Below are 144179 nucleotides of genomic sequence, written 5' to 3' on the forward strand. Positions count from 1 at the left end.
AGAAAAGGTGATTTGGAGTGAAAGGGGAGATTGAAAAGTTAACTGATTTGATCAATCAGTTATGATATTCAGCATGTGTTGTAGGACTTTGAATTTAAAATTCAATTTCATTCTTATTTGGATTTTTGAATGTTGAAATGCACATGAGATTAACTGAAATTTATTGAAATTTAGATTTGGTGAAATGTTAATTTGATGAAATGAAATTAGATGAAATTAGTTGAAATTCGAATTTGGGGATTTGGAGGAATGATTTAATTAATTAAATAATTTAAATAAAAATATTTAATCATTATAAATATAATTAATTAAATAATATTAATCATAATTAATTAAATAATTAATATTTGACAAAGGGGTTTGATGATGAACTGATTAATAGATAGAAATTGGATAATTAGTAAGAAAAATGAATAATGATGATTAGGTCGGTTGAGAAGAATTAATTAGCTTAATTAAATAATTATTTAATTAATAAGACGAATAATTAGCAATGATTAGTGAGACATTTTTAGGTGTCTACACTTATTAACATATTTATTTAATTAGGCTAGGATAAATTTTAGGTGTCTACATTTTGCCCCTCTTTGAGACAATGTAGTTTATCATGTTGTTTCAAAGAAAAATAAAGTATTGGTACAATAAGTTGTCCCTAGTAAGGAAGATGACATGCCCCCTTAAGAGTTTGGGTGAATTTTTTTCAAAAAATATGAACAAACTCTTCAAAAGAAAACAAATAGAAAAGTATAAGTATGATGAAAAGACAGATGAAAAAGGTTAAAGACGAGCAAGAATGGGGCCTTGGGAGATCACAATGACCACAGAGTGTCATGATGAGCACCTAGGGTTAGCACCCCTGTACACAGGAGCTTGGAGGAGGGACCACTGCATTTGCATCCATCACTTCCATTATTCAAGGTGTAGAGCGAAGGAGAGATTAAGAGCATAGAAACAAAGATATGGCAAAGAGATTCCACCGATTTGAGTGTGTTCAATGACATGAGCAACCCGAGGAGTACAAAGAGCTAGTACCCTATTGTCCTTGTGATTTTGCAAATTTCATGCATCATAAATAGGACTAGTTTGAATTTTGCCAAAAACACGATAGTTAAGAAAATGCCAAAATCGTGTCTACGATCCTTCTTAGCACATATAGGTTGTATATTGGCACGTCTATGTTTTGAGCACGTATAGGGTTAGTAAAAATGCATATATGATCTGCAAAACTGTGTCTATGGTCAAAACATGTTAGGGTGAATGCTAGTGTGGCTGCGTCAAATATTGACACATTTACAGTCAAAGTGTGTTTGTGGCATTGATAAGTGCATCTATGGTTTCTTGGTACATCTGTGATAAACATAAGTGCATACAAGGTAGAAGTGCCTTTTTGCATGATAAAACTGCATATAGAGATTATTAGCACATCTATGACAAACATAAGTGTGTTTATGGTACCAATAATGGAAAAATAGGTTGTCACTGTGATAAACAGTTTAACAACCAGTGGAATAAGCTTTCAGATTGATGAAATATGGTGAATGCCCTAGCAAAATAGGTTGCAAAAGCAACGGATGAAGCTAATGAAGTCACAATATAGATCCAATAAAGCTTAAGTAAAGTTGTCAAAATTTTGATGCTAATGTGATTGCACTTGTGATTATAGGTTGATTTAGCCCCGTTGGATTTGCATGAGAGATTCTCATGGACTCGGAGATTAAGACCACAACTCATAGAGAGTGACCACATGAGTCTATCGGTTTTGGTATTATGGAACGCTACCTTTGTGCTTGAGATTCAAATGAATCTCAGGTTGCTATTTACATTGGCTAAGTGGTGGTACAACAAGCACTGCACCTTCCACCTGCCTATTGGGGAGATGACCATCACACTGGAGGATGTCTACCGCATACTGCACATTCCTATCCAGAGAGAGATGATGGTCTAGGATCAAGAGGGTGGGGACATTGATGCTCTACGTCACATTTTTATCGTCGAGATTTAGAGGTCTGCAATAGCCATATTAGTTGGGATGAGATGTGTGAGGTTGGACTAGTTAGATCTACTTGGGCAACAATCATCGAAGGAGTGATTAGTGACTATATATGTCTTGACTACATGACACATGGGATGTCCATTGGTTGGGGTTGAGCCATGGATATGATGCTTTTGCATGGTATACAATTTGTGTGGGGCCCTTGTATGTTAGCACATTTATAACACGATCTTCGTTAGTTTGTATAACTTGGTGGATGTGGAATTTTAGTAGGTGTCACCTTTCTCTAGGTATGGGCCTTCAAGTACATTACAATCATGGGGGGGATATGCTATAAAGGTCATAGAGCTGGTGTTTCACCTTTTTCATTCACCATTTTTTTAAACATCACATTTCATCTTAAACTCATCTCATAAGAACTTATGTCGCATTCTCGACCTCTGACAACCCTCGAGAACCAAGACTTGCCTCATTCTAACCTTCCTTAGAGAGATGTTTTTCCAATCTCATGCATTCGTGCATCATCTCAAGCAATGATCAACTAATCTTAGTGAGATGGAATTGTCTTCAAGGTTCCAAAAGCCTAGAGGTTCGATTACGCGGTCTTCATGTCGCTAATCAGTATCTATTGGCTGATTGGTCAATTTGGGAATTTTGATATTAATTCCACTAAAAATCGAATACCCGATCCTTCCAAGTGGCCGATATACCTTCAAGAGCGACAAAACACACTAAACAATGGAGTTGCATGGCATCAAAATAGCAGAGGATTTGAAGACATGAAGTCTTGCTTCAAAAATTTCCACTCTTTGCTTATCTTAATTTGCGCTCTTTCCAAAGCACAATCCTATGTAGATTTGCAAGTACATCTCCTTAATGGTCGATTAAATAGTGAAAGACATGCAAAGGTGGTAGCATGAGTAGGGCGGCAATAAATGAAGTTAATTCTCAAAACTCGCATGTAATGCATTAAAATAATTCAATATATGAAGGAAAGGTGGCAACGCTTCAGAGCCTATCATGATTAGTTGGATTAATGTGTTAGAGCTAATAAGAATGGATTATTCCTCTACCTCATCCCATAATGGTTCTCCTGCATGAAGATTGATTCCCTGTCAACCATCCTAATTTGAATTGGCCAGAAAGCGAGCAAGTAGATATTATCTCCGGATTGAGCACTCTCGCATAGAAACATGAAAAAAAATTCTTGAACTATAGAAAGACGATTACTATATTGAGAGACACAAAAAGGTAAGTTGAAGAGCATCACCTCCATTTACAAGAAAGAATGATTGTAGCTAGGCCCCCTAAAAATTAACTTGTTGAAGAAGATGGTCCTCTCGGGTAACGGTTTAGCTCCAGTTATGCAACTAGGGGAAAACATGATGGAGAATCCACATGAAGATATTCTTCATTGATTGACCATTCTGGCCTGGGAATGTCACAACAGTGATAGGGAGTTTGCAATGGTGACTCTAGTGCTAGTTGAAGAAGAGGAAAGGCTGAGATGATTGATGTCCAAATTCAATAAAGGATTGAGGATGTAAGGAATCCTATGCCATGTGGAATTTAAAGTAGCTTTCAATTTTCTTTGCCAAAACAATTCTTTTCAAAGAAATCGTTATCTTTAGGAAGTTATTTTCTTTTGTTATATATACTGTTGTAAAAGGGTGAAAGAGGGAGGACTAATCCTCCTTGCACTTTCATGCATGAGTGAGTATCAATCAGTTTGCTTTTTGATGTATTTTCTAAGTTAAATTTAGGATTTGACTGCGTGTTTTCTTTTCCAGAAACATAGTTTATAGGTTGCAATAGAGACTTTGTGCTTTTGGAATATGAATACGAGGATAGAAATTTGTTTGAAGCTTTGCATTCATGCATGCTATTTTGGTTGTCATTTAATTTGAGATTTGCAATCAGTTCTTTGAATTCATTTGTGTATTAAGTTATGGATGTTCATGTTTACAAAACTTTGAGTTGTAATGCATTTACATTATTTGAGAAAAATGACTATCAGTTCCTCGTCATAGTTGATCATATATAATGAATGGTTAGATTTTGAGCCATTTATTTATGTTCTTCCCAAGTAAAGTCCTTTCTTCTTTTTTCATTTATGTTTGCCTTTCCCGCTTTCTGGTTAAAAAGCATACCCATAAAAATCCCAACTATATCATAAGAGGGGGTTGTACCTCTAAAATTCAAAGGAAAGTTATTAATCCAATGAGCAACTTCTCCAACTTTTTTTCACATGTTTGTCTCTATGTTAGGGCATAAAGGATTTTGTTTTATATTTCAAAGGGGACAAATCTATAAGCAAACATATTTTTGGTGACTCTGTTGGGGAAACAAAAAGACTGGTGTTTTGTTTCCTCAGATATCAAATGGTACCTCTCTTGGAATGGAGGTTGGAGGTTATGTAAATTTGAAGCTCTTATAAAAATGGTTCAATGCCATTTAAAACAAAGAAATCAATCCAAATGCAAAAGATGGCCAACACCAACAATTGAAGAAAAATTGGTTGAAGATGATAAGATACTTCATTCTTTTTGGAACACTCTCAAAGAAAGTATCTTTGAAGCTAAAAAGAAAAAGTTGCATCCATCTAAAGATTCCAAATCTACATTGTTGATAATAAGTTTACATCACAAATATTATTTACTCAAAGATATTGAACAAGAAATTCATTGGTTGCAAGTTGCAGTAGATTGAGATTACTTAAGGAAGAGCAAGAAATTGAAGATCGGGTTTCTTATAGATTTTTTATTATTGGTAAGAAAGATCTTGTGGAAAAATTGGTTGAGCCTAGTGATTTATCAATGTCATGGAATGATAATCAACAACAAAGAAGAACATTGAACCAAGTTGAAGATGAAGAACCAAAACCTTTCATGACATGCATGCAAATGGGGCAAATCGAACAACTGAATATTTCTCCTGAGAAAGAGGTATTACTAGAGGAACATAGTGTTTTTTCATTCCTAATTGGTTCTTGAAAGGTTCAAAGGATGACTTTTTGTGTGGAATCATGGGTGAAATGGTCATATCACCGAATTCAAAATGGGAGATACAAATGAGCGTGAAGAAAAGAAAACACAAGAAGAGGTAAACCACCTTTCCACTTTAAGAAATTATTTTTCAAGAAGAGATATTATGTAAGATTGCATTGCTTTCGATTTTGGTTCAACGAATGAAACGTATGCACATAAAAATAAAATAAAATTTGATAGTTGAATGATTGAGCCTGATAAAGGTATGGGTGAAGTGTATTCTCAATTTGCTTGTATTTTCAGTGATGATTTTGTTTGTGCAAAAGGAGAAGAAGTTATTTCTATCAAATTTGACCCCATGATTATAGAATGTAAAACTCATAAATCACAACCAATAGTAGCATGTCTAAATTTTGATTTAGCCTACAATCCATAGGAAGAATATTTGATTTCTGATGCTTTCCTTTGCATGTTCAAACAAAGTTATGATTAATGTTGAACTGGTAAAGAAGGTTACAATGCTAATAAAAATGGAGAAATAGTAGGCAAAGCCCAAGAGTAAAAATAGTTGGAGCAAATTTAATTCATTATACCTACCAGTAGATTTTTATGAAGACTCGAAGGTTGGAGATAATCAGGTCTCTTTGAAATCTCTCATCCTTTTGAAACTGATATTGAACAAAATGACTCTAGTTTTTGTGAGTTTGAAAGTGTGGAAATTAACAAACAAAGAAATGGGGATGAAATAATGTTTTATGTGAAAAAGAGTTTCGCTTTCAACAAAAGAGAATTTACCAGCTTGCAAGGATGTAAGTGTTGATGGTAAGATGGATGAGTCGATTATTCTATATTGTCAAGTGGTTGTTTTAATTGGTAGTAATTTTGGATCTAGCAACATAGATTTAACCAATGCTGAGCCAAACTTCCATATTGATGTTACACATGAAGTCATGAATAAAGTGTATTATGATTCATAAGTTTTTGATGAAAAATGGCTATTTGGGCATGAGTATTTGCTTGAGAAGTTTTTGGAGTTCATCAATTGGAGGTCTAAATTTGCAGCGGTTTCAAGATGGCAGCTATTTGTAACCACGATCCATTGTTTTGAAAGGGTGCCCATTTCTCTCAACCTGTTGATGGTTTTATCTAAACAATTTGAGTATCCTTTGAGGTAGGGTCTTTTGGCCATGTATATACTTAGGAATTTGTTGTGCTATAACCTAGTTTCATTTTCGGCTTGCCCATTTTTTTTGTGTGTGTGTGCCCAGTCTTCCCCCACTCGCCTACCAAGTGGTGCCTTATCTTTTCTAGGCTTTTCGACTCTATAGCCCAATGGATAAAGCACTAGTCTAAACTAGAATTTTGGAGTTCTTTGTGTTCGTGCGGTCCTTGTCTCCATTCAGAGACTATGTGTTTCTCCTTTTTCCTTCACCATTTTTTTAAACATCACCTTTCACCTTAAAATCATCTCATAAGCACTTATGTCGCAATATCGGCCTCCAACCACCCTTGAGAACCAAGACTTGCCTCATTCCAACCTTCCTTGGAGAGATGTTTTTTTGATCTCCCGCGTTCATGCACCAACTCAAGCAATGATTGACGAATCTTGGTGGGATGGAATTGCCTTCAAGGTTCCAAAAGCCTAGATGTTCGATTATGCGGTCTTCATGTTGCTAATCGGTATCTATTGGCCGATTGGTCAATTCGGGAATTTTGATATCAATTCCACTAATAATCAAATACTTGATCCTTCCAAGTGTAGATATACCTTTGAGAGCGACAGAGAACACTAAACAATGGAGGAGTCGCATGGCATCAGAATATCGAAGGATTTGAAGACATGAAATATTGCTTCAAAATTTTCCACTTGTCGCTTATCTTTGTGCTCTTTCCAAAGCATAATCCTATGTAGATTTGCAAGTATGTCTCCTTAATGGCCAATTAAATGGTGAAAGAAATGCAAAGGTGCTAGCATAAGTAGGAGGGCAGTAAATGAAGATAATCCTCACGACTCGCATTTAATGCATTAAAAGAATTTAGTATATGAAGGAAAGGTGGCAACACTTCAGAGCCTATCATGATTAGTTGGATTAATGTATTAGAGTTGCTAAGAATGGATTATTCCTCTACCTCATCCTGGAGTGGTTCTCCCATGTGAAGATTGATTCCCTATCAACCATCCTAATTTGAATTGGCTAGAAAGTGAGCAAGTGGTTGTTATCTCTGGATTGAGCGCTCTCACGTGGAAACAATGAATAGATTTCTCATACTGTAGAAATACAATTACTATATTGAGAGAAATAGAAAGGCAAGCTGAAGAGCATCACCTTCGTTTGCAAGAAAGAATCATGGTAGCTAGGGCTTGAATAAATTAACTAGTTGAAGAAGATGCTCCTCTTAGGTAATGGTTTAGCTCCAGTTATGCAACCAGGGGGAAATGTGATAGAGAATCCACAAGAAAATATTCTTCATGGATTGACCATTCTAGCCTGGGAATGTCACAATAGTGATAAGGAGTTTGCAATGGCGACTCTAGTGCTAGTTGAAGAAGAGGAAAAGGTTTAGATGATTGATGCTTAGATTTAGCAAAGGATTGAGGATGCAAGAAATCCTATACCATGTGGACTTCAAAGTAGCTTTTAGTTTTCTTTGCAAAAATGATTATTTTCAAAGAAACCGTTGTCTTTAGGAAGTTATCTTATTTTGTTATTTATACTACTATAAAAGGGTGAAAGAGGGAGGACATACCTTCTTTGCACTTTGATGCATGAGTGAGTATCGATTGGTTTTATTTTTGATGTGTTTTCTAAGTTAAATTTAGGATTTGACAACATGTTTTTTTTTCTAGAAACATAATTTATATGCAGAAACAAAGACTTTGTGCTTTTGGAATATGAATCTAATGATAGAAATTTGTTTGAAGCTTTGCATTCATGCATGTTCTTTTGGTTGACATTTACTTTGAGATTTGCAATCAGTTTATTGAATTCATCTATGTATTAAGTTATGGATGTACATGTTTACAAAACTTTGAGTCGTAATGCATTTGCATTATTTGAGAAAAATGATTGTCAATTCCTCATCATAGTGGACCATATATAACGAATTGGTGGATTTTGAGCCATTTATTTGTGTTCTTCCCAAGTCATGTCCTTTCTTTTGTTTTGCTTATATGTTTGCCTTTCTTGCTTTCTGGATAAAAGCATACCCATAAAAACCCCAACTATATCATAAGAGGGAGTTGTGCTTCTTAAATTATGAGGAAAGTTGTTAATCCAATGAGCAATTTCTCGAACTATTTGTCACATGTTTGTCTCTACATTAGGGTGCAAAGGATTTTGTTTTATATTTCAAAGGGGACAAATCTTTAAGCAAACAATTGGGCCACCATATGTCCACATGTACAACATGATCGTCTCCTAGCCTTGGCTTGGGAAGATGGAGTATTGGAGGCGGGTCATTGATGACGTTGATATAGTCATCTGGAGATCATATATTGATTGCGAGCCTTGGGAGGAGGATGATGATGAGCTACCTTACTACTTCTAGAATAGGTACCTGATTGGGACGACAATATATATCATAGAGAGACACCTACCTGATAGGGTTACTAGACAATTCAACATGATTAAGGGACAACCAATATGATCAATAGAATTCGCCCACACCAGACAAGAGATACCTCAATGGGGACCTTATTTATCTTACAAGGTGGCAGAGGCAGAGTTCTAGGCTTTGACACTAGTACCCTAAGATCTAAGACTAGATGTTGCAGATGTAGGTGTGACAATTAACTATGAGACATAGTTCAGAGCACATCCATTTCCTCACTTGACAGGTGTTGGAGAGCCTATGCCTTGGCTAGAGGATGAAACTGATGGAGAGACATCAGCCAAATAATGCAGGAGGAGAGGGAGGGGGAGTGGCTCAAAGGGGGATGATGAGGGGGATGGAGGGAGGGGTGGTCGACCACCTAGGCCACCACAAGGGAGAGGAGGATGGGGACACCAACAGGGACAAGTGCCTCTAGTACAGGTACAAGTGTAGGACATATAGGGACAAGATGCACCTCCTTAGGTTAAGGGGGAGGTAGGATAGGTTGGAGTCGCATGAGGATAGGGTTGGGACTGGGAGGGCCATTTTGAGTAGCTGAGGGGAGGGGATGGATGGGGTTGGGACGAGTCAATCGATTTTGGGGCCATGAGAGCCTATACACGAATATTGGAGGATTGGATACAGGTGTAGGTAGGACAAATTTCCTCATTGAGGGAGTAGGTACAAACATTGACATCCAAGCATGATGCAACCATAAAGAGATATGGTAGAGTGGAAGTGGCTTTAGAGAGTGCCAGAGAGACATAACAAGGAGATGTAGCTTCAAGGATGGACTATGTCTACCGAGTGACATAGGAAATAGCTTACTGGCAGAACCTATATGAGTCTGCAGTACCAGTTAGCCAAAGAGCTAGCAGTTTTGCTATGATGTCTGAGGCAAGGAGTCAAGTATGACGATATAGGTATGACAACGTAGGATTTATGAGGCCTCTTAGAGCAGGGACAATGACAGGTTCAACAGGGGTTGGTCCTTTAGGAACTTAGCATCTGCATAGACCATCAGGGTCAGAGGGCGGGAGCTCATCATAGCTTCATTTAGATCTAGTTTTTTGTACCAGTGCTTCATTTTTGTATGATGATGTAGACATCTATGAGTGATTTTGTAGCCATTTTTGAGATATTGACATCATTGTATCATGACATGAGCCTATTGGTAATGGACCCTGTTATCTTCTTAATTTTTACGTTTTGTTTCAATTATATTAAGATCCCTATAAGTGGATGCATAGTTGACTTGAAGCTATCACTTCTCCATTTAGACATTTGTAGCACAAACAACATCATTTGCTAAATTACCAATCGACCTCATGTACTGCATCAATCTACACGAAAAATAGACCAAAGTTTTCCCTAGTTGACCTTCTACACCCTTTCGACTTACCTACTGCATACTAAGGTGCGATTGTGAATTATTAACCCAAAATTGATTAATAAAGAATTATAAGCATTTCATTTGGTTATTTTCCCTTATAAAATCATAAAATTCATTTAAAAAAGCGGAAAGTGTTAAAGAGCTACGTAAGACGGCTTTTCAGAATTGCCGAACCACAACTTTTTTGTAAGGATATCCCACGAGAGTTCAGATCGCAATTATAACAAACACAAAAAATCTATATACTGTCTATAACGTAAGAGATTCCAGTAATAAATAAATAAACCTTTGTTCGCTTAAAAAATCACTCCAGCCCTTGAAAGGCAAAGGAAAAATAAGAAGAGCAAATTGACACAGAAACATTGCTTCTTCTGCTCGATCTCGGACTCCACAGCAAAATTCCATGTCTGAGACCCTTTAAAAAAAAAAAAACATCGGCCATTATCCCGATTCTTATGTGGTGACATTTTTCTAGATCTGGCGGCGATCAGACGGAGGTGATCTAAATTAGGGATTAGGAAGAGGGCCACGACAATGAAGTCGGTAAAAAGTGCTACGCGATCTGCCCTGGTCGCATTTGCGCCAGAGGCGCCATTTTTGGCATCCGGTACTTTGGCCGGAGCACTGGATCTGCTGGAAAACTCTTCCCTCAAGCTGGAGATATTCAGGTTGGATTTCCAGAACAACGAACGGGACCTCCCAGTAGTTGGCGAGTGCATCAGTAGCGAAGGGTTTAACCGCCTGACGTGGGGCAACACCGGAGCTGGCACGGAGGAATATGCTTTCGGAGTAATTGCCGGTGGCATGAGCGATGGCACCATCAACGTCTGGAATCCAGCTAAAATTATGAAGTATGTATACTTTTACAGGGTTTAAAGGGTTTTTCTTAGGTCTCTGTTGTTGCCTCTCATTACGATCTGCCTTTGTGGACACTAAATTCTCAAAGCTTTGCACCCAAAAATTTCCGGTTCGGCTTGATTATCATAATCTTGTGTTTTAGTTCTTCTCAATCTGTGTGATATGTTACTTTTACTGTGTTGTAATTAAATACGTCCGCATGCGATTCGAGTAAATCATCTAATTTATTAAATTTGCCCATTTTTGATTCCAGAAAATCATCTAACTAGACATGTCGGCTTGTTGAAATTTGGAAAACATGACTGGTTTCTTTCTTTTTGTCCTATTGCTCTTCTTTTTAGCTTCAATTCTATTTACCTATGGCCAAAGTACGTCTATTTGGAAATCTGATCGGTTCTTTCTTTCTTTTTGGTCTATTGCTCTTCGTTTTAGCGTTAATTCCATTTACCTATGGCCAAAGTAAATCTATTTGGAAAATCGATTAGTGCTTTCTCCTCTTTGACCGATTGTTTTCAATTCTATTTACCCATACCTCAAATAAGTCTCTAGAGCTTGCCTTTCTGCCAATCTCAATTCAAACCACATGATCAGATATATTGACAGGCGGAAATATTTTAAATTCTGATATTTACTTTTCTCTTTGGATGTTCCATCAAGCTATCTCTAGAATGGTTTGTCTTTGGAGCAATCCGGCAAAACTGATTAGAATCATGTATGAAAATATGACCCACACGTGAGAGTTTGGAAAATCTTATTAGATTTTTTTCTGTTCTATTTTGTTTTTGGCTGATTGCTCTTGGTTTTGGCTTCAATTTAATTGACCTATGCCTGAAGTATGTGTCTATTATGGTTTTCCTTTTGACTAATCTAGCAGAATCGATTAAAATCACACATCTAAATATGTCCATTTGTGGACATATGCAAAACCTGATTAGCTATTTTCTTTTTTGGCTGTTTACTCTCTCTGTTTTAACCTCAAACCTTTTTATCTATGCGTGAAGTAAGTTTTAATTATGGTCTACCTTTCAACAAGATTGCAAAAGCATTTACATCATTTTTTTTGGTTGATCGCTCTTCATTACAATGGATAACCTCAATTTCATTACTTGGTAAGTTCAAGAAGTGTTTACTGTTTGCTGTTCGAATTACCATTATTCTATTTGGTAAGCAACAGATCATATTACTGGAATCTTGTAAAATTTACTTACTTTAGGAGATAGTTTACATACCCCTGCAATTATGTGTAAACCCTGGGTCACCACGATTGCCTGATCTTTTGCTATGGGTTCATATGAACAATGGGAGAATTGTGTGGCAGCTGTGAATTGAATTCTAGTCTCTTGATAATCATGATTAGAGTATGAGCCTTCATTTTCATTAGCTCAAATGTATTTATGTAGTCAGGCTTATTCTGCTACAAAAATTGTTGTAAGCAGCAGTTCAATTTGCAAAACGATCAAAATTACTTATTGGCAATAATTATCTCCTACTGTATTTCCTTGGCAGATTGGATTACTTTAAACTTGTATTATGATATTCTGGTTAGTCGTAAGAAGGTGTACATGCCCCCGAGATTAGGTATTGTCCGTGTGTTACAATCATTGTCTGGCCTTCAACAATGGGTGCAGAGGGTTTTTTTCTGCAACTGAGTTTTGAATAAGTATCTTCTAATTTTTTAGTAAGCACCAGTTACTGTATGAGCCATGAGATTTACTAGCCAAAAACCTTTTAATGGATAGGCCGTTTACATCTAACTGATGTCCAAGGCAATAAGTTCTAAATGGTTCTTGCTTGTAGGGTTTTATGGGGTTAACAAAAGGGTTAATTACACAGTGCAAGTGCTACAATGTGGAAAAAGATAGTCTGGTTTGCAGGAATCAACAAAGAAACAAGACTTTATTTCACTCAGTTTGTGCTATTTGCTTATTCATAGGCTACAAGCAATTTTGTAATTCCTTGGCAATTGGTTGATATGATGAACTTTGCCTAAAATAATTATAGTCTACAGTCTATGGTCATTGGCTTGCTCATACGAGAATATATGGAGAAGCTTGAAAGTTAAGTCACCTGGCATGTTTTGGCTACAGATATCATGATTGCAAACTTTGAAAAAAATATGTTTGCTAAAACAAAAAATTACTAAAACCAAAAAGTAACTTTGGGAAATAGAAATAAAAGATATTGTGATCATATGTTATGGTTTACTGTTATGGTCTGCATAAAAATCAGAAAGAAAATGGCCATACAGTTTAGGCTGAATAATGTAGGTATTTTTCTAGTATCACCCAAAGGCTGGAAGTATGACGAGGACCAATTTCTTTAGTTGCAGATAGATTAAGATTGACACGGTGTTAATATTTTTGATAGTAGTATGCTCACTTCACAATCAGCTAAATATGCAAAATGCATGTTTTAGCTTAGAATAGTCAAAATTTGTCTGTGAGTTGTACCTTGCCTTATCCATGTGTAGCCTGCATTATTGTGGCCATTTCAAGAAAGGAAATTCATCCATCAGGGTTTGAAGCAAGGTAATAAAATAGACTAAATTTTTTTGCTAAAAGTAAGCATCTTATGAAAAGAGCTATATTCTTTAAATCTTTTGGTGTCTTATTTGAGTTATTGTGGGAATAATAGAATTTATTTGATAACTTTTAAATGCTTGTTTTAAAGAGTTTAACATATGTAAGTTAGGTTTCAAATGGCCAATAAAGTTCAACGATTTTTGATGATATTAATTTGTTGATTATTGAGTATTTCTGAAACAAATTGGTGAATAAGGTGACTTACAGGATTGCACAGGACCAAAAGGATTAATTATCTGAATGCATAATTATAGCAAACAACAATTCAATTTGCAAAAGATAAAAAAACACGAGCAGGACTATATTTTGCCTAATCTGTGTGATAAAAATTGTCAAGAGGCTGCAGTCAATGCCATCTGGCTCCCATGTAAATCACGGCAGATGACTTTAATGACTTTGCTCCATTTAACAAGGCTTTAAAAAGTGTTCTAAACTGCAATATATGTCTTGTGGCCCTTACTATATGAAATGAATAATTCACCATGTGCACTACTGTTGAAGTTTTTTGAAACAAAAGGTTAAATTTGTGCCCCAATATGCAAGATTCAGACAAAAAGGAATAAGAGGGTTAGTTTGACACATGGCATGCCTTTTGAAGAGTTCTGATTCATCACACACTACTGCTAAGATTGCTGTGCATTTTACACTACATAGCCCTCATTAACAGGAGCAGATATAGAATACAACAATTAGAAGACTTTGTTTGGCTTCCATACATGGATTGCGATCTTGAATCTGGATATGGATAAAGGGATGGGGATGGGGTACTTTATTTCAAATCCAGGTGAAAAAGTAAATGAATAAGGGTACAGATATATCACAAATACACTCACCAAAAGATGTAGGTACAGGAACAGGGATGGATATGTTTTCCAAATCCCAATATGGAAGTCTCCAGGGACAATGGTTTTTATTCAATAGTATTGACATACTGCACTTCTTCTAAACATGAGCTTAGCAGTACGATTACAGGAAAATGTTCAATGGTTTGTCAAGTGTCAGGAATAACAGGAATAACTGCTTGTTGTAAATATTCAGTCGTGTGTATAAATTATTAGAAGAAATATAAGGAATTTACAAACAAATTAATTGCTATATTAATAAAGAGTTAGGATAATAGCAAAACTAAATTATTGTTGAAACATTATGTTTCTAGTTTTAGATGAGTTTTAGGGTGCCTTCATGTATATGTATATCTAGGTCATTTTTTTGTAGAGTAAATAGCCCACTTTTAGATATAAAAGTCCTAGATTAGTGAATGAATCAAAGATGTAAATATCTTAATCGACAATAAATCTTTTGGCCGAAAATTCTTAAAAAATCGGGAATCGGAAAAAAATAAGGAAAAAATCGGCAAAATTATCGAACATTTGAAAATCTATAATTTTTTAAAATATTCTAAAAAAACACCTGTATACATTAAATTTATAGAACACAATATCATATTACTGGTTTCCATCATATATAAATCATAGTTTGAGACTTTGAGTCAAATACATACCATATATCAAAGTGATATACGAAAAAACAAGTTCAAGTTCTAAATAGTAAATACGATTGAGTCAAATCCATATTGTAGAGCCTAGGCCACAAAACAAATCACTGAAGTCTGAATACATATTAAGTTCATGGTTTCATATCATTGAAAACTGGAAATCATAGATTGCGTCTACGACTAAAGCTCAAAAAACTTTGTTGCCGTTGAGTGGGTGCTGAAGTAGATGGTGGTGCTGCTGCAATATCCTCAACCGGTGAGGAATCTGCCTCTTCTGGATCAGCAAACATATCTCCCGCTCCTCCTCATGTTCTACCATCTCTGCCGCCCATTCAGTTGCCTCCGTCTCCATCTCATCTAACTGATCGTCAGTGATAAATGCATTCACATCAATATCACCAGTAGCACCATCAGTTCAGCAATCCAATCCGCTGTGTATGGATCAATCTCATCAATGTCAAGTGCGTCATATGAATTGTTCCCTTGTACCCTCTTTTCATGCAGTCGAAGGTTGTACCGCACATATACAAGGTTATTCAAGCGCTTTTGAGTCAACCTATTGCGCTTTTTTGTTTGAATGGCCTCAAAGACACTCCAGTTGCACTCACAACCAGAAGCACTACAAGGCTGAGATAATATGCGGATTGCAAGCTTTTGAAGATTAGGCGTTGTGGCATCATAATCTTCCCACCACAGATTTGCAAGCATACAAATTGGCATTTATAACTTGGTAAAGATTTTTATAAACTTAAAGATTGAAATAAATGGTAAAATAGATTTAAGAGCACATATTTTTTTACCTGGCAACAGGGTGTCTCTCTTACAAATACCAATAGGTGAAGAAAACAATGATCCATCTTCCTTCTTGTACCTCTGCAACTCATCAACAATGAGGTCTTGAATATTTTTATCAGGAACTAACCTCTGAATACATGTGTCAAGGCCAAGTTGAAACTCCTCATCTATTTTGAAACTGCGGGAGTAAAAGAACTTGGTGTTCAAATAGTAGGCAGCAGCATGGATATGTTGGTGGAGTTGTCGGTTCCACCTTCGATCAATTAGGCGCCATATGGGTTCATATTTAGTCCTCTCTGACCCATACAAGTGCTGAATTGCCTCTTTGGCCTTATCCATGGCCTCATATAGATACCCTATGGGGTTTTTATCCCCATCCACCATCCGTAGAACCCTCACCAACGGCTCTGACAACTAGACATGACAAATTTAACAAAAATCAGCAATGTGTAATATTAGAAAATTAAAAAATAAATCATCAATTGAAATTTGAACTTTGAAAACTTACATTGATGATCTCCTCCATGAGTTTGGCAAATCTATCATAAAAAACGACCTTCACGACCTTCTCTGCTTCAGGCTTCCTACAATAAGGGCTCTGCAACCATCTTTCACTCACAAACATCCTCTTCAGGTTGGGCAATGCACATAATATGCTTTGTAAGTTGAGGAAATTCGTGGCAAAATGTGTGACTCCTGAACGCACAAGATCCTTACCATCAGTGTGTTGTCTCGTAAGCTCCAAGACCCATGTGTGGTTGTAGATGTACGTTGTGATTTCCCTTCCATCTTCAACCACACTCTTCACCCAACTAAGTTTCCCCATGCCCTCGAGGAGTAAATCAAGGCAATGAGCAGCACAAGGGCTCCAAAATAATGACGGATGCCTAGCCTGTAGAAGTTTACCGGCTGCCACATATGCAACTGCATTATTGGTCACAACCTGAACAACATTCTGCACTCCCACTTCGGTCACCACCTCATCTAACATGTTGCACAAGGTTTCTGCATTCTTCACTTGATCTAAGGCATCAATCGATTTTAAAAATATCACCTGTCCCCCTGAAGCAACTAGAAAGTTTATGAGTGTCCTATTCCTACTATCCGTCCACCCATCAGATTAAATGGTGCAGCCATTCCTTTCCCAATTCCTCCTTTGTTGTTCCACCAGTTGATGTGTTTTTTGGATCTCATCCTGCAATAATGGCCCACTCAACTCATAACGACTTGGGGAGTTGAACCCCTTACTAGAAATGGTCAATCCATTGACCATTTGCTCCCAATATGGACTCTCAATAATACTAAACGGAATATTGTTGTAAAACCAAAATCTAGCCACTGTCGCTCTTGTCTGCTGATGCACTTCCTTATTCCATGAAGGACCTAACAATCCAGGTTGTGCACCAGGAGTGTTACGAAGAATGAAAAAACCAGATGTATTGCTGCCCACCCCAATATTTTCTGACTCTGTAGAACTGACATTTGCCTCTGCTGTCCTCTTTTTCTCTACCTTCTTTTGGTCAAATTCTGAACGTCTTGCTTTTGCCTCCCTTTGAACCTCTTCAGGACAATTGTCACATACCGTAATATTTTGTCCACTGATTTGTGCAAGGTGAATTTTAAGTTGGTATATGCCCCCTGTCATAGTTTTCGTGCAATGGTTACAAATAACCTCTCCTGCCACTGCACCTGGTGTGCCATGTTTCCACATAGGATCCCTCTTTCTACCACCACCTCTACTTGTACCACCTCTAGTTGCACAAGCCATTGCCTTTTATAAAAATTCGAAAGAAACCTAGCAAAAGAGACCAAACATGGATCAATAAATATAAATTGAAGATGAACACAAACTAAAATTGGACAATTTAGCATGGTCACGACTCACAACCAAAGTACCAAACTACAAAATCCAGATAAATGTCTCATCAAGCTAATTGTAGGTGCCTCCATTATCAATTAGATACCTCTCAAGTCTGTTATTTTTAAACCACTATTGCAGTGTGTAGATCGTGAATACAGTTTATTAATATTATGATTACACAGTGACACACCACTATTAGTAATTTATTACTATTATTATACAATACAGTGTATTGTTTAATAATAGTAATAAATTAAATTTTAATAATAGTGTCTGTGTAAACTGTAAATTAATAATAGAGTAAGTGAGAATGTAAGATAATAATAGTAAATTACAGTCTTAGGAAACTATTGTTGATTTTTGTGATCAGATTAACAATAATGAGCAGTAAATAATAATGTAGTCACAAGAATCAAAGAACACAAATAGAAAGGGCACACAACACAAGTTTGCTGACTGTAGATATGATTCGCTGCCACTGAGACAATTCGCTGTTCCTAGGAATGAATCGCTGACACAAGGAGATAGTTCGCTGCTCTTTGAAGGCTGATTCACATAAGGCTAGCAAATGAATTAACTGAGTGTCTATTGTGTAGAATGAATCTTGTTTATATACAAGATTCATGTTCAAGTCTTCTAAGTCGGCCTTAACCAATTCTCTTTATTTTAGTCCACACATTACATTTGGGCCCAGCCCTATAGACATCAATTGCTTAATCTCCACGTTACATGGGAATAGGACCCAGTTGAGTCCCCACGTTACATCAAGAAGAAGGGCCCAACTGAGTCTCCACGTTACATCAAGAAGAGGGGCCCAGCCCTATAAGGATTCAAATCCTTATTTATTTTCCTCACTAAGTTACAATAAACTAACAACTATAGTAAACTACAGTCTTAGGAAAACTACATTAAAATAATAATAACAAATATACAACACAGTATGAATTTTAACTAAAAACTACTGCAAATTAATAGTTAATAAAAAAATTGCTCATTTGTGACTATGAATTTTACAGTGTAAATTAATTTTGTGACATTATTTTTTATTCATACCGTGTTGCAGGAAAACTACTGTAAATTAATAATATACAGTTACACTATTAATAAATATTGATCCAATTTGGGTGTGACTGTAAATTAATAATGTACAGTATACGCTATTATTAATAGAATACACTATTATTAAATATTGATCCAATATTGATTCTTATTTGGGTGTGATTGTAGGTCGACATAGAAGGCAACAAATACATACTGATACTATTATTAAGCTCAACAAAATTATTAATATGTATTATGAATGCCGTTGAAATTTCGAATCATGAATGAGCAAAGAAAATAAATAAGAACTTGCAACACAATATGAATGCCGCGTCGGTGGGGAAGCTGCAGCCAAACCTCCAAAGTCGAAACCGGTGAATTCGCGTGCAATACAAATTTGCCTCTTTTTTTGTTTTTAACTTTAAACTTTTTACTTTTTAGGGTTGCGGCTCTGTCTTTTTTCAATGCGTGATTTTTATTGTTTTTTTTGTGATTAAATCGCAATTTTTAGTGCACACGATTCATGATTTTTAATGAAAAAATCGTTCGACGATTAAATAGACGGGCCGAAAGCCTCGGGATATATCACGATTTTTGCGATTTTCTGCCGATTTTTTCATCTTTGGAATGAATAATGTTATTGGAATGTTGGCCCATTAATGGGCTTGGTAGGGTAAATCCTATTGGTGTCCCACAACGAGGGATAGAATGGAGTAAACCAAAGGCAGGATGGGTAAAGATTAACTTTGATGGGGCTTCAAGAAGAAACCTAGGGATATCAGGAGTAGGATGAATAGCAAGAAACTAAGGCAAAGGCGCACAATGCTTATCGGATGGAACAAACAATGAAGCTAAGGCAAAAGCGGCACTTTTGGCAATTACATTGGTAGAGAAACTTTTGGCTACAAAATTACATTTGGAAGGGGATTCAAAAATTGTAATGGATGCAATTGTGAAAGGGGCCTCACACTGCTAGAGATTGAATAAAATAGTTCAAATTATTGGCGCAAAAATAAAAAATTTGCAAGATTTTAAAATCTCGCATGTTCGAAGAGAGGGCAATTCAGAGGGTCCAATGTGGGATGTGAGTTGGACACTTGAGCAATGAAGTGGTGGGAGGAAGGCAAGGAACACGTGGAGTAACTTTTGAATTTGAAGAATGTGTTCTAAATTTTTTTTTTTTTGATTAATGTGATGGCATGTATTCGTTCCATTTTGGGACGATGTTGGGTTGGCTTCTTGCACGCGTTTAATGCGCTAGGTGTTAGTACGCTGCCAAACTCTGCTTGCCCATCTATGTGGTGCGTGTTCATGAGGCGATATGAAGGTGACACGAATGAGGCACTCATGGTTTTTACAAGGGCCAAAGGAGGACGTCCTTGAAATGAGGGCGCATTAATAACAATTTTGATGGGACTTTTAGATGTGGCCTCTTAAAGCAAGAGGGAAGGCGAGTTGGCATTTAGTCATAGAATTTGAGAGGAATAATCTAGAGAGTGACAGAGGGCAAGAGATATACATCACATGTGGCACCCATGGAAGCAAATTTTTGCTCCACTCAATAAAGAAGCAGCTGATTTTTTTTGGGAAGGTTTCGAAGAAGAGGTTGGGAGGGATTTTCAAGTTTGACGATGATTTGTTCTTGTAGATAATTGAAACCTTGTTAGGGGAGGAGTATTTGCTCTTTGAGTTCCGGTATCGCACCAACTTGGACATCATCTCCATGATGGTGGCGTGGGGTCTGCAATTTGAGACGAAGGAGGAGGTGGTATGGGTTGCCAAGGCATGTGTGCCAGGTCATTCGTTGCGTGGTCTCACATCTTTGATGGCTCGAGCTTTGATGGGTCGAGGATTACAGCGTTCCTTTGGTGAAGGGATAATGCTAGACAATAATGATGTAGAATTCAGGCCCTTTATGCTGTGGTAGGACGGAGTGAACGAAGAGGCGAGGAGTGAGGAAGCCCAGCTGGGTTAGGAAAACTTGAAAGACTACATCCGGGAGAAAGAGGTGGAGCTGTGAGAAGCCAAGAAGGACGCGGCCAAGAGGACGAAATTTGTTCTAGAAGATTACTGGATTAATGGCCCAGGCAAGAAAAAAATGAAACTTTAAAAGTTTATTTTCTCTTCTTTTTCATTATAGTTTTGCGTTGAATTTTTTAGATTCGAATTCTGTATGGGATGGTTACATGCCGTTAATTTGGGTAATAGTTGTAGTTTCCAGATTGGGTATTCAGGGTAGCTATTAGTTTCTAAATGTCTGAACAGATTATGGGTTTAATTCCCATTTTGATAGTATAGTTTTAGAAATGTCTGAACAGTTAATGGGGTTAATTTCTATTTTTGTAGTATAGATTTAATATGTCTGAACAGTTAATGGGGTTAATTCCCATTTTGGTAACAGATACATGTATCTTTTTATGAAATATTAATACAAATATACAACTTTACTGATAAAAGAAAATGTTATTGGAATGTTAATCTTGCCAGTTTATAGGTGGACAACTATATCTGCCTTGTCTGTGGTGATGTTCCAAAAAATGATTCATAATTAGGATACATATTCCATGATTAACTCACCAAACACGAGTCTCAACCTATTCAATCAAATACTTGCTGTCTCCTTTATTTTTACTGAAGAAAATAGGCTTAATGTGCCAAGAAAATTGTTTTAAAATGCTGCAATCTTCTGTTCCTGATTTCGTTAAATAAATAATATTAAGTGAAGGAACATTAGAAAAACATAGCACATGCACTAAGAGATTCACTGGAGAAACCTAATGTGGCAAAAACTACAGAATATTAATGCTTAGCTTTTTGGAATCACTATCTTTAAAGAATCTACAAGATTACCATGTTCTTGAGGCTAGGATAACACTTATAAACAGCAACTGCATTCTGACACTTGTAAACAATGCTGAAACTTGATCTGCACAAACTTCTACACTCAACTCAATTGAGCACTTAGTCAAGCAAATCAGGATGCTTAGACTGGCTTTTACATGATCCCTAAGGGATACATTTATGTAATCAAGGAAGCCTAACCTTGATTGGAACCCAAATGGATGGAATTTTAACATTTAATCTTCTTGAAGTCCCATGTTGTTTGCTATTTTGCCTTGTATTGAATAAGTTTTGACCTTGATTGAACAGACTAACCTATCGCCTATCCACTGTTTTATAACCTTTTCTGATCCTTTTTTTTTTCCCTTTTTTTTCCATTTCATTGAAATTTCTTACCTCATAGTGAGCCACAAGTTGCCTTTAAGGATCGTTTGCATCACAACTTTTCCCTAATTGGTGTTTGCATCATACCATCTATCCCACTTTGTGTTTTCTATCATCAACTATAGAGTCCTTGCACCTCGAGCATTCTCTATAACAAAATGATATAATTGGCAAATCTACTCGCTACAAGTTTGAAGAATTCCTTCCTTGAAAAAACTCTAAAGTGAGCAATTCAGATGTAGTGGTTGAAAATGATCATCTTAATATTTTTTATCTTTTCCCACTGCTCTCTTCACCCAATCTATCTTCCCTATGTCTCTCAATGCATGAACACAACACGAGCTCCAAAAGATGTGGTTGTAAGCTCCTTACCATCACGCCAACTAATTGCAAACACATGCCAAGTTGGTGACCACTTGTACAAGTTTTGAGGCCCCAACATTCTCTATGGCCTCTTGCAAAATCAAATAATGGAAGTTTGAATCTTTGCACTTCTCTAAACAATCATTAGCTCTAAAAAAATGAGAGCTAGTTGCACATATGACTATGAAGTTGATAGCTAATGTTTAATATTGGTCCACCCATCCTTGATAATAGAGCAGCCCATCCTCAAGAGGGCTGGCTCATCTCCACTATCACCAAATTCACCTTGTATATCACAGAGGCTAGTGTGTGGTATGTTATCCATGTGGGTAATGAGGGACTGATGGAAATCGCGTCTTTGAACATTTGTTTGAAATAGAGGGAGCATGCCACTCAAAATGGGATGGTATGGGCAAAGAAAAAATTGGCAATATAGGACTTTGCCACTTTTTGTGATTGTATATTGAACATACTTGAAACTGTTCTTGTCCTCTCATTACAACTAGTCTTCCTCTTTCCTCTTGTACAAACATCAGCACTAGCAACCATGCATATCATAGTAGACCTTATAGACTCTATTGGCATTGGCATGCTTATAGACCTTGTTTAGCCTTCCAAATACAAGCTATTAACCTCTACCTAAGTTATTGATCTTGGTACTAGTTTGGGTTTGGGTTTGCTGGTTAGTTCGTAAATTCAACCAAAAATTTGGGGTTGGGTTTGCTTTGGGTTTTTCAATACATAAAAAATAAAAATCATACATATATATCAAGAATATCAGGTGTAATATGCTAGTGTGACCAAGATTTCTCTTTAATGCTACCATCAATGAGTCACATAAGCAAGCAAATGCATACTCAATCTATGAAGCTGGAAACAACAATGCAATACAAAAATGATTGAATAGAATTGTGAAAAATGTAAAAAAAAACCTTGCATATATATGCAAGGTGCTAGAGGTAGGATGGTAGGAAAAACAACTGACTACCCCTCCAATGAAGGAACACTTGTTATCTCACTTGACAAATGTTATAGTGAGTGGTAATTGTGCGTGTAAGAGGCATCTCACAAAGTGAGGACACATATCTCAACTGAATGAGTTGAGACAAATTTCAAAGTAACCTCTAAGTAAACTTAATCAAGTATAAATAGGTCATCCTAGAAAGTGATAAGAACTAACTAGTTAGACAATGACTCTATTTGCACTAACATAATATACATATTTGTATCATTTTTATGTATAGTAATATTTATAAGCCTTATACAATATCAATAAAGTTTTTATATAATAATAAGACTATAAAGAAAGTTAATGTTAATGAAGTTAATATGTAATAATGAAATTATAAAGATTTATTTTTTTTGATCGGTAAAAGGTTATATTTGTATTACTTTTCAAAAAGGTTTATAGTATAATGTTTCAATTCTGTACATCCTCTCACAGTCCATCTATACAAAAATATGACTATCCACAATATCATCGTATTTCCACTATAAACAAAATTCTCCTGCTACCATGTACCAAATTACTACTACTCACCTGAGAGTTACATCATTTATATCTGCCCCAATTCGCTTTTGTTTAAACAAAATTTACAGATTCGATTTCTATTTAAAAACAAAAACATACTACTTTCCTTATTACAATGTCCCAATAGTCCTCCTTTTCAAACTTCAACCGCTTCCCCCTGATCGACTTCCTCTCGTTGCCTCTAGTCTTCTCTGCTTCCCTGTATCGCATATATTCCTTCACAAATCTCCAATTAATTTGTGCCTCTGCTTGACGGTCCTCTTTGTCACACGACACACTCCAAATCAAGAAGGGTCGCAGCAGAGGAGTGTATTCCGCTACATGAAGCCAATCTCCTCCAGGCACAATGAAACCCTTACCAGGCCTAGCAATTGCGATAAATGCCCCAATTCTCCAACACCGCTTGTCTTTAACACACCCCTTCATGAGCCAGTGTGCTTCCTCCTTACTGCCTAGTTCAAGACGCTATGCCAGAAACAACGAAGCCACATCAATGTTTGTCCAGTATTTGTGTTCTTCCTTCAAGAACTCCTCATCCAACATCATTTTTACCACTTGAAGAAACATTGAGTCCTCAATCTTAAAAATGTTCTTCATATTGTCATCAGTACTTTTGCCCCAGAATGTGAGCATTTGCTTCCTTGTTTGCAGAGAGAAATTGGTCTCCATTCTGCACAAATTTCTCTCAGTCCTTTACAAACGTCGTTTCCAAAATGTGGTAAATGCCAACTATCCACCTTCATAAAAACTCTTTCACACAGATCAAATGTCTTGGAAGTGTCATCGCATTCAATAGTTTGTCTTCTCTTCATAATGTGTTTTCTGCATCCCGTAGTCATCCGTACTCGAAAACCACCTCTTGAAGATCTTCCCATATCTCCTCATCCTTGCTAGTCATTAATGTGGCCGCTGGCTTGGACAAAATTTGCCACTTCGTATCCCTTGCGCATTGTATGCATAATTCTGAAATTTTGAAATGCATTGAGTTTTCCTGTAATTAATTTAATGAAGTTATTTAATTTCCACACTTGCATTTCCCCTTTGATAATTGCATTGATAATTATTTGCAAATCGCCCTCCAAATGGATTTTGGAAACCAATAGTTTTCTCGCTGTGTTTACAACAAAGAAATGGGACTCGGACTTGGACTCGGGACTCGGACTCGGACTCGGTTGGACTCGGGAAAGTGAAAAACTCAAGAAATTTAGAGATTTTTAAAGATTTAAAACTTGTTTCAGGCACCCTTTATTGAATACACCTTAAAGACACAATAACATCATCAAACTCAGCTCATTTGATTACATACACAAGTATACATCAATCACATAAGCATAAACATAAATTGTAGCTGAAGGAAATAACAAACATAGATATATAAATATTGTCAAATGTATACAATATTACAAAACTCATGGAATAAAAAATCCATGTCATCATATGATCGTCATCAAATGTTTCATAGGCTCAGAGGAGCCAACACAGCTGCACCCTCTGGCCCCGGCCCCCTGCGAAGGCGTCTAAGGTAGGTTCTGGATGATTCGACAGCCATAGCCGCTCCTCATGACACCATGCCATGCTCACCAACATCAGGAGCATCCGTGTCACTATCTGCCTCTGAATCTCCTATCTGTGCTTGTTCTCTTCACTCCTTTGCCATGGCTACAGTCTTAGGCTCTATATATACTTGGTCGATCCAATCAGTGTCAGACTCGGAGGTTAAATTTTCCCTACTTCTATCGACGCAGTTTCCCCCCATATTTTTCGACGGGGGTTTGGGGGCAGCGCCCCCAAGGTGGGGTCAAGGGGCAGCGGGGTTTTTTAAAATGTTTTTTTGTCATTTTACTTAACCCAGGCAGTAGCCGAGTTTGGCGAGTTTGAGCCAAACTCGCCAACTCGGCGAGTCTGGAAAGTTTGCTCGCCAGACTCGGACGAGTCCGAGTCCGAGTCCCAGAGACTCGAAGAGCATGGCTCGGACTCGGAGTCGCCGAGTTTAGGCGATTCATGGCGATTCCCGTTTCTTTGGTTTACAGTGAGCAAAGTAGCTTTTACTTCAGCTTTGTTATTAGTCCCAGCTTCAAGCCTTTGAGTGCTCCATGCCAATGTTCTTGGACCAATCATGAGCAACACATCCAGCCCCTAATGGTCTCGGGTTGCTTTTTGAGGCCTTGCCGAATTTTATTTTTTTATCCAACCCTCTTCAGATTTAATTCACTCAACTGATTTTTCATTACTGCAAGTTGGATTAACCTGATGAGGCACATTAACAGGCCAAAATTATAAAGAAAGTTAGTATTACTATTAATAATAAATATTAATATATTTAATTAATTTTAAAAATTAATTTACATAATTCTTAATTTTTATCATTAATAGCAATACTAATAACTTGTTTATTAATAAATATTATTAATATAATAGATATTGTTTACCCTTTTCAGGATATGGGCAAGCTGCAATATATAGACACAGACAAAAAAATATTGCTCTACATTAAAAATGCACTCTTTACACAAGCTGTATAGTGGTCAATGGTGGTTTTTTTGTCTAATTCTTGGTCCAAATGAGTAAGTCTTTTAGACAAAAAAAATATTGCTCTACATTAAAAATGCACTCTTTACACAAGCTGTATAGTGGTCAATGGTGGTTTTTTTGTCTAATTCTTGGTCCAAATGAGTAAGTCTTTTAGATCAGAAGACCAAACAAAATGCATGATTGTAGATAGTATTATCCTCATAATATTAAATATTTGTTTACTTGTAACCAATATGAGCAAGCTGCAACGGTGTATTGGGTTGGAATGTTGGCCCACAATTTCAAGTTTTGTTTTTGCACATGCTGCCTTTTGAAATATAGATGCAAGCAAAAATTCTTTTCTCATGAACGCACTCTTTACAGAAAATAATATCTTAAAGGTGTTTATAAAGGAAAAGGTGGGCTCATTGTGACAATAGAGGAAAATGGGGAGTTCATAACAGATTTGCCTGGGTTTGTTTCAGACAAACCCACAAGGAAATTGCAGAGCCCTGCTCACATCGTCTGTGGAATAAAACCTGGATCTGGATCAAGGCCGCATCTGATCTGAACTAGCAATTCTAGGGGGCAAAACTGGTAACTTAGACCTTTGCCTTATCAGCTGTGTTTATTTATGGACAAATCTTAACCCTCTTTCCAGTACTGCCCAAAGGTGACTATATACCTTGGTGTAGCTCCCTCTAAAATATTATATTGCAAATATGACCCCAGAAATTTTACTCCTCCCCCTCCACTTGCATGTACCCACCAAATTTTTCTCTGCCTTTTTGTGCTGCTACCGCTGTTACAGACTGCAAAAGACGTTTAGTGAGTTTGGAAGGGCCCTTTGTGTAAGGCCTAAAGAAGATAGAAGGGTCCTCAAGTGGGTTATGTAGCTGTCTTACTTCAACAGACCTTGAAGAGCACTTAGTTGAAACCTTTATTTTGTTATGTGCTAACTGTTCATGTTCACTCTCATGACTGCTGCTTATGCTGTTTACTATTCTGTGAAAAAATGGAGTGCAACTTGCAAGTGCGAACTGAAAAAGAAAGGGAAAATAAAAAAATTAAACCTGGAAATTTTGAATAAAAATAACACAAGCAGCACGCACTTCTGCCCTTCTTCTCCACAGTTCTTTACTGATGCTGTTGCCTGTATGCTGTGCCCTCATTTTGGTCACTGTCCTGCTCTTCAAGAAGAATCAATAAACTCAAACTTTTTGAAGTTTATAGCTTCGAGAGAGCTCATCTTCATGCATTGATGGTTTCTCATTCGAACAGCAATATCATCTTCGTTTTTGCATTCGTCAGTTGCAAGCTTCTCCGTTATCGTTCTTTGTGGTTTATTTCCTCCAGCGGTTGTATGTTGAAAGGTTATCTGTCTATAAGATAACTGCTCCGCTTATGTGTGTGTAACTTATGTCTTCGTGAGAATCTTGCATGAGCTGGCTGCCGTGTCTCCTTCCTGGATTGCTGTCGGTGTTATAACTGTCATCTTTCCTTCCGTGCTTGTCTTTTCATCTTCCCTCACCGTGAGTTATGTCGGGTGAAATGTTGATTCTTTTTGAGCGGATGTACGAAGAGTCAATTCAATTCGTTTTTCTCTTCTCTTAAATATATTTTGTTTTGCCTTGGTTGATTCTTTTTCAGGTGTGCACTCAGATTTTATTCATTGCTGCTGTGTTTCTTATGCTTCGGGGGTTGCAACAGAATTAAGCAGGACACTTCTTTCTTTCGAGGTCTAAGTGTGATCAAGTCTAAATCATGATATCTTCAGCAGCTTCAGTTTTCTCAGTCTGATTATTGTGCATGTTATGCAGGAATGCAATATACAAGCACCTCCTAAGTCACAAAGAGAATTTATTTCAAGTGTGCCATGTAAAAGACATGATGGTTGCATTTATTATAAGATGATGTGTCTGAAAGGTTCTTGTGCTACATGTGGTGGTGATGTGCAATCATTGTATTTTGTAGAAGTCATTTATCAGAAGTTTTGGCTTATGCTGTTCTAGTTCAAGTGATGTCAATCACTGTTGATTAAGTGTAAGAGCTGCATATCAAATTTTCTCATTCAATAAAGTTTATTCTTTGGTGTGGCTGGGTTTCCTGGGATAACTTTTGTGTTCGTGTGTATTCTTGTTTTCAATTTTCTGAGTTTGTTCTTTCTGGTTCTAAATTCAACAAAACTAAACTTCAATTGTTTTCTTTCTTATGGCTTAATAACATTTCTGCCTTGGGTCCATGATATAATTCAGTTAGCATTGAACACTTCTCAACAACATTTCACAGACCTTGCTATGGTGGGCTGGATATGCAGGGTTTTTGAACTTGGGTCTTAGTCACATTATGAACTAATTTTCTGAAGTTCCTCTTCTTTTTGTTTTTATCTGATTATTCCATCTGTCAATTAAGTTATTATTAATTTTTTAATTGTCTACAAGTGTTTTTAATTTTAACATGTCTTGAAGCACAATTAATTGCTATCGTTTTTGTAGTCATAAAAAAACATTTATTACCATTTTTGCTTTTTGAGGTGCATTTAAATCATGGTTATAGCATTTCTTTTACTCAATAAAAGAAAGGGGTTTCTTTGCAGTCCCGAGGACACCGAAGGTGCTCTAATGGCACGACTTGAAAAACACACAGGAAATGTGGGTAATTTGATTTCTGTATTTTCTTTTTTTTTTATTGATAGTAAGGTTAAATGCTATGTTAGAACAGCACAACAATCATCACAGCTTCTTGTTTGCAGGTTCGTGGTCTGGAATTCAATCCAATTGCCCCGAATTTATTGGCATCTGGTGCTGGAGATGGGGAGCTTTGTATCTGGGATTTTGCAGATCCTTTAGCACCTAAGCATTTCCCATCACTTAAGGTGCGTGGTTTGATATGTAGCTGCCATTATATCGCATCATTTCTGGGGCCTTTTTTGTGTTTTGACACTAACATGATATGTTGCTACCACTTTATTAAAAACTTATCTGAGGTTTATTGGCATGTTTTGTATGACGAACTTAGTAATAAATATATTTTTCAGGGTGTGGGCTCAGGTGCACAAGGTGAAATCTCATATTTAGCTTGGAATCGGAAGGTTCAATATATATTGGCTTCAACTTTTTACGGTGGAAGCACAGGTTTGGCTGTTTGTATTGACCTAATTTCATCTAATTTAGTTGACATGTTTTATCTTATCAATTATGCAATGATAAATTAGTTTGGAAGTTTGTATTTTGACCTGATTTCTTCTAATTTAGTTGACATGTTTTAGCTTATCAATTATGCATTGATAAATTAGTTTGGTAGGAAGTCTTTGTATTGAACAATCAATGCTAATGGAACCTTTAAACTTGGCATTTAATGTGTGCAGTGGTTTGGGATCTAAGACGGCAGAAATCTGTTATTAGGTAATGCACTTCCATTGAAAGGTGTTACGTCATTTAAAACTTCTGTCTTCTCATAGTGTGTTTATCAGCTTTGATGAAAACTTGGTATCTTCATTGACAAAAAAGTCTTAAAGCTGTCTTCTTGTACCTGATAACAGCTTTTCTGATTCAACTCGAAGACGTGGTTCTGTGGTACAATGGAATCCTGATATAGCACAGCAGCTTATTGTAGCATTAGATGATGATTTGTCACCTGGTTTACAGGTATGGATGGATGCTTTTGATAATTTTGTGTTCAATCCAAATTAACAAAGGTTTGTTATTTTTAATTTTAAATTGTTCCTTTTCAGGTCTGGGATGTGCGAAATACAATTTCTCCAGTTAAGGAGTTTACAGGGCATGCTAAAGGTAAGCAATTAAATTGATCAAACTTTTTGCTCAGTGGTCACATTTTATGGTAACTGTTAAGTAAATAACAATAAAACAATTCTTAATTAGTTCTAAAGTAAAATAAGATATAATAAAATAACTCTCCAGTAAATGAAAATAACTTTTTAACAAAACATAAAGTAAACAATGTAAATAAATTAAAATAAAACTAATCAAAATAAATAAATAAATAAATAAAAATAGCTAATCAATAAACATAAAGTAAACAATATAAATGAATGAAATTAAATAATTTGTAAATAGCTCTAAAGTAGAACGAGTGAACTCTTAAGTGAATAAAATAACTCAAAAGTGATATCTCTTGGCCTTTTTTGGATAAATGTATTAAAGATATTTATACTAGTTTTTAATTACACTGAAGGTGTATTATACTCACATATGAATGCAAAAATGTCTGTCAATAAAATCTAGAAGCAGTAATTTGAAGTGTTCATGACACTTAAATGTATGAAAATCATATGAAGTTTTTATTATTATATTTAAATTTATTTTCTCCTCCTATGCACTCAATTAACTATTTTTTTTAATTATTCAATGCTAATTATATCTTCACTTCCACTTCACTCTAAGTTTAACTGATCAATCAATTTGTCTATCTCCATCATGCAAATAGTTAACTTTGTAATAATCTCAATATAATATTGTTGATTATGAGGGATTGAAAGTATCCCTACATAAAGTCCATTTTTTTCTCAAGGATAAGGATAAGAAAGAACACAAACTAAAAATATAATAATAATAATAATTTGATGATATAAAAATAATCATATATTAAAACATAATAATATAATCATGTCTTAATAATAATTTAATATTAATTACAATATCATAATATAATAATAATTTAATATTAATAATAATATAATAAATTTTTAAGTGAAATAATGAACAAATATGATATGTTTCGGCGTACTTTACCTATATTCCTCTAAAGATAGGTGTGCTAATTTCTAAATGCACTACAGGGTTTGGTATGTATCCATGCTAGTGGCAAATTTGCATTATTTATTCTCTGTTGTTTGCAACAAAAAAAAATGATAAAAATGCATTGCATTAAGTGATTTCTGGATTGCAATGTGAGAAAGTTGTAATTGTGCGAGATGCAGCAAATTGATGTGAATCCAGACGATTTTGCTGTTGCATTTTATGGTAACTAAATTTGTGTATTGTATTCTAAAGTGTTCAAAGCTGGTAGACTGTTGAAGTGGATTCCTGGGGTTTAGTTACATAAAAATATGGTGATTTCTCCGTAGAATTTTGCATATTGGGTTCAAGGGAAATATAGAGAAGCGTGAAGGCTGTGGTGAATGGCTTTCTGCTGTTCTGCAATCCAATAAACTTCCTAAGGTTTGAAGGCTTATGAAAATATTGTGTCTGTGGTGGAAATTGTTGGAAAAGAGGTATCTAAGTGAATCAGAGTCTTACTCATTTTCTTAAAGCTAGACCGTGATCCTTAGGACCATTGTAATAATTTCAATAAAAAATTACAATATTTTGCTTTAGCACTTCTTGTAAAGCTATATGCTACTGGTGTCTTTTTGCATTTAACAATTGAAGTTGACTTTAAGTTACTGTGGCTTAACATGTCTGCAAAAGAAGGCTATAAACAGTGAGCATTTTATACATGCAGAGAGGCTTTGTTTAAACCGAAACTATAGAGCCAAAGTTATATAATGGCATGATATTTGTTTATCCTTATTTCATTTACCAGCAAAACTTAATTGCATTTTTTTCACTTCGAAATTTATGTTTTGTGCTCTGGATTAGTGATGCTATATTATATCTCTCTATTAAATAATATATAAATGGGAAGGCACAATGTGTACCTTTTTAGCTGGATGATATATATTGTTGCTTTCTGGTGAGTCTTCTACAGGGGCTACTTTAAACATATATATAGACCTTGCTTTGCTAGGGCTAAAGTCTTGAGAAGCTGTTGCAACATAGTTACTGTGACTGAGGATTTCTCACTGTTTCTGTATCCACCCACTTCCATGACCATCTGCTCAGAATAAATAATATATAAATGGGAAGGCACAATGTGTACCTTTTTAGCTGGATGAAATATATTGTTGCTTTCTGGTGAGTCTTGTACAGGGGCTACTTTAACCATATATATACACCTTGCTTTCCTAGGGCTAAAGTCTCGAGAATATTGTACAAGTCTCAACATTTTCACCTCACAGGAGGCATTGATTGGCTTCAAGAACAGTAGTTATCAAAAGCCACTAATAAGTTAATCAATGTATGGTTCTTGCCGGAAATCTACCCATCTTACAAAAAATTGCAGCCCTTTCTTTACCAACTTATTATTTAATTTTTTATTAACACCTTAGTATTTTTGATGACTCTCTCCAATGTAAGGACCCACTCAAATTATGTAGATTGGACCCTTTCTAATCATAGTCAATGCATTGACCAAGGGCTTCCAATATTGGCTCCTCACAACATGAAATTTATATTTCTATAATACCAAATTTTTTTGGCAACAATCCTTGTTTCATGACGCTTCTTGTGGTTCTACTTATTACGAATAGTAATTGGGTAAATAAATGAATTATTTACAAAGATCAAAAAGATCTTATAGAGTTACAAAGAAGATGTTTCTAAATAAGAAACAATCGTAAAATAGAAAGAATCTAATATTACAATATATTTACATAATTGACCATTAATTAATAATAAACAATATTATTCTATTACCCTCCCTTAATGGTCAATCTGTCAACAACACCAAGCTGCCCCCTGAATTTAGCAAACTTTTCTGGGCTGAGAGACTTGGTGAGAATGTTTGTAGTCTGATTTGCAGTTGGAACATATTGCAACTGAACTGATCCGTCTTCAACAAGCTTCCAAATAAAATGACAATGAGTTTCCACATGCTTGGTTCTTTCATGGAAGACGAGATTCTTGGCAAGTTTGAGAACTCCCAGATTATCACAGAACAAGGGAGTCGGACCTACTTGAGATACTTGCATATCCGCATGCATCAGGCGAAGCCAAATTGCCTCACAAGCTGCCTTAACTTCTCCTCGATACTTTGCTTTTGTCAAGGAGAGAGCCACTGCTTGCTGCTTTTTACTAGTCCATGTGACTGCACCAGATCCCAAACTAAACACATACCTAGATGTTGATTTCCTATCATCAACCGAACCTACCCAATTTGAATCTATGTAGCCACTGAGTCTAGGATCGTGACTCCTAGTGTAAAGAAGTCTATAATCAGAAGTGCCCTTCACATAACGCAGCACACGCTTCGCTGCTACCCAATGATCAACCTTGGGGGCTGTCATGAAGTGTGAAATGTAGCTCACTGCAAAACTGAGATCGGGTCTAGTGGTAGTGAGATAGATGAGACTGCCCTCTATTTGCCTGAATGTTGTTTCATCTACAGGAGGAGAATCAGACTTGGCTGACAACTACAGTCTTGTCTCAATAGGCGTGGAAGCAAGTTTACAATCCTGCATTCAAAACTTGTCAAGAAAGTTCCTGGCATACTTAAGAGTGAGAAATAAAAATGCTACCATCAGTCTGCCAAACCTCAACACCTAAACTATAATGGAGAAGCCCCAAATCTGTCATGTCAAAAGCCTTGCATAGGTCTTGTTTGATTTCTGCAATCAAATGTGCTGAACTGCTAGTAATGATCAAGTCATCAACATGGGCAACAAGAAAGAGAACAACATCACCAAAGTGTTTGATGTACAAATTAGTGTCAGAAGGGCTACGCTTAAAACCATGAGCAACCAAGTACTGATCAATCTTCATGTACCACGCTGGAGGAGCTTGTTTGAGTCCATAGAGTGCTTTCATGGGTCTACATACTTTATGTTCTTTGCCGACAACCTTGAAACCAGGAGGTTGCTTCATGTAGACTTCTTCCTGCAATTCACCATTGAGGAAGGCACTCTTAACATCCATCTGATGGACTTTCCATCCAAATAGCGAGAAGAAGACGAGTTGTACTCATCTTGGCAGTAGGAGCAAAAGTCTCCTCATAATCAATGCCCTCCCGCTGTGTGAATCCTCGAGCAACCAATCTAGCCTTGTATTTATCCAAGGTACCATCTGCATGATTCTTGACCTTAGAGAACCATTTGCAGCTAATGGGATTCTTCCCTGGAGGAAGATCAGAGAGAACCCAGGTGTTCTTCGGAAGGCTCTGGTATTTTGCGTCCATTGCCTGTTCCCATTTTGGAATCCTTTTTGCCTCTGCATATGTCTGAGGCTCAGAAATACTAAGAATGTTGGCCATGAGAGCAAAATTGACTTTAGACTGCTGTTTGCTCTTGAATCTAGATGATCTACCCTCAATGAGCTCATCAGGACGAAGATCACCGATGGTCTTAGCCCACCATTTAGGTCGTGTTGTGACCTTTTTCACACATGGCCCCATTTGCAAATGGGGACCCTCTCTTTTCCTGCTTTCTAGGGTTTTTGTTAGTAGCTCGTGGCCTTGCATTTCAGTTTTGCCGAGCCTTGACTGGGTTTAAGCAGCTCAAGTCCTAAGGTTTGAAAGTTAGTTTTTGCAAATCATGTGATTCCAAAGTACAAGCACCACCAAAGTGCTTAGAAAGGCCAAAGGACGAAGATCGCAATTGATTTGGACGAATTTGGACAACTTTTAGAAAGTTTGCTTTTTTGCTTTTTCCTATTTTTTAGGAAGTTTTGTTTTTGGCATTTTTAGCCCAATCCCCAATATGGCTATTTTTAGAAAGTTTTTCATATTTTTTAGGGATACCTGCTTTTTGCTTTTTCGGGATGGGAATCTAGGGTTCGCACTAACACCACTGACCTGCTTCGATCAGGGTCCAAAATTTCCAAGTTTTGACCTAAAAGCCAGTTCCCTACATTTTAGGGGTCGTATTTCTTCAGATGGTTTGCCTAAATATGGATTTCAAATTTCATCTCAACTCAAGGAGACCATTCAATCCCAATGAGCTCTCTGGCAACTTTCCAATGCAAAGATTAATAACCAAGACCCAAACGACAAAGCCAGGAAGACTAATCTAGAAAGAAAAAAAAGGAGGGGTCCCCATTTGCAATGGGGCGATGTGTGAATATGTCACAACAAGAATCCATGACACGGATCCCAATGCAATGACATGCAGAATGAAGTACAAACTTCAAAAAATACAGTATGGTTGGCACGAATCTTGAGGTAAAATTTTCGGCAGACCCAAAAATTTCCGACAGAGACCCCAAAAAATTCTCGAAAAACCCACAAAGAATATGTAGGTTAAATCTTGATCTGATAAAAAAACTAGAGGATTTTGAAGAAACCCTAGTCGGTTGGAGAAAAACCATAGGCCGTTGAAAAACTTGTGCAGGAAGCTGAATTTTTTTTTTTGCAAACGAATTTGGAGGGTTAGAAAAAACCCTTGCCCTCGAAAGTTGTGGAATAAAAAGGCACGAAATATCGTGCAGGTCATAGGTTGAGAGTCGTCGAGGAAGATCGAGCGGGCTGAAGAGAAGAAAGATCGAGGAATTAATTCGCAGGCGCGCAGATGAGGGCATAGAAAAAAAATTCCGTGTGTGCAGACCACAGAAAGCCGTCAAAAATGCTAGAAAAAAACGCGAAAAATTTCACGTCGAAGAGCAAAATCACAATGCAGATAGAGGCGGAAGAAAAAAAACCAGACAAACGAAATCCGTGGACGAAATCCGTCGTGTCTGACACAAAACACGGGTAGGAACCAGAGATCGTGGCAAGGGAAAAAGACTCAGGCCCGACCCAAAAATAAATTCCACCAAGAATCCGCAAACTCAAAAAGACCACGATTTGCAAAAAATGCCCAAAGAAATTCGAATTTTTCTCTGAAAACCTAAAAAATTTCTTTTGAAATTTTTAGAGAAAAATTATTCTTTTTCTCGCATTGATACCATATTACGAACAATAATCGGGTAAAAAACAATGAATTATTTACAAAGATCAAAAGATCTTATAGAGTTACAAAGATGATGTTTCTAAATAAGAAACAATTGTAAAATAGAAAGAATCTCATATTACAATATATTTACATAATTGACCATTAATTAATAATAAACAATTTTATGCTAATACCACTTCCAATCATTACCTTTGAGTGAAGGTTTTGCATGAGGATTTAATATGAGGAAAATAGAAGCCTAGTGAATGCAGTTGGCTAGAGCTCTCTGCAGTTGATGAACCCCACATTCACAGGTGAAGACAAAAAACCTACTAATCAAGTATCTAAATCAGGAGGAGCGCTTATTAAAGCTGCAATTCACTCAGCTGTCCTCTTCTTTTCTATGTTTCTATGACTATCTCATAGCACTAGGACATATATTCTTCATGTCTTAGGCAACCTTGGGTTCTATTGAAATACACAATTATACTTCTCAACTAGAGGTTTGTGCAAGGTGCTATTGAGGCAATTGAGGGCTCCTCTCCTTTGAAAGCCACAATAATTGTGTAGCACCATTCTTGGTTCTGATTCCATTTGCCATACCTCTAAGTGGGATCAGTGGACTTGCTATGAGTATGGCTACCTAAGGATGCCATTTCCATCTATAAAGTTGGGAACCTTGGGAAAATAACAAAATCAGTCAAGCTTCAACTATTAAATATTAAACCATAGATATGAAAGAAAGAAGAAAATGAAATTTTAAAGGTTGAAACCCTAGAGATGCAAAACTTTTATTTAAAAAAACAGTTAAAAACCTTTACAATCTGGTCAATGCATCCTTTCAATCAGTTGAAGATCAGTCCAATTCAATTGAAAAAAAAATAGTTAGAGTCAAAGGGGCAGAGCACAAGATCAACAGCCAAGAAAGGTGGAAAAATGACCGACCTTTAATGTTTTTATCAGCTGACTTCTGTCATGCATGGGTTCATGAGTTTCAACTTTCAAGTTTGTACACTTGAATTTTGGGCAAGGTTCTTGGCATGTGTTTTCACTATCCAGTAACTTGTTGAGTTTTGGTACTGTGAAGCATGCTATAGAATGCGTTCTCCTGTAAACTTCTGCTGGTTTGTTTGTTGGCAATTTTATATTTATGTGTATTTTTCCTGTCTGTATATTGCTAGCATGAGTATCTAAAGTCATTGACTCGTTGTATCTGCTTGGTTGTTTCGATGTTTGCCTTTTGCCCACTCTTTTCTCTGTATTTTGCATTAAGTATTTATGTTATGTTATTAATCAGGAATCATGGGTATGTCATGGTGTTTAAGCGACAGTTCATTTTTGCTAACTTGTGCCAAAGATTCCCTTACTCTCTGCTGGGACACTGTATCTGGCGAGGTATGACATACATACTTGTTCCTATGAATATTTTGTAAAATTGAAATCTTTCAGTATGTTCTTTTGTTAGGTTCAGTATTGTGTTTTATCACTTTTGGTCTATTAACTTAAAGCTTTAAATGCATCTGTGTAAATGTGTTTTACTTTCATGAGCTGCAGATTGTTTGCCAATTACCAGCTGGGCCCAGTTGGAATTTTGATGTTCAGTGGTCACCAAGGATACCTGGACTATTTTCAGCATCCTCTTTTAATGGAACAATTGATATTTACAATATAGAGGTGAGATGATTCATTTCAATCAAGTTTGTTTCGTGGAAAGGATAAATCCAAAGAAAATGACTGATGTTTATCATGAAATAGGTTTCCCATTCCAGTGTATATTTGTTGTTTCAGTTTTTAAGTTAGCATCAGTTGTGGCGATAAAATAATTTGTTTAAAGATAATTGATGATAATAAAGCTATTCCCATATCTGCAGGAGGGTATAATTTTTTCAATTTATATTTTGCCTGTTCAAGTTATCTTCACGGGTTTGAGATGTTTTGTGAGATCTAGTCAGCTATATTGGTGGGTCACAGTATTTTTTGAAAAGAATAAGTATATGGGCTTGTTTTCCATGTAGCAATTTCGATGACATAAATTATAATTTGCAAACGAGAAGTTGTGCAAGGAAAAAATTCATAGAGAGGATGATGTGATCAAAGTCTAAGTGAATGGATATCAAATGATTGTAGCTCTTTTAGAATCTTGGGGAATTTATAATTTGTAAAACTATTATTATTGGGTGTACGCTTGTGAAAACTTCATGTTATAGCGTTTCACATGTGGCATTTGAGTTGTTAAACTTGTAGTGACTCAGTGAGGCTACATGCAGTCTTTAATAGTGGATTCCAGATTTTTCATCACGCTCATATCCTTCCAAGTCTAACTATCATTGAGTACTTCAGTCAGTGGTCTTCTAAACAGATATTTTCATGTACATTAGGAGGTGGGGGAACCCTGACCCATTATGATCAAGTGGGAAATACAAATTATGAATTAAATATCTTGTCACCTGTGACTGGTTACAGTTATAAAGTGTCTGTTAACAAACAAAGAGTTACTTGTATTATGAGCAAAAAATTATCCAGGTAAAAATTGAAGTTTATAACATGCCCAGGATACAATCTTTAGGTGATTTGTGAGTCTGGAATTTCAAGTCAGAAAGTGAATTGTAAAAATCTAAAAATCAGAATCTTAAGTGTGAATTAAGCCAAAAAGTTATGGGTTTACCAGAACAGCGAAACTGGGTACTTCGTTTCTTTAAGATAATTGGACTGCACAAATTTTTATAATTGTGCTTCTGACTTTCAACTTAGTTTTCATTTGATTTTACCAAAAAAATCAAAGATTAAGGTTTGGGTTTGAAGAAGTAGAAATCAATCAGAAATGACAATGAAAGTTTGGGGGAAGACAAAGTATTGAATATTCTATAGGTTGGTGCGAACAAATGGGTTTTGTAGCGTAACCTTACCTAAATTTGGACTTTTATGAGACTTAAGGGATTTACCCTTTTGATTGACTGATGTGAATTTGAAATTTAATGATACAAATGATATTTAAAGTTCAATAATGATAAATGAATTTGCAAGCTTATGTGGAGCTGTTCAAGGTAATCCTTGATGACCTTTGTTTATGATTCTCTGTCCAATCTGCTTAGATGTTAGCCTTATTCTGTTACTTTCTATTTGGTTAGGGTTGATTCACATGATCATCCAGAAAATATTTCTTAAATGAGTTGATTGGTTGAGTGGCTAAAACTCTATATTTAAGAATTGTTTGGACCTATCTTTGTCTCTTAAGGTTTTGAGCTTGTTTTCTTAATTCCAGTATTGGCAAGAAAACGGCAGATGCATTTGAATTCCTACTAATAATTTTGTATTAGATGGTTGGGAGGTTTTAATGAGCTACTGCATTGGAATATTTCTATAAAAACAGAAGGAGCAGCAGCAGAGAGAGTTGATTTCATATGCTTTATATAGTCTTTTTGAATTGCAGCAATGTAAGGAAAGGCTGGTGATACCATATAGTTCCAGACATTTATCTAGGTTGATGTAGATCTTGCAAATTCCAGATATTTAAAGCCATAACATGATTAAGCCTTGAAAGTGGATTGATCCACTGATAACATTATGGCAAGTGTTAGAACGTAATGTTCATTGTGGGTCATGAATCGGATAGTGATTTGAGGTGATGAAAAATATTTAAATATACCAGTAACAGTCATATATTGTTAATTTAAATGTGACATAAGTCATTTGTACTTTAGCTAGAGAATTGAAAGGATTATCAAATTTGAAATGTCATGTCATCATGTCATTTATCCTCGATGGGTTTATTGAAGAGAATGTCATTTATTTCAACCACTTGTCTTAAAAACTGTATCATGATGGTTGATTTTTGTTTGATTGTATTGACTGTTATTATTGATTATAAATTATTTTTGTTTGATTGTGCAAGAGGACAAGTTCAAGCTTACATAGACATACACTCATAGTTGATTTTGGATCAAAAGTATTGGTGTTTAAAATCATCGCTTAGAAGTACATGATATAGATCTTTTAGAAGAATTTGAGTATGCTGCAAGTATTTCTCAAGAAGCTTATCTCTAGGTTCAACTAACTTAGAATTAAATGCCAGATGCTACTATGCTTTTCCTTTGGTGAGTTAGCTGTGTTCCTTTTTGTTCATAAGGAATATCTTTGTAATTAATGTGGGTTTGTCTCTTTTGATGTGCATCGATTTCAGACCTGCAGTCAAATGGATTCCAGAGATGCTGTGTTTGGCGGAGGCTCATCAGGTAATGTTTTGGAGTGATTCATTAGTTCAAAAACACATGCTTATTTTTATAGTTTTATTCGATTTGGTAGAATGGCTCTGGGGATAATAATTTTAAATATTTACACAACTCTATGAAAAAATCATGCTTTCTATATAAGAGTGTCTCCTCAGTTTACTTCCAAATTACCATGAGAAATTCCCTGAAAATTGTGGTTATAGCAGGCTGTTGGATGTGTGCATAGTGAATACGATTTATACACTATCCAGAAAACAGTTGAGTTGGTTCCTGCAGAAGTACTTTGGGCAATTTGACTGACTAGAATCTAGATATGCACACATTTGCAGTTTCAAGTGTAGCAGAGCCTATTCGATCATGGGCAATGTTAGGGGATTCTTTTGACTCTCTAACAAAGAATTTTTTAATTCATTGCAACTTTTCAACTATCTTAAAACGTTATCCTCATTACCGAAGAACTAGCATTCATCTTGTCATAATTCTTGGCAGAACTGTAGTTACATGGGGTTATTGTTAAGAATATTATAAATTAAAGGATCAACATTGATCTGGTAAAGCTATGGAATGAGCACCATATATATGTGATATTGGTCTTCTTGGAGACAACAAGCTTTATTCAATTATCCATCATATCCAGCATTGATTCTTATTCTCTCATTTTTTTTGTAATATCTATGCATGCTATTTTTCATTGTGCAAGTGATGAAGGCCCAGTATGCATGATTTCCATGGTTTAACTGTATCTTTTTGTCCATGCCATGATGAAAAGGGAGAGGTAGGTTTCAATATGAGCCTCCATTGTTTGATTTGACATCAAACAATGCCTTCAACCTGAACATATATCTTTACATACAATGACATTTTCCCGATTGTCTACATTGTTGAATCACACAATAAAGGGCAATTAAAGCCCAGCAGTGCCTGCCCGGTCTACGTATTTCATTAACCTTCTGTGTTAATTAAAACAAGCAGAAGTGAAAGTATTAGGAAGGTAGGCCTTTTTGATCTAGGTTTTTTTCTTTGTTGAAATGTGTTGACCTTAATTGATGCAAATCTGTTCATGAGATTTATTCATGACCATTGTAGCTATCTATGCTCTACTGGTTTGATATGCCCACGATTTGTTGTCTATAGTACTTAATTAATGATTTTCTGTCAATTACCCAAGTATAGTGCTTTGCTTTAAAACATAAAGTTGGTGGTAAGTGCTGCTTTATTTGATAACCACGCATTACTTATCTAAGATTTTCTCAATGAATTGGGATCCTATATACAAATACATGATGTCTATTTTTTCTTTTTGCCCTTTTCAGGTGCACTCTTGAAGGCTCCTAAGTGGTTGAAGAGACCAGTTGGAGTCAGTTTTGGATTTGGAGGAAAGCTTGCTTCATTTCGGCCAAGTACAAACTCACAGAGTGCAGTTGGCTCTTCTGAGGTAGAGTACAATTTTTTACAATTTTTTCTTTGGTACATGTCATAAGATGATATATGATTTTTATTTTTGTGCTATTTTCATAGGTATATATACACAATCTCATTACGGAGGACAGTCTGGTGCTTCGTTCAACAGAGTTTGAAGCTGCAATAGCAGACGGTGAAAAATCATCATTGCGAGCCTTGTGTGATAAAAAGTCTCAGGATTCTCGGTTAGTTATTTGTGGATATTTTTTGAATGGGATAAATAACAATTTACATCCTTTTGTATTTTCTCATCTTGCAAATTTTTGGTCGATGCATTGATCTAGGTCGGAAGAAGAGAGGGAAACATGGAATTTCCTAAGAGTCATGTTTGAAGATGAAGGCAATGCTAGGACAAAGCTACTTGAACACCTTGGATTTCAAGTGCAGTCAACAGAGAATCAAGACTTACAGGAAGCACAATCTGCCAACATTGATGATATTAGCAGTCAAGTAATTGACAATGTTACTCTTGGTGATAAAACACAGTTAGATCCATCAGTTCAGTCAAAAGGTGGTCAGGATGTTACATCCCTCAGAGATAACGATGAGGACTTTTTTGATAATTTACATAGTCCGAAAGAAGATTCATCACTTCCTCACATGGAAAATGATTTTGTTGTTGGGAATGATACGCTAGGCAATGGAGAAGACGTGCAACATGAAGCTACTAATGATTCAACTGAGCACTCAGAATGTGATGAAGCCATTCAAAGTTCATTAGTTGTCGGTGATTATAAGGGAGCTGTCATGCAGTGCCTGTCAGCAAACAGGATGGCAGATGCACTTCTCATTGCTCATGTTGGGGGGAGTTCTTTATGGGAGAAAACTCGTGATGAATATTTACGAAAATCAAATTGTTCCTATCTTAAGGTTATTCTTCTAGACTAATTACATGGCATTTGCATTGTCACAAACTCTTTTAATGTTTTATGTTTTACCCTTTTTCTTGTATTCAGTGTTACTGCCTTTTGCCACAGTGCTCTCTTCTGTTATCTGGATTTAAGAAGGCTAACTGGCACTAGTTATTTGAAATATATAGCTTTTTGTGGAATATTTTCTGATTTAACACTATTATTGCAGGTGGTTTCTGCTATGGTCAATAACGATCTAATTGGCCTTGTGAACAGCAGGCCTTTGAAATTCTGGAAAGAAACTCTTGCTTTACTTTGTACGGTAAGTGTTTTTTTTTCCACAAAAATCAGTCATACGGAAAATTATGTAAATTGGATAATGCAATTTTTATTTGTAGCAAATTGTACTTGATAATAAGTTCTTTTTATAACAAACGTCTAATTTCTGAGCTGTAGTTTGAGGTTTTTGATATAAGTCCTATTTATAAACTATATACAAAAGTAATGAAATTAACGTATAATACAATAAGAAATTATCAATAAAGGTAAAATAATATTAATAAATATTATTAATTGTAGAAATTAAATAACATTATATTATAATATATTGTACAAATACTTTCCATGTACATATTAAAATTGTACACACCATTGGTTAAAAGTTGAATAAAACACTTAAAATGGCCCAAAATATCATTGGCACATATTTGAGCAGGCAAAGACCAAGTCTTGTTCCCAACAGAATATGGTGACTGTATGCATAGATATGTGCATTTTGAGCAGTGTCCAAGTATTTAGGTGAATGAAATACTAATAGAATTCCACTAGTGCGATTGTAGGTTAAAGGCTTAAAATATAGAAGTGTTCCATGTTTCATGACACAATTATATTTTGCTATCATGATCATATTTATGCTAAGCGATTATATTCTGGGAGTTTTCATCCTGAGAAACTGCCCTGTAGCTGCACGATAAGGTTACAAGGTTACAAAATTACAAAATATTGAATTCCAGTCACACACAAGTGACAACTCGTCAAAATGCAACTTCAAAACAAAAAAAAGGACAGATTTGATGCAGAATCTGTCAAATGCCCTTACATTCAATGTTGGTTCTCCTGAGTTTGTCCACGATGAACCCACAAGCGATATAGTGACCCTTGGCCACATCCCCATTTGCACCTGGTGAGGATCAGTATCTGGAACAGATTGTCCCTGAACCAGGTAGGCAACAGGGGTGAACAGATAACATAGCAAAGTAAATTGCAAGTAGGTTGCAAATGCAAATAAAGAATTATTTATTAACATTTTAAAAATAAGTCTGATACTTTATTTAGATCATATTATTAGTTGATATTTAATGCATGATTACTACAATCAAGAGAACAAACCAACTTATAACACAAAGCCAGAAGGAGACTCAGATGATTACTAATATTGATGCTGATGGTGGATGCTGTGGGTATAGTTGAAAAGATATATATATGTATGCGAATGACTTCTAGGTCATTTGTGTTCACATTGATGGCCATGAAGATATTCTGAAAATGAAGGTTGATAAGTTGGATACTATTAATCCCTATGAGAAAGAGTGAGTAGTTTTCACAATCCAGATTTTTCCTGTTTTGAAGACAGATTTTGATTTTGGAAAACTATTTTTTAAGTCATTCAAAACATCTATGGCTTTAGAATTTAAATCCTCCAAATAAGACCTATTTTGAGTGCCAATCATGCCACTATAAGCTTTTTTGCGAGGATGAGGATCCATAGATATTGCTTCCCTTTTGTTTCTGCTGAAGGATGAAATGGTAATCTGTCCATGCTTGATCCTTCAAGATTCATCTGGTTGTCATTTCTAGTGTGTCCACACTAATCAGTTTGGTGGTTACTATTGTACAAAGGAGCAACCAATAGATCTTGTGAAGTAGAGACATCTCTCACACTGTTCAAATTATCAGCAACAAATCCATTAGGAGGTACACAGATAGAGGGAGAACTAGCTCCAAAAATGACGACAAACTCAGGCCTGAGTTGCACCAGCCGAGCTGAGAGGGTGTGGCCAATGGCAAATTCAAGGATGTTACTGGAAAGCCTGCCATGACAACAAAAAGAATAAAAAAAGCAACTGAAACCAAATTCAGATAAAAAGGGTGAAGTTTGCTTCCACATAGCACGGAAAAAGAAATGAATAAGTCAACTTGAAACTTGCTGGGCAAATACAACAGCCCTGGCATTCAGTGAAGTGAGCTTTGTTAAGAAGGATTAAAGACCAGTGGGAACCAAAGACAAGCAGTGTGGTCATTCTAAAAAAGTTTTTTGAAGTAATTATAATTCCAAGGAGGCTGTAACTAATGAAACAGATCGACTGTAATAAAAAAACAGCAAAAACTAAAACTTCAACAGCTGTACACGCTGTGAGGGAATACAACACTGAGAATTGATTTTGTCCATGGCCAAGAAAAAATATTTTGAATTTAACCAGCAGCCATGATTAGGAAATAATTACATGGTCAACATGAATAGCAGAAGAGTAGAAGAGGAAAAGGGAAATCCTCGTGGAACTAACAATCTGAGACCTTTTCAAGAGTAAAAAACTGGACAATCTTATCATAACAAAATGAGAAAAAGCTGACCAAAAGGGAGTTAAAATAGCCTACAATTGCAGGGACCTTCATATTAACAAAATATTAAAACTACATAAATACACTTAATTCCACCCATAATTAAGCATACATTAAAGCAATTTACTCAAACATATGAGAACAGAGACATGATTATAGATTTTGACATAATGTCTAAGTACGCAAGCCCAAATAGTAAGCAAAACATAAGGAAACTATATCCTTTACAAAAGACCATAAGGTCCAATACAATAAGTATATAAAATACATAGCTGATGATAATTTTGATAGAGACTCTTGACAGCTATCTCTCTCAAGCACATCATGGGTGAGAATATTGTTGGAGCAGTTTTCCACCCAATTGTGAAGCAATATGCTTTCCCAAAATTCTTAAGATGAATAATACCCGACCCTGCACGAGGATGCCTAATGATCCCAAATTGGCAGGAGTAATGGAGTTTGGTGTAACATAATATATCCATATTCTAAGATGCCAATGTAATGATACCATGATATGGAAGAGAGTGGAACGTAATGATTCAAATAGAAAGCATATACTAAAAGAGCAAAAAACCTTTGGCCAAAACACTTTTTTGAGCTGACAATTGACAAATAAGTTGAAGTAGAGACTTACCCTTCTCTTTGCTCCATATTTGGCACCCGTTTGACACACACATAATACACAGTGAAAACACAACAATGCATAAAAGCTCAAAAAAACATGCATGAGCATACAAAGGCATACAAGAATACATAAGATCATACAAGTTCATCGGTCTATGCATATCCACATGACAACTTAACAAGAACTGAATAAAACTTCAATCATAGTTATTCTAAAGATATCCATATCAACAAGTCAAGAGACTATTAAGAACATAACTTCATGAGATGATAAATGTTAGTTTACACATTATCTTTTACATCTAGAACACAACTATGATATTCATTAATTAGATTCCATTTGTTAAGGTCAATTATCAACTAAATTAAGACCAAATATCTAACTCTTGTTACAAATGATAGCCTATGATCAAGATAATATTCTATTTGTACATAGGCTAGAGACCAATCTTTTGGCATACGATACTCCTAAATTAACTTTCCAAGTTTTCATTATCCATTTTACATAAGGATTCCAAAGGGTGAATTACTATGGTTGTCTAACTCAACATGTTTCTATACCAAAATTACTTCTTATCATTAATACAAAGTTATTGTTTAATATGAATGGCTTTTATTTCATAATCCATTAATTCATTATTGATTAGAGCATTTAAAAATTAAAAGACTACTCTTTCTTGAAAACGGTACATGTTTTGATGAAGCATGCCTCAATAACAATGATGGTAATAAATAATGCTTTGTTCTTGGACTAATGCTTCTAACAACAGTTGGCACTTTCTTTGTAACACACTAACCTTTTATAATTAATGCATTTTCCATTCCTATCATAATTCTTATGTTAGTCAACAAAATACTATTAATTGATCTTTTAATTTTTCTTCCTATACATCTATCATGTATCTTGTCCGCTTTAATCAAATAATCTTCCATAATTACTACTATTCTTTATTATCTTCAGTCAAAAATATAAATATAATCAAGATCTAAGATTAAGATATAATAGCCTATATGATATTGAAAACCATTTACCTTACAACATCAATTCTGAAAACAATATGATTTTATTATCCACAAGATAAAATTTACTCACTCTTAATATTATCTCAATTAATATGAATAATGCTAAAAGCTTAAATGCATCAGTGGAATATAACTCGATAGGCAACTAGAAGGATAGAGTGCTTAAAGACCTATGGTCTCAAGGATAATACAGAAATCACAAAATATTTGGTAAGCCTGAATGCATGGAAGCATAAACAAGGCGAGAGTTCAGTAATAAAATGAGTGATAAAATGAAAGTTGGTGCCTTTGAATTGGTTAAAATAGTTAAAAAAGAGACATTGGAATTCATTTTTGCATATTGCAAATGGAGGCACAACAATTGGATAGTTAACTACAGAAAATTATGGCACCGTAAACTTGATCTTTATTGCTGGAAATAAGGAAATAAATACCAGTTTCATGTGTATGAGGCACCATAAAAAGAATGATATAACAGGGATTTAAAATGGTACAAAATACATATTATATGAGAGAGAAATGCAACATCAGGCTGGAGCAACAGGGGGAGAAAAGTTACGCCAAGATGAGGTGGAAAGAAGAAATAAAACAGAGATTTGATGATTCTAGAATATAACAGCAGGATCTCAAAAGCAAGATTTAATGAGATGTATACGTCTCTGTTTCTATACATGGTTCTGCTTATTGCCTTTGGCATGTGCAGCTCTAATAGAGCTAAGTCATGTCTATTGAAGGTAATAGCATTGTAAGCTGAATGATTTCCGACTCACCACTAGATAGGTAATACACAATTATAGGATAAGGATCTTAGGTTTAAGGTCATGAGCAAGGCCATTAAAGTCGACAACTTTTTGTTGTAGATTTTGTCATTGATGTCAAAGGTTGGTTTCTAAAAAGAGAATGGGAGTGAAATATCTTAAGCTACTAACTATTCATTAGATTTTGGTTGAGCTACTTCTTTACTTGCTCGGGTGTCAGCTTGAGCTACTTGTCTACTTGCTTGAGCTACTTGCCTGTCTGGTTGAGCTACTTGTCTACTTGCTTGAGCTACTTGCCTGTCTGGTTGAGCTACTTGGCTATGTGTTTGAGTTGGTTGTGTACACTTCACTTGCTTGCTGGCTTATCTTGCCTAGTCAGATTGCCATGTCACTCATTTGTCATGTCATTCTATGAGGGTTGACTCTTCCAAGTATGTCGATGAATTGAGGCATAGTTATTTCATTTATGTCTGCGGTAGTATTTTGTAAACGGTGGCTATTTTTTAATTTGTCAGAAGTTATGCTTATTAAAAGGTGCAGGTGAATACAAGCCTGAAAGAATTGATTGTTTTGTGTATGAAGAAAAGGTCGTTTTTTAATGCGGATGAAAAAAATGTTTTTGAGATGTAGAAGCGATTGTGGTCTGCGTTTAAAAATAGCGTTGATACCTTTTTGAGGTTTCCTTTGAAGCCTTTACATGTGCTTATCAACGTGTGATTCATGTTTTAATTTTTTGAGGTTCCTGGAAAAACAGAAGTTGACGTTCTGCAATTCGTGGGTGTTTTTTCGAGAAGCTTGATGGATGATTGGGCAGAGCTTATGATACTATGGATAGTATTTTTGTGGCAGAGTGATTTTTTGGTGAGTGGTGTTATTTTGCCATTTGTTAGCTGAGTGAAGGAATTTTTTGGCATGAGCTTGCGATAAGGATGATAGTGTAGGAAGAAAGGTCGTGGACTTGCAAGCTGCATTAAAGTTTGAAGAAGAGTGTGATAGTGTTGGAGGTCATAGGAATGAACATTGGAGTATATTGCTTGATCTAGTGATTTGTTAATGGTTTAATGAGAACTTGTTAGAATTGCTTTAGGTTTTAGTGTATCCTTATTGAATTGGTGCTCAAACTGAGGTTGGTGCCTTAGCTGATTGGAGTTGGTGCTCACTCTTGTATTCTGGGTTGGTGCCCATATTGTTAATGAAAGCTATTGTATGCTGTGGTTTTTAACTCAAAAGGGTTTTCCACGTAAAACTTTGTGTTCTTGTGTTCATGTTTTCTTTATACAATTATTGGTCACAACCTGATTAACATTTTGCACTCCCACTTTTGTCACCACTTCATCCAACATGTTGCACAAGGTTTTTGCATTTTTCACTTCATTCGAGGCATCAACCGATTTAAAAATATCACCTATCCCCTTGAAGCAACTAGAAAGTTGATGAGTGTCCTATTCTTGTCATCCGTCCACCCATCAGATAAAATGGTGCAACCATTCTTTTCCCAAATTCTCCTTTGTTGTTCCACTAGTTGAAGTGTGTTTCAGACCTCATTCTGTAATAATGGATCACCCAACTCATAATGACTTGGGGCCTTGAACCCTTTACTTGCCATGGTCAATGCAGTGACCGGTTGCTCCCAGTATGTGTTAAAATTAGAACCAGAAAGCTAAAAACTCATAAAACTGCAATTAGAAAAACTTATGAGAACAAGATACACAGCTATTTATCCTGGGAAAACCCTCCACCTGAGGGAGAAAAACCCAGCCACAAAAAAAAAACAGATTTTATTGAATGCTCAAATTGAGTACAGAGCTCTCACACTTAACAATCAATCATCTAACAATGATTGATAATACTTAAAACTTAAAAATGAAGACTATCAAATACTGCTTACAAATGAGGTTGCAGAAAATGATATGAGATCAAATCTTCACACACAGATGATCACGACTGTACATAAATAACTATATCCTTTTTAACTGAGACTTCATGCAACTCCCGAAATACAATATGCAACCATCAATTGAATACATAAGAAGAATCAGAATGGCAGAAGATGAAGCAAGGTTGCGGCAGGAGATATCAACCAGCAAAATCCTAAACTTTTTCACTGATAATCATCAAATACATAAGAATATTGAATGCCTTAAACTTCACACACCTCGGCATATGTCAAACACATGAATAGAAAAACACAACTCGATTTAACTCATGCTAGAGGAAGACGGAAGGCCAAGCACCAAATGTTGTTGTCAGTTACACAACCGACATCAAGAGAAGCCGCATAGACAAAGAACCAATCAACTTTTCAACGAAAGAAATCCATGATGGAAGAAACCGCTGCCAGCTCACACACAGGTCAGAGATGGTAATAGAGGAAGCTGTTATACTTCTAGCTAATCGCCGAACAAGAAATAGATGAACTCAAAGGAGATGAGACACGAAAAAGAACAGCAACAACAAGACGGTTTAACAACCATTGAAGGAATAAAGAACTCTCTATTCTCTTGAAGCTACAACCATTAACATTCCCTCTTAGCAAAGGAGATATCATTTACTAATTTTCAAGTCATGGAGTCTCTCAACATGACAAACACAATGGCTACACCCATATGTGTAAATAGCAAAAATTAATCACAGATTCTCTCAACGTGATAGCATCATGGATTCTCTTCAACATGATGTTCACCATGGCTACTCCCATGAGTGAAATAAACACAAGCTCTCATCACAGAGTCACTCAACGCGATGTTGTCATGGATTCTCTCAACATGACATCCATTATGGCTACCCCCATAAGTGGAAAGAGCATCAAGGCCTTTCACCTCAAATTTCTCCGTCACAGAGAAAAAAATTATTACAAGGGATTGCACCTTGAACTTCTCCCTCACAGAGAAGAACTCATTAACATGTGAAAGATTCATTGAAGTTGAGATTCTCTCTCAGCAAGAGCATCATTCTTCACAATACCAAGCTTGTCTCGAAAATAACAAAACTTCACTCTAGGAAGTGGCTTGGTGAGAATGTCCGCTGTTTTCTCTTCTGTGCAAATGTACTTGAGCTCCATTGCTTTCCTTTGAACCATATCTCCCAAGTAATGATACTTTATTTCCACATGCTTGGTTCTATCATGAAAAACATGATTAACCGAAAGCTTCACATAGCTTTGGTTATCACAAAGAATCATTGTAGGTTCCAAAGGCTGTCCAAACAGTCCCGCAAGAAACTTTCGAAGCCACACTGCTTCTCGAGCTGCTGTAGCAGTTGCAACATATTCAGCTTCTGCTGTACTTTGGGCTACACATGATTGCTTCCTGCTGCACCAGGAAATCATAGCTGAACCTAAATTAAAACTACAACCGGAAGTGCTCTTCTTGTCAGGTACACATCCTGCCCAATCTGAATTAGAAAAACCTTGCAATTTCTGACCTTCACAAGAAAAGTATATTTCAGACCATATCCCACTGTACCATGCACATATCTCAATATATGTTTAGCTGCAACAAAATGAATCTGTCTAGGCTCACACATGAACTGACTGAGAGTGTTAACAACATAACATATGTTAGGCCTTGTATTGACTAAATACATCAAAGATCCAATCAATTGCCTATAATAGAAGGATCAACTAAATTTGAACTAGCTGCAACCTCATGTAACTTTTTCAGATTTGCATCCATGGGAGTTGCCATAGACTTGCAATCTAACATACCAAATGTTTTCAAAATGTCAATGGCATATTTCCCTTGACTCAATATGACTTCATTTGATCTTTGCTACACTTCTAAACCAAGAAAATAATGCATCAAACCAAGATCTTTCATCTCGAATTCAGAAGCTAACTCTTTCTTACATCTAGCAATGAGATCATCCTCTCTAGTAAGAAATAAATTATCAACATATAGAACTAGAATTAAGGCTTTATCATCAATTACCTTGAAGTAGATATTTGGATCTGCATCATTTTTGAGAAAACCCAAGCTCAACAAATAACGATCAATTCTTTCATACCATGCACGTGGAGCTTGCTTACGGCCATACAAGGCCTTTTTCAATTTGCATACATGTGATTCTTTCTCATGAATCACAAAACCATCTAGCTGCTCAATAAAAACTTCTTCAATTGCACCATTCAAGAATGCTGTCTTTACATCCATCTGATGTAATTTGCACCCTTTAACAGTTGCAATAGCAATAATAGTTTTGATAGAAGTGTACTGAGCTACAGGAGCAAAGGTCTCCTCATAGTCTATACCTTCCTTTTGAGAAAAACCTCTAGCTACGAATCTAGCTTTATATTTTTCAACACTTCCATCAGCTGCATGTTTAATTTTGAACAGCCACTTAGAAGAAACAACAGATTTACTTTTGGGCCTAGGAACTATGTCCCACACATCATTCTTGATTATGGATTGGTACTCCACCATCATGGCATCCTTCCATACTTGCTGTTTTGAAGCCTCCTCAAAACTTGAAGGCTTAGATGCTATAATATGACTCATCAAAGCAACGTATCCTGCAAGCTTATGAGGTCTTTTGCTTTCCCTAAAAGTGCCACGTGGGGCTGCATATTTTTCAGCCTCTTGCATAGTATATGCCTAGCCCACAAAGGTCTCTTCTTATCAGCTGAAGCATTACTTGGACCAGCAGTAGTATCTATAGGATCAACAAGATCAACAGGATCAACAAAATCTTCTAACTTTGTAGTCTCCCTCTGAATCTCTGAAGGGGAATCTGGGACAGCCATATTCATATCTTGAGAAGGTACAAAATCTTCTCTATCATTTTCCATATTAGATTCTTTAGACCTTTTGCAAGCTACATCTTCTTCAAAAGAGACATCTCTGCTGATTTCAATCTGCTTTTGACCTGGAATGTAAATTTTATATGCTTTCGATGATTCACTATAACCAACAAAAATGCCTTTCTTTCCTGAAGGTTCTAACTTAGTTCTCTTATCTTTTGGAACATGAATATACACTAGACATCCAAAATTTTTGAGATGACTAATATCTGGTTTAGAACCTCTGAAAGTTTCTTCAGGTGTCATATTATCTAGAATTTGATGTGGACTACGATTCTGAACATAAAAAACTGTCCTGCTAGCTTCTGCCCAAAGAAATATTTGAAGACCTTGATCGTGGATCATGGCCTTCGCTACCTCAACAATAGACCTGTTATTTCTTTCAACAATTCCATTTTGTTGAGGATTATAAGGGACATAGAACTCCCTCTTAATCCCAGCTTCAATACATAAAATTTGAAACAAACTAGAAGTATATTCCCCCCCATTGTCAGATCTTAAAACTTTGATTCTCTTATTAGACAAATTTTCAACAAGAACTTTAAATTCTTTAAATTTGGATAGCACTTCATCAGACTCTTTAGATTTTAGAAAATAAATCCATGACTTACGAGAGAAGTCATCAATGAAAGTAACATGATACCAAAAGCCACTTAAGAAGCAACCGACATAGGACCACATAAATCAGAATGAATCAGCTCTAGGACATCTTTTGCTCTACTTTCACTACTATGAAATGGATGTTTAATGTTCTTACCTAGAGCACACCCTTTGCAGACACCCTCATGATCTTGATTCAGCTTTGGAAGGCCGACTACCACCTTCTCCATGGAAGACAAGGTTCTGAAATTTAGATGAGCAAATCTTTTGTGCCACAATTCACTTGTACTTACTGAATCATGGGCAAAAACTTGAATAGGATGAGCTGAAAGTCTATAAAGGCTGCCATGGCGTACACCAATCTCATGAGCTGTTTTAATGCTTGTGTTCTTCCATGCAAGGACTTTTTCATCAGCAAGTGCAACATTATAACCGTTATCTTTCAATGCTAAAATGGAAATCAGATTCCTCTTAATTCCAGGAACAAATAGTACATCACTCAAGTGAAGAAGTACATCTGAATCTAAGTGTAATGAAGTGGAACCAGCAGCCTTCGCAGAATAGGAAGCATGATCACCAATGATAACTTGTGAGAGTCTTTTCCTTTCAGATTACAGAGGTGCTCATGATAGCTTGCAATATGGCAGGAGGCTCCACTATCAATAAGTCATGTATCACTGTCAGTAGGAATATTAATGGAGAGAGCAGAAATAAATAAGATCCCCACTGAATTTTCACTAGACTCTCTATGAGGAGAAACATTTTCAACATTTGTTGCAGCAGCTTGATGCTTGGGTCTCGAAGGACATTCTCTAGCAAAGTGACCAAACTTGTCACATCTGAAGCATTGTACCCTAGAGAGATCCTTTTTTTCTTAGATTCAGGAGTTGAATCATAATTCCTATCTCTGTTCCTTTTGAAGTTTCCTTTCCTTCCTTTTCTTTTAGATGTATGAGCAGTAAGAACATGATCTTCTTCATGATGAGATTTACGTCGAATTCCTCTTGCCTCCAATCTGCATTCCTCTTGAATGCAATCAGCTCTCAATCGATCAAACTTGGGTAATTCATTTCTTCCACTAATACCTTGAATGAAGGATTCCCAAGAGTGAGGAAGGCCATTCATGGCCAGTATAACCAGGTCTTTATCCTCAATAGAATCTCCAATAGCATTGAGCTGATCCTTCAATTCTGTTACCTTCATAAAGAAAGAAACAACAGATTCACCTCTAGCCATTTTGATATGAAGGAGGTGACGTCTCAATGCTAGAGCTCTACTAGTACTGTTGTATTCATACAAACTTTGAAGACACTTGAACATCTCTTTGGCTGAATCCAACTTGGATATGACAGGTACCAGATGATCCTTAACAGAATCAATTAGTATCTTTCTTGCCAAGAAGTTATTCTTTCTCCATTGTGTTTTCTTAGAATCATTAGAAGGTTCATTTACAACAGACTTCACGTAGTTGAGAAGATTATTCTCTTCAAGCACAATGAGGACTCTGAACTTCCATGAAGTATAATTAGTTGCACCATCCACTCTGTCTTCAACTTTGAGTCCATTCACCATTGTTGAAACTTGAAATACACAAAGCTAAGATAGAGCAAAGAATATTTCAAAACTAAACAATCTGGTTCTGGATTACTAGTACTGTTGTATTCATACAAACTTTGAAGACACTTGAACATCTCTTTGGCTGAATCCAACTTGGATATGACAGGTACCAGATGATCCTTAACAGAATCAATTAGTATCTTTCTTGCCAAGAAGTTATTCTTTCTCCATTGTGTTTTCTCAGAATCATTAGAAGGTTCATCTACAACAGACTTCACGTAGTTGAGAAGATTATTCTCTTCAAGCACAATGAGGACTCTGAACTTCCATGAAGTATAATTAGTTGCACCATCCACTCTGTCTTCAACTTTGAGTCCATTCACCATTGTTGAAACTTGAAATACACAAAGCTAAGATAGAGCAAAGAATATTTCAAAACTAAACAATCTGGTTCTGGATCTTTTCTTTAGACTCGCTCTAATACCATGTTAAAATTAGAACCAGAAAGCTAAAAACTCAGAAAACTGCAACTAGAAAACCTTATGAGAACAAGATACACAACTATTTATCTTGGGAAAACCCTCCACCCGAGGGTAAAAAACCTAGCCACACCAAAAAAACAGATTTTATTGAATGCTCAAATTGAGTACAGAGCTCTCACACTTAACAGTCAATCAGCTAACAATGATTGATAATACTTAAAACTTAAAAATGAAGACTATCAAATACTGCTTACAAATGAGGTTGCAGAAGATGATATGAGATCAAATCTTCACACACAGATGATCACGACTGTACATAAATAATTATATCCTTTTTAACCGAGACTTCATGCAACTCCCGAAATACAATATGCAACCATCAATTGAATGCATAAGAAGAATCAGAATGGCAGAATATGAAGCAAGGTCGCAGCAGCAGATATCAACCAGCAAGATCCTAAACTTTTTCACTGATAATCATCAAATACATAAGAATATCGAATGCCTTAAACTTCACACACTTTGGCATATGTCTTAACACATGAATAGAAAAACACGACCCGATATAACTCATGATGGAGGAAGGTGGAAGGCCAAGCACCAAATGTTGTTGTTAGTTACACAACCGACATCAAGAGAAGCTGCAGGGACAAAGAACCAATGAACTTTTCAACGTAAGAAATCCACAATGGAAGAAACTGCTGCCAGCTCACACACAGGTCGAAGACGGTAATAGAGGAAGTTGTTATATTTCCAGCTAATCGCCGAACAAGAAATAGACGAACTCAAAGGAGATGAGACATGAAAAAGAACAGCAACAGCAAGACGGTTTAACAACCATCGAAGGGATAAAGAACTCTCTATTCTCCTGAAGCGACAATCATTAACAATATGGACTAGAAGCAATACTAAAATACTATTGTAATACCAAAATCTAGCACATGCGACCTTTGCATGCTGATGCACTTCCTTTATTCCATGAAGTACCTTGCAATCCAGGTTGTGCACCAGGAGTGTTACAGGGAATTACATAATTAGACATATTGCTGCCCACCCTCACACTTCCCAATCCTGTAGAAGTGAAATCTTTCATTGGGGTTGCCATTGCCTCTGCTGTCCTCTTTTTATTTGCCTTATTTTTCTCATATTTTGAAAGCCTTGCGTTTGCCTCCCTAACCTCTTCAAGACAATTGTCATATGACGTAATATTTATTCCAGTGATCCATGCAAGGTGATATTTGAGTCGGTGTATGCCACCGGTCATAGATTCCGAGCAATGGTTACAAATAACTTCTTGTGCTGCACCTGGTGTGCCATGTTTCCATAAAGGATCCCTCTTTCTACCACTAGCACTACTTCCACCACCTCTAGTTGCAGTTACACCACCTTTAGTTGTAGAAGCCATTCTCTTTTATAAAAATAGGAAAGAAACCTAGTAAAAGAGGGAGTCAACATAAATGCATCACAATTATTATCAAACAATTATGTGTTATTGTGTATTCTTGCCCATGTTCATTTTGTCAAACAATTGTAAACTTCTGGGAATGAAGGTGTTTGCTTTTGCAAAGTTGTATATTCAGTTTTGCAAGGGTTCTAGGCATTGAATGCATCACAATTATTTACTACATCACAAATAATATCTAAATGTATTGTAAGTCATAAACCAACAGGATATTTCATTAACTTTCAGTCTTTATTTGCAAATAAATTTGAAATCTCAGGAAACATAAACTTATTTAACATAGAAGATTGAATCTGAACTATCAGTATCAACTTCCAAAAATCAATTTTATTTCGAGAATCACAATTGTCTGTTACAAACTAGGAACCCACTGTAAGCTCACATAACATTTACGCAGTTTAGGAGAAAGGAAAGAAACTAGTAAATTACAACTCCAGGACTTCTTATTATTGAAATTCATACACAATATAATTTGCACTACTGAAGATGTTTTCATACAAATGAAAACACAGACCAGTTGTTTTAACTTCTAACAGGGACTGATTGGGGTGCACAAAACTGCTCTCAGGTTTATCTCTGATATATATACTATAAACAATTGAATGGAGCATTCAAATGCTTACAGATTCATTCTCCGTAACACTTACAAAATTGGTCTCAGTTTGTTTCCTAGAGCATTATAGTACTTTCCTTCAAGAAATTTTTTTTGTTGAATTGTTGATGTCAAATTGGATTAGTGTTCTTTTGATGTCATATTGCTAGCATTTGTAACTAGTTATTAAGAAACTTTTAGTGTACCTTAAAAATTCTATCCAAATGCTTTATGAAAATTGTAATTTTCTTAGAAAAATTTCTCAGTCACCAGAGTTATCTGAATACAATAAATTTCACACTAGTTTTTCAAATTTTGCTGCTTTTTATTTTTTAAAGTCTTAAGAGATCGTGCCCACTTAATTAAATAACTTGATATGGGTGCCTTCACTTCTGATAGGGTTTTTGCATTGCATTCAGCATACTTGCTATATGCATGGATATTGGCAAATGGAATGAGTATAATCGGTGAAAATTTGGTCTACATGAGCATTTGACATCTTGACATGAGTATTAACTTGAGAAGCATGTATACTTATGATATTCTCAAGTGTGACGAGTTAGAGTTTGATTGCTATTTTTGATTGACATTAGGAATATAGATGAGAGGTTTGGAATTGGTAGCATTTTATCATTTCACTCACTGAGTTTTCCTTGTGTGAATACTGGTGAAAGATGAGTGTAATTGGTTAATATTTGGTCAATGTGATCATCTGAGTATTTTGCACATGTACTTTCTAAAGGAGTATACTAATGATACTCTTAACCTAAGTCACAGGATACGACGATTTTCATGGATGAGTTTCGAATTTAACCGAATTTCAAACTTCTATAAAAAAAATCGAATTTTATCGAATTTCCTCTATAAAGCACTGCTATCCGCCTCTAAACACAACTCAGCTGGTCGTGGGTATTCTTTCTATATGCTTTGTATCTATTGGGTCATGGGTGTCTGCAACTGCTGGGTCGCCCTTGGATTTTCTCCAACAAGGGTCGCTATTCTGATAATTTATTAGAAGTATACATATATTTAAAAATAAACAAAATTATAGAAGGCGAATTTTATCCGAATTTTTCCCTTGTCGAATTTCATCTGAATTTCATGGCTGTCGAATTCGAACCTTGTGACTTAGCTCTTAACTATGACGTGTCAGAATTGGAATTTTTGCCTGAGCTAGTTTTCAGTGACATTAAGAATACAGATGAGTTATTTGGAACTGCATGTGTGTTGGGGCTGTCTTTTGATAGCACATGGTTGTTTTGAGAGTTGCCTTTTATTTTTGCTGGTTGGAGTTTGCGGTTGCAAAAATGGGTATGATTGTCCAGTTGTGATTTTTCTTTTTTTCCTTAGCTTCCGAGCCTGTGTTGACATTTATCCCCTCAAAGATTGTTTTGATTCTGAGATAATGTGATCATTGTTTTATTATCAGTCTCACTTGATGTATGGTTATCTAGAAAGTATTTTGTGCTGGTTGGAGTTTTGTTGCGATTGCAAAAATGAGAATGATTGTCCAGTTGTGATTTTTATGTAATGTTAGCTTCCGAGTCTATGTTGACATTTATTCCCTCAGATTATTTTGATTCCAAGATAATGTGATCAATGTTTTGTTATCAGTCTCACTTGATGTATGGTTATCTAGAAAGTATTGTTTTACCAGCTATTCTTTGTTTATGCTAATTGGAATAGTGTAAGTGTTATGCAGTATTCACAGAGAGAGGAATGGACTGTTTTATGTGATACACTCGCTTCTAGATTAACCACAGCTGGAAATACACTAGCAGCAACTCTTTGTTACATATGTGCTGGAAATATAGAAAAGACAGTAGAGATATGGTCTGAAAGTCTTACGAGTGAACATGATGGGAGGAGCTTTGTTGATCATTTGCAGGTATACCGATAATGCTCAGTTTTTGCCGTCCGGCTATGTGAAAATTTTGTTTAATGTTATAATCTTACAACAATGAACAATGTTGCAATTTGTAGGACTTGATGGAAAAGACTGTTATTCTTGCTCTAGCAACTGGACAGAAGCGGGTCAGTCCCTCTTTGTCAAAGCTAGTTGAGAATTATGTCGAGTTACTTTCCAGTCAAGGGCTTTTATCTATAGCTCTAGAGTATCTGAAGCTTCTAGGTTCTGAAGAATCTTCTTATGAGCTGGCTATATTACGAGATAGAATCTCTCTGTCCACAACAGGTGAAATATTATTCCTGCATTGAAGGCATGTAGTTGTGGGGCATGCATTGGATGATGTTTGTGTCCGGGTTAAATTTCAAGAATGTCAATCAACTATATCTGTTGTTCAATTACCAGAATTTTTTTTTTGTTTTTATGTTGTTTTTGTTGTTGTTCTGGATGGTCTAATGTGTTGAAATGGTGTTATATGTTAAAATCGTTTTTATCCAATTTTTTCTATATGTAAAATTATAGTCAGATATTTGGAGGCATTTACAGCTTTGATTGTTTTTAATGTTATTGTGCTGATTTTTGTTTCAGTAACTAAGGAGGAGCCTTCAACTTTTCCTAATGGAACTAGAGAATCTCCGACAGAACCTGTGTATGATAATCAGGTAATCAAAAAGTTTGCGGTGGTTGCATTTATCTTCTAAAGATAAACTTCAAGTGGCATTTCCTTTAGAAATTACAGGGACAGAAGATATTGGTTTTGAGATTGAGATTTAAATTGTATGTGTGATAATACAGGCGGGCAAATAAAAGTATAATGCAGAAAATAATTCCTTAAAAGTTCTAGGATAAGTTGATCACAGACAGGCCTAGAGTAATGTTTTTTTGGTAGTATGGAGAAGCATAGTGAATTCATTGCCTACTCTTGGATATCATTTATATGTTGAAGATACAGTTGATATATACATGATTCTTATACTTTGTTTTTCTTGTAGGATAACCTGCATCAGCCTGTCGCTGGCAGTTTATACGGTCAAACTGGTAATCCTTATTACCCTGGAAGCTACCAACCAAATCAAGCTGTCAATTCCTCTTACCCTGGAAGCTACCAACCAAGCCAAACCAATACTTCTTACCCTGGAGGCTACCAACCGAGCCAAACCAATACTTCTTACCCTGGAGGCTACCAACCAAGCCAAACCAACACTTCTTATCCTGGAGGCTACCAACCAACACAGCAGCCACAGCCCCCACTTGAAAACTACACCCCTCCAGTAGAATACCAACCGTCCCCAGCTCCACGAGTTTTCTATCCATCAACTGTTCCTGTGCCTCAACAGGTAATGTGCTGTCTTAATTTGTTTAGCCATAATGAAGTACTATGCTGAGGCATTTGCGAGAGTTGCAATTTATGAATTTGTATTTGGTTCTAGTGTTTTTTTTTTCATCTTAAAGATGTTAATATGTGAAATCTTACATTTGTTTTGTCAGACTAATTTTGCTCCACCTGTTACTCAACAACCTGTAAAATCTTTTGTTCCATCTACACCACCAGTGCTGAAAAATGCAGAGCAATATCAACCACCTTCATTGATGTCTCAGATGTATCAGGTCTGTAGCCACTGTTTCATTTTGGTGGATTATGACAACCTACAATCTAAATTTAGTTGCTTGGGTGCCAGAATATATACGACTGTCCAGAATTTGTAATCTTTTATTTGATTCCTGAAATAGTATTGTTTTGGCTCCAGGGAGTTCCTCCTTCTATTGGAACATATGCCTATCAACCAGGAGTGCCTACTCCAGCTTCAGTTGGGTCAACTCCGGTACAGCCACCTCCAGTTCCTAATGTAATGTTACCAGGACCAAGTAGTGCACCTGCAGCTCCTCCTCGGAGTTTTATGCCAGTTACAACACCAGGGGTACCTCTACAACCTGGTCTTGTTCCCCCAGTTCAGCCTCAAAGTCCCACTCAATCTAGTCAGGTGCAGACTGTGACTGCTCCACCCACACCACCCCCAACAGTACAAAATGTGGATACATCAAATGTGGCAGGTAAGATTTGTTTGTTCACTAAACTTTGGATGATCTCCATACGTATACTATTTAGTTGGTATTCTTTGAATCTTGGATATGTGGGATGATTCATATTTGTTTGACTGTGTGGTTGCCAGCTGAGCTAAGACCAGTGATTGGGACTTTGACAAGGCTCTACAAGGAAACCTCTGAGGCTCTTGGAGGTTCCAGAGCAAATCCAGCTAAGCGTCGTGAGATAGATGATAATTCAAGAAAAATTGGGTCATTATTTGCAAAATTGAACTCTGGTGACATATCATCGAATGCCGCAACTAAACTTGTGCAGCTCTGCCAAGCACTGGATTCAGGGAACTATTCAGCAGCTCTTCAAATTCAGGTTCTTTTTCTGCATATAATCCTCTTGATTTTTTAATTCTACCATTCCTAGCTTATATTTGTCATTTATTGACTTCGTAATTTGCAGGTGGGTTTGACAACAAGTGACTGGGACGAATGCAGTTTTTGGCTTGCTGCTTTGAAACGAATGATCAAAACAAAACAGAGCATGGGATGAGCATGCTGATGATTATTCAGACTCGAGCAGTTCAACTACTATTTTTACTCTTGTGATTGGTGATCTTTCATTTTTTTTTTCTACTTTTTGTTCAATTACTCTGGAGATTTAGTGTCATAGGATAGCAATGTACACGGTTAGTTTTTAGCTATGGGCTATCATAATTTGTGTCTTTATCTTCTTTGTGTGAATTATTATCCACCACATTTTTTTGCGCCACACTTATTTATCTGAGAACTATTGTAAATTGATTCAGGTTGAATTGATTAGAGGAGAAATTTTTACGAAAAGGTGCAAAAGGCATTTTGAATTAGAGTTGATTACATGATCTTTCAGTATCTTGTTTCATTATTATCATTATTTATTAGCTTATTGATATTCTCGGTGAATGCCTTCCTGATTTGTAGGGAAGTAATGTTTCATGGTAGCGACTTATTGAGTTATTCAATTCCTGTAAATGGTATTTGCAATGGCCAATTTTAATTTGTCAACAGGCAAACGAATAAATTGTCATGCTCTAACCTCTTCCAGGTAAATGCAGTTGTAACAGTTTATTTTGACTTTTTAGGTTTTTGAGGTTGATTGAATCAATGGACCTGGAAGGAGATGAGGAAGAGCTTTAAATATTCCTGTACTTATTTTGATGATTTGGCATAATGTTAATCTTTCTCTACAGAGTTCGATAGTTTTCCTTTACGTTTTATGCTATATATGTTGTACAACACTAGGAATCATCCCCGCAAACATGTTTTTAGCAGCAAAGTAACAACATTTATATCTACTAAGTGATTTTATGGATGCAAGAACAAAAATGGTTCCTTCTGTTGCAAGAAATAGCTTTTATGAAGACTTCCATTTTTTGTCATGCTCGTGTTAAAGGAATTAATTCACTTTGAAATGCATGAAAGAAAATTTCACATATAACCCTGCTATTAATGTGTAAATTCACTTTTTTTTGATGAGGAAAGTTTAAGGGCACTTCCCAATTAACTTTCTGAAAAAGTTGTTAGACACATTTAGTTTCTAAAGATCTGGTCACAAGGGAGACACCAAATAAGGGAAGCTGATGTACTTAAACAAAGCAGTTGCCCAATCTAACAGATATACAAACAAGGGATATATATACACTCATCAGATTTTTAGCTAGTAATAACTACATTACCCATTTTGTGATACTGCTGCCGAAGGGGCAAATCCAGCTGTACAAAGAAGATTGGTTACACTATGTACAATAGTTGTTTGTCAAACACTTCGGATAAGTTTGCCCTATACACTAGTCATGCAAGGCAATTTATTCCTCTACAGATAAGTCACCACTTGAGGCATGTTTGGGATATCTACAAATTTTCCATTGGATCTTGTACTTGAATGGCATGGTGGGCAAGAAGCATTGGACTTAAGAGGTGACATAAGCAACAAATTTCATTGAGTGTGTGAGATCCAGTGCAAGGTGAAGATGCAATTCAAATAAACTTGGTTCAAGTACAAAGAGAGATGCGATCTGCATCATGTGCATCATAGTTTGAAGGTTGGAGACGAGGTATTGCTGGCCCTACGCAACGCAAGGATAGGCCAAGAAAACCAAACCTCTAAAGTATGACCCATTTAGCATCTTGGAGGTAGTTGGGGAGAATGCATCTAGGTCAGATTTACAATCCACTCCGGAGGTAGTTGGGGAGAATGCATTTGGGTCATGATATCCTCTTTTACATGAAATCCACTCTATTGTCTAACGTGAACATCTCTAGCTGTCCAAAACATTCATGTTGAATGATAGGCAAAAGAGTTGGTCCCACCTTTGGTGGAAGATGTAGTGTGACGAGGGTAAATACATTGCTAGGACATAGTACTTGAGTGGAAGTAGAGAATGAATGAATAAATTGATGTCTGCGAGACTGATTAGTCTATGGGGCCAAGAAATCACTGCCTAAACTATCTTCATATTTCTTTCAATGTTAGATCTCTTGCTATGAATCTTGACTAGAATGCTAGCAGTTTGGTTGATCTTATCCTCGTCAAATAAACGATGCATGTTGCTGGTCTTCAAGATGGTCTCATATTGAGCATGGATATCATTATATGTTGTGCAAGCAATGAGACAGTGCCATTCTGTCTCAGTTGAACCCATCCAACAGAACAAGCAAGTTCTCTCTTCCCATATCTCTTTGGGCCATTTCCACCTACCTGTTTCACACTTGAGATGATGCAAACTTGTCCTCAATTGTGCCACTAACAACTTTGCTTTCCCTTTAATAACTGCCCCTAAATATGCTTTCTCTGTGTGTTCCGAAGTTGGGTTAAACTCTTTAATGTAATACGCCTTTATGTCCAATGCAGTTAGTCCACATGACAGTTTGAAAATTTTCTATGACAATTTTTTTTATTTCCTTATAGGTATTAGGAGATTCATCCAAGTTTTCTACCTACGGTTAAGACCTTCCATCACAATTTTGGGCCATTGTAGGTTATCCATGTTTTCAACCTTCTTTAGATAACTTATTAGCTGATGTCTCCAATAGAAAAGTACCTGCTTCCCTAAAAGGATTCATATGGTACCGATGTTTTAACTTTGAGATTGTTTGTGATTAGGTGTTTTTGAATTCTCTCTAACTGTCTCCAACCACAATTTGACATGCTGCCTCCCCAAACTTCAAAACCATAGAGAATAATTAGCATGACCAACATGACCAACGAGAGTTTTCTTGGTTTTTCAATCCCACAATTCAACTTTTCTGTACCTATTTTGGAGTAGATATGACACTTTCCACCCCCCTTTATCCTTTTCGCTGTACATGTCTCCCAACTAACTTATAGTGGAAGCCAATCCCAAGCTATTTGTATTCTTTCACAATCTCCAATGGGCTGTCATAAAAAAGGAAGGTAATTTGTTTTTCTTTCCTCTTTGAATGGAAGATCATGATTTTGGTTTTGACAATGTTCACCTACATCCTTACATCCTAACAAACGTGCTATAGGGCCCTCACATGATGTCTTAGTCCATGAGCTGTTTTAGAAATTCGGATAAGATCATCGACGTATAAAAGTAATTACACCACATACCTTGTCAGTTGGACACTTTCTCCATCCGTTTTGTTTAACCATGCTTTTGAATTATCAATGTATAAACCAAACAAAGTGGGGGATAGAGGGCATCCCTACTTAATGCCAATGTCACTATCGAAACATTCGGTTCACCATTTTTGATTTTAGCTCTATCTCTCTCACATAGTCTATGCATTGCAGCTCTATACATGTCTGAAATACCCAATTCTTCTATTTTGTTCAATAGCTTGTCTCTAAACACAATGTCAGGGTTTCTTAAAGTCCACAGAACAACAATATGCTTCTTCCCCTTGATCGTCCCATATTTTCTCTATAAAATGTCGAAGAGTGATGCAATGATCAATGGTGGAATGTCTAGGTTTGAAACCAATGTGACCCTTGGCTCTTTTTCCTTCACCTTTTGCCCAACTGTTGATTCTACGTTTCATCATGCTCCTAAAATGTTCGCTCAGAAGGGGGTTAACCATAATAGTGTGATAGATGAATTATTGATATCCCCACTTTTAAAGAGGGGAATAACCACACTAGTTGTCCAATCCATTGGAGAACCATCTTGAATGACACTATTGAATATTCCATTTATGTGAGGAGCGAGAAGTTCAACTCCCCACTTAAAAAATTCAGCTTGAAGCCTATCGATAGCGCTCGCCCTACCATTTGCTAAATTCTTTATTCCCTATTTGATACCGTCCACTATAAATAGCTCTTCCGATGTGTTCACTATGGGAGGGAGGTTCTTCCCGTGTAATTGCTCATAAAGAAGCTTTGCATATTCTAGCCATTGAGCATTTGTAATACTATTTTCAGTTTGTTTTTTTCTTTGCTGTAGTTCCTTCTAAAAATCCTTGGGGTTGTGTTTACCAAGAGAGATTAGCTCCTTGCATTTACGTTTTTTTTTTTTTGCTTGAATCAACTTAGCATACTTCTTCTTGTTTTCCCTGCTCAGATCTTTCCCCTTTAAAGAACTCTTGGTTGCCTTACACTCTTCATCATACCACGGGTTTGTTGGAAAAGTAATTACAACCCTTTTCCTATTGCAAGTCCTTTTACATGCACTCAAAGCCTTGTGGATTAAAGGGATCAACAAACTACTATGAACATGGTCACTCTCCTTATTGACCCTTTCATTAGCCAAAGTATTATTTATTTCATGAAAGTGCTGCTTAAGAATAACACTGAAGATGTCCTTGTTTTCCTGATTTATGAGGATTTTACCTTTAGTAGTTGTTTTCTTTTGCATGCGAAGAACTTGTTTATTTTGTGTGCTACTTGGAGCAAAGTCTAACTTAACAGAAAGAGGCATATGATCGGATTTCATTTCTATAGGGGCTTTCTCCAATGTCAAACTCCAACACTCTAGATGTAAGGTTTTGAGAGAAAATAACGTAATCCACCACTTTGACCGTTATAGGTTTTGCAAGTGATACCCCTTGAAGTTGGCTAGCCTCTCATTCTGTTGCAAATAACCATACGAAACAAAGTATACATCCCCAATACTTTTGCCCCAAAGTGCAAGACATCCCCATTATAATCTTGTGAAGTTCTTTCCCAAAATTGAACCCCATCTTCTTCCAGCCATAAAGGGTTATTTTCTTCTTTTTCACCATTGGTCAAATGTAAAGATTAGTTATTAGCTGTATTTCTCCTAAGGCGTTGAATATGGAGATATCTTTTTTTAAAGATGCATATGGGTTTTTATTGCCTAAATTCCATCTCTTGTAGAACTTAGAGTTTTTAGGAGCGAAGTAACAAGCAGTCAACGAAGTAACAAGCAGTCAACTTGAAAATTATCTCTTTCACTATTATTTGTAGCCAAATGTATTGTTTATTTGGGTCCTCTTTTTCAACTTTTACGATTCCATACCACCTTTCATTTATAAGCATTGTGACTCCACCATGGAGAGAAACTAGGAAAACGTTTTAAAAGTTTTGGCAAGTAGAGCTTATAGGATAAATCATTGACAAGTCAGAGATATGTATCCCATCGTATGTCTTAGTAATCGTTTAACAAGACAAAAGCCTCTTATGAAGGGAAGTACGAGACAAAAAGAGTCAAGGAGGTCAATAGCTTCTAGAAAGTTGATTGGTTCAAAATTTGGACAAATGAAAACACTTAAGTTTTGTTAGAAACAAAAGTATCAATTATTTCAAGTAATGATTTTGAAGGTGACGATGTTTAGAAATGAAGTTGTTGGCCATTTTGTAAAAGGAAAGACAAACCGAAAGATCAACTCCTCAAGTTTTATGATATAGTTGGATTGATAACATCTGAAAATAAAGGAGAATAGAACAAAAAATGTCATTGGATGAGTGGAGATTACAAGAACTTGGCACACACCAAGAAATGTAGGTTCATAAATGAGATAAGATTGTTATTTGGTGTAGATAAGACAGTTTTTTCCTCCCAAATTGAACTTTTTTGAGGTGAAAGTTGTTGTGTGTTTCATTGTGTCACATGTATATAATGGATGGAGTTAAGCTTAATTGCAATCATAGAATTAATTGAAACCAATTTGTTAATAGTAATTTCAATAGTTGAATGTATTTTTAGCCATTATCTTAGTCTTTGTAACAATTACATGTCATTTTGATATCATGGTAGACTCTACTCATGGGAATTAGAGTTGTGTATTGCATGAATGATAAGGTCTTCAAGTGATGGGAATTTAGTCCCAGAGAATCCAAAAATAGGAACTTACTATTGGAATCAAGAAATTAGAATAGGAAATTTGAATACTAGGGTTTCATCCTTGAGAACTAGGTAAGTCATAATCCATTAAGAATGGATGACTTGACAAGAAAGAACAAATAGCTAGACAACAAGTACAAATGGTGCACGATTAGTCATTTGTCGATGTTCTAGTTTGGGCTTGGGTAAATATTTTTGGCGTTGGAGATGATGGGGATAAGGAGGAAACTCCATTTAAAGTTGAAACTAAGATGGAAATTAAATTTTTTGAAGGTGAAGTGGATGAACAAATTTATGATATTTGGATTAAATGTATGGAAATATATCTAGATGTCTATAATGTGTGTGAAGCACAATAAATCATATATACATTTGAAGATGAGTGGGCTTGGTTTGTATGGTGGAAGAGTCATCTATCTTCATGTGAGAAAAAAAATATGATAATATGTAGTTGGGAAGTTTTTAAAGGTCTCGTAAGATTTTTTTTTTCTTATTAGGTAATGATACATCAAAAAATTAAATAGCCTTAGGTAAGCAAGCAGTGAATGCATACACAATAAGAATGCATTTAGGTTGTGAACTATTCATGTTGGATGAAGGAGATGAATTAATGTTCCCTTCACTAGAAGACCTAGTGTAATACTAGAGCCCCTAAGGATGTAGTGCTTAAATAATAGAGATATTAAGAAAGGGATTCACTAGTCTTAGCAAGGGAGTGGGGGCTCAAGGGACAGAGTGTAGCTAAAGCTCGTAGATAATCCAAAGAGGTAGAGAATTTTACTCATGGTGATTTTGCATAAAGTTTTTTAGGGATTTAAATTGTCTTTTTAAGGGAGCTATGAACCAAAAAGGGTCAAGAAGGGTTTGTAGCTTCTAGAATGTTGATTTGTTCAAAATTTGGACAAGTGAAAATACACATTGTTTGGTCATAGAAAGAATCACTGATTTTCTTTAGTAATGATTATGAAAGTAACAATAATGAGAAAAAAATATTTGATGCAATTATGTGTGGTTTTGAAATTGATTATGGCATTTCTAAAATTGTTGGGTAGTTATGAAATTAATGATAATCATGGTCATGATATTAATGATAATCATGGTCATGATTGAAATTGTTGGGTATGATTGAAATTAATGAAATTAATGATTCAATTATGAGAATATGCTCATTGCTGATGATGCAGATGGTGGGAGTAAGGAATTCCTCAACAAATATGTAATAATCATATGCTTGCTTAAGGTGGAGAATCGATATGATAATTTGGTCACACTCCCTTGATGAATGGACAAGATAGGGATTCATGTGGGAATATAGGTTCTAGCATTGATGTACGATCATATTAAGCAATAGGAAGGGGTATTTTAAGGTCTTGGTGATTTAAAATTTTTCCATCTAAGATGATATTTGCTCCTTTAGGTACTAGGAGGAATCCAACTATGAGATCTCACTTGTTGGAGTTCTTCTTAGCTTGTATACTATGACTAGTTGCTTAGGATACACCTTGTCATCCCTATACTTGAAAGCTCCCTATGACCTTAACTAGTTCAAGCTTGACATACAAGTGGTGTGTAGCATGGTGGCCTATCCTTTTGGCATGAAGGATGATAAAAAGGTGTATCTTGAGTAGCTAGTTGTAGTATACAAGTAGTGCAAAACTCCTAGTGACATACCCATACTAGATTTCTCCTAGCACTTGGAGGAATAAATGTCATCCTAGTAAAAAAACTTCAACATTGTTAAGGACTTAAAATATGGCTTCATATTGCTTTCATATGATCATCTATTATGTTATAATCTACATCCCCAACTAATTACTAGGCTCGCTCACTCATCAAATTGCTATGAACCAATTATCACATGGATTCCCTACCTTAACAACAAATTTAATTATTACATATTTGTTGAGGAGTCTTTGGCCCCAACTCTCTTTTTCATCAACAATGATTATACTACTAGACATACTCTATCCTAGAGTAGAATTGAGAAGTTTCTCTACAATGATGCTTGGTACATTAATGTGGATATTATAGTGATAAGATTAAATAGGCAAAAGTTTATAAGTTGCCTAGGTATGTCACTGTAGCGTCGTAAATTGTCACCGACCAATTTACATCTCATGTTTGTGCCCCTCCTTTAGCCTGTCCTATCCTCATAACCTATCTAGGTCTAATTTGTGCCCATTCTCTAGTTCTGATGCCACAAACACCCACTGTTGGATTCCTTGGTGGGGTACCCTTCTCACCGGGGCTTCATTTTGGTCCCTCTTAGTGGGGCCCAATTTTGAAATAGGGCAAGGGTCCTATCTCTTTGGTGGGAACTCATCTCCGTGGCTCCGCATGATCGTTGGAGGTCGGCCTAATCGGTAAATGACCTAGATACCCATACATAAAGATATTTGATCAGTTCATTTTAATCTAAGACTCCAAGTAATCTAATCAAGAAATCAAATTCTTGCATCTGTGAAGCATTCATTATCAAGCACTTTTCAGAGATATTCAAGGCTGCATATTTTTCCTTCAGCCATTATGGAGCAAAATTACATCATTCATTTGAAAGCATATGTGTGTGATTAGGGTTTTGTCATGTTCATGCCATTTAATATAACATATGTGATTACATTCAAGAAGAAAATCATCATTATCAACAATTGCAAATCTGAGGTATATCTTTCCAGTATTTATTTTAGTATTTGCATTATTTCATTCAAGGTTAATTCTTAAACTAGAGTTTGACTTAGGCAAACCCCTATCCCCAACAATTTTTCCCTTTTTACTGTGTGCAAGAACATGTACAGAGTTGCGTTTAAGAGGATCGACATAATTTAGGTTGAATTTTAGGGAGCAGATCAAAATCATTTTCCTTTAACTAGATCTAGGTTTGTGGTTCCGTGCAATGATTTTAGCTCATTGTTCATACTCGATCTCTTCAATATCCACACATTTACCCTAATTTCAGCATCTTCAACAAATTCAAATCAATTCAATTCTGAGGAGGAAAGAGCCCCATTCAAGAGGCCTGGAATTTGATCAGAATATTAATCGTAGAGGGGTTAGATCTATTAAATCCATCTCCTTCTTAATTTGAAGTTTAATTAAGCAAAATTAGTGGTTTTATTACCTCAATTGGTGAAACCCTAATTTTCACCTATTACAGTCACCAGCAATGTGTTTGTCTTGGAATATATGTGCCATGTAGACATAATAGATTAGTGATTTGGCAATAAAAGTTCCTTTCACCCGGTAGTGATGAAAATCACTCAGATTGGTAAAATGACACATAATTGGATTTGTTATGTCGGTAACCGACATAACTAAAACGTAAAATGCAAGATTGTCTAGATGCATTGAACCTAGGGAATTGTAACAAGGTTCTAGCCGATCTTATGATGATTTTAAATATGTGATGAGGTATGAAATATATATATATATATATATATATATATATATATATATATATATATATATATATATATATATATATATATATATATATATATATATATATATATATATATATATATATATATATATATATATATATATATATGAGCTTGATTGTGTGAAAGATCATGAGCAGATTTTGTATTTCTGATAGTGTGATGATTATAGGAGTTGAGAGATGAAGTCTATGTGATGTTGTAATGTTATGAAGCAGATCTTATTAGACACTGAAGGTGTTATACTGAGATCATTTGTACTTGTTGTCTCCCTAACAGTTCTCTTACAAGGTCACTCCTAACAAGGTGCAGTCGGATCCTAACAGATCTGATCATTAAATCCTCTAACCAGTTGACACATTAACTTGTGTTTGTAAATCCCAGTAACTTGGGTACCTTCTAACATGGCTGGTCCTCATAGGCCTTTTGTAAAGCTCTTAACCGGGCTTAGACACTCCTAACAGGGTGTGCCCCTAACTGGGTGTTGTAGACCTTAACCAGTCAGATCTCTATACTGCAGATAGTGGATCTTGTGGGTACTAACTCCCACTGTGGTTTTTCCCATTTGGGTTTTCCACGTATAAACTCTTGTGTCATGTGGTTTATGCTTTATGTGGTGGTTGCATACTTGGTGTTATTTCTTACATGCCTATTGAGTTAGTGAAATTGGTAATCAAATTTGTATTGTTTTTACTTGCATTGATTTACCCCCCTCTTACGGCCTTATAAGTTCATCAAGGGGGACCCCCAAGACCATGTTCATGAGTTTCACATCTTATGCCAAGAAGTCTCCAATAGTGCTTTATATCTTCACAGACTCTTCCCTAAGAGTCTCATGGGAGACACTCTTGCATGGTTCTCGTCCCTGCCCATAGATTCTATCACCTCCTTTCTGGACTTGGCAGAAAAGTTCGTGGCTCACTATGCTTACAACATTGTCAATGATGTTTCCATGATGGACTTTTGTAAAATTCGTGTAGAGGTGGCGACACCTTTTCAAGAAATTCCAGTGGGATATGCCAAGGAACATCAAATTGAATTATTCCAGAAAAATCTGGTACTCGAACTATTAAAACCTTTGACAACTCAATGTATAAAATCCTTCCAAAAGTTGACTAATAAAGGCTTAGCCCTTGAACGTGTCTTATTAGAGAATGACACTCTAAAGCATTATCAGAAATCAAATCAGAATACTTCCTCTTATCTCAATGATAAACCAAAATTTGGTGTAAGAACAAGAACATAGTCAACGATGGTGTCACTAATGCAAAACGGTTCCAAACTATGGCCGCTCCTCCAAAATCCATCACCAACAATCAATCGAACAATCAATCCAACAATCGCCAAAACAATCAAAATAAATCTCAAAGACCCCAACAATGTCTCAATCTAGGGGTGACCACCCTGATCTAACAATCAGGCTCTAAGGGAGTATACCCCTCTTGTTGAGCCCATTGAGGTTGTGTTTCAAAAGCTTGTCCAAGCTGGTGCGGTTGTCTTTTCGATAACTCACCTGTTTGATCCTAACCAACCCAAGCCTAGGTGGTATAATGAGAACGAGTACTATGACTATCATTGTATCAATGGGCATGATACACGAAAGTGTATGAAACTGAATAACTATATTCAAGATCTCATTGATAAGGGTCATATTGAAGTAGCAACAATAAAACCTGGTAACAATAACGATAAACTCAAGATGTACCAGGAACCCTTCCTGAAGCATGACAAAGGCAACACCTCATCATCTAATTCTGTGAACTATGATTGCACCAATTATATATCTGGCTTTGAATCCTTGGTGGGTCGTATAGAGCCTGTAGATAACCATGTCAACGTCATCACTATCCAGGGAGCTAACCCTCCCTCTTCTCAAAACAAACCTAGGGTCACCGTTCAAGGTGTTCCTGCCCCTCCACAACCGACAAGCAGACCCAACCCTGCCAAAATTATCATTCAAGGCATCGCACCTTCCTCGTCCCATTCTCAAAATAAGTGTAATGTAACCACTCGTCGCGAAAGAGTAACTATCTAAGGATCTCCTCCCCCACCAAATCCTCCCCACATGTCATCCACCCGTCGATATGATCTCCTTGATCATCTTGGGAAGACTCCTACACAGATTTCCATCCTAGAGCTCCTTAAGACCTCCCCTGTCCACAAGGAGATTTTGGAACAAGCCCTCCTTGAATCACGTGTCCCTGACAACATCAATGCTGCCTAGTTCCAAGCCCTCATTGGAAACCTCTCTTCCCAACACCACCTCTTTTTTATCTCCACTGATGCTCCCTTCAATGATGATCATAATAAACCATTGCATATTGAAGCTCTTATCTAGAAACACAAGGTTAAACATATCTTGATAGACGGTGGATCTAGACTCAATCTCTGTACATACAAGTTAATAAAGCAATTGGGACTTTCTAAGGACCTGGTTGATACATCAAGATGAATCACAATCAAATCCTATGATGATGCAGAAAGGGTCTCCAAAGGCATGATCACTTTACCTCTTCAAGTGTGCCCTGTTACAATTGAGACCCCTTGCCAAGTCTTAGATCTTGATCTCCCTTATAACATTCTCCTCGGTAACTCGTGGATTCATTCCCTTCAAGCCGTTCCACCCACTTACCACCAATTCCTTAAATTTACCTTTAATGCTATAGAGATCAACATCAGAGGTGATCCACAACCTTTTTCATATTGCAAACTCTTAGGGGGGAAATATCCATACCACTACCAGTTAAATAGATCCACTCCACCTCCTCCATCTAACACATCTAAAGTTGCCTCCACCTCATCCCAAACACGAACTTATGGTCAAGATCATAGACGATGGCTGTGGAGAATACAAACTTGAGGATGTCTTATTAATAGGCAATCTCTCCATATGTCCCAAGTCATTTGGCAAGCCTAAAGAAATAAAAAAATATTAGAAGCCCACTATACAATGCAAAGACACCACCTTCAAGCAATGGGGCCCACTTGATGAGGAGAGTCTCGAGGCAGATGTTTCCTCTTGGTTGTACCATGAAGAGGATGAAGAACCAACAAAGATTCCCAAGAAAATGTATCCAAAAGAATCAACCATAGTGGATAAGATGGGTTATAAAGGACACGGCCTGGGGCCCGAAGAAAAAGGAATCAAAGCACCAATAAATCCCATCTCATACAAGTATAACAGGGGCTTGGGTTACACTCTAGAACCTAAGATCACTATCGTTGGTACCACTTCAAGTCCCTCCTTGGATGTCAAAGATTCTGATGAAGAGGGATTTCATGGAATGCCTTTTGAATATAAAGATGACATCTTCTTTGACACCCATATCAACACCATCACCCTTGTAATCCCTTCTACTCCACATGAGTTGCAACTTGTCCACCTTGAGCTTTTAGATTGGGACCACCGAGACAAAACTTCTTTGGACATATGTGCTGATGATAATGCTCTCATGGCTCTCCTGACTATGCACAATTTAGAAGACTACAACCGAGGTCATGGGATCCAACCACATGAGAACGAATACTTTGATAGTTAGGTCAATTTCCTTAGCCGCAAAAAGGATAATAAAAAGAAAAATCATGATTCCTTAGGTGAAAATATTTTTGAGGCACCTTTGGATGAGGAAAAAGTAAAAATAAAGGGCGTATCCACAAGTGAAAACCTAGATCAGGCACTTGAGGATGAGGGACTTGACCTTTGTACCATTGTTCCCTTGCAACGAGACAAGTCAACTTTATTGATAGAAGAAAAGGACACTATCAATGTGGGCACTGAAGACACCCCAAAGAACGTGCTCATTGCTAAGTCTCTCTCGGATCAGGAAAAACAAAAACTTCATCAATTTTCTCTCATAAACAAAAATTAATTTTTCTTGGTCATATGCTAACATGCCAGGCCTTGAACCCGACTTCATAGTCCATAATGTTGCTGTCCGTCCAGATGGTAAACCTGTAAAGCAGAAATTATGCAAGATGCACCCACATATTGCGCTCCTCATCAAAGTAAAACTTTAGAAGATGTTGGATGCTGGATTCATAAAACCAATAGATTATCTTGAGTGGGTATCTAACATTGTACTTGTCAGCAAAGCTATTGGGGGCATCCACATTTACACAAATTTCCAAGATTTGAATAAAGTCTTCCCTAAGGATGACTTCCCGCTCCCCAACATAGATATGATTGTAGATCTCACAACGAGACATGAAATATTATCACTTATGGATGGATTTTCTGGGTACAATCAGATCAAAATCGCAGAAGAGGACCAACACAAAACAACATCACAACAACATGGGGCACATTCTGTTATCAAGTCATGCCTTTTGGTCTCAAGAATGCTGGAGCAACATATCAGCGAGCAATGACAACAATCCTCCATGACCTTTTGCATACAATCATGGAGGATTATGAGGATGATCTCCTAGGAAAGTCCAAGACAAGAAATGAACACATCCCTATCCTAAGGCAGATCTTTGAGAGATTAGAAAAGTATAAGATGCACCTTAATCCCAAGAAATGTGTCTTTGGTATTACATCTGGGAAACTATTAGGTTTCATTGTTTCCCCCAGAGGCATAGAGGTTGATCCTACAAAGGTGAAAGCTATCATGGAAATGCCTCCCCCGAAGACTCTCAGACAACTTCAAAGCCTTGAAGGAAAGCTCCAATCCATTAGACGCTCCATTTCACAGTTCACTGATAAATGTCACGCATTTGCGCACTTACTACGCAAGGATACCAAACTCAAAAGGGACTTCCTATGTCAGAAGGCTTTCGAGAAACTCAAAGGATACCTCGCTCCACCTCCCATACTTATGCCTCTTATTCCAGGATAGTCACTCTTTTTGTACATATCAACAACCGCAGTGGCACTGGGGGTATTATTGGCACAAACAGATGATCAGGGAAAAGAGCATGCTATATACTATATCACCCGCAAATTAGTAGGGTATGAGCTCAATTATACCCCTATTGAAAGAGCATGCTTGACACTTGTCTTTAGCACACAAAAACTCTGATACTACATGTCTAACAACAAAACAAAATTGATTGCTAAGATTGACCATCTGAAGTACCTCCTATAAAAGGATGCTCTCATTGGGAGAACTGCTAAATGGCTCATGTTACTAAGTGAGGACGATATTAAATATGTAGATAGAAAAGAAATCAAAGGACAAGTGATAGTAGATCAACTGGAAGATGCTCCGCTTCAAGGTGATCACCCTATCTTCACAAAATTTCCAGATGAATCCATAATGACAGTCACTATGTCTTCCACATAGCAGTTGTATTTTGATGATTCTTGCACACAGAATAGATCAGGGGTAGGCATATTGTCGGTCACACCTCAAGGAGATTGCATCCCTAAATCATACAAGATAGCCTTTGCATGCACCAACAACATTGTAGAATATGAAGCACTAATCGGTGGAATCCGTTTATCTATCCAATGGAAGATATTGGAATTACACGTCTATGGTGATTCCCAACTTGTCATTAAACAAGTCAATGATGAGTACCAAATAAAATATGACAAGCTTCTTCCTTATTGTAGTATGGTTGAGGACCTTAAGCAACACTTTAACATCAATCAAGTTTGATCAGATTCCACACATAAACAATAGAGCCGTAGATGCAATAGCCACTATTGGTTCCCTCCTTCAGATGTCGACACATAGTCAGAAATGTGAGTTTTTGGTTGAGCAAATCCTCATACTGGCATATGACCTACCTGAGTCGGAAATGGTGTGTGTACTCGCTGGTCTCAAATCCCCTTGGTATCAAGACCTTCATCTACCTAAGAGACAACACCATCCCTCCCCACCTCACCAAAACCCAACAACAAACCTTTATTCGCCACTACGCTTTTTACACCATCCTTGGAGACACCCTATTCATAAGGAATTTCGATGGTTCCCTCCTAAGGTGTCCAGACAAACAAGAGTCTGAATGGGCACTACGTGAAGTGCACGAAGGTATCTGCAGGGAATGCTTAAGTGGGCTCACTTTGGTTAAAAATCTCTTGTGAATGGGATACTACTTGCATACAATGAAAGAAGATGCATATAATTATGTGAAGATATGTATCCCTTGTTAGAACCATGGTGACAAGATTCACGCTCCATCACAATATCTGCAACCTTTTATCACACCCTGGCCCTTCTCACAGTGGGGGCTTGATCTCATTGGGAAAATCCACCCTGCATCCTCCAATGGTCACAAATTCATCATCACCACCACTAAATACTTCACCAAGTGGGTAGAGGGCATCCCTCTTACCTTCACCACCGGGAAGTAAATCTCTAAATTCATTATGAACTATTTAATCTACTAATATAGAATCCCAAAATTTATCATCATGGATAATGGAAGACCTTTCAAGAATTAGGATGTTAAAGAGCTCTGTCAGAATTTTGATATCCAGCACCGCTTCTCCACCCCCTATTACCCGCAAGGCAATGGTCAAGTTGAGGCTTCTAATAAGACCTTAATCAAAATCCTTAAAAAGACAGTCAATGAATCTGGCCGTGACTAGCACGTCTAATTCCATCTCGCTATGTGGGCTTACCGCACCTCCATCCTCATGCCCATAGGCGCCACTCCATATTCCCTTGTCTTTGGCTCCAAGGTTGTCCTCCCTCTTGAGATCGAGATCCCCTCCCTAAGGGTATCTCTATAGACTATCATTCCTGATGAGGAATATAGAGTTGCCAGGCTACAAGAGCTAGAATTGCTAGACGAAAGGCGCCTCAAGGCCTTCAATCATCTCCGAGTATATAAAAATAGTCTATGATTGAGCTACAAAAAAAAGGTCAGAACCTGGGAATTTGAAGTTAGTGATCTTGTCCATATGGAAAATCAGAAAAATCTTCAAGAAAGAGAAAAGAAAGGCAAGTTCGAGCCTAATTGGCTTGGACCTTATGTGATCACAACAAAATATGGATCAAGAGAATATCAGGTAGCTACTCTCGAAGGAGATCCCTTGGATGAACCTATGAGCATCATACACCTGAAGATATTTTATGCATAGTCCTCAGAAGGTCGCCAAATGTCTAAAAATAAAAAAATACAAAAAAATAAAAAAATAAAGAAAAATATAAAAAAAATGAAAAAGCAAAAAAGTAAAGGAAAAATTCAATTCGTCCATTAGTGAAAATCATTGTGGCGCTATGGGAAAGTAACTTGGTGAAAACCTATTTAAAGGCATCAAGGTAAATAATCCACCCACCCACCCGATATCCATATTGTTTAATCCACGCCACTGCATAAACCTTCTACCACGACATCCATCACCCTGTTTGCTATCAATTGTCTGCTTCATTCTAACAAGAAAATTGATCCAATGACTATGCCCTCCCCCCAACAAAAGGAAAAGGAACAAGGTGCTCCTAACCGCCTCCACAAATGTCGCGATTCATTTTAGTATCCTCCACAACAACCCTACCCATTTCTCCCACTAAACTACCCTCAATAGACTGGTTATCCATATGATGATGAGTCTTCACCTGAATCATGAATAAGGATCATCGCATCAAACTGAGCTTTCATCCCATCCAACTGAGCTTCCATCCCAGTTAACTGAGCTTAATTCCTAGTCCTGAGCTTAGGCTTCTTCTTGACTTGTGTGTTATCCAAACACTCATCCACATGTACTCCATCAAACCCCCAACAGTCAAGTGTCATATCTGTACTCAGGTGTCTATGTCATCTACTCTATTGCCTATTCAGATCCATCAATCACTCTTGCCTATCGGGATGCATCCTTCCCTGGTCCGATAGTTTATCCACAATCCTAAGTCCTACACTTGGCAAGAGATGTCAATTGGCCATGTGCATTTTGTTTGCATGGTTTGATCCTTTTATTTAGACTTGCATTTTGCTATCCCAAGACTACTCTTATTTACAGTTGTCAGGATCTATATCCTGATATGTTGTGGGTTGGTGTATATTGGGGCATGTTTTGTGGTAAGGCGTGTTTGAAGGTTTTCCTTGTATGAACCTACAACCTTGCATTAGTGTTTATCAACACTTGCATGGTCGTGTGCAAGGCATACCTGTTTGTTTGAGAGTCAATCCACGCCTTGGGTTTTTCATGACATCCTGATTCCTATAATCAATGGTGTAGACTACCCTTGGCAATATCAAACTAGGTTGGCTCTCCAAATTTTATGCACAACAAGTCTCCCCATCCATTTACCATCATTGCATTTCTCCAATCATTTCTCCCTTTTGCATTTTGGAGACCTCAATTTATTCCTCCCATTTTCTTCTATCCCACCTTAGGTCATTGTATTATGATTGACACATTCTCAAAAATTGTGCATTGTCCATATAGGTGCATTATTCATTTTTTATTTTGTACGGTGCATTATTCATTTTTTATTTTGTGCGATGCATTATTCATTTTTTATTTTGTGCAGTGCATTATTCCTTTTTATTTTGTACAGTGTGTCCATCATCTAGTTTGCATTACAATTTTTTTTTGTATTCTTCATTTTTATTTTGTATGATGCGTCCATCATTTAGCTTGCATTATTCATCATCGTGTACATATTCATTATAGATTAGTCCATTTAATCAAATTATGCATTTTCAAATTTTGGTCCATCACAAACAAAGAACAACTATGCATCATATAAATCTTTCTTTTCTCCAAAATCATCAGAAAATCCAAAAATAATATATCATGTATTAAACATTCTACATCATAAAATCCCAAAAATTAAATATATATATATATATATATATATATATATATATATATATATATATATATATATATATATATATATATATATATATATATATATAGCTCATATAAGCCTAGATAATCATCCCGCATCCATGAAAGTGTTAGTAACATGTCATAAGAAAAGGCATATATAAGCATCCATCCAACATCATAAATAGGTCAGCACAACATATGCATAATCATCATGAGTACATCATATCATAAAATAATAAATAATGTCCATAATAAAGTACATGCATGCATATACGCTGCCAAAAATTATATATCTCTAAAATGAATATGACAATCATGGTATAATGGCTTCCCCGAAGGGTCAAAATAATATGCAATGTCACATGGAGCTAACTATCCCCTTGTCTCTCCAGCCCCCTCCTCATCCCCTCCTCCTCTGGATGGTCCTGCACCCCTTGTCCTTGGTGGTCTCATACCCACTAACCCTCCTGTCTGCTGACTCTAACTTGGGCGCTGACTATATGTCCTGTGCGATCGCACACTCTTTGTGTATGATGTTACCCTCTGCTCAGCTGGGTCAACTCCATGGTATAGTCCCCTATAGTATGCAACCTCCTGCCTTGCTCTCTCCGCCTTGTCCCGCTGCTACATCTTATCCGTGTACATCTGACTCAGCCCTACGGGGACTAGAATCTGTCACATTGCATCCCTCTCTCCTCATAGACAAGTCACATCTTCCTCTTCCCTCTGAACTTTGGCCAGGAGACTCTAACTCATCATCCTATTGCTGAAGTGTACTCTGCAGGTCTCCAATCGATGTCCCTATCCTAGCCTCCTCCAACATCCTCTCCGTATCCTCTCCCTCCCTCCACAAGTCCTCCACCCTATCTGAGCCGTCTGAAATTGTAGCGTCGTAAATTGTACGCACTTGCTAGGGTGGTACAATTTCACACCTAGTTTAGCACCCGCCTTGGCGCACTTTGCATTTTGCATTGCATTTCCCATTTAGCACTTAATTAATTAAATTAATTAGGTCTAAGGTTCTATTTTATCATCTCCTATATCATAAAATTGGGCCCTTTTCATTAAAGTGTGCCCCTTTCATTTTATTCCTCCTATACATCATTTAATGAAAAACCCTAATTAGGTCCTATTTCGAACTTGGGGGCTTGATTTCGGGGGTCAAAACATCTCAAAATCACCTATAACTTTGGGATTCTCTCTAAAATCATCATATCTGACGGCCCTGAAAATTTGGTGAAAAGTTGTCGGGACCATGGCGCCCGGAGAGGACCATGGCGCCTGGAGTGCACATGGTCCGGGACATTTTTCTCGAAATTTTAGGAGCGCGATCCAATCATAAAATAAAGCTTAACCCCAAGAAATTGGCGGGATATTCAATCTCTAGGTCGACCAAAAGTCGAAATTAAGACCTAGGGTTTCATATATAAGAGCTCTCTTTCTTCATTTGAAAAGATCAGAAATTTTGGCTTTCAAGGACCTTCGAGGCAGCGAAAGAGCAGATCTTTGAAGACTTCAACAACATTCAACATCCATTCATCAAGCATTCATCAATTTCATTCATTCATGTAGGGCTTTGAAGATATTGAAGAGCAATAAGAGATTACCGACTGAAGATTGGCTTGTACTCCTCCCTTGGGGTTGGGTATGATTTCATGTTGTTTTCATGTCTTTGCATAAGATTCAATTACATCACTTATACATGCTTTAGATCACTTTGCATCTTGGTTTAGAGCATTTACATTATCATTTACAAGCAATTAGGGTTTACTTTCTAGGTTGCTCTAGTTTGCTTTCTTGCATTTAAGGACCTTGCACACACACTAGTTCTGCACACACAATACATTTTACAATACAACTTGGCTATTCATGGAGGTGGAAATCACCGAAGTGGGGGTTTGACTAAGGCAAAACCCTATATAGCCGCCCACCACACCTTTTCAGATATAAGTGCAGGTTTCGGGATTCGGATGACGCCGCAAGTTACAGATCCGGAAGAAGCAGACGGAGACCGAACTTCACACCAAATCTTAGAGCAAAAGACCAGGACAGGGGCGTGGGGCGCCCTGGTCCTACCAGGACAGGGGCGCTGGGCGCCCTGGTCCTTCTGACAGCAGTTTTTAGCATTTTTGACAGCTTTGCAAAACAACAGTTTTCGGAGTAGTTTCAGGGGCAGAATCAGGACAGTGGCGCCCGCGCCCCCGTCCCAAACATTTTCAGTCAGATTTTAACTCCGGGTACGCATTTGCATTCTTGTTTTATCCTTGTGTTTACAGCTTTCCATTGTTTAAGTTCAATTCTGCAATCTTGTTATTAGTTCATACTTGCACTTTGGGGTTAGGGATTGAACTTGCATCATTTCATCTTTCAATTGCAACAAAGGAATAGAAATCCTAATAGGTAGCCCCTGGCTCTCTCTTCCACAAGAAGAAGTAGCCAATTGTGTGATACCTCTAGGCTCTTTCGTATTCCACAAGTGTGTGGTTGAAAGTGGGATTAGGGCATGCTTGCTTAGTGTCACTTTTTCTCCCACACATTTTGGTGAACCCGACGTGAATCTATCATTGCTTCCTCTTGCATTGCATTTGTTAGATCTAGATCTAGATTTAGTGTGTTTTTATTTCATTTTCATTAAAAAGAAAAAAAAAAGTGTGTTTCTTTGCATTGTGTGTTTAAATTTTATGCAATTTCAAAATGTCAGATTTTTATTTGCAAGATGTTCATATTTGTGATGATTATGAGTTAGATGAATTTTTGAAACCTAAATATACTAAACCTTCATTTTACCAAAAACTCATAAACATTGTTACTATGCCATTTCGTTGTGATGAGAAAGATAAGTCGAATGATTCCTCTCAAGGGTACATTCCTATCAGCTCTTCCACTAAATCTAGTAACATGGTTGTTTTCAATGATCCCCTCTATGAAGAGATATCTCCTTTTGAATCAAAAGATAAACCTTTTAATAGATATGATCATGCTTTGTTGAATGATGCCCTTGATGCCTTTGTGTCTCCTAAAAAACACTCCCTTCATGAGGATCCTTTTGTGCAAGAAGATGACATTATCCCTACATTTCCTAGTGATAGCCTTTCCTTTTCCAACAAAATTCCCACTAGAGATGATGAATTAATGATAAATGCTTACCCTTCTCCTAAAGTTGGTCTTACCCATAAGCATCCCTTAGAGAAAGAAGATGAAATAATAAGCAATTTCCTTAATTCTCTCTCCCCTAAAGATCATATTGAACATATTTTGAGGAAAGAGGATGAGTTTAACACATCTATTGATGCTCTCCCTCCTAAGGATGAGGAATTAATAAACAATGTTATCTCCTCTCCCGAAATTGACAATACTTCAAACATTCCTTTCAACAACCTCACTATTTGGGATGAACCATTAGAAGAAGGTATAGATTATTCTCTACCCCTAGCCAAAGGGGATGAAATCAAGATTGGAAACTCCCTTGATAGTTTCCCCCCTTCCTTGAATCTCAATTATTCTCCCTCTAAAAATAAAGCATCTCCCTCTCCTCAACTTGGTTCTATTCATAAGGAAACCCTAGTTCAAAGCAAGATGGTTAACATTTCTTTCAAAGATCTCCCTCTCAAAAGTGAGACTTTAGAGAGTAGTGTTGATCCTTCTCCTAGAGAGTTTATTCCCCATGTAGATCCTGTGATGATAAAGGATGATATGACCTTTCCTAGTATTACTCTTCCTACTAGAACATCAATGCCTATCCCTTGTCTCTCTCCTAAAATTGATTTGATCCGTGATAAGATTTTAGTGCAAGAGAAGACTATCAATAATTCTTCCAACACTTTTGTTCATTCCTCTAAACCATCCTCAATCAATTTGATACATGTGAATGAGACACCTAACAAACCTCTCTTCACTGTCCAAGGTGCTTGTCCTTCTCAAAATTCTCAACCTTTAAATAAGCCTATCTTAGTGGTTCAAGGTGGTTATGCTAATGATTCTTTTTGCACGCCTAAGAAACCTATTATTACTGTGCAAGGAGGTTATTCTACTAAGAGCCCTTATGAGTATGCTAAGCAACTGACTAGAGAGAGTTATCATGCGGTTGCCCATACCTATAACACAAGAAACAATACGCAACCTAATCCTCCTCCAGTTATCCCCACTTCGCTTCCTCCTTCCCAACCTATTCTTCCTGAAGCTCCTCGTATTTCACAAATGCTTAGTAAGGACTATGATCTCATAGAACAACTTAAAACTACCCCTGCTAAGATATCCCTTTGGGATTTGATCCAAACTTCTTCTACTCATCATGGAATGTTACAAGATGCCTTGAAAGATTTGAATGTTCCTCCACCTAATACATCTAGTAATATAGTGTCTTTGGTTAACTCTGTGATGAATCCTAAAGCTCAAATTGTGTTTACCCAAGATGAGTTGCCTACTAGTGAAATTAAACAATAATATGATCCCTTGATGATTGTGGTTATCATAAATGACACTACTATAAGACGAACACTGGTAGATAATGGCTCTGGCCTTAATGTGTGTAGCATTAATCTATTGCATAAGATGAATGTGGATACATCCCTTATTGAGCCTGACTCTCGTCCCATTCGAGGCTTTGATAATGTGGCTAAGTCTTCATTAGGTATTATCACCTTACCCGTCACAGTGGGACCTGTTACTTTGCCTACTCCTATCCATGTTATGTCAGGAAATCTAACATACAACTTGTTATTAGGGAGACCTTGGATTCACAGTATGCAAGCTGTCCCCTCTACATTGCATAGACAAGTTAAATTCATTTATAACAATAAGACATATACCTTGATAGGTGATACTAATTTTCAATCTTGTTTGCAAACATCTACTTCCAAAGGGAGTTCTTCTAAGCCTTCCTCTTCTAGTGATGACTCTTTGAACAAGATACCTATGGATGAATCCTCACCCTTTGATAATCAAAATTCTTTGGGTGAGTCTAAAGCTCCTGAAGAAGATCCTTCTCGACTTAAATATACGCATAAAAAGGCTTTTGATCTTGAGAAGGTTCTCGCAGAAGACGATTGGGGATCTCTTGATTTTAATCCTACCTTTGTAGGTGAGTATAGGGTTCCTCCTAGAGTGCTTAAAGTTAAAGAGAAGGAAGAAACTAGAGATCAATCAGTCTTACCTGAACCTATGAGCAATAATTTTGTGGCCACCTCTCAAACTTCTTCTCCTCACACCTCTAATTATGAAGAGTTTGATTCTTTGTCTTATGAAAAACCACCTTCTCTTCCTGAAATGGCTGATCGTTATGGTCGTGGTTTTCGCATTTTTGCTAAGCATGGGTATCATGGAAATGGTTGTGGTGCTCATGAACAAGGGATAAAAGTTCCTCTAGAGACTAATTTTCACAATTATGCCTTTGGACTCGGCTATAATCCCTGCAAACGCACTAAAGCATCTAAAAGACCATCTCTTAATGTGAATGCTATATTTAGTAGTGATGAATCATCTTCTACTTCTATCAACTCTCATTCCCCTCATAAGGAAATCTTGGCGATGAACAAATCTCTTTATGACTCCCCTCAAATTTCTAAATCCACTTATGAATCTTTATCTCCTATTCATCATAAAGTCCTTTCCTCTAGGGATAAGGCTCTAATAAATTACACTCATCCCTCTTCTAAGAGTTCTTGTGACTTTTCTTCTTCAATTTTATACATGTTTTTGATCTCACTTATAATTGAGCATTTAGCATGTCATATTCAAATACCTCATTCAGTCTATCATGTCTTTAAATAACATTAATGGCTATTATGTTGCTCATCATTATGTGACATTGGTAGCTCATTTACTGGGGGCTCATTGTCATTCATGATCGTACAATTTCAAGTGCAATCATATTTTTGAAGCAACATAATAGCCTAAATTTTCTATGTTATCTCTTGTTTCTATGGGGACAAGAGTGATTTCATATATCGCTTCTTTTGCTTATGTCCAAATCTCTCCCTAGAAGATTGTGTAAGTCCTCATTGAGGCAATGATCTTTCCTTATTTTTATCTAAGGATCCACTTTTTCCTATTCCGTGGATGGTGTGAACTTTATTATTTGATGTTATTCCTTGTATGCATTTGTTGTTGTTGGTTCAAGGATTCTCTCTTACAAGAGGTGTAAGTCCTTGACTACAACCTCTTTTGCACTTGGTAAAATACATCCATAATGAATTCACTCTCCCAATTGGGTTAAAAGGAGCGTCATCCTTCATTAAGAATCACTTTCACCTCACAAAAGAAGGAAGTATTGCATTCTTATTCTCTTCTTTGTCTTATTCTAGAAGATGTTATATTTGTTTAAGACAATTCCTCTCGGGGATAGGTGTCTTTTGTACAAAGATCTCTTCTCCTCTAAGGATCTCCTTTACACGTACTACAAGATATCCCTTTTCAACTATCTTATCCTTACTTAAAGAGTGCAAAACTCTCTTGCTTGGATCTATGACATTGTTGCATTTTTGGGGTATCTTCTTTTGTGATGAAGGTAGGTATCCTTGTTCTACTTTGCTTATGACATAAACATTACACTTTTTGAGCAATGGGTCATTCTCGGAACCAGAGCATAGACTCTTAGAGCGAGATGTCTCCATTTTCTTTTATGCAAGGTGATCATTCTCGGAACCAGAGCATAGACTCTTAGAGCGAGATGTCACGCTTTTGTACTATACATATACAGGTTGTAGCATACTCGGGCATAGACTCCTATGAGGTGCTTCTAACCTCACTTACACACACACGCACGAGGTTGAGTGGAACTAGCGGCATAAGGCTAGACTTTCTCACTCTCCTCCCTTACATGGATCACCTAGACAGACTCTAGGGGCTAGTTTTCCATGTCCTTTTCCCATGGATCACCTAGGCAAAATCTAGGGGCGAGAAGTCCATGTTTTCTCTCTCACTATTCTTCTCATGGATCACCAATGTGTGTATTCATGCTTTTTTCCTTTCTTTTCTTCTCTTTGCATTTTGTTTCCATTTACATCCTTCATCTTGTGTTAGAGAACTCTCAAATCCTCACACTCTTTGTTGTGTTGGAATTGAGATTTGGTCCTCTTTCTTACCAAATGATTCTCCATTAGTTTTTGATCTCATATCAAATCTTCTTGTGAGCATTTGTCATCAATATTCTTTAACAATTCGAAGTGGTAAACATGATACCCTGTTTCAACTCACTAAAATTAGCAAGCCGAAATAGGGGGGGGCATATAGCTACCCTCGAATTTTCATCACCTTCCTTAGTAAGCATTAGGTGATTTTGTGATCTAACGTGTGTTTTGTAGGGTGCGGTTCCTAACTGTGTACTGCAGATACCGCTGGGGGCTTCGTTCGACAGACTTATGGATATATCCTTTTTCAAATAATGTTTACTTTTCTGTACTTTAGCTTGCATATGCACGTAGTGTTCATATGACCGCTAAAGTGGGGGCTAAATGTAGCGTCGTAAATTGTACGCACTTGCTAGGGTGGTACAATTTCACACCTAGTTTAGCACCCGCCTTGGCGCACTTTGCATTTTGCATTGCATTTCCCATTTAGCACTTAATTAATTAAATTAATTAGGTTTAAGGTTCTATTTTATCATCTCCTATATCATAAAATTGGGCCCTTTTCATTAAAGTGTGCCCCTTTCATTTTATTCCTCCTATACACCATTTAATCAAAAACCCTAATTAGGTCCTATTTCGAACTTGGGGGCTTGATTTCGGGGGTCAAAACATCTCAAAATCACCTATAACTTCGGGATTCTCTCTAAAATCATCATATCTGACGGCCCTGAAAATTTGGTGAAAAGTTGTCAGGACCATGGCGCCCGGAGAGGACCATGGCACCCGGAGTGCACATGGTCCCAGACATTTTTCCCGAAATTTTAGGAGCGTGATCCAATCATAAAATAAAGCTTAACCCCAAGAAATTGGCAGGATATTCAATCTCTAGGTCGGCCAAAAGTCGAAATTAAGACCTAGGGTTTCATATATAAGAGCTCTCTTTCTTCATTTGAAAAGATCAGAAATTTTGGCTTTCAAGGACCTTCGAGGCAGCGAAAGAGAAGATCTTTGAAGACTTCAACAACATTCAACATCCATTCATCAAGAATTCATCAATTTCATTCATTCATGTAGGGCTTTGAAGACATTGAAGAGCAATAAGAGATTACCGACTGAAGATTGGCTTGTACTCCTCCCTTGGGGTTGGGTATGATTTCATGTTGGTTTCATGTCTTTGCATAAGCTTCAATTACATCACTTATTCATGCTTTAGATCACTTTGCATCTTGGTTTAGAGCATTTACATTATCATTTACAAGCAATTAGGGTTTACTTTCTAGGTTGCTCTAGTTTGCTTTCTTGCATTTAAGGACCTTGCACACACACTAGGTCTGCACACACAATACATTTTACAATACAACTTGGCTATTCGTGGAGGTGGAAATCACCGAAGCGGGGGTTTGACTAAGGCAAAACCCTATATAGCCGCCCACCACACCTTTTCAGATATAAGTGCAGGTTTCGGGATTCGGACAACGCCGCAAGTTACAGATCCGGAAGAAGCAGATGGAGACCGAACTTCACACCAAATCTCAGAGCAAAAGACCAGGACAGGGGCGTGGGGCACCCTGGTCCTGCCAGGACAGGGGCCCTGGGCGCCCTGGTCCTTCTGACAACAGTTTTCAACATTTTTGACAGCTTTGCAAAACAGCAGTTTCCGGAGCAGTTTCAGGGGCAGAATCAGGACAGTGGTGCCTGCGCCCCCGTCCCGAACATTTTCAGTTAGATTTTAACTCCGGGTATGCATTTACATTCTTGTCTTATCCTTGTGTTTACAGCTTTCCATTTTTTAAGTTCAATTCTGCAATCTTGTTATTAGTTCATACTTGCACTTTGGGGTTAGGGATTGAACTTGCATCATTTCATCTTTCAATTGCAACAAAGGAATAGAAATCCTAATAGGTAGCCCGTGGCTCTCTCTTCCACAAGAAGAAGTAGCCAATTGTGTGATACCTCTAGGCTCTTTTGTATTCCACAAGTGTGTGGTTGAAAGAGGGATTAGGGCATGCTTGCTTAGTGTCACTTTTTCTCCCACACAGAAATATATTTGTCAAATCCTCCACCTCCCTCTGTAGTCTCCCCACCTCATCCTGCAGGCTATCCACCCTCGCTCTCTCCACCTGCATCTCCTCCTCAAGGGTCTGCACCCTCGCCTTGGCTGTATCCCTCTCCTGTATGTTCCTGTCATGCTCCCCTCGAGATACCCTCTCATCAATCTGCATCTCGACATCTTGTACCTATACATCAGGGATGTCCATGGACACTACCTCATCGCCTCCCCCCTCTCCCTCTCCTACCACCTGGCCTATGGCTGCAGCTGGTACTTGTGCCTATACTAGCATGGGCACCTATGGTATCTAGTGTTGTCCCCTCCCCCATGCTCCTCCCGTCCTCATCACTCCTCTCGTCTACCTCTAGGCACCCCTGCCTCCTCCCACCATAATTCTATTCATAGGAGCATCCTCCTCTCCAACTATCTCATCCACTGACGACTGAAGATCATCATCCTCTAGTACCCCTAGAATGGTTAATCACACTGGCTAGTGGGCCTCCCAGCAACACTTGTAGGCTTCTGCCATACGAAGATCCTCCCCTGCACCCCTCCGCTCATCCCAAACCATGTAAGTTGTTTTTCAGAAAACTAGTCCTAGCCTCCAAAGGGTTCACAGTTTGCCCCCATGTCCCTGCCTCTCGTGTCAGTCGTGGGTACAATGGCACATCGCCCACTATGTCCTGGACCTGTCCAAACTGTCGGGGCACCTTGTATGGCACATAATACTCCATGACATATATTGATCTCCCAAAAAGCCACATCACTACCCCTTCCCAATGTAGCTGCTACTCCCCCCTCCATCACTCATTGTCCAAAAATGGTCTCCATTGAAACTGCATGAGCTCATAAAAAATGCGTCTCCAGAACCATATAGCTCCCATCCTAGTATAATGCAACATCCCCCTGTATCAGTCTATATAAGGGAATCATCGTCGGCTATCCTATACCCCAACTAGCCAAGTCACTGTAATGTGCTCCTAGGCCCATTTATGAAGCAAGGTCACCCCTACTGATAGACTTGCGTACTCTCGATATACAACTAGATGAATATCATGATACAACTGCACGATCATCGCTGCTCCCCATGCATACTCTGCACAATCATGTACCATATAGCACACACACCGACTCCATCCAATCAGAAACCCATTTCCTCCCAAGTTAGGAATCACTCATCCACTGAGGAATCCATAGACCTTGAGCACCAATCGTGGAATGTGTTGAATCTCCATCACCCTCCCTATGTGCATCTGTGTCCTATCCTCCATCGACAACACATCCCACTCGCAAACCTCCCATAGATAGAAATATGCTGTGTCCAGCCTATACTTAGGAATCATGCCGCAAATGGGGATTTTCAAGATCCTCCACATGTCCAACAATGTGATAGTGGCCTCTCCTGTGGGCAGATGGAAGGTACAAGTCCTACTGTCCCACCTCTCCACCAACATAGTCATTATGGCTGTGTGTGCCCTAATCCTTGACCACCGGTTGACGAAATCCAATCCCACTGCACTCAATATCTATAGCTAATCTATTGCCAATCGCCTATATAGGCTCATCATCGTCAGCCAGTGCTCCCTCGATGCTAGTGGTCCTAAGTCCACCTGCATTCAGGCAAACAACTCCATTAACTCTTTTCATCCTTTCTAAGTTCCACCCTATTCTACTCTACGTCTACCCTACCCTAAGTCTGGGGCATCCATATTACCCTCTAATCCAACTTCTGACTTCTACCCCTCTACTTCTTCATTTTCTACCCTTTCTGGTGCTTGTGCTGATTTACTCAACGCACTTGGCAAAACCATGGCGCTAGAGCTATGCCAGAGTCGGATGCGCCAAACACCACCACTCTACCCCAAACCTAGACCCTACCCTTGACTAGTGCAAGAATGAGCACCATGTGCGTATGTCCACCCCGAATACCCCAAAATCCCCAAAACCCTGTGGGCACTAGTGCTATTCACCAATGCTTGCACTAACCTAGGAGCACGTGCACTGAAATGACGATCAGTGCATCCACCCCGCTTAACTTCTAACTTAATTTTAGCCCTACAAATTTTACCCTAAATTACCAAATCACAAAGTGGGCCCAAGGTACATACCGGTGGAGCATAGTGGGTTGGTCTCCCATGTCAACAGACCCTCTCTGTGTGATTCTAATTTGTGGGAATGCGATCCATATCTCCTTCTGCTCTCTGGGCTCTATTCTCCTCCAATAGCTCTATGTGACAATGACCCTTCATTGGGCCCTGTGTGGCTTATATGGGCCTCCTCATGGGCCCACTCCTTGGCCTCTCCCCTTCTTCTATCTTTTCTCGCGTTTCCTCAACCATTTCTTCTTTTCTTTTTCATCCGTTTATCATTCTCCACCTTTTTCTTTTCGAGAATTTTCCAATTTTTTTTTCAAAAATTTTTCGAAAAATTCTCCAGGGGGCATATACCACCCGCATTTTATGCAAAGGCATCTCTTTTTTTTAATCTTTTACCCACTGCCAATTTTCGCCGCTGTGTAGAAGAGGGGCAAAATGTAGACGCTTAAATTATTTTTTAAAATTAATTTAACCCTCCTACATAATTAATTAATTTAATCGTGTTAGCCTTTATTCTTTTGAATATTAATTGAATTGAATTTAGTTAATATTGTCACTATAGTCCATATAATTGATTTATTTTCCCTTTTTTTCTTCTGAAAGCACTCAAAAATTAATTCTTCTTAATCCCCCCTTTAATTAATTAATTAATCCGTGTTATTCCTACAAATCACCTTTTTCTAATCTATAATTAGCCTAATTAATTCTTCTAGAAACCCTCATAATCCTACTTAACATTATTCTTCAATTTTTAATTGCCCCCTCATTATTTCTCCTAGTCAAATCCTTCTACAAATCCTACGTGCTCCTAATCCCCACCTAATTCTTCTAAATAGTCTCCTTAATCCCTTGTTAGTGGCTAATCTCTATTATTAGACATAAAAGTCAACCATAGCCATTTATTGCTAAATCCTCTTGTCCTCCTCACCTTCCACCTTAAATGCTCCCTTTTGGGTGAATGTGAGATTTTCAAAATCTCACATTCTCCCATGTTTCTCACCTTCCCAAGTAATTTTAAAATTCCTTTTCCCTTTTCCAATCTCCATGCACACAATATCTTGGGATTTTTTAATTCCATGTGCATCCCCCAAGGAATTTTTGATTCCTTTTATCCTTCCTAGGTATATTGGGAACTCTTCCCCATATACCTTGAGGAGGGTGGAGACAAGAAATGCCTTTATGGAAAATATCTTGATCTCCACCCCCCTTGTCATGTCATTGTCCCTGTATCCATGCGATCTCTTCCTCTCAATACTATCCCTCCATTGCCTTCTAATCTTGACCATACATTTTTCTCCATCTAATTCTATAAATTGGGGTCTCCATCCCCTCATTTGACATCTCCAATCTTAGCAAGTTCAGGCTACCATCTCAAGTCCAAGAATCCATTCAAGAGCTTACACTATAGCCAAATTTCCTACACATCCACACTTAGCCACTTTCATGTCACTTGAGCATCCATCATACATTCACTAGTCCAATCCTTGATCCATTTGTTGTGCACATTGGAGAGTCATCCACATCAATCCATTGAGATAATAAAATCAAGTTGGAGAAGGGGTGCTACTTCAACCTCATCAAGAGCTCAATCCGAGGAAGAAGGTGAAATTTAGGGAAGGTATTATTTGTTCTTTTTAGTGTTTTATGCTTTTTTTTTTTTCAATCTCTTTAACCATTATGCATTCCTTGGATTTTTCCCTTCTCCAGTCATTATCAATAATGAACCTTTTGAGCTATTCAAGGCTTCTCGAGGTCTCCGCCAAGGAGATCTATTATCTCTCTATTTGTTTATTATCATGGCTGAGGGCTTGAGAATATTCATTAAGTTTCAAGTTTCCCAAGGTTTGATCCAGGGTTAGCATTGGGGTAATGGGTTTCCAACTCATTCCCACTTGCAGCTTGTGGATGATACTGCATTAATGGGCATTTCTCAAATACATGAAGAAGACAACTTTAGACAAACTAAGGATATTTATTTGGTTCGATCGAAACAAAAAGTCAATGAGCACAAATCTTCTATCTATTTTGTTAATACTCCTAAGCTTATTCAAATATAGAGTGCCAACATTTTGAGATTTCAAATTGGTTCCCTTCCTTTAGTTTATCTTGGTATTCCTTTGGTTGTGGACAGTCAACTTAGGGTTTACTGGTAAGAGCTATTGAATAAGTTATGTAGGAGGATTAATCATTGGACTCATAGATGGCACTTCATTTTTAGAAGAGCGACTCTTCTAAGGTCATCTATCCAAATTCTCCCTATTTATATGTGTTTTTTAAGGTGTCTCCTTCATATTTTATTAAGGAACTTGATACTCTTTCTCACCAATTCCTCTGGAGTGGAAATTTTCTTTCTTATAAGTTGAGCTTACTTAAGTGGGAGACTATTTGTTGGCCAAAGAAATAAGGGGGTCTTGGTCTTCGTTCAACAACTCTGAATGGGTAAGTTCTAGCTGCTAAATTATATTGGCAGTGGTGTAATAATCAAGATCGGATTTGAGATAGAATTCTTATTAATAAGTATCTAATAGGGGTTGATAGTTTAGATGTTACTCGATGTCACCTTGCAGGGAAGCGATCTATGATTTGGCATACTTTGAAGATTGGGGCAAAGCTAATTAAATAGGGGCTTTTTTGGATCTATAATAGGGGCTTAGGAGCTCTATTTTGGTTTAATTCCTAGGATGGCCACCCTCCAATCATTTCAATGTATTTGCATTTACAATCCCCTTGTGATATTTTTATTGGAGCTATATGGTGTAAGGTTGCTGATTATAAGATTGTTTAGCATCTAGGACATGTAGATTTTTGTAGATGGAAAGACCCTCAAGAATGACCACCTAGAGGGACAGATGAAGCATGACAAGAGTTAGCTCAAATTCTTCGTACTAGGGAGTACAATTACCTTGCAGGGAAAAATATCCTAGCATTGGGTAAGGAACCAATTGGTAAGTGTTTGGTGGCTTTGAGGTACTTGGATCTTGCAAGATATATGTTTGGGTGAGTAGGGGTTCCATGCTGGAAATAGGTGTGGAACAAGTTTTCTTGGACCAAAAGCATTTTTTTTTCATGGTTGGTTTTTCAAAATAGATGTCTTGGTATAATTTATGCAAGCACAACTTCTAAGGACCTTCTATTTGTGTTTTGTATCTTAATAATGAAGAATGTATTTCTCATATTTTCTTTCAGTGTTGTTTCTCTAGAAAGATTTGACATCTTTGGTGGAAAGTTTGGAATCTAGCCTATGTGGATGCCTCCTTGTTGGTTGAGTTTTGGAGCGACTTAGGTAAGCCTCTAGTTAAGACCTCTACTCTTTAGGTAGTGTGGGTTATTGGGCCTACTTTCATTATATGACATCTTTGGTTAGAACAAAATTGTCAGATCTTTTAGGATGAAAAATTGGTTTTCCAATAATTATGGTGGAAAATAGTTCATACACTTGTAGAGACTGTCTCGCTGAAGTGTAATCTTTCTAGTGTTGTGGATCTTAGTGATGTGAATATTTTTTCAAAGATCGAGCTTTTCTAATCAAGGAATTGGCACTTCTATTGGTCCAGGATGTAGGCTGGTTAAAGGGAACAAATGTAGACAGTTTAAGAGGAGCTTGATTAGGCTGGCTGATGACTTCCTCATACTCAAGAAGTTCTGAAGATGAATATTGATGGCTCTTCTAGGACAAATTTTGGCCATGCAGTATTGGTGGTACTGGTAGAGATAGTTATGGTGATGTTCAATTTTTCTTTTCTGTTTATAAAGGGTTTCATACAAATAATTTCATGGAGGCTCTCACCATCTTGTATGCTATGGAGAGAGGTTGTGATCTTGGTTGGAAAAGGATTATTTGTTAATCTATCTCACAAGTGGTGGTGAATATGTTGAATGAACAACACTTGGATGATACTAATTGGCATTTAGCTATGATTATCTAATAGATTCTAAGTTTGATTAGGTTTTTAGAATTTATTAATTTTTGTCATATTCCTTGGGAGTGGAGTGGAGTAACATATTGCCTTGCAAGATGGGCATCTAATCGAATGTAGGGTTGGAATATTACAGATAGGTTACTTTTAGCTTTGGATTTATCCCATATGCTAGACCAATTAGTTTTTGAGTATAGGAATGGACAATTCATTGCTTTTTGAAGGTTGCTCATCATTCTTGCTTTGTAATTGTTGTCTACAAGGGAAAATTGAAATGCTAATTAGATCAAATAGGCAACTACTAAACCCTCGATCTAAAGAAAAAAATCTATTCGTATACTCAATAAAGGAGTACTTGAAAGAAATCAACAAAATCAAACAATTACAAAATAAAGCAAACGCATGTTGATGCTCAAGCCCTTGGCCTCTACTGTCCTTCTTCTTCTTGTGTTGTATGATGGCTCTTAGAATCTAGTATGACAACTTGCAAAATCGATTCGCAATAATACGAAGATAGTGGTTGTTGATAATAGAGATTAAGATTGAATTTATAGATTGTCCAGATTTGATTCGATGATCAAGATTGAAAGTTCAACAGAAAGATCAATGACTAAGAATGATTAAGAAAAGTTGGTTGGAGATAGTTACGATGTGGAATTGATTGCATGATTCAATTAGATTGAATTGATGCTATTAGATTTCCACAATTCATATTATAATTCTTTTAGAGCTTCTAGATTAGATTGTGTGCCAAAATTTTTTAACATCAACATTTTGAATCACACTTTGTGATTCATCATTTGAATGAGAAAGAGTTGAAAGGAGATGAAAAATCCTGATGATGAATCACAGAGTGTGATTCAAAACGTTGTTGTTAAATTTTTTGGCACACAATCTAATCCAGAAGCTCTAGAAGAATTAGATTGAATTGATTGAGAGTTAAAAGGGTTGATTGAATTGTTAACTGATTTGATTGATTCAAAGAGTAAATTGATTGATTAGTCAGAAAAAGGTGATTGATGAATCACTAGTGGGAACTAAGAGTAAATAGAAGTTAGCCATTTTCAACATGTATTGTAGGAAATTGTATGAAATTAGCATCTAGATTGGATTTGGATGAATTTGGATTTTTGAAATGTGAAATTAACTTGAATTTGGACAAATGAAATTTAAGAAATTAATTTAATTGAAAGGACATAATTAACAAATTAAATAATTTGAAATAATTATTTAATTATGGGAAGATGGAAATTGAATTTAATTAAATTATGAAAATTATTTAATTAAAGGGATGTGGTGAAATAATTAATTAAATAATTTAATTAACGTTGGAGGAAAATTAGATAATTAAATAATTAGAAACTATTTAATTATGAGAAAAGAGGGAAATTTCAACGTTTGAAGTTGAATCAAAAGAATGAAGTTAAATTAGAAGAATGATAATAAATTAATTAAATAATAAAATTATTGAATTAATTAAAGAGGAAAATTAGTAAAATTAGCGCTCACAGGTATGGTACAATTTTAGGTGTCTACATTTGCCCCTCTTTGAAACAATGCAATTTTGAGTGTTGTTTCAAAAAATAATTGCAAGTGTTTTTTTCCCTAGTATGTTGAGAGATGGAGGTAATATACTCCCTTGAGTGATTGTTTATGAGTTAAAGGCATAAAAGATCTCTCAAAAGAGGAAGAATGTTTTTGATAGGGTGTCAACCCTTTAACATAGTCATGGACTATCCACAACACATTGACAACAAAAAAGTTAAACCAGATGAGAGTTCAGTAGGAAATAAACAAACAAGAGTTTAGCATTATTTAAATGGTAGGGGCATACTCGATAACCAAAAAACTAGAAAAACAAGTCCTAAGATCTAAAGGACCGGTTTATGGGGCCCTATCATGTCTATGGTCTTATCCGAGTCTTCAGAAAGGAAATTGTATAGTTCCATGGCAACTTGTTTGTTAGCTTCTTCTTCAACAGTTTTGTTGTGGAGAAGAGAAAGTGTCAGTAGTGAACTGTGCGAAACCCAAATGCAGAACTTGTTGATGTTGACCTATTGCTTATCTCTTGCATCCAGCCTGTTGTTAATTGCCTAGATTTCCTCCTTTAGTCTGTGAATTTACCCATCCGTCCCTAGGCTGTCAATGCAAAAGGGTCTGCAGCTCACCACTTTAGGTTCCACATATATTTTCTTATCCTCCTTGAAATCCCTACCCTTGTCCTTTTTCTTTTTCTTCTTGTTTTTATCGATTTTCCTTTCTTTACCTTTGGCTTCTAAGGCACCCAAATCATTTTTCTAGGCTTGCAGGTCAGAGGCCATTACAATACTTGGCTCCATCCCCTCAATGATATTGTCCAAGGTCACTTTCACCAGAGTCTTAGAAGGTTGTGAGGCATCGGATCCCAAAGAGAGGCCAGGGTCCTCCAAATGAGCACTAATCATGTTGATCGTGTCATTCTCTTCCCTTAGGGAGTATTTTTCAATTTCCGCCTCGTTGCCCTCGTTAGGGTCTTCCTCAATAGAAACATTGGTGTGGATTTCACCTTTCTTTTAAGTTGAGCCTTTGGAATCTAGCCTACAAGACCTCCATGTTCCAATTGTGTCATCAATAGGGTCTTCCTCTTCAAACTCTTCAAAACTAGAATTATCAATGATAATTCTCTTACGTTTTCCAATTTTGCCTTTTCCTTTAGAGCCAGAGGGCTTCTTATGCAACCTTGAGGGGGGGAGGACAAGTGGGAGTGCTCAACTTATTAATATTGATAGATGAGGAGGGAATCAAAGGGGAAACAAAAGCTTCATTAGAGAGCTGAAAGAACCTAGATGGGGTGAAACCAGTATCAAACGCCGCCAAAGGGTGGGAGGTTGGAAAAGGGGGTTGAACAAGCATGATATTTCTGGGGGACAAAGGGCCACATGATAATTATAAAGCCTATAAATTAAGCCCTAGTGGAGGGGAATTGGAGGTTTACCTTCATTCTTGGGGTCAAGGAAATCCTTAATAGAACTCTCCATAGAATGGAGTAGGTAGAAGGGTAGGTAAAGCAAGTAATAACTCCTAAAATGGTTCAACAAAGGCAAGTGATAATAATAAAAAATCTTATGACGCCCTTCTAAAGTAAAATATTTCATGATCAAGAGACATACCACATCCTAGGGATACTTGAGCTCCTCTCTAGTGAACCCACCTTGAAGTTTGACCGAAGTCTCCTTTCCTTTGAAAAACTTGTTCATCCCTTCATCGTTGGTGGTATGACTATTGCATTTCCATCTTCTCCCTTTCAGGGATAAGCTAGTTTCCTGGGCAATGACTTCCTCCGTAACCTCGAAAGAGATTCTACCCACAATGACTCTTATGTTATTCCATGAGGTCACAAACTGTATAAAAAATTGTTCATCATGGCCTTCGAGGAATTCCATGAATTCTGCCACTCCACCCTTAATGCAGTAATTTCATACCATGACATCCTTCTTGAAATCCTCCAAATTATCCAGTTTATAGAGAAATCTATCCCCACCCATTGCAGACTCATTGGGGCAGATAGTTAGAGTTTTATCCTTAACTCTGGACATAGAAACAAAAGCGATGAAACAATGCCTTGTAAAATAAAACTTTTCTTGCCATAAAAGATTAGGATATCATGCAAGCCTTCCATGAAATAATTGCCACAGTAATTATCACCTTCCGAAGAGATTAAAAATAATAGTCTCAAAGTCGGAGCATGAAAAATCATCATTGACCAAGCTATCACGTGTCAAAAAACCCTCAACTTGCCCCCCAGATGCAAAATATTCCATATGAACCTCATAAATAATCGCACAGGTGGATTGCACCATCATGAGATACAAGAGTCAATGCCAAATAATGATAAAAGGATGAGTATTATGGTTTGTGGCATAGGTGACAATCCACCTCAGATATTTGTTGGTGTCATTGGGTAGGGAGTTATGATTTTTTGATTTTGAAAATTCCCTCCTCCAGCATTCTCTAAAATTTCTCCAACATCTCAGACGTTGTCCATTGAGTCCAAGAGCTGCTATGGCATTCACCACCCTGTTACCTTCTCTGTAGATATGGTTCAATAAGAAAGAATCAAAGGCAGATATAAGACTAAAGATATCTCTAATGATACCATCAATTCACAAGTTGATTCTATTCATCCCTTTAACAACATCAATTATTAGTTTAGAATCACCTTCTATAGCGATAACATGAACATCAATGGAGAGTGTGATATAGTCCCCAGGCTATTGCCATAGATTCAGATTGATTTATTGAATAGTCATTCAAATTACCAACATAAGTTGCAACAAAGTTCCTAGTAGGAGATCTTAAGATTATACCCCCAACGACCATACCAAGCCTTGTAGCACCATCGAAGTTGAGCTTGATGTAACCTTGATTAGGAGGCTTCCATTTGGTATTCAATCTATGTATGCATTTGGAATTATCAAAGGCTACAAAAGAGGGCAGAAAGTTCCACATGTGTGCAATATCATAGTAAGAAGTAGATGGGGGATTGGGGGGAAATTTAACAAAAGTGACGGCTAGATTCTCCAACAAGAGTTTTAAAAATCCCCAAAAGATCGACTCAACTAAAGCTTCAGTATCCTAGAAAATATTGTTATTCCTTTCTTTCTAGATATTCTAGATCAAATGCGGTGGTATATGTTTCTAGAGCTGACAAATTAGGGGGTTGTGAGTTGAGCCTCCCCATTCCTACACAAATTAAATCAAATTTCATTCATAGACCAATGGAGGTCAAATTTCTGGTAGACCATCCCCCAAAGTGTTCTAGCAAAGTCATAATGTAGGAAGAGATGTGATGAGTTTTCAACATCCAATTTACATAGGATGCATCTATTAGGGAAATGGAACCCCATCTTGGAGAGATTGTCAAGCATGCGTATTTTATTGTGAAGGGTAGCCCACTAAAACAAATTGATTTTGCGGATAATATGAGGATTCCAAATTTGCTTCCACCAGTTTGGGGGGTTGTTGATTCTTAGGAGACTACAATAGGAAGATTTAATAGAAAAAGGCCACATGAGTTCTATTTCCAAATAAATTTATCCTCTCTGGGGAAGAGGGGTAACCTAATCAAATTTAGCATAGCCTGTATTTCACGAGCAACACACAGAAGATGTGGTTGATCCTGGCAGTAGGAAGAGATGTCCTTCCAGGATTTGCTAGAGAAGAAGTCAGAAACCCGCAAGCTAAAAAACCCTATGGTGGAGTGATAAATCCTTCTAAGGGAAGAGGAGGAAACCAAAGGATTGTCTCCCAACTAGAAATCTCCCCAGAACTGAATATTTCTTCCATTTTCAATGAGCCACCTCATGCCCTAATTGACAATGTCTCTACATTTGAGGATATTATTCCAGATTTCAGATCCCCTAGGGACACCTTCCACCTCCAAGAACTTGTAGAAGCTATCTTGGGTGAGGTATTTAGCGCTCATAATGTGACCCCATTTAGTGTTTTGACAACTCAACATCCAAGCAGTTTTGGCCAAAAGAGCCTTGTTAAAATGAGAGATTCATTTGATCCTGAACCCACCATATCATTTTGGGAAATAAGCTTTATCCACCTAATCAAGGAAAGCCTCCTTTTCTCTCCCATTCCCGTCCAAAGGAAAGTCCTTTATATTTTTTCAAGTTTTTCAACCATTGAGGTCGTGATTTTAAAAATTGAGAGGAAGTACATCGAGATCCCTTCGAGGGAGGAAGCGACGAGCTAAAGTTTCACTACACTACTTAAAAGTCTTCCCTTCCACCCAACCATTTGCTTTTGCATTCTGCCAAGAATAGAGACCCAAAATGAGTTAGAAAATTCCTTCACATTTAGAGGTAGTCCAAGGTATGTACCTGGGAGGGATACAATCAGACACCCCAAAATGGTCTTTATCTTGGTTTGGAGTTTTTCAGTAGTGTGGAAAAAATAAATGTTACTTTTATCATAGTTGATATGCTGGCTGGAAGCCTCAACATAGAAATTGAGGAAAGATTTCCATTCTCTAGCCTCAACCACTGAAGGAACCCCCAAAAGGATGGTATCATCAAAAAAATTACTACAAGACCATAGGGGGGATCGAGGAAGTTGACTTGATCCCAATAAGAGTTCCCTTGTTGATGAGGTCCATTGAAGTTTCTTTTTAAGACTTTGGCCAAAATAATAAAGAGATAGGGAGATAGGGGGTCTCCATTTTGGATTCCTCTTGAAGCCTCAAAGGGTTCTCTAGGGATCTTGTTCAATAGACAAAGTATGTGATCATTGAAATGCATACTGATGAGATTTAGCAGCTTATCACCAACCCCAAGCCTTCTGAGGGCCTTGAATAACAAAGCCCAATTTACTGTATCATAGGCCTTTGAGATATCCATCTTCAACACCATACCAGGTTGACAACTTTTATCCATTGAATGAATCACTTCATGAGTGACAATGGCTGCATCCAGGATTTTCCTTCCTGGAATGAAGCCTTTTTGGCAGGAACTTATAATATTACCCAGGAATGATTTGATCCTGTTGACGAAAACCTTAGAGAAGATTTTATACATTGTGTTGCATAGACCGATGGGTGTAAAATCCTTTGGATGAGTAGGCTCCTATGTTTTAGGAATCAAAGCAATAAAAGTGTTGATTAACTTCTTTAGCAACTTGCCTGATCTGAAGAATTCCTTGGTGGCCAATACCATATTCTGTCCAACAATGTCCCAAAAATCTTGGGAGAAGGCCGGGGGGAAGTCATCTAGACCAAGAGCCTTAAAAGAACCCATTGATAAAACCGCATCCCTAATTTCCATCCCAGTGACCAGTGCCATTAAAATATCATTATCATCCTTCGTGAGAGGGGTAGGGAGATATTGGCATAGGGAGTCTTCCAAGCAGGGGTCCCTTGGCTTGTTGTCCTCTTCAAAGAGTTTAGAGAAAAAGTCAGAGGCCAAATTACCAAGAGCCTCATCATCTTTGATTTCCCGATTTTGGTCATTTCTTAGATAGGGAATGAGATTCCTTCTCTTTTGTATACTTGCCAAGAATGTTATATGAGAGTTAGAAGAATTATTAGTTTGATTGGATATAAGAGATGGTTGGAGTGATTCAAAGATTGATTGTTTGGATTGATTGGTAAAGATAAAGTCTAGTTTTGAGATGGACACATCCTATATAAGACAATTGATAGATGATCATCTATTTTTAGGAAAAACACATCTTGTATAAGATAAATGATATATGAATGTTGGATGAAAGATGAAATATGATGAAAGTGAATAATGATTAGTAAGAAGTAAATAATGTTAGTTGATGATAGACAAGGGTTGATCAAGATCAAATTTTGTTTAATTTTGATGGATGATACCATGGTCTTGAAGTCTTATTGTGCTTTTATTGGTGTATGATAATATCATCATTGAGCCTTATTATGTGGAAAGTGGATATGTTGCACCAATGTGATGACTATCCCTTTGTGTTAATAGGCATGTTGTAGACAAGGAATGCCCCGACTCATACTAGTGATAATAGATCCGTGTCGAAATATGTGAGGAAGTAACCACAAAGCATGCTAATATGGATGCAAGAAAGTATTAGACGAACTTTGACTTGTATAGGATGTTCTAATTATGCCAAATGGAACCCTAATCAAACATAAGGAATTTAGTTTCCCTAATAATATTTACAAGACAAATTGTAAACAAAAATTAAAGATAAAAAATCATGATCCATCCTCACTCCTCTAATCACTTGTAGATATCCTTGAGTAGCATAGGAACATGAACTACAATAAATCAATAAAAGATAAGACTCACTGGACCAAATGGGTCAACATGCATACTAATATATTTATTAGAGATAACTGTTTCTTGATTTGATAAGTGTTTGATAAGATGATCATGATGTCTAGTTCCAGAAATGAAGTACATCGTATAAGATAGATCTGTTTGGTTTTGAGTATGCCACATCCTATATAAGACAAATAATAATTGATAAAGATTGTTAATGTTGATTAGGCAATTGACCAGTTAGGTTGTATGCTACCTTGATAGTTTGTCTGTTGATGTGTGATTTATTAAGTTCAATGATTTGTGTGATTTTCTAATTGTCTCTACTCAAATGTCTAATGTTGCAAGGGGATAATTTATTATGAATTGTGAATGATGGATTGTTTTTGTGTTTTGATTACTTTTCATATTTTTAAGGTTTTCTAGGATTACTCAATGCATTTGGATTTTTCTTTAGGACATTTTCCAATGTTTTTGGATTTTTGGGATTGCTTTGTTTTTTTGGATTTTTTTAGATTGTTTGATTTTTTTGAATTTTTGACTTTTTAAAATTGTTTTCCATTTTGATATGTTTTTGTTTTGCATTTTTGAAAGATGTCTAGATCACTGATTTAAAGACATATGTTAGGATTTATTCTCAAGCAAGATGTATTTATTTGCCCCAATGTCTAGCAAGGCATAAAACATTATGAATGGATGAATAAATTGGTGGGATGGAAATGGATAGGTGAAAGATGGAGGTAGCTTATTATGGAATTAAAGTTGATTTGGTTTCCAAGGACTATCTCACAATGAGACCACATGTTTATCCAAGCTAAGAAATTTTTATTACAATGTAAGGTGTTAGAAAGGTGCTTTGAATGCTATGGGGTGCACAAAAATGAACATGTTAAGAGTATTTTGAAAACATTTTTTTCTTTTTATGTTTTTAGTTTCGATCATGATCAAGGGATGGATTTGGATAGATAGGATAAGAAAGATCCAAGGTGATAATGGATGATGGAAGTAAGAAGTGGATAAGATAAGGGTTACAAAGTGAAAGGTATGGATAAGGAGAGGCTAATAGGATGCGTAATGAGTATGGAGATCCTTATAATTATCAAGATCAAAGGTGGAAAAGGGAGTATGAATGTAGATAGGGTGATGGATAGTGGATGAGGGATAATGAGAGATATGGTAGGTAGGATAGAGTGGATGAGACTTGTCCCCCAAGTGTAGAGTGCAAGGGGATGATGGATTACACATGATTCTTATTTGCCAATTTTTCATCATGGTATCTATCCAAGACACCACAATAAGTGATTTTGACCATTGGACAAATTATTTCTCTTTACTTTTTTTTTCCTTTTTTTCTTTTTTTTCGAACTTTTTTTGAACATAATGGATTCATGATAGGAGATGACGGAAGGAATCAAGTGTCTCATTATTTCGATGGTACCGATACTAAAGGGAAATGAAATGGATGATAAGATGGAATAAGAAAATGATTTATACAAAGGATTGGATGGGAGGTATGAAAGGATTGAAAATAGGCGTTGGATAATGGATAGGATATTGGAAGATTTATGTTTTGGTGGATGGAAATGTTTTCAAGATTAATGTTGGAACACACCTTGAGGAATGGTGGAGTGATGGAGGACAATTGGATTTTAGATTTTGAGATTGTGATAGAGTGGATGTGGATTTCAGGACATAAGGACCCAAAATGGATGAAGGAGGTAATAGAGTATCTAAGAGTAGATTTTGGGACATAGAGAACCAAAATAGGTTTGAAAATATTTAGATGGAGGAACGAAGGAAGCCTTTGGAATAACAAGCTTGGATCCAATTTTAACTTTTCTTGAAGTTGCAGTGTTTCTATGATCGACTTCGGAATCTACATAGTTTTTTATTTTTCTTTCTTTTGTGGTTATTTGGAATGCATTGCTTCTATAAGCGACTTAGGCATCCACATAGTTTTGGAATTTTCTTTCTCCTTGATGGGACTTTGTGGCCTTTTGGATATTTATTTTTTTCTTTTATTTGATATGTCTTTTAGATAGGAATTTGATCTTTGGATGTATGTGGATTTTTGGGATTCATGGATGAGTAGGAATGACATGGAAGTATTTTGGATGGGTTCATGTCGATGGATGGTTGGAAGGCTCTCAAGGATGTGTGCCTTTTTTGATCTTGATTTACAACAGGGTAACTGGATTGTGAACTAGGGGTAATATGGATAGCGGATGGAGGAATATAAGGGCCTAAGATGGATGAAAGGGATGAAGACTTTAGTTTTGGGATACGAGTACCCAAAATAGATCTAGAGGATGGGGAATGTGCATATTTGATCTTAGATTAAGGGATGTGATATTTAGCAGGGATGACAATGTTTAGAGAGTGAGTTATGTACCCTAGGCCATGATGAATTGGATTTTGTTTTCTATGAAGGGGTTCTAGTATACCTTATTCATGAGCGCCTAACACTTTTCCTTGATGATGCATGTTTTGACAAAAAAATTTAGTAATGGGATACTAGTTATTTTTGAAACAAGATATGTGTCCATTTTGAGGGGGATATGACATGGAAGGAATGACAAGATCATGAAGTAGATTGGATCATGTTATTTTTGAGGATCTGATTATTACTGAGAGGGGGGTGAATCAGTAATAACAATAGACTTTAAAATTTCAACAATCAGCAAAAACTTCTTTCAAAACAATTCATAAACAATATCGGTAATAACTGAAATCATACTGCTGACCATATTTATTAAACTGTTCTTCTAAGTGTTCATCAACATGCATGTAATAGAAATATATCAACTCAACACATAAGAAATCAATCAACACATGAACACCATGATTTTCATGTGGAAACCCAAATGGGAAAAACCACGGTGGGAATTGGTACCCACAAGAATTTTGCACTCTTTTGGAATGTGCCCTATTAGGAGCCTATCCCGGTTAGGAGCAATGTTAGGAGACTCCCAGTTAAGGGATTTACCTCAGCCCTATTAGGAGCTTTACTTTGTTAGGAGTAACCTTGTGAAAGGATTTAGAGTCCAATCTAATGAGTCACCCGGTGAAGGGATTTATACAATCAAACATGTTAGGACCTACCTGGTTAAGGGATTTTGAGTCTGCTGCAACTGTTAGGGAACAACAGGTGTATGATCTGAAAATAACACTCTCTACTTGCTTGTATAGATCTTTTTCTTCTCCAATATGTTTCTCTCTTGCAGACACACACACTAGTTCTGTCACACACACTTCTTTTGATCACTGATACAGTAAATCATCACAAACTTACCCTAAGTAGACTTTACAACTTAGTCGGTTACAAAACCCTAACCTCATACTAAGATTTATATCATAGATCATCACAAATCTTTACAAATCATTACATATCATCATATGGATCATAACAACAAATTACAAATCAATTTCAACCATTGAATGATCACCACACATCGATTTGAGACTATTTCAACCCTTAGCTCATTGTACTAATCACTTTGCTCATTCCTAATAAATCCGCTCTTTGTATGCGCCAAAACAACATCTTATCACTTCACACGGACTCAACCACATCATCACCATCTTACAAACATAGTGTAAAACACCGCCGAACTCAAAATCATTACTGGTTATAAGATTTGAATATCGATTATTAAACCCTATAGAAAATACATCAATCAATCACAAACATGACTTCTGGTAGCCAAAACATGATGCAGTTCTGATCATAATCTCATTCCAATGCTACAAACACATATTCCAAACCACAACACCAAATTCTTCAACAATCTCTAGATCCAATTACTTAAGCATAACACAGTTTCACATTTACTGGTTAAAGTCCTATTTGCTAGTTAACTATCAAATCCATTCCATAGCTTTCTAGTCAATCATAGACGACTTAGATAACATGATAGAACAATGTAACCATAGTTGCCATCAATGACAAGACAAACTGATCATCAAGTCATCAAATACCATCTCAAATATATCATCACCAACAGTCCTTATATCGATTTATCAATATCATCAACAGTTATGCCAATATGCCAACATTCTCCCCCTTTGGTATTGATGGCAACAATGAAAAACCTCATCATGCTAAACTGAACTGATCTGTTCTATACTTGCTCTTCTGCTTAACATCTCCTTTGTATTTCTTCTATCGGTTATCTAGTTCTTCTTCTTCTCAACTAGTTCTTCTCCCCCTTTGAAAACAATGCCAAAGGTGCATATACCTCTGATGTCTTCATCTCTGCTGCTGCCATCTCTATTTATCTCATCATAGCTGCTCCCCCTGAAGAGCAACCCACTTCACATCAATCCAAAACTGAAAGATACTCAATGGATTCACTGGATTGATGCATCACCAGCATCTTAGTTGATCTTGTGCATGGGTACAACCCCTAATCTACCTCTGAGATATTGAAAGGTTGTCATAGGCAAAGGTTTAGTGAATATATCTGCTAACTACTCTTTGCTAGACATATACTCCATTTTTACTTTCTTCCCCTGTACTCTTTCCCTAAGAAAGTGATACTTCAACTCAATGTGCTTTGTTCTTGCATGCAATACAATATTTTTGGAAATATTAATAGCACCAGTGTTATCACAATGAATAGTCACCGATTCAGACATGTCTTCCTTAAAACCTTCCAAAATATGTCTCATCCATATAGCCTGAGTACAATTCATTGATGCTGCCACATATTCTGCTTTAGTTGTAGATTGTGAAATACAAGATTGTTTCTTGCTTATCTAGGACACCAATCTTTCTCCTTAAAAGAAAGCTCCATCGGTTGTGCTTTTTCGGTCATCAATATTTCCAGCCCTATCTGCATCTGTGAAAACTTTTAAAGAAAAATTATCATTGTAAGAATACCACAAACCATAATCAATTGTTCCTTTCAAATACTTGAATATCCTTTTTACCACTACCATGTGTGTCTCCTTAGGATCTTTCTAAAATATTGCAACCAATCCAACAAAATGTGCAATGTCCAGTCTACTGTGAACAACATAATGCAACTTCCCAATCATAGACATGTATTCTTTCTCATCCACAGATGGTGAATCATCTCGTTTTGACAATTTACAACTTGTCACCATCAGACTACCAATTGGTTTACAATCTTCCATGCCAAAAGTTTTCAAGACTTGTTTTACATACTTAGTCTAACAGATAAATATTCCATTCTCCAGTTGTTGAATCTATAAACCAATAAAGAGTTCTATTTCATCGATAAGAGACATATCAAATTATTTCTTCATTTCATCTGCAAAAGACATACACATGTCATCATTTACACCAAATATTATTGTATATGGTGAAAATGAATAACAACAATAACAATATTGAAAGACTAAATGGATTCAACCACAAAACCCTAGCCTAACAACAACAAAGATCCACCATAACATATGAAGATTATCTAAGACAATGCAAATCAAATGAAATCACAAAGATTATACCATCACATGTCCAATAGGGTTTGAATCTCCATTCTTCTTATCTCCATTGATCTTGCTTGATATATTTGCTCTCATATTTTATATGTGCACAAGAGCTCAACAAAGAACGAAAATGTGGTTGCAAGTAGGATCGCATAGGAAAGTTCAAAAGCGTAGTGTAGTCGAGTAATCATCGGGGTTGAATGCATAGTGAGGGTTTGATAATGAAGGAAGCATCTCCTTATATAGAAGACACTATAAGAAATGAAGGGATAAGATTGAGAGATCTAAAAGAGGTTGGCTATGATTAGAGGGTAGGTAAAAGAAATAATAAAATAATGAAAGGGTAGGTAGTGTATGAATTAAGAGATGAACGACATGTGTCATAAGTAGAAAAAGCTAATGAATTAATTAAATAAATAAATATTTATTTAATTAATAGAAGAAGTGGGATCAATTAAATAAATAAGATATTTATTTAATTTAGGAAAAGGATAATTTAAATAAATAAATGAATTTATTTAAATGAGAAATAAGGCTAGAAGAGGATAAATGAATTAATTAAATAAATAAAGATTTATTTAATTAATAGAAGAATTAGGCTAAAGTAATTAAATAAATAAAATATTTATTTAATTAGATGTGACAATTTTAGGTGTTTACATTTTGCCCCTCTTTGAGACAATGCAGCTTGTCGCGTTGTTTCAAAGAAGATAATATGAACTGATACAAAGTTGCCCCAAGATGGGAATGATATGCTCCCTCAAGAGATTGGATGAAAATGTCTGGAAAGATCGCAGACAATCTCTCGATAAGAAAGAAAGGCTAGAAAGGACTGATTGAATAGGATAGAGTGATAGAGTCACAGGATAAAGAAGACTGACTCGGGCTAGGGTAGTCTATAAGATAGACCACGAGGAGAAAACATCCTCATTGTCATCCACACATCCAAGAGATCAGAGTGCAAAGAGAGAATAGAGCAGCAACAGTCATCAACAATGGCATTGGTGCATAGATTCGATCGTGTTCGCCGATTTCAGAGGCCAGTAGATGCAGGAGAGCCGGTGAGTACCACAAAAACCTCCTTGTACCTTGTCGCATTAATTTTTGTCATAAATGCATGTTAGGTAGCGTAATAAATGCGCTTTAGGTAATGTCAAAAAATGTCAAAAATGCTGAGGTGCGTCTGCGTTGGTGCTAGGAGCGTCTATGCTGGGAAAAGCGTCTGTGCCAGATGCAAGCGCATCTGTGTTGTGCAAGCGCGTTTGTGAAATGTGGGCACGTCTATGCAGGATAGGTGCATCTATGTAGGACAGGCACGTCTGTGCAGAGCAAGCGCGTTTGTGCAGTCTGTAAGTGCGTTTATGTCATAAAGACGCACTTATGTTAAAATGTGCATTTATGCCTTCTAGGGAAAATCGGCAGTTCTGTGATGAACATACGCTGTCGATTGGATAAACTGCTGAGAGGATACACTCAAGTAGGTCCTCTAGGGAAGACTAGGATAGCAGATAGGGATAGGTTTGACAATTCTGTGATAGAACATACGTTGCCAATTAGGAAACTACTCAAGAGGATACACTCAAGCAGAGGCCCTAGGATAGGATAGATCAAGGCACTTTGTGATGAACAGTGAGTACCAAGACATAGTACTTTGTGATGAATAGGGAGTACCAATAGGTTTAGCACTTTGTGATGAACAGTGTCACTGGGTTAGATAGAAACACTTTGTGATGAATAGTGAGTGTCACTAGGATAGAAGCGACACTTTGTGATGAATAGTGAGTGTCACTTTGACTGACATGATTGCTTTGCTTGACTGTAGGAGTATTTGCCTATGCTAGAGTCATGAGAGAGATTCCCGTCGATGCAAAGATTATGACCAGAGCTGACATTCAAGGACCGAGCTGCTATTGAGGCTATTGGTCTGAGATGCATCTTGTATGTGCCTGAGTTTTGGGTGAACATGAGTTTGTTGACTACACTTGCTGAGAGGTGGCACTCAGAGACATGTACGTTCCATTTGCCGATGGGTGAGATGATAGTCACCTTAAAGGATGTATATAGGATTTTGAGGATATCGATTGATGGGGAGTTAGTTCCTTATGATCGAGAGGGAGACAGGGATGCACTGAGATGAGTGTTTCAAGATCTAGGACTGGAGATGAGGGCTGGACACGTGGCATGGGACATGATGACACAGACAGGATTGGCGCTAGCAGCGGTGTTGGTAGGAGTGAGTAGTGGGTTCCTTTGTCTGGATAGGGCAACACGAGGGGTGGCTACAGAGGACACAGGGGCTAGGAGAGATGATCTTAGGGTGGGTCCTTCCAAGGCCCAGACTCTATCGAGGCCAGCCGGCTCCGAAGGAGGGAGTTCATCATAGCCATAGAGGGCTCCCTATATATCAATTTTGTACCATTTTGTATGATGATGTAGACAGCTTCAGGTGATTGTAGCCATATAATTTTGACATCATTGTATCATGACACTTATGATTATATATATGAGATGATTCATCTTTTCGATAGCTATATGCATGCGTACCTATGTGATGAGATGTTTCATGATGTATGTTTCTATGTGATGGTTATGATATGGATGCAAATATGTACATGATGAAATGCCATATTTTTGTTCTTTTATGTTTTATATGTTATGCATATCTGAATGTGAATGTATGAAATGCAGATGGATATGACGATGCAAATAACTATTTACATGATGAGAATATAAAATGTGCTAATATGTGTTGTGTGCAGGATGTGATGTGATTGTGATATCTATATGTATGTATGAAATGCTAACATGTGATAATGCAGGTGCAACTACATGAAATGCAAATGTTTTTGGCGTGTCATTATACTCAGTCGTGTGATATTAGGTTACACAGACTCAAGAAGGATGATGGAAGTCAATCAAGAAATGGGGATGGGAGATAGAAGATATGGAAGTGAAAGAGCTTCTTGCGTGTTATCATCATTGAGCTTTATTATGGCAAGTAGGTTATGACAATCAAGGCATATGTTTGACCCAGAAAGTTATTGTACCTGTTTGCATAGAGATAAGACAGTCACAAACAAGGAATGCCCTAGTTCATACTAGACTCTCAGTGTCCTCATATCCTTGGACAAGTCATAGCATTACTAAGAGACAATCCACAGACAACAAAAGAAAAATAGGTGATGATACCCCATCCTCGCCTTTCTAGTCAAAGACATCCTGGAGATAGAATCTCTAGTCAAAGACATCCCGGAAAAGCTAAAAGACATGTCACCAAAAGATAAAATCAAAAGAAAACTAAGACTCGACACCAACATCCACTGTAGTCCTTAAGTTTAGTGTCTCTTGTCACTTGTATAAGTCTTATTTGATTGTGGTCACAATGTTTACTTTCACAAAAAGGATAGATAGCACTGAACCATAATGTTGTTTGAGTCTGTTGAAAGATTTGATTTGTTGAAGTCCATTGTTGCTATTGTGTCTCATCTAAAATTGACTGAATCCATGAAACTGATAGTTTATTGCAGAGAAGACAAAACTTTATTGTGGATTGGCGATGCAAATGTTGCTTTATTGCAGATTGTGCGTGGATAGACTGAAGAAAACTAGAAGAAATTGTACTCCTCGAAACATGTGATGTTCTTAGTTCCACACCCATTACTAGATGTAGGATTTGCCTTAGCCACAGATAGGAGCTGATTTATTATGGATGGAAAAAGGTGAAAATGAGGGATTATTAGGAATGGCTAACCAATCTTAGGTAGATCAATAACAAGCCATGATGGGAATGAGTAAGTTTATTATGAATGGATAGGTTGTGAGTGTGTGCAAAGTGAGAGGATGAAATGGAATCTTGAAGGAGGGAGGAGAAATGTCTCTACGCATGGCACTGGTGACCCAGTTTTCACCATGGTACTTGCCCAGGGCGCCACCGAAGTGGTTTTCACCATTGGACGAAAAAATGTTTCTCTTTACTTTTTTCGATTTTTTTTTGTGTCACAAGGTGCCTGTTTGCTAGGTTTTCACCAAGTAACGATTTTTTTATTTTATGATTTTTTTTTTGTATATTTGAATTTTTTTTGTATTTTTGAATTAGGATACTCGAAAGAGCTATGTGTGAAACTTGCGAAGGTGCATGCTGTTGATAGGATCCTCCAAAGGTTCACTCTCTATGGTTGAGAGCTGATATGCACCAGATCCATATGCTGTTGTGATGATGTAAGGACCAAGCCAGTTTGGTTCAAACTTTCCCTTCTTCTCTCTATCTTGCTGATTTTTAGGATTTTCTATGAGAACTAAGTCACCCATCTCAAATGTGTAAGGCTGAACCTTATGATTGTTACTGCAACGGTCCTTGACTGAATGATATGTAGCTTGAGTGACTGTCTTCCTTGATGAAGGAACTGAGATAGAATTACTAGTGTGTGGACTACACAGGCCCGTATGCGTGTCACCTGAAGAAGTTTGGGCATCCCTGACAACAAAGTCCCTTGAGGAAGCTCCATTAAAGGTCCATGATGTATCACTGGAAGGGAAAGGATGTATGGAACAAGTGGATGAGTGATAAAGGCTTATGATTGCGAAAAGAAGCAAAAGTAGGATAGCATGATGGAGACTTAGGATCAACAAGTATGCTTTTTGACTTGAAATTTTAGAACTTTTGCCCCTAGTTATTTTGATATTAGGGGAGATCAACTCTTGTTATTTTTGCTTCATAGAATTTTTATCCTTGACTTTGATTTTTGGAGAGTTCAATAGCTTTTGATTTTGATTTAGACTAAAGGACTTTTCTTTATTTTTTACTTTTAGATTTTTCTTTTCAAAGCTTGATTCTTGATCCCCAATGAGTAAGGGTTTTTGTAATTCTTGTTGATCCAAGTCTAGAAGTGGAGTGGAAATGGAATGAGTAGATGATATGGTAAAGCTATGTGAGTTATCAAGAGGGCTGGCGATACGCTCATTAGATTCTTTGTTGGATCCACTCTTAGGACTATTGATATCAAGAGTTTCTTGCACCACTAGAGGAGATTTGCATTCAGACTCAGTAGCCACAACACTAGGTGGTTCACATCCAATTCCTTGCAAATTATTTATAGATTATTCTTGTCGACTGAATGTGTTAGGAGATAGTGGGAGTTGATCAACATGAAAGATATACTCACCACATCCCATGTCTTTAAACTTGAACTTTTCTTTTATCTCTGCTTGTTTTGATGTAGAAGCTTTCAATGATTTCAGATCCACATATGATGATGAAGGAATAGCTTCTCGATTGACTGGGATTGTTATTTCTGATCTAGGTCGCACATTGTTGCAATATATGAATGGATTTGGGTCAGCTTTGATGGTCACTTCCACTCCATTGTGTGGGAACTTGATACACCGATGATATGTAGATGGTACTGCATTCATTTCATGAATCCAAGGACGTCCTAGCAATATGTTGTATGTGAGATCAAGGTCTAGGACTTGACAAACCACATCCTTAGTAATTGGCCCAATTTTGAGAGGAAAGGTGATTGTACCTTTGGATGAACGCTCTTCATCATCATATGCTTTGATGGTAATTTTGTTTGTAGAATTTACAGCTTTGTCAGAATATCCCAATTTTTTAATAGTGCTCAATGTACAAATGTTCAGACCAGCTCCTCCATCTATCAGGACTTGTTTTATTCGATGTTTATGTAGGAAGGCTTCAATGTGTAAAGGTGCATTATGTGGCTGACTTACAGAGGGGTCATTGACTTCTGTGAATGTAAGTGAGTGTGGAATGGAAAGGTATCCCACCATGGCTTGAAACTGGTCCACGTTCAGATCAGTGGGGATAGTAGTGTCTCTCAAAGTTTTGTCAAGAATAGCTTTATGTGTGGGGGATATGCGTAAAAGCTCAAAGATGGAGATGAGCATGGGTGTCTTCCCTAACTATTCTACAAGGTCATACTCAGGCTTGGTTGATGAGGAAGTGACATTTTTAGCTGGGGCACCTTGCAAAGTGAATTTACCTCGACGAGTTGTAACATTACATTCAAAGGTAGGTTCGGAAGAAGATCCAATGCCTTTTAGGTCAATCTTGGGTCTTTGGGTAGAATTCTCAGGCGTTTTGTCCTTGATGATAATGGTAGAGACATAATTGTCCATCGAGATATGATTGATAGTTGAATCATAGTTATAAGATGCTCTGGTATAGTTGGTTTGGTCATCTATGGCTTTAAACTTTCCCTTGTCATGCTTTGGGAATGGTTCCTTAAACATCTCATGTTCTTGATTGGATGAATGTCCCTCAATCTCAATGTCACCTCTATCAATGAGATCTTGTATGATGTTCTTCAGTCGATGACAATTTCTTGTTTTATGACCTTTGCTCTTATGAAATTCACAATACTCACCATCATTCCACCAATTTGGTTTAACCTTTGGCTCATATGGAGGTAGATCTGGAATTGTGATTATCTTGTTTGCCACTAGCTTTTTGAAAACAGACTCAAGTGGTTCTCCCAATGGAGTGTACTTCCTTTGTGACTTGGAAGTTGTTTGAGTATTCACTTGATTGTTTGTAGAGCTTGATCCTGAAAAAATGATTTTGGGTCATATTGTATTGGCATCCACAACACCTTCATTGACTGTGTTCTTGTTTTTATTCCAAAATCTTGGCTTATCTTTTCCTTTAAAGTCATCTTTGTTTTCCTTGAATATCTTAATGACTCCTTGTTCAATTAGGACCTTCTTTGTTGCTAAGCCTTTTTCAATGACGTCCTTGAAGGTGGACAAACAAGCTTTTCTCAAGTCATAACCAATGTCCTTGTTAACATTTTGAGTGAACATCTCTACCATTTGTTTCTATGGAATTTCACAAGAGCATTTGCTGGCTAAATTCCTCCATCTTTGTAAAAATGATGAAAAAGACTCTCCATCCTTTTGTTTGGTGTTGCACAAAGTAGTGACTGACATGTCTGTCTCTATGTTATATGAGAAATGTTGTATAAATTCCTTAGCTAGATCACCCCAAGACTTAATTCCAGGTGGGAGTTGGGAGAGCCATTCCATAGCTTGATCACCTAAGCTTTGTGGGAATAATCTCATCAAATATGTCTCTTCTGCTGCTACCTCAATGCAAGCTGTGAAAAACTATCTATGTGTGCCTTAGGATCCCCTTTTCCTCTATACTTATCAAACTTAGGTGTCACAAAGTGTGTAGGGAATGGAGGCATTGGAATGCTTTTGTCAAATGGATAGGGACATATGTCTCTCATTGTGTAAGTTGGCTTCAGTGTATTTATATCCTCCATTTTCTTTTGTAAGTCCTTGATTTGCTGTTCCAAATTGTTCTTAGGTGGAGATCGACTTCTTGGACCATACCCCATGCCTGAAGCACTGAGTGGAGGAGCATGTTGCATATATGGATGATATTGATCATACACATGTTTATATGGAGGAGGTCTATAATGCTGTTGCGTATATGGACCACTTGGTATAGAGTCATGTTGAGGAATGGAATATCTACTTTGTCCATGTATATCATACTCTATAGGAATGTCATGAGTTTGTTCTAGTGTGTTGCCTCCAAATTCGATGTGGGGTTTCCTTGTGTCCAAATTTTGAGCATGCCTTTGAATACCCAATTGCTTTTGTGGTTGGTCCTTAGCATTGGTATGTGATTGAGTATATTTTTCTGCATAAGACTTCCATAATGGTCTGTGAAGATGAGTATCATATGCTTGACCATGTGCATGTTGGACCTCTGGTTTTTGAAACAAAGATGATGATGACTCAGGCACCATATGTGGTCCTCTATTGCCTCCACTATTAGGCCTCCTTTGATCCATGTTGAGGTGAGGTTGTTGCAAAGGTTGATTTTCCATTATTTGAGAGATGTGAAAATCATGAGGAATCTTGGCTCCACTTTGTGCTATCACTTGTAAGAAGTATTGTCTATCTCTCCTTATTATTTCCTCAACCAATCTATTGAAACAGGGATCCATAATGGAGTCTTCCACTTCTGCTGAATGTACGGAAAAGTCGTCCATGTTGTCATTGTGTGTAGCATTGTTGTTTGTAGTGTTCATGTGCTCAACATTTGGAATGTTTCTATAAGCATCCATGTCAGGTAATGTTGTATGATCAGAATTGAAAAAGATATCATTGTCATACTCATAAGAACCATGTTTGCGGACTCTTGAGCCTCTTTATCTTCTCTCCTTGATTTTTGGGAACGGGTTTCAACCATGAACTAGGTCTTGACCAAGATGTGAGAGACTAGATGAAAATGGAAAGAGTATGGAAGACTAAGAGTTAGATGGAATGTAAATGAATCTGAGGTGTACTTGCAATGTCTAAAGTGTAAGACCAAGTATGTATGTAGTAGAGTAGGTGTGACTTCCAAAGAGATGATAGTTTCTCTTGATGAGGTAAGTTGACCTTGACTCTAAGTAAGACCAAATGAGACCCAAAGGTGATAGACCTTGAGGAGGGACCACTTAGCAAAATGTTGTTGTATGTAATGTGTTGACAAAGTATGATGAGGACAAGCAAGTGACCTTTTGAATCAAGTTTAGACAAATGTGAATGTAATGCAAGATGTAAAACAATGATGGACTTTGTGAGACCCAAAAATAGGCTGAATACTAGATGAAAACTCAGAGAGATAGCTTAGGAAGCTCAAGAATTCTGAAACTGATTGCTCTTGTTTGTTGGACTGTAAAATTTTCCAATTTGTGAAGTTGTTTTGTTGTGACCCAATCTGAAATTTTGACTGTATTTCCGTGACAAGAGGACACAATGTTGATGAAGACTCAATGTTTTCAAGTGTTTAGACTCAAAATGACTCAAAGAAAAATGTGTTGTTTGATGTAAAATTGTTTTGAATACACTTGAAGACACAAAAGACATAATGTTTTGATGTTTGGTCTTGAATGTTTGATTGTTCAAAATAAGTCAAGCACAATTCTTATGGCTGACCAAGACAATAGTTGTTGATCCCACATGGAGTTTCCCCCGAGGCTAAGCTATTTAGAGTGGATACTTAGATGCTTGACCCCATTGGCTCCACTCTCGACACTCACTTCTCAGGGCAGCCAAGCATCAGTCCCCATGAAAAATTCTTATGGCGAACTTTGTATCTCTACTAAGAACCGTATGTGTGTGGGCCGCTACCAGAGGTCCGACCTCCTACCTCAACAACTAGAAGGATTTTGGCTTCTAAAACAAAAAGGTGCTAGTAAGGGCATCCGCTCATGTGGCCATACATGTGGCACTTTCAGCTTTGTAAATATAGAAGGCTCCCAGTCGGTAGAGGTTACGCCCTATAACTAATCAAATAAATTTGATCAAATGGGTTTATGGGGAGACATAGTGTCGGTATGAACTGATCAGCACACGTTATCCATAGTTTTCACCATGAATACATTTGTTTATAGTGGTTTGGAAGAGGTGGGTTTTCCTCGCTACCACTTGGGTCGTTCTCTCCTCACTAGTAGTCCTAATGACCACATGGGGAGACAGGGCCTCTAAAGATGAAACAAAAAGAGCCTATTGCTCAAGACACAAAAGACAATGGTTCAATTTTAGTGCACCAATTGAAGTGTTTGCTAGTCTATGAGAACAAGGTGCTCAATAAAGATCAAAAACCCTTGCCAAGGTCCTGCAACAAAGATTTGTTAGTAGTTTGGATTGTTTCAAATTATCACCCCTTCTTGCAAGCACACAAGTTAGGTAAATTTTAGATCCAAAAGACTTTGTGAAATAGCGGCCTTCAACAATGCATTTTGTTGACCAATTCAAAGATCTGATTCATCATAAAAAAAAGACCTGTAAAATTTCAAGAGATTTCCAGAAATGTAATAAAATCCAAAAAATTTGCTAATTTGCTCCAAAAATTAATTTTTTATGAAAAATCATAAAAAAATCATATAAAATGCAAAATCGATCCAAAAAATCTCAAATTTTTACTGGAGAATCCTGATGGTCTTCAAAACCTGCATAAAAAATTTCTGCAACAAATCCAAGCAGTTTGTGAGATATGAGTAAAATAATGCAAAACCCTAATTTTCAAAGTTCTAATTTTTGAGGAATGATTTTGCATAAAATTTAAAATCAAAAAGAATAGATCCTATGTATAATTCTAAGAGATTTCCAAAAATGTAAGAAAATCCAAAAAATTCGCTAATTTTCTCTCAAAATTAATTTTTTATAAAAAATCATAAAAAATTCATATAAAATGAAAATTTGATCCCAAAAATATGAAATTTTTACTGAACACTTCTAAAAATTTTCTTGACTTGCAAAAAATTTTTTATACCAAAATTCGAATTCGTTTGTGAGATCTGATCAAAATAAGAAAAAACCCTAATGTTTAAAGATCCAATTTTTAGGGAAATATTTTGCATCAAAATTAAAATCACAAAGAACAGATCATGTGTATAATTATGAGAGATTTCCAAAAATGTAAGAAAATCTAAAAAATTCACTCATTTGCTCTCAAAATTAATTTTTTATGAAAATTCATAAAAAAATCATAGAAAATTAAAATATACTCCAACAGATCTGAATTTTTCTTTGACAGCTGTTGATACTGTCTTTAACCTGCAAAAACAATTTGGTTCAAAATTTCTAAGCCGTTTGTGAGATATGATCAAATCTCTCCAAGATCTTGATTTTGTGTCCAAAACCCTAGCTGCACAAGGTTATTTTCCAAATTGTTTTACAAAACAACAATATAGGTTTAGAAAAATCTGCAAAAAACATAGATCTAACAAAAATCCATGTCCCACGGGGCGTGCCAAAATGTATATGGTGAAAATGGATAACAACAATAACAATATTGAAAGACTAAATGGATTCAACCACAAAACCCTAGCCTAACAACAACAACAAAGATCCACCATAACATATGAAGATTACCTAAGACAATGCAAATCAAATGAAATCACAAAGATTATACCATCACATGTCCAATAGGGTTTGAATCTCCATTCTTCCTATCTCCATCGATCTTGCTTGATATATATGCTCTCAGATTTTATATGTGCACAAGAGCTCAACAAAGAACGAAAATGTGGTTGCAAGTAGGATCGCATATGAAAGTTCAAAAGCGTAGTGTAGTTGAGTAATCATCGGGGTTGAATGCATAGTGAGGGTTTGATAATGAAGGAAGCATCTCCTTATATAGAAGACACTATAAGAAATGTAGGGATAAGATTGAGAGGTGTAAAAGAGGTCGGCTATGATTAGAGGGTAGGTAAAAGAAATAATAAAATAATGAAAGGGTAGGTAGTGTATGAATTAAGAAATGAATGACTTGTGTCATAAGTAGAAAAAGCTAATGAATTAATTAAATAAATAAAGATTTATTTAATTAATAGAAGAAGTGGGATCAATTAAATAAATAAGATATTTATTTAATTTAGGAAAAAGATAATTTAAATAAATAAATGAATTTATTTAAATGAGAAATAAGGCTAGAAGAGGATAAATGAATTAATTAAATAAATAAAGATTTATTTAATTAATAGAAGAATTAGGCTAAAGGAATTAAATAAATAAAATATTTATTTAATTAGACATGACAATTTTAGGTGTCTACAATTATATCATCAACAAAAACTTCAGCTATTAACATTTTGTCTTCATCAGTCTTCAAATATATGTTACCTTCTTCACTGGTTCCCCAGAATCCTATCTTGATAAGATGTGCATGCAATCTTTCAAAACATACTCTGGGAGCTTGCTTCAATCCATATAGTGCCATGTGTAGCTTGTAAACCATATTTTCATCTTCACTCAATGCAAAACCATCTAGTTGTTCTATATATACTTCTTGTTCCAAGATACCGTTCAAAAAAGTTGATTTAACGTCCATCTGCTATACCTTAAATCCTTTAAAAGTAGCAAAGGCAAGAAACATTATAATACCTTCAAGTCTTGCCACTAGTGCAAAGGTTTCACCATAGTCTTCACCTTCTTCTTGTGCATACCCTTTGCAAACCAACCTCACCTTGTTTCTAACAACTTCACCATCCTTATTAAGTTTGTTTCTGAATACCCATTTTGTCCCAATAACATTTTTGTCTTCCGGTCTAGGAACAAGAGACCATGTATTGTTCTTCTCAATCTAGTCAAGTTCTTCATTCATTGCATTCAACTAGTCTTCATATTTCAAAGCTTCTCTAATAGTCTTTGACTCAATAGTTGAAATCAGACAAGCACTTTCTTTGGTCTTTGTTTTCATTTGAACTCCAAAATTCCTATCTCCTATTATCTAATCAACATAGTGATTTAACTTCACATATCTAGTTATAACCGGTTTTGGTATAGAAGTCTCTTCTTGTTCTTCATCTTCATCATCTACTGATTGAGCATCATCATCTGTACTGTTTTTCTCAACATCTTTCTGCACTTCTAGTTCAATATACACAAGTTTCTTATCATCCTCCGCTTCATCAAATTTGTTCACAACTAGGGTTTCCAGTGAGAATGCTCTTCCACTGATTCACAAATCTCCATAATCCACTATCAAATTTAATCAAAGTAGCAATCAAAAGTTGTTCAATGTTTCTGACGTTCTCCAGATTATCTCTCAACAATACTAAGTGAAAAAATATGAAACTATCATATAACTTTTATTTGCCTTTTACAAAACTGGCTGAACATACCCTAATCACTGTTCAATTCTAAAACTTGATACCGACACACATATCACATTCAACCTACCGGTTTGATCATAAAATCACTTCATAACAACATTATGCATCAAAGCATGCAGATTTAACTTACCACATACCATTCAGTGGGTCCAAAAATGGATATGACAATATGTTCCCCGTAAGCCTCATACATAGCTTAGTTTTTCGGTGAAGGATTCTCCACACTAGGTGAAGAATTGGAGTCCGCCGATGATATCTCCTCACTTTTCTTTTCCAAATCTTGTTGATCTCATTCCTGGTTTCCTTCGCATCTACTTTCTTCTTTCCTTTCTGATCAAAAAACTAATTAACTGATTTGGTCATTTTAACTCTACAAAACTTTGCAAGGTGTCTCAGTTTGTGACAATGGAAACATGCCATTCTAGATGCTCTCTAAGGTCCAACATTGTTTCTATCAGTTCTTCTTCTACAATTCACAGCTACATGTCCATAGTTATAAAAAACTATACAAATCACATTCCATCTGTTCTCCATTTCATAAGGACTAGACCGGTTCACATAAGGTCTCTTCCAAGTAGGGTTTCTCCTGTCATCTTATGATCTCTGCCATTCGCCATTAGACCCATGACCTATGTAAGATCTCTGATTGCTCACTCTATACCTGCACTCAATAGATCTATGACCATACTTGTTGCAATTGTAGTAATAACCATTAAAATTACTAGTCTTATATCCATCATATGTATTAGGTCTATTACCATTAACAATATTGGATCTATTTCTACAAACATTTGTAGTAAGACCTACCTTCTGAAAGCTAAAGCATACTGGTTTGTAGGTTCTCTTACCTGTGTTCTTCTTTTTCTTCTTTTATGCATATTTGACTTTATGCAAGGTGTCCTTGGTACTTGATGGTTCTCCTTGTTCAAAGGTTGTGTATCTCCATTTTGCCTTTGTGACTGAATCTTCTCATCAAGCATAGCAGTGCTCTTGTTGTATTTGGCCAATATCTCATTAGCATCAGCCAACTCCTTAGTAAGATCTTCATTCTTTTTCATAAGACTCTCTTTAAGAGACATAACCATGTCTAGATCAGTTTTCACTTCCTCTTTTTCCTCTTGTAGATGTGCATGCAAGTTACTAATCTCATGCTCCTTATCTCTTATTGTGTCTTTAGCTGTTCTTCTGGCTTCCAACTCTTGACTCATCCCACTAGTAAGGGCTTCCAGGTCTCTCCTTAAATTTTCATTATCATCATTCAACTTTTTGATCTCATTCACCAAGGCATCAGTGTTTGCTTCCTCAGATGAACTATTTTCACTAATTTCATATAGTTGTTCAGCTAGCTCTCTTCTTTTAGCCAATGAAGCTTTATACTTGACCCTTAACTCACCTAGGGCTTCTTCACATTCTGCAAGCCTATTTGAAAGCTCCATGTAACTCATATCCCCCATGTTATCCTCAAGGATCTTTACCTCAAGTGGTTAAGCTTCTTGTAAAAGAGGACCTAATGCTCTGATACCAATTGTTATTTGTGAGGATCTGGTTATTACTGAGAGGGGGACTGAATCAGTAATAACAATAAACTTTAAAACTTCAACAATCAGCAAAAACTTCTTTCAAAACAACTCATAAATAGTACGGGTAATAACTGAAATCATACTGCTGATCATATTTATCAAATTGTTCTTCTAAGTGTTCATCAACATGCATGCAATAGAAAGATATTAAGTTAACACATAAGAAACCAATCAACAGATGAACATCAAGATTTTCATGTGGAAACCCAAATGGGAAAAACCACGGTGGGAATTGGTACCCACAAGAATTTTGCACTCTTTTAGAATGTGCCATGTTAGGAGCCTAGCCCAGTTAGGAGCTTACAATTATGCCCGATTAGGAGCCAACCCTGCTAGGAGTCCCCCAGTTAATGGATTTACCTAAGCCCTGTTAGGAGATTTACTCTATTAGGAGTAACCTTGTGACAGGATTTAGAGCCCAAGCTAATGAGGCACCCGGTGAAGGGATTTATATAATTAGACCTATCAGGACCTACCTGGTTAAGGGATTTTGAGTCTGCTGCAACGGTTAGGGAACAAAAGATGTATGATCTGAAAATAACACTCTTTGCTTTCTTGTACAAATCATTTTCTTCTCCAATATGCTTCTCTCTTATATACACACACACACTAGTTCGGCCACACACTCTTCTTTTGATCATCGACACAGTAAATCATCACGGACTTACCCTAAATAGACTTTACAACTTAGTTGGTTACAAAACCCTAACCTCATACTAAGATTTACATCATAGATCATCACAGATCTTTACAAATCATTACAGATCATCATATAGATCATAAAAACAAATTACAAATCAATTAAAATCATTGAATGATCACCACACATCAATTTGACACTTTTTCAAACCCTTAGCTCATTCTACTAAGCACTTCGCTCATTCCCAAAAAAATGCTCTTTGTGTGCGCCAAAACAAAATCTTATCACTTCACGTGGATTCAACCACATCATCACTGGTGCAGGAGCACCTGAGCACTTGAATGCTCAAATCCTAGCAGGTATAACATTTTTGTTACAAATTAAGCATGTGTGTTTATTTTATGCTTATAGTAGTTTTAATAGGTTTGTTTTGTGGTGTAATAAGGTTTGGAACTCATTTTGTTTAAGAGTTTCCAAAATTTTTGGTTTTTGCTCGGTAGGCCAAAAATTGTCAATTTTGGGTCCAAATGAGCATTTTTGAATTTTTGATGTTGTAAAGCCTTGAAAGGCATTGGAGCATGTTTATTTAGTGTTTCTAAATGATGTTGAATCATTGGTTTGAGTGCCAAGTCACTGGAAGTCAAAATGCAATTTTTGAGCAACAAAAAGTTGTCAAAAAGTGGTTTTTGGTGGTTTTGGTTAGTTCCAGCCTGTACCTATCCATACAAGGGCCTCAATAAGTTGGCACATGTATAAAAACCATGTTCCCATCATTTTATGTGTGTGTCATGTTGGAAAAGTGAAAGAAATACTTATTTTGCTCTTATTTTTATGAGTTTTTAATTAGTTTTCTGCACTTTTGAGAGTACAGTCCGTACCATGGCTCCATGAGTCCGTACTACTCCTATTTTTCATTGGTATGATCTCTCTTGGTGTTTGAGTAGTGATCTCTAATTTTTTTCTTGGGGATTAGAACAAGTTTTGTTTGAAGTGCTCTTGAGAAAGGCATTGTTTTGTGGTTCCAATGGAAGATCATTCATGGTCCAACTAATTTCTTCAAAGTCTCTTCATCCATGGCTTTGAGGAAATTTTTTGGATCCTTTGTACATACTGTATCATACATCTATTTTCCTTTCCTAGCAATGCATAAGTGTTTATAAACCCATGGCAAGTATGTGAAGTGATCAACTTGGCTTGGGTATTCTTAATGTTGTGTGAATGGTACTTTGCTGTTCATAGCATTGTACTTTGAAATTTTGAAGAAGAATCAAGTTGGAAATAGTCATAATTGCATTTAATCATCCTTGTCTCTCTCATGAATTGGTTGGATGCAAGAAGCAAAGGTGTAATCAGATTATAAAATAGTGTGTCACTGTTTCATTGTTGAAATCTCAGTGCCAACCTCCCTCAAGGACAGTATGGAATGATGGATTCCTTTTTTTTGTATCATGGAATGTATTTATAAGTTTTTTTCAATGTTAAGAAGGCAAGGGATACAATTTGATTGTAAAGGACCTAAATAAGGATCCTAGGACAACGTATTCTCTGTCACAGTTTTATAATGTTGTCATGCCTTGTGGCATCTTTTAAGTGTGCAAACTTACAAGATCTTTGAAGGGGATATATGCATATTTCTATCATGCCTTTAACACCTTTTTGCAGGCCAGGGACCGAGTGAAGAAGCATTAAAAACAAAGAAAAGATAGTTGAATCAGTTTAATATTGTTAAAATGCAGTGAAGGCTGGTGTATGAGTAACAGTCATAAGAAATCTTTTCCTATTTGTTTTGCAGGGTGCTATAACTCCTATCAAGTCATTGTTGCATCCATATTGGATATACTTCCATTGTATTTGGTTTACAAATGTTCAAAATGAATGCAAAACCTTAAAAACATTGTTGTCCCAGTCCTCTAGACTGTTATTTCTGTGTAAGGGAGGCAGTATGGCATTTATTTGACATAATGTCAGTGTTCTAAGATAAGGTTTGAATCTTTGGGAGTGCTTGGTATATTTCAAAGCAAGGTTTAAAACGTTTAACTGGGTCTAGTAACATGGAGAAGACTTTTAAATTGCAAACCCTCACTAAAACCTTCAAAAACCCTTGAAAAATGCCTATTTTGTGGGACAGTCCTCAAATAGTCCATACAGTACTTGCCATAGCAAAAATCCTTGAGTTTTCATCATCACTTGACCACATCTCCAAGGGTTTGTCATGAAGTTTAGCAGGTTGAGCAGGGTGAACAAATTTCACTAAAAACTAGGGCTAATCCTAGTAGCCTTTTTTGGAGCAAATTTGACAATTTCATGAAATTGGTAAGGAAGGAGAAGCAAATGATTGTTTCAAATCATCAAAATTGATGATTTAAACCCTGAGACACCCTACTACAAGCTCCATAGCATTGCATTAAGTCATTTGATCAAAATGACCATTTGAACCTAGAAGTTGTCTTGAGTAAACCAACGTTCTTTGCATCCAATTTGGTTATTTTCATTCTTGAAAGGTGAGGGACAGTCAACAGACTTTGTAGACCTATCTAGATGCTTAGTCAACACATTAATATGATTGAAATCCTTAAAGGTGCAAACAAGGTTAGGTAAACCATGGTTCTCCAACAGTTGCCCATTCCTGGAAGAGAGGAGATTCAGCCAGTTGGACAACCAAACTTGTTCATTTTTGGTGACACTCAAGAGGACCTCATTTCAGACTTGAATTCCTTAGCATGGAAGGTAAGGAGGAGTGATGTCCAATACAATAGGGTGCAAGCGGTGTTGAATAGAGAGGAGGAGATAGGAGAAAGGTTTAGAAGAATCCCATTTGTGCCTAGGAATTGATTTGGGAAGCACATTGAGAACAAAAGCCCACCAAACTCAAAGAAGACCAACTTGTACTCTACCTCCTCATCAATCACCATCTTACAAACATAATGTAATACACTGCTAAACTCAAAATCATTACCAATTATAAGATTTGAATACCGGTTCTTAAACCCTACTAAAACCCTACAAAAAATACATCAGTCAATCACAAACATGACTTTCGGTAGCCAAAAAATGATGTGGTTCTGACCATAACCTCATTAAAATGTTACAAACATATACTCCAAACCGCAACACCAAATTCTTCAACAATATCTAGTTCGAATTACTTAAGCATAACACAGTTTCAAATTTACCAGTTAAAGTCCTTTTTGCCATTAACTATTGTGTAGGGGAAAAAGTGAGACTAAATATGGAAACCCTAATCCCACTCTCATACACACTCACGAAATATGAAAGAGCCTAGGGAGGTGATACACTTTGGGCTACTTCTTGTGTGGAAGAGAGAACCAAGGATCACTCTTAGGTTTTCTATTCCTTTGTTGTAAATGAGAGAGAGAAATGATTCAAAAATGCAATCTAACCTAGGATGCAAGTAAGCAAGCAAGCCCTAATCTAGAAATACAGATCAAAGGACAACAGATACACTACTGAAAAGTACATATTAGGAGGCAAAATCAGAGGTGCACCTATGTATGAAATCTTAGTAGAAATGTTCAGGACCAGGGTGCCACGCTACTATCCTGATTCTACAAGTCTGAAGCTGCAACTGATAGGGTGAGTTTTGAGGCTTGCAAGACACTGTTCTACCAAATCTTGTTGACACAGGGTAGGACCAAGGTGCCATGACCCTATTCTAGGTAGGACCGGGGTGCCACGCCCTTGTCCTAGGCAGGACTAGGGCACCACACCTCTGTCCTTGGGGTTTATGGTGAAATCTACACTCAAGAACTGTCTCTGTGTGCTCCTCCAGTCCTGAAACTTCCAGTGATGCTCAGATCTGAACCTGTATTTGAATCTGCAAAATAGGATTTTGGGTGGATATATGGGGTTTTGCCTTAGTCAAATCCCCATGTTGGTTATTTTCACCTCCACAAATAGCCGATAATGTACTGAAAAATGTGTGTGCAAGAACCTTGTGCATGTGCAAGATCCTAAAATGAAAGCAAACAATCTAGAGCAACCCTAATTGCTTATAATTGACAAAGCAAATGCTCCAAATCCATGATGCAAAATGATTGAAAGAATGAATATGAATCAAAATGAAGCTTATGCAAAGACTTGAAAACAACATGAAACCATACCCAACCCCAAGGGAGAGGTACAAGCCAATCTTTAGTTGATGATATCCTATTGTTCTCCTACATTTTCAAAAGCCCCAAATTGATAAAATGAATGTTGAATGCTGTTGAAGACTTCAAAGATCTACTCTTTCACTACAAAGAAGGCTCTTTATGCTTCAAAAACCTGTTCTTAGATTCTTAGAAGAAGACCCCTTCAAATGAAGAAAGAGAGCTCTTAAGTATGAAACCTTAGATCTTAATTTCATCTTTAGGCTGACCTAGGATTTGAATTTCCCGCCAATATTTTGGGGTTGAGCATTATTATATCATAGGATTATGCTCTCGAAATTTCGGGAAAAAATTTGACGACCATGTGCATTCCTGCAATGGTTTGATCAACTTTTCACCAAATTTTTGGGGTCGTTAGATATGATAATATTAGAATGCATCCCAAAGTTACATCTGATTTTGAGATGTTTTGATATGCAAAATTGGGCCTTAAAGGTCGAAATAAGACATAATTAGGGTTTATGATTAAATGATTCATTGGAGGAATACAATGAAAAGGGGCACACTTAGGGTAAAGGGCCCAACTATATAAAATGTAAAATGATGAAACATGAATTTAGATTTAATTAAATAAATTAATTAAATGCTTAAAGGGGAATTAGAAATGCAAGGTGCAAGTAACACTAAGGCAGGTGCTAACCTAAGTGTGAAATTGTACCAAACCTAGCAAGGGTGTACAATTTACGACACTACATTTAGCCCCCACTTTAGTTTTCATATGACACTACGTGCATATGCAAGCTAAAGTACATAAAAGTAAACATCATTTAAAAAAGGATATATCCATAAGTTGTCAGACGAAGTCAGCAAGAGTATCTGCAGTACACAATTAGGAACCGAACCCTAGAAAACCACATGTTAGATCATAAAATCACCTAATACTTACTAAAGGAAGGTGATGAAATTTGTAGGTAGCTATATGCCCCCCCTGTTTCGGCTTGCTAATTAGTGAGATGAAACATGATATCATTTTTACCACAACGAATTGTGATAAAGATTTTAATGAAGTAAGTTCACAACAAGGCTAGACTGTTCATCGAAGCATGTTATGGAACTAATATGGAATGATAGGGAAAACTCACGATTCCAACGCCATCGACGGTGCGAAAATTAGAGCTCCCTATCTCAAAATATCCGAGATTGAAAGAAAAGTGCAAAAATTAGGGTTTTTAACTTAAAATCATGAAATGAAAAAAATGCATAACTCTTGATTAAACTGATACATGTGTGATTTAATTAAAAAATAAGTATTTAATTAAATGCTACTTTGTTGATGTAGAGGAGAAATGTGTTAAGCTTAAGAACTATATGACTAATGTGATTTAATTAACTCTAATTAAACACAACATGATATAATCCAACTTAACACACATGAAATTGTATAATATGCTAGCACATAAAAAATGTAAATCTCTTACAATTTACATAAATGAATCCAAGACAAACAATAAAGTATAAAAATATGCATGTCAAGAATGAAGTAATGAAGACTAAACAATATAACATCAATTAATCCTACCTACTTTAATGAAGATATGCTAACATATCATCCAATTTAGAAGAAAGAAAAGGTACAAAGAGACAAAAGATAAACTAGAAAGACAAAAAAAGGGAGAGAAAGAAAGAGAAAGAGGCTAGGCATAGTATCTACGAAGGTGCATAGCATTTATAGGTTCCTTGAGAGGCATACCTTCCACATCTACTATCCTGTAAGCACCTGATCCATAGACATCAACAATGATGTATGGTCCAAGCCAATTAGGGTAGAATTTTCCTTTCTCCCCTGGTAAAGCATTCACGTTACACTGATTCAGATAAAGCACTAGATCACCTACTGAGAAGGAACATTGAATAACTTTATCATTGTATCTCCTTTGCAAAATTTTATGATATGCTTGAATATGCTGGAGAGCATTTATACATCATTCATCAATCATTTCAATTTGTTGAAGTCTTTGTTCTCTATAAGAATCATCATCCATTATACCCCTAAGAGAAACTCTCAATGAAGGAACTTCTAACTCCAAAGGCATAATGACATCAACACCATAAACAGGATCATAAGGAATACAACCTGTAGCAATATGTACACTTTTCCAATAGGCCCAAAGAGCGTAAGTTAATTGGGTATGCCAATCCTTACCATGCTTGTTCATCGTCTTTTGAATAATCTGTTCAATTATCCTATTCGAAGACTCAACTTGACCATTTGATTGAGGGTAATAAGGTGTAGAAAATTTATATTGAATATGATATTTCTCAAGAAACTTCTTCACATCCTTATTTTTGAATGACGTTCCATTATCCAAAACTAAGGCGAAAGGTATTCAAAATCGAGAAATAATATTTTCCAAAATGAATTGACAAATTACTTCAGCGGTAGTGGATCGAAGAGGAACAACTTCCACCCACTTCGTAAAGTAATTGGTTGTAGTTATGATGAAGGTATGTCCTTGAGATGAAGGAGGAGATATTTTACCAATAAGGTCCAAACTCCATGTAAAAAAGGGCCAAGATGCTACTTGAGAATGAAGCTCTTGGGTAGGGGCATGGATCAAATTGCTATGCTGCTGACACTGATGAAATTTCTTAACAAACGTGAAAGAATCCTTCTCCATGGTTTGCCAATAATATCCCATTCAGAGCAACTTTTGAACTAAGGATCTGTTAGGGTTTCAAGCAGATCCGAAGCAAATATGAACTAACAATTATATGCAAATTTAAATAAAAAAGGATAAAGAAATAAAACAGGACACAGATAACATAGAGATTTAACGTGGTTCACCGAGAATGGGTTACGTCCACCATACACAACCGTCCAATCTTTCTTATTATCCAGCAGAAATAGTACATCAACCTTAAAATGACTTAAGCATCCCAATCGCTTATAACATGTGTTTTTAGGGCAACAAACAAATTTAGCCTTTTTAGGGTTTTATTACAAAGTCAGTTTTCATCAACAAAAAAATAGCAAATTTTTTTTTCTCAGGGGCTCCCGCCCTCGAACCCCAGCTTTTCTCGGGGGCTGCTACCCCCGAACCCCTGCCCGGGGCCTGGCCCAGTCCTGGACCCTGGCGAGGATACATGCTGAGTGTACAGTACTTTGCTGATCAGTCGCCACATTTCAATAATCTCCCACTTGGAGACTGATTAGGCTCCACACCGAACAATCTCCCACTTTGAGACTGATACTACACGACACCACTGTACATGTAGCATTCACTGGATAAAACACTAGGACTCAAATGGTATAAATTCCACAATTATCAATCAAGAAGACCAACAGAAATTGATGAAGAAATCAGCTTCTCCTGTGGAACTTCCTTCGTGAACATATCGGCAGGATTTTCACTTGTGTGAATCTTCTCAAGCCGTAACTGACCCTCCTCCAAAACAGTCCGGATGAAGTGGTACCTGAGCTGAATGTGCTTTGTCCTTGAATGAAAAACAAAGTTCTTTGCAAGATGAATGGCACTCTGGCTATCAGTATACAATGGGCTATCCTCTTGTGTCTGACCCAATTCCTCCAGAAAACATTACAACCAAATCATCTCCTTGCTGGCTTCTGTAGTAGCAACATACTCAGCTTCAGTGGTTGAAAGTGCAACAACCTTTTGCAGCCTAGAAATCCAACTGAATGCAGTTCCCCCTATAGTAAAAACATACCCTGTAGTACTCCTCCGTGAATCAATATCACCCGCTAGATCAGAGTCAACAAATCCACTCAGAGCAGCATTAGATTCTTTGAAACATAATGCCTTCATAGTGTTCCTTTCAAATACCGAAGAATCTATTTCACAGCATTCCAATGTTCCATACTCGAATTACTCATAAACCTGCTCACAACTCCCACTGCATGTGTAATATCTGGCCTTGTGCATACCATTGCATACATCAAACTACCAATAGCTAATGAATACGAGATGTTAGACATTTTATTAACCTCTTCCTGTGCCTTTGGGCACATCTCCTTAGTCAATTTGAAATGACTAGCCAAAGGTGTACTAACTGCTTTTGCATCCTGCATGTTAAATCTTTTCAACACCTTCTTTATATACTCACTTTGGGACAAATTCAAGGTTCTATTTGTCCTGTCCCATGTAATCCTCATACCAAGAATTTGCTTAGCTGCACCCAAATCCTTCATAGCAAATGACCTGACTAATTTCTGTTTAAGATCATTTATATGTTGCATGTTAGACCCAACAATAAGCATGTCATCAACATAAAGCAACAGGATAATATAATTTCCATTATCAAATCTCTTAAAATATACATAATGATTAGAATGACATCTATGATAACCGTGTTCAGCCATGAAACTATCAAATTTTAAATACCATTGTCGGGGTGCTTGCTTTAGGCCATACAGACTTTTCTTCAACCTGCACACTAAGTTCTCCTTACCTTTGACCTCATATCCCTGTGGTTGCAACAAGTAAATTTCCTCCTCCAAATTTCCATGGAGAAAAGCTGTTTTGATATCTAATTGTTCAAGATGTAAATCATCTGCAACCACAAGACTAAGTACAGTTCTAATTGAAGTCATTTTTACAACTAGAGAAAATATTTCATCATAATCTATACCCTTTTTCTGTGCAAAACCTTTTACCACAAGTCTGGCCTTATATCTTTTCTGACCTCCTTCCTCCTCCTTCAACCGATAAACCCATTTGTTAGGCAAGACTCTTTTTTCTATAGGTAAAGGGACTAAGTCTCAAGTCTTATTTTTCATCAAAGAGTCCATCTCCTCTTTCATGCCTAGCTCCCACTGTTGTTTGGCATCTACCTGCATTGCTTTTTCATATTCTTTTGGTTCACCAGAATCTGTTAATAAAATAGAATACAAAGAAGGAGAAAATTTTTCAGAGGGTCTACTTGTCCTCGTAGAATGTCTAACACTTGCAGGAGTTTATGGGACAATCTGTTGTTGCTGAGCATCAGGTACCTATGGCATTTCATTTTCAGGAATCTCATCCAACACCACATATTCTTGTTTGTCATGTTCATGCTTCTTTTCCTGTATCTGTTCTTTATACATAACCTTCTCATTGAATATAACATCTCTACCTCTAATTTTTTTCTTATTTTTAAAATCCCATAACCGATAGACATATTCATCTATCCCATATCCAATGAAGGTACATTTATGAGATTTAGCATCAAGCTTGGTTCTATTTTCTTTATCAACATGGACAAAAGCTTCACAACCAAAAGTTTTTAGAAAAGAATAATTTACCTTTTTACCAGTTCATGCCTCCTCCAGAATACCACCATCCAAAGGGGTTGAAGGTCCTCTATTTATCAAATAGACAGCAGTATGTACAACATCTGCCCAAAAATGTAAGGGAAATCCAACATGCAATCTCATGCTCCTCGCGTGTTCCATGATAGTCCTATTCATTCTCTCTGACACACCATTTTCCTATGGAGTTCCTGGAACTATCTTTTGCTTTTGAATCCCATTTAAGGAGAAGTAAGTTTCAAATGCTTTGCTGCAATACTCACCTCCATTATCCGATCTGAGACACTTCAACTTTTTTCCTGTCTCATTCTCAACCAAAGCTTTCCATTTCTTAAAAGTTACAAAAACATCTGATTTTTGTTTTAGGAAATATACCCATGTTTTTCTGGTTCAGTTATTAATAAAAATAACATAATAACAAGAGCCACCAAGAGATGATACCTGAGCCAGTCCCCATACATCTGAATGTACAAGCTCTAACTTCTCACTCTTCTTCTCTTTCCCAACCTTGAGAAATCTGACTCTTTTCTATTTACCATAAACACAGTTTTCACAGAACTCTAAATCAATCTTCTTTAGTCCTGGCAATAGATTTTTGGAGTGAAGGGTTTTCATCCCTTTCTCACTCATGTGCCCAAGCCTATGGTGCCACATTATCGAATATGTTTTTGCAACATTTATTGTTGTTGTCCCAGCAGTAACTTTATTTGTAGCAACTAGGGTAGAGTAAGTGTTACCTGTACACAGATATAATGTGCCTACCTTCACACCTTTAGCTATTACTAATGATCCTTTAGCAACCTTCCACATACTGTCTGAGAGGGTAACTATGCAACCTTTACTACCTAGTTGCCTTGCAAAAATTAAATTTCTTCTTAAATTAGGAACATGTCTTACCTCCTGCAGAAACCAGTCATTTCCATTCTGCAACTTGATCTTTATCTTTCCTTTTCCAACAATTTGACAGGGCTCATCATCACCCAAATATACCTGTCCAAAATCACCTTGAATATAATCTAGAAAATATTTTCTATGGGGTGTAGCATGAAATGAAGCCCCATAATCTATTACCCAGGAATCATTAACATTATCCAAACATAATATTAAAGCATCTTGTAAAGTATTACTTGCAATATTAGCTTCCTTACTATCATTTTCATTTTTGTCTCTTTCTTTGTTTTTTCGAGACCAACAGTCTTTCTTTAGATGACCAAGCTTTCCACAGTACCAACAATCTTTCTTTCCTCTAGATTGAGAGCGTCCTTTCTTTGACTTCTGTCATAACTTCTCATTCCCAGGGCCTTTTCCTATTTCCTTTGATCTTCCTCTATTCTCCACATTCAAAACACTACCCGATGATGTTGGAGTCTCACCTATGCTTTTTCTTCGCATTTCCTCGCTTAAGATAACACCAACAATATCATCAAATACCAAAGTATTTTTACCAAAGATAGAGTTACTTATAGCCATAACCAAGCTATTCCAACTTTCTGGCAAAGAACATAAAATCAAGAGAGCCCTAACCTCTTCTGCAAAAGTAATTTTTACCGAAGCTAATTGACTGGTAATTGTATTTGTATATGGTGAAAATGGATAACAATAATAATGATATTGAAAGGCTAAATGAATTCAACCACAAAACCCTAGCCTAACAACAACAAAGATCCACCATAACATATGAAGATTACCTAAGACAATGCAAATCAAATGAAATCACAAAGATTATACCATCACATGTCCCATAGGGTTTGGATCTTCATTCTTCCTATCTCCATTGATCTTGCTTGATATATTTGCTCTTAGATTTTATGTGCACAAGAGCTCAACCAAGAACGGAATGTGGTTGCAAGTAGGATCGTAGTGTAGTTGAGTCCTTAAGATGATTCATTAGGGTTTGATAATGAAGGAAGTATCTCCGTATATAGAAGACACAATATGAAATGGAGGGATAAGATTGAGAGGTGTAAAAGGAGGTCGGCTATGATTAGAGGGTAGGTAAAAGAAATAATAAAATAATGAAAGAGGTAGGTAGTGTAGGAATTAAGAGATGAATGACATGTGTCATGGGTAGAAAAGGTTAATGAATTAATTAAATAAATAAAGATTTATTTAATTAATAGAAGAAGTGGGATCAATTAATCAAATAAGATATTTATTTAATTTAGGAAAAGGATAATTTAAATAAATAAATGTATTTATTTAAATGAGAAATAAGGCTAGAAGAGGATAAATGAATTAATTAAATAAATAAAGATTTATTTAATTAATAGAAGAATTAAGCTTAGATAATTAAATAAATAATATTTATTTAATTAGACTGGACAATTTTGGGTGTCTACATTTTGCCCCTCTTTGAGACAATGCGGCTTGTCGCGTTGTTTCAAAGAAGATAATATGAACTGATACAGAGTTGCCCCAAGATGGGAATGGTATGCCCCCTCAAGAGATTGGATGAAAAAATGTCTGAAAAGATCATAGACAATCTCTCGATAAGAAAGATGAGATAGAATAGACTGACTGGATAAAGTGACAGAGTCACGGGATAATGAAGACTGACTCGGGCGATGAGGGCTAGGACTAGGGTAGTCTATAAGATAGACCACGAGGGAAATACATCCTCATTTTCATCCACACATCCACGAGAGCAGAGTGCAGAGCGAAAATAGAGCAACAACAGTCAACAGCGATGGCCTTTGTTCACAGATTCGACCGCGTTCGCCGATTCTAGAGGCCAACAGAGGTAGGAGAGCCGGTAAGTACCGCAAAACCTCCTCGTACTTTGATGCATTTATTGTTTTCATTAATGCATGGTAGATAGGGAAATAAATGCGCTTTAGGTTAGGGTCCAAAAATATCAAAAAACATCCAGGTGCGTCTGCGTTGGTGCTAGGCGCGTCTATGCTCGCGAGGCGCGTCTGTGCTAGTGCCAAGCGCATCTGTGATTGAAAATGCGTATGTGATGAATGTGACTGCGTTTGTGGTATGTAGGCATGTTTATGCCAAGAAGGCACGTTTGTGTCGCCCAGGTGCATCTGTGCAGAGCATAGGCACGTTTGTGTCTTTCAAGCACATCTGTGTGAAACAAACACGTTTATGCAGTCTTCAAGCACGTTTATATCAAAAAAATGTGAATTTGTGTCTTCTAAGTTAAATTGACAGTTCTATGATGAACATACATTGTCAATTGGATAAGATGCTGAGAGGATACACTCAAACAGGTCCTCTAGGGAAGACTAGGATTGCAAATAGGGCTAGGATTGACAATTCTGTGATAGAACATACGTTGCCAATTAGGAAACTACTCAAGAGGATTCACTCAAGCAGAGGCCCTAGGATAAGATAGATCAAGGCACTTTGTGATGAACAGTGAGTACCAAGATATAGTACTTTGTGATGAACATGGAGTACTAAAATATGAACAGCACTTTGTGATGAACAGGGAGTGCCAATGTGAGGAGCACTTTGTGATGAACAGGGAGTGCAAAACACGTAGTACTTTGTGATGAATAGGGAGTACCACTAGGATAGAAGCAACACTTTGTGATGAACAATGAGTGTCACTTGAATAGAATGCCATATGCATTTAGATAAAAAGTAGCATTTTGTGATAAACAGTGAATGCCACGATGACTGACATGATTGATTTGCTTGACTGCAGGAGTATTTGCCTATGTTGGAGTCACGGGAGAGATTCCCATCGACTCAGAGATTGCGACTTGAGCTGACTTTTGAGGACCGAGCTGCAATTGAGGCTATGGGATTGAGACATATTCTGTATGTGCTTGAGTTTTGGGCGAACATGGGACTGCTGACTGCACTGGCGGAGAGGTGGCACTCCGAGACTTGTACGTTTCATTTGCCGATGGGGGAGATGATAGTCACCCTGGAGGATGTAAACAAGATCCTGAGGATACCAATAGACGTGGAGTTGATTCCTTATGATCGAGATGGAGATAGGGAGGCCCTGAGATGAGTGTTCCAGGACCCAAGACTGGAGATGAGGGTAGGGCATGTGGCTTGGGACACTATGACAGCTACAAGATTAGCGCTGCCAGCAGTGATAGGAGGAGCGATCAGTGGGTTCTTGTGTCCTGATAGAGTGACATGAGGGTTGGCTGTGGGCTGGGGAGGAGATTGCCTACTAGCGAGATCTTTATTATGGTGCAGTGCCAGCGGATCAATGGGTAAGGAACTTCCATAGACCATCGTGGACAGCAACAGCTACGAGAGGGAGCCGGAGGAGACATGCATCTAGTGGTGGGGTTATGGGTCCTCCATCACCACCAGATAGAGGGGACAGGATGATCCTAGGGTGGGTCCTTCAGGGGCTCAGATTCCATCGAGGCCAGGTGGCTCTGAGGGAGGGAGTTCATCATAGCCGTAGAGGGCTCCCTATGTATCAATATTGTACCATTTTTTTTTTGTATGATGATGTAGACACCTGCGGGTGATTGTAGCCATATGATTTTTTTTTGACATCATTCTATTATGACACTTATGATATATATATGAGATGATTCATCTTTGTGGCAGCTATATGCATGTGTACCTATGTGATGAGATGTTCTTATGTGATGCTTATGATATGGATGCAAATATGGACATGATGCAATGCAATATTTTTTTTTGTTCTTTTATGTTTTATATGTGTATGCATGATGCAATTGTGAATGTATGAGATGCAGATGAATATGATAATGCAAATAATTATTTACATGATGAAAATGTGAAATGTGCTAACATAAGTTGTGTGCAGGATATGATGCAGTTGTGATATGTATATGTATGTATGAAATGCTTATATGTGGTAATGCAAGTGCAACTACATGAAATGCCAATGTTTTTGGTGTGTCATTATACTCAGTCATGTGATAGCAGGCTACGCGAATTCGAGAAGGATGATGGAAGTCAATCAAGAAAGGGAGATGGAAGACAAAAGATATGAAAGTGAAAGAGCTTCTTATGCGTTATCATCATTGAGCTTTATTATGGCAAGTAGGTTATGACAATCAAGGCATATGTTTGACCCAGAAAGTCATTGTACCTGTTTGCATGGAGATAAGACAGTCACAAACAAGGAATGCCCTGGTTCACACTAGACTCATAGTGTCCTCATATCCTTGGACAAGTCATAGCATTACTAAGAGACAATTCATAGACAGCAAATACAAATAGGTGACGATACCCCATCCTTGTCTTTCTAGTCAAAGACATCCTGGAGATAGAATCTCTAGTCAGAGACATCCCAAAAAAGCTAAAAGACATGTCACCAAAAAAGATGAAAATCAAAAGAAAACCAAGACTCCACACCAACATCCACTGTAGTCCTCAAATTTAGTGTCCCTTGTCACTTGTATGAGTCTTATTTGATTGTGGTCACAATGTTTACTTTCACAAAATGGATAGATAGCATTGAACCATAATGTTGTCTGAGTCTGTTGAAAGATTTGATTTGTTGAAGCCCATTGTTGCTGCTGTGTCTCATCTGAAACTGACTGAATCCATGAAACTGATATTTTATTGCAGAGAAGATGAAACTTTATTGTGGATCTATGATGCAAATGTTGCTTTATTGTGGATTGTGCGTGGACAGACTAAAAGAAGCTGGAAGAAACTGTACTCCTCAGAACATGTGATGTTCTCAGTTCCACACCCATCACTGGACGTAGGATTTGCCTTGGCCACAGATAGGATCTAATTTATTATGGATGGAAAGGAGGTGAAAGGGGATGTTTATTATGAATGACTAATCAATCTTGGGTAGATCAATAACAAGCCATGATGGGAATGGGTAAGTTTATTATGAACGAATAGGTTGTGAGTGTGTGCAAAGTGAAAGGATGAAAGTGAATCCTGAAGGAGGGAGGAGCAATGTCTCTACACATGGCGTTGGTGACCCAGTTTTCACCATGGTAATTGCCCAGGGCGCCACCGAAGTGGTTTTCACCGTTGGACGAAATTATTTCTCTTTACTTTTTTTTCGATTTTTTGATTTTTTTGTGTCACAAGGCGCCTGTTTGCCAGGTTTTCACCAAGTAATGATTTTTTTGTTTTATAATTTTTTTTTTGTATTTTTGAATTCTTTGATTTTTTTGTATTTTTGAAATTAGGATACTTTGAAGAGCTATGTGTAGAACCTGCGAAGGTGCATGCTATTGATAGGATCCTCCAAAGGTTCGCCTTTTGTAGTTGAGAGCTGATATGCCCCTGATCCATATGCTGTTGTAATAATGTAAGGACCAAGCCAATTTGGTTCGAACTTGCCCTTCTTCTCTCTGTCTTGCTGATTTTTGGGATTTTCTCTGAGAACCAAATCACCTACCTCAAATGTGCGAGGCTTGACTTTGTGATTGTAGTTGCGACTCATTCGTTGTTGGTAAGCCTTGAGATGATTAAAAGTAGTTTGTCTTCGTTCATCCAGTAGTTCCAGTTCTTGTAAGTGAGAGACCCTATAGTCTTCATCACCGATGATGTTTTGCAAAGAGACCTATAAAGAGGGTAGCTCGACCTCAATAGGCAAGATGGCTTCAGTGCCATAGACAAGTGAATAAGGTGTAGCTCCTATAGGTGTGCGGACACTTGTGCAGTAGGCCCAAAGGGCACGATTAAGTTGGATATGCCAATTACGGTCAGCGTCGTTGACTGTCTTTTTTAGGATTTTAAGGATTGTTTTATTAGATGCCTCAGCTTGACCATTACCTTGGGGGTAATATGGCATGGAGAAATGATGGGAAATATGGAAGCGGTCACAGAGTTCACGAACATCTTGATTTTTGAAGGGACGCCCGTTCTCAGTGATAATGGAAATAGGAATGCCATATCGGCAAATGATATAGTCGAGAATGAACGTAGCAATCTATTTTCCAGTGACTTGTGTGAGAGGCACAAGTTCAATCCATGTTATGAAATACTCTGTGGCAGTGATAATGAATTTATGACCATTGGAAGAAGGAGGGTGAATCTTGCCTATGAGATCGAGTCCCCATTGACAAAAAGGCCAAGGAGACACAATTGGTTGAAGTTCTTGTGCTGGCGCATGTATGAGGTCTCCATGAATTTGACATTGCTTACATTTCTTGACAAACTGATATGAGTCTTTTTCCATATTGGGCCAATAATATCTAGTCCTGATGAGTTTCTTGGCCAAGGTAGGACCACTAGCATGTGGACCACATATCCCTTCATGCACTTCACGTAACGCAATCTGAGCTTCGTCGCTTTCTAAACATCTAAGGAGAGTGCCATCTAGACCTTGCCGGTATAGGATATCAGCTAAAATGACATAGCGAGAGGATTGGTGAATGAAGGTGCGATGTTGGTTATTTGATAGATCAAGAGGTAGGGTATTGTCATGAAGGTATGTGAAAATGGAACCATATAACTGGGACTCAGGACGGATAAAACGTATCGTCTCAATAGGAATGATCTCATATGAAAGAACCAAAAGGTTATCCACCAAGAACTCATAGCGAGTCTCATTTGGAGGTAGATCAATTAGTGAAGCAATTGTAGCCATGGCATCTGCGGCGCGATTTTGCTCTCTTGGTATCTGCTCAAAATCTATCTTTGTGAAGTGTTGTTTCAGGTCATCCACCATTTGTTTGTAAGGTAGTAATTTTTCATCTTTTGTTTGGTAATCATCAGTTGCTTGACGGATTAGAAGTTGAGAGTCCCCAAAAACATGAAGTTCCTGGATCTTCCACTGAATTGCAATCCGTAATCTAGTTGTTAATGCCTCATATTCCGCTATATTGTTAGTGCAAGGAAATGATAAACGGTATGATTTTGGTATAGAATCCCCTTGAGGAGTTATAAAGAGGATGCCAGGTCCTACCCCATGCTATGTGTATGAGCCATCGAAGTACAGTTGCCATGGCTTTGCATGTGACATTGTTAAAATGGATTCATCTAGAAATTTTGAACTTAGAGGAACATCATCTATCATGGGAGCATCTGCTAATTGATCTGTGATGGCTTGTCCTTTTATCGCTTTTCTGTCCACATACTCGATGTCGAATTCACTCAGGATCATTTCCCATTTGGCTAGTCGCCCAGTAAGTGTTGCTTTATTGAGAAGGTATTTCAACGGATCTATCCTTGCAACCAACTTAGTCGTATGAGTGAGCATGTAATGTCATAATTTTTGTGAAGCAAAGACCACGGGGAGACATGCACGCTCAATTGGTGTGTAGTTTAGCTCATATCCCACCAATGTGTGACTGATATAGTATACTGCTTTTTCTTTGCCCTCGGCAATTTGTTGTGCTAAGAGTGCCCCCAGTGCTATTGGAGTAGCTGATATGTATAGTAATAGAGGCTGATCTGGAACTGGTGGCATTAGAACTGGCGGATTCAGAAGATAACCTTTGAGTGTCTGGAAAGCCTGTTGACAGTTATCATCCCATTTGAATTTGATGTTTTTATGTAGCAAGTGCTGAAAAGGATTACACTTATCTGCAAGTTGTGCTATGAATCTTCGTATGGACTGGAGTCTACCTTGTAAAGACCGAAGTTGAATGATATTTCTATGTGGTTGCATCTCCAAGATGGCCTTGACTTTTGTTGGATCAGCTTCGATTCCTCTTTTGGATACAATGAATCCTAGGAGTTTCTCGGAGGTTACTCCAAAAACACATTTCTTGGGGTTTAATCTTACTTTGTATTTTTCCAACCGATCAAAGACGACTAAAAGTATGTCCAAATGTGTATTTCTGTCTATTGATTTGTCCAAGAGGTCGTCGACATAATCTTCCATGGTTACGTGCATGAGATCATGAAAGATAGTAGTCATGGCTCTTTGATATGTAGCACCTGCATTTTTCAGCCCAAAAGGCATGACATTCCAATAGAAAGTTCCCCAAGGACAAGTGAATGATGTTTTATGTTGATCCTCGAGCGTGATCTTTATTTGATTATAACCAGAGAATCCATCCATCAATGATAACATTTCATGACCTGCTGTGAGATCAACAATCAAGTCAATATTTGGTAATGGGAAGTCATCCTTTGGACAAGCTTTGTTGATGTCTCTGAAATCTGTACATATTCTGATGCTGCGATCTGGTTTACTGATAGGCACTAAGTTGGAGATCCATTCAGGATAATCAATTGGGCGTATGAATACAACATCCAATAATTTCTCAAGTTCTGCTTTGACTAGTAATGCCACTTGTGGATGCATCTATCTTAATTTCTGTTTCACTAGTTTTGCCCCCGGTTTAACTATCAAATGATGCATTACCAAATCCGGATCCAATCTAGGCATATCAGCGTAAGACCAGGAAAAGTTGATTTGTCGTTGTTTGAAGAAACTCATGAATTTTGATCTTTCTGACTCTGTCAACGATTGAGCCAGGAATATGTTGTGTGGAACCTCTTCTATACCAATGTTTGTTCTGATAGTCTCTTCTACCAACATGGATGACTTTTCCTGATATGATGTTGGGAGAATGTCGAGCCTTCCATCTTTGGGTGCCTCAGAGAGGTTTTCGCCCTCAGATACGTCCTTTCTTTTTACTTTTTTGGGGTCAGACAACGCCACAGTGTGGTTTTCCCCATAAGACCCTTGATTTTTTTCCTTTTTTTCACATTTTTGCAACTGGAAGGTCCAACACCCTCACCAAAATATGCCACGCTATTGAGTTCTATAGTGTATCCCACTTTATGGTCCCCAGGGGGAAGATCATCTCGTATGCCAAGATAGTCAATAAAAGCTTCATCATTTTGGAAAGTGTCGAATTGTGTAGGTCCTTTATGATCCCAGTCAATGAGTTGGTGGTGAACAAGGGGAAGGCCTTCAATGTCTTCAAAGTTAGCGGGGCTAAGAGTGAAAATGCAGTTATATTCGGGTATGTCAAGGTAATTATCGAGGTCATCGATGGCACTCTCCTCATTAGTCTCGATTGCGAACGAATCCAAATTATCATCACTAGTAGCGCATTCTAGGACAGGTGTTCTCATCCTATGTGATTTCAACCTAGGACCTTGAGACAAGGACTGTGTGGAATCCTCATGAGTTGTTTCTTGACCAACTTTGAATTTTTTATAAAATTCCTCTTCTTCTGTGGGTTCATCTGGCTCTCTGAATGTCTTGGTGAGCTCGTAGTCACTAGAGGATTTATCTGAACCCCATTCCCATTCATTGGAGTCTATAGAATAGCAACCCTCTTGTTGAATTTTGGCCGCTTTGATTTGTAAGGCATCTTCTGTCCTTTGAGTGTGGACCTTGGAAGTCAAGAAACCAAGTCCTTTCGAGCATTCCTTTTTGAAAGTCAATTCAGGTTGTAAAGGTTCAGTGATGCCTTCCTTTCGTAACTCCAAAGGGCTTTTTCCATCATACCTGAATTTTTGTAGAATCTTGAAGCCTTTGCCATATTTCTCACATGGTAGACTGATGTGATCTTGTGTGTCATCTTCAATGTCTTTGTAAAGCATTTTATATAAGTCTTCCTCTTCCAGTTCACCCCATCTTTGAAAAGTAGTAGGGTCCCATTTGAGTACCATGATGGATACTTGCTTGTTAGGATGTGGTCTTCCATATTCTTTTGGTGAACTCATGACTTGTTGTAAGTACATGGTCTGATTTAAAATGTATATGGTGAAAATGGATAACAATAATAATGATATTGAAAGGCTAAATGAATTCAACCACAAAACCCTAGCCTAACAACAACAAAGATCTAGCATAACATATGAAGATTACCTAAGACAATGAAAATCAAATGAAATCACAAAGATTATACCATCACATGTCCCATAGGGTTTGGATCTCCATTCTTCCTATCTCCATTGATCTTGCTTGATATATTTGCTCTCAAATTTTATGTGCACAAGAGCTCAACAAAGAATGGAATGTGGTTGCAAGTAGGATCATAGTGTAGTCGAGTTCTTAAGATGATTCATTAGGGTTTGATAATGAAGGAAGTATCTCCTTAGGGTTTCTCATACAACTTAGCCAATGTCGCCATCAAATCTACAGTTGTTTTGGCTTTTGTTATATTTAATGCTATAGACGGTGCAAGGCACAATCGAATGGATCCCAGTGCCTTTCTATCTAAAATGTCCCACTCTTCATCTAACATTGTGGTCACTTTCTTTTCCTTTCCTTCCAATGGCCACCACAAATCCTTTTGATACAAGTAATCCTCCATCTGCATTTTCCATAACTGATAATTCTAGCCGTTAAACTTTTCGACCTTGAATTTGGAATCCTCCATTGCTTCCATTCAAATTTGAAAGTCCTGCCAATTTATAGAAAACCTTGCTCTGATACCAATTGTTAGGGTTTCAAGCAGATCCAAAGCAAATATGAACTAACAATTATATGTAGATTTAAATAAAAAAGGATAAAGAAATAAAACAGGACACAGATAACACAAAGATTTAACGTGGTTCACCCATAATGGGTTACGTCCACCATACACAGCCATCCAATCTTTCTTATTATCTAGCAAAAATAGTACATCAACCTTACAATGCCTTAAGCATCCCAGCCACTTATAACATGCATTTTTAGGGCAACAAACAAAGTCGGCCTTTTTAGGATATGTGCTGAGTGTACAATACTTTGCTGATCAGTCGCCACATTTCAATAGGATCTACCCCCAAAATTCCCCCCACAAGCACTTGAATGTGCTTCCTTAAGGGCAATAGGAATTTCAGTGTTGTTGAGACAACGAAGGAGAAGAGCATTATAAACCCTCTTATAAAGAACATTAGAAAGGATAATGTATCTAGTAGCCAACTTGCGAATCCTATCCCTAGTATTCTTGTTTGAAGAGTTAGTAAAAGTACCATCATTCAAATATCTCACGATATGTGAGTACTATTCATCAAAATCTATAATGCAACAATATGCCACATCACTAGGATTATCAGCAATATCCGGGGTAGTGAGGTTGTGGATAGTGAATTTAAGATCTACCAAGGGATCCTCTGAAGATACAAGAGAGGCTATACATGCCATTGCATCAGAATGTCGATTATCTTTTCGAGGAACAAGCTCCATGGTATAAGATTCAAATTTCTGTAACAAGGATATATCTAGATCTCTATATTGTGATAATTTATCTTGCTTAGTTGATAAACTCTTGTTACTTGTCTTATGATTAGTTTAGAATCAACATAGATATGCATATATTT

General features: G+C 37.0%; 1 protein-coding gene across 4 annotated transcripts; it reads left to right on the top strand.

Annotated features, from left to right (window-relative positions):
• The first annotated feature begins 10197 nt into the window (after window positions 1–10197).
• Window positions 10198–62177, top strand: LOC131039693 (protein transport protein SEC31 homolog B). 4 transcript variants are annotated; one of them, XR_009104712.2, is made up of 24 exons: window positions 10198–10818; window positions 28826–28880; window positions 28982–29104; window positions 29267–29363; window positions 29597–29633; window positions 29771–29876; window positions 29963–30020; window positions 37230–37327; window positions 37487–37606; window positions 40113–40164; window positions 41475–41596; window positions 41680–41807; window positions 41907–42492; window positions 42703–42795; window positions 58691–58876; window positions 58972–59182; window positions 59483–59556; window positions 59887–60231; window positions 60383–60502; window positions 60643–60946; window positions 61066–61304; window positions 61392–61540; window positions 61738–61772; window positions 61889–62177. XR_009104712.2 is itself a non-coding variant. In XM_057972490.2 (22 exons), exons 1-22 carry the CDS (start codon window positions 10502–10504, stop codon window positions 61479–61481), a joined length of 3561 nt encoding a protein of 1186 aa, XP_057828473.2. In that variant the 5' UTR covers window positions 10198–10501; the 3' UTR covers window positions 61482–61819. The 4 variants fall into 4 exon arrangements, 1 of the variants encoding a protein (XP_057828473.2); XR_009104710.2 differs by having other exon boundaries at window positions 61392–61772; XR_009104711.2 differs by lacking the exon at window positions 61889–62177 and having other exon boundaries at window positions 61738–61819.
• The last annotated feature ends 82002 nt before the right edge of the window (window positions 62178–144179 follow it).

This window comes from Cryptomeria japonica, chromosome 6 (genome assembly GCF_030272615.1).
Source record: "Cryptomeria japonica chromosome 6, Sugi_1.0, whole genome shotgun sequence".
NCBI lineage: Eukaryota > Viridiplantae > Streptophyta > Pinopsida > Cupressales > Cupressaceae > Cryptomeria > Cryptomeria japonica.

What these genes read in the sequence shown, in the direction of transcription:
- LOC131039693 (XM_057972490.2), top strand. Translation starts at nt 10,502, where the DNA reads ATGAAGTCGGTAAAAAGTGCTACGCGATCTGCCCTGGTCGCATTTGCG. An exon ending in AACCTGTGTATGATAATCAG is followed by an intron (nt 59,557 to 59,886) that starts GTAATCAAAAAG and finishes TTTTTCTTGTAG; the next exon opens with GATAACCTGCATCAGCCTGT. An exon ending in CTGTTCCTGTGCCTCAACAG is followed by an intron (nt 60,232 to 60,382) that starts GTAATGTGCTGT and finishes TTGTTTTGTCAG; the next exon opens with ACTAATTTTGCTCCACCTGT.